Here is a 144,179-nt window from a genome sequence, read left to right on the forward strand (position 1 = left end):
AGAAAATATTGTGAATAGTGAAAAAGAAACACTTCAAATGTCATGGAGCTATATTCAGAATAACAAAAAATTTAGCAGCTTCTATATTAAAGGAATAGAGGGCCTGGAATATAACATTCTAGATGGCAAAAAAGCTAGGACTTCAGCCAAAAATTACCCAGAAAATTAAGCATAATCTTTTGGGTGTGGGGAAATGGGTATTCAATGAAATAGAAGACTTTCAGCTATTCTTAATGAAAAGAACAGAGCTGAATGGAAAATGTGATTCTCAACAAGAATCAAGAGAAGTAAAAATAGGTAAACAAGAAAGAAAAAGAAAAATATATTCAATAAGGTTAAATTGTTTACAAATATACATGGGAAAATTATTCTTGTAACTCCTAAGAACATCATTGTTAGGGAAATTAAGAGTATACATAGACAGAGGGCAAGGGGTGAGTTGACTATGATTGAATAAAAATAAAAATAAATTAAGGCATGAGAAGGAGGAATGTATTGGGAGAAGGGGGAAGGGCAAAATAGAATGGTGTAAATTTTCACATATGAAAGAGGTATGAAAGAGCTTTTACAATGGAGGGGAAATTGGAGGATCTAGGAAAGAGAGTCTATAAACCTTACTCTTACTGTTATCAGATCAGTGACAGAGGAACATGCACAATCAATTGGGTATGGAAACTTATCTTACCTTGCAAGAAAGTAAGAGGGGAAGAGAATCAGAAAAGGGGGTGGAGTTAATAGAAAAGAGCAAATTTTAGGAGGTTGTGGTCAAGGAAAATAGGGAAATAAGATAGAGAGTAATACAGGGTTATCATTATGGAGCAAAATTTTTTTACAAATCTCTAATAAAGACTTCATTTCTTAAAATCACAAAGAATGAGTTGGATTTTAAAGAATGTCACTTTCCAATTGATAAATGGTCAAAGAATATGAACAGGCAGTTCTCAAAGTGATTAAAGCTCTCTGTAGTCCTACAAAAATGTTCTAAATCACTATTAATTAGAGAAATGAAATTAAAACAACTCCATAAAACAGCTCTCAGGTACTAGTCTATACCTATCAGATTGGTTAATATGACAGAAAAGAAAAATGATAGAACTTGGAGGGAATTTGGGAAAGTTAAGACACTAAAGCACTGTTGGGGGAGTTGTGAACTGATTCAACCATTTGGAGAGCAATTTAGACATATGCCCAAAGGGTTATAAAACAGTATTTACCCTTTGAGTCAGAAATAACAGAGAGATTGTTTTTAAAAAGAGGATCTGTTTCTACAAAAATATTTAAAATGACTCTTTTTGTGGGGGGACAAAGAATTGGAAAGAGAAGGAATATACCCATCAATTGGGAAATGGGTGAGTAAATTATAGTATATGATTGTAATTAAACACCATTGTGCTATAAGAAATAAAAATCAAGAGGAGCTCAGAAAAAACCCGGAAAGACTTACATGAACTGAAGTAGAATGAAATAAGCAGAACCAGGACAACATTGTACACAGTGATGGGAATACTGTACAATGAATGACTGAGAATGTTATTCTCAGCAATACAATGATCCAAAATAATCCTAAAGGACTCATGATTTTTTTTTTAATTGTCTGGCTTCTTTCTTTCTTTATTTAATACATTATTTTATTTGGTTATTTTTCAACATTATTCCTTGGAAAGAAAGATCATTTTCTTTTCCTCCACACCTCCACCAGCCCTCTCATAGCAAACGCGTGATTCCACTGGGTATCACATGTGTCCTTGATTTGAAACCATTTCCATGTTGTTGGTATTTGACTTAGGGTATTCATTTAGAGTCTCTCCTCATTCATGTCCCTTCCACCCCTGTAGTAAAGTGGTTGCTTTTCTTCGGTGTTTTTACTCCCTCAGTTTGTCCTCTGCTTGTGGATAGTGTTTTTTTTCTCCTAGATCCCTGCAGATTGTTCAGGGACATTGCATTGCCACTAATGGAGAAGTCCATTATGTTCAATTGTACTATAGTGTTTCAGTCTCTGTGTACAATGTTCTTCTGGTTCTGCTCCCCTTGCTCTGCATCACTTCCTGGAGGTTGTTCCAGTCTCCATGGAATTCCTCCACTTTATTATTCTTTTTTTGCACAATAGTATTCCATCACCAACATATACCACAATTTGTTCAGCCATTCTCTAATTGAAGTGCATCCCCTCATTTTCCAATTTTTTGCCACCACAAAGAGCACAGCTTTGAATATTCTTCTCCAAGTCTTTTTTTCTTATTATCTCTTTGGGGTACAAACTCAGCAGTGCTATGGCTGGATCAAAGGGCAGACACTCTTTTGTTGCTCTTTGGGCATAGTTCCAAATTGCCCTCCAGAATGATTGGATCAATTCACAACTCCACCAGCAATGAATTAATGTCCCTACTTTGCCACATCCCCTCCAGCATTCATTATTTCCTTTGCTATCATGTTGGCCAATTAGCTAGGTGTGAGGTGATACCTCAGAGTTGTTTTGATTTGCATCTCTCTGATTAAAAGAGATTTAGAGCACTTTTTCATCTGCTTATTAATAGTTTTGATTTCTTTGGCTGAAAACTGCCTATTCATGTCTCTTGCCCATTTAACAATTGGAGAATGGCTTGATTTTTGGTACAATTGATTTAGCTCTTTATAAATTTGAGTAATTAGACCTTTGTCAGAGGTTTTTGTTATGAAAATTGTTTCCCAGTTTGTTGCTTCCCTTCTCATTTTGATTTCTTTGGTTTTGTTTGTACAAAACCTTTTTAATTTGATATAATCAAAATTGTTTATTTTACATTTTGTGACTCTTTCTATGTCTTGCTTGGTTTTAAAGTCTTTCCCTTCCCAAAGGTCTGACGTGTATACTATTCTGTGTTCGCCTAATTTACTTATCGTTTCCTTCTTAATGTTCTTAATTTTCTTTCTCTATTTTTGACCTGCCTGGCTTTGGAATCAGTACCATGTTCGTGTCATAAAAGGAATTTGGCAGAACTCCCTCTTTAATTATTCTGTCAAATAGTTTGTATAGTATTGGGATGAGCTGTTCCTTGAATGTTTGATAGAATTCATTTGTGAATCCCTCAGCCCTAGGGATTTTTTCTTAGGGAGTTCTTTGATGGCCTGTTGGATTTATTTTTCTGATATGGGATTATTTAAGAATTCTATTTCTTCTTCTGTTAGTCTAGGTAATTTATATTTTTGCAAATATTCATCCGTATCACCTAGATTCGTATATTTATTGCCGTATAATTGGGCAAAGTAGTTTTTAATGATTACCTTAATTTCCTCTTCATTGGAGGTGAGTTCACCCTTTTAATCTTTGATGCTGTTAATTTGCTTTTCTTCTTTCCTTTTTTTAATTAGATTGACCAGTACTTTGTCTATTTTGTTTGTTTTCTCAAAGTACCAGCTTCTAGTCTTATTTATTAGTTCAATAGTTCTATCACTTTCGATCTTATTAATTTCTCCCTTAGATTTTAGGATCTCTAGTTTGGTTTTCTTCTGGGGGGTTTTAATTTGTTCGCTTACAAGTTTTTTTATTTGCTTTTCCAATTCATTGATCTCTGCCTTCCCTAATTATGCACTCAGGGATATGAATTTTCCTCTGAGTACTGCTTTGACTACATCCCATAAGGTTTGAAAGAATGTCTCACCATTGTCATTTTCCTTGATGAAATTATTAATTGTTTCTATGATTTGTTCTCTAACTAACTGTTTTTGGAGTATCATATTATTTAATTTCCAATTAATTTTTGATTTGGCTCTCCATGTACCCTTACTGATCATTATTTTTATTTCCTCTTATCTGAAAAGGCTGTATTTATTATTTTTGCTTTTCTGCATTTGTATGCCATGTTTCTGTGACCTAGTATATGGTCAATCTTTGTGAATGTGCCATGTGGTGCTGAGAAGAAGGTGTATTCCTTTTTGTCCCCATTTATTTTTCTCCATATGTCTATTAACTCTAATTTTTCTAAGATTTCATTCACTTCTTTTACCTCTTTCTTATTTATTTTTGATTTGATTTATCTAAATTTGATAGTGGTTGGTTCAGACCTCCCATTAATATGGTTTTTCTGTGTATTTTGTCCTTCAATTCTCCTAGTTTCTCCATTAGAAATTTGGGTGCTATACCATTTGGTGCATACATGCTGATTAGTGATATTTCGTCATTGTCTATAGTTCCTTTTAACAAAATATATTTACCTTCCCTATCTGTTTTAATCATGTCTATTTTTGCTTTGGCTTTGTCAGATATCATGATTGCAAATCCTGCCTTCTTTCTATCTGTTGAGGCCCAAATGGTCTTACTCCATCCTTTAATTCTGACCTTGTGAGTGTCTCCCCACCTCATGTGTGTTTCTTGAAGACAGCATATGGTATGGTTTTGGATTCTTATCTTTTCTGCTATTAGTCTCTGTTTTATGGGTAAGTTCATCCCATTCACGTTCAAAGTTATGATTGTCACTTATGGATTCCCTGGCATTTTAATATCCTCCCCTAATTCTGACCTTTCTTCTTTAGCTATAACCTTTTAAGCCAGTGATTTACTTTAAATCAGTCCCCCTAGTCCCCTCCCTTGATATGTTTCCCTTTCTATCCCGTCCCTTTTTGTTCCTTTCCCTGCCCTCTCTCCTTCCCTCCCTTTTTGTGTTCCCTCTCCCCTACACCCCCTTGGTTTTCCCTTCTCCCTTACCTTGTTGGATAAGTTAGAATTCAAGATCCCAATTGATCTAAATGCTCTTCCCTCTCAGAGGTGATTTCACTGAGAGTAAGGTTGAAATAAAAACTCTCTTCCTCTCCTTCTTATAGAAGAATTATTCCCCTCCCCTTCCCATGTGTATCTTTCTGTGAGAAAGATTATTCTATTTAGTTTTTTTTTTCTATTTCTTGGAGTATATCTTAGTACCTTCAATCATCCCCCCTCTTTTTTTTTCTTTCTATCCCCCCTTTCTCCATATCATTTTGATGCCCCAAACTTTCCCTGTCTGTGATTCTTCTTACAATTCTAATGATGGATGATACAATATTTGAGAGTTACACATTACATTTTCCTCACATATTAATATATATAATTTGATATAAATGTAGTCCTTATGGAAGAGAGTTTGAATGAAAGAACAAGATAACATTTTTCTCCTTTTCCCTTTCCTTCATATTTACCTTTTCAAGTTTCTCTTGCTCTTTGTGTTTGGATGTCAAACTTTCCACAGAGCTCTGGTATTTTCTTTACAAATATTTGGAAATCTTGTATTTTGTTGAATGCCCATACTTTCCCCTAGAATTATATAATCAGTTTTGATGGATAGCTGATTCTTGGTTGAAGATCCAGCTCTCTTGCTTTTCTGAATATCATATTCCATGCCTTACGGTCATTCAGAGTGGAAATTGCTAGGTCCTGTGTGACACTGTTTGGTGTTCCTTTATATCTAAATTGTCTTTTTCTGGCTTCTTGTAAGATTTTTTCTTTTGCTTGGAAGCTTTGGAATTTGGCAATTACATTTCTGGGAGTTGTCTTTTGGGGATTTAGTGTAGAGGGTGTTCTGAGAATTCTTTCAATGCATATTTTGTCCCCTTGTTCTAGAATCTCTGGGCAGTTTTCTTTGATGATATCATGTATTATGATATCAAGATTACTGTTTATTTCTGGATTTTTCTGGTAGACCAATGATTCTCAGGTTGTCTCTCCTTCCTCTGTTTTCCAGGTCTGTCACCTTGTCAGTAAGATATTTTATGTTATATTCTAATTCTTTAGTCTTTTGACTTTGCTTTATTAATTCTTGCTCTTTTGCAAGATCATTATCTTCCAGTTGCCTGATTCTGACCTTTAAAGACTGGTTTTCCTTTTCAGTTTGGTCTGACCTGTTTTTTTGAGGCTTTGTGCTGTTTATGCATTTGCATATTTTGGTCCCTCAGATTCCTGATTTCCTTTTGCATTGTTTCCCATTTTTCCTGCCAGAAGGCTTCCATCTTTTTGATAATTTCCAATTTAAATCCTTCAAGAGCTTGTGAAGAATTTCTATATCTTTTGGAAGGTTTTGGAGCATTTGTTTGTGTTTCCTCTTCTATCTCCTCTGTATTTTGTATTTTTGCTCCATAAAATGTGTCCAAAGTCACCCCCTTCTTCTTGCTTTTCTTGGTGTTTGGAGGCTGTTGCACCTCTGCACTGTTTTCCATCTCTATGGTTTTTCCTCCCCTTTCCAGTCAGAAATCTGAGTGAGGATGGCTGGCTCTCAGTGTATGTGTTTGATGATCTGAGGCTTTAGTCCCAGGCAAATTGTCCGTTCTTAGCAGCTGCGTTGTCTTCCTGGGGAAGTCCAGGGTCTGCCCTCCCCTGCCTGCCAGTGTTTTGGGTGTTACTGCTCTCAGTTCTCTCTAGCTGCTTCTCTGCTGCCTTACTTCCATACTCTGAACCTGACACAGCACTGTCCGCAAGGTACCCCAGTGCCTTTGCCCACCCCGAGGTTCCTGTCCTTTCAGGAGGCCCTACACTCTAGGAGGAGAGAGGTAGTGGCCTCCCTGAGCTCTGAGGACTACTGATGGGATTAGGTTAAACTGGGTTGGTCTGGATGTGCCCCAAGGTAAAAGCCTCCAGTGAGACTCAGATGTAAGGACCCAGCCATGCAGTCCCCTGTCTCTCTCTGGCTGCTTCCCTGCTATCTGTGTTGGATACCCCGAGCCTGGCCCAGGTTGCTTTCAAGGTGCACCCTTCAGAACAGCCCCTTTGCTGGCCCAGATGTTCCAGCTGCTGCTGGGGGTTCAGCGCTCTGGGTTGGGGGAGAGGGTTCGTGGGACCTTCCTTCTGCCTTCCCTTTAGACCCGAGTTTTCTCAGATTCCAGCTTTTGGGGGGCGTACCTTTTGATTTGAGTTCAGAAGGAGGGTTCCCCACCTCTGTCCTGTTGTTAAGTTTGAATTTCAGTACCCTAGGAGCATTCAGTTTGTGATCGGTAAGGAAGGGTTTTCAGAGGTCTGAACTTTTGCTGCTTCTAAGCCATCATCTTGACCAGAAGTCAGGACTCATGATTTTAAAATGCTATCTGTTCCATGAGAGGGAACTGATAGAGTTTCTATAACATTTGTTTTCCATACCACTCATTTGACATATATTATCATCTCTCTTGAACTGTTATTTATCTTCTGTTAACACATTTGTTGTTAGATGGTTGTGAGTCATGGAACTCTGCAGTCTCTGGAGAATTTAAAAAGAGCTTCACTCAGAGGCCACATAGTGGATGTAAGCATGCTACAACAGACAATAAGGAACTATAAAGAACTAGAGTAAAGGATGTCAGCAAAGAAATGTAGGATCAAAAATAGAATATTGACTAGTCTAATGGGGAGAATGAAAATACCCTGGCATAGCTATGATCTCAAGAAAAACTGAGGAAGACCAGCATATTTGGTGATAGTTTTAGGCTAAACTCATGAGAAGTGGCCAAGAGTCTGGCACACAAAATAGATAGGCAGAGGTGATTTGGTTTGTAGTTTGCATCAGTAGAGGGAACATGAGATTAAAGATGCATTTGAATATTTCAGTCTTCATGTGACCAGTATAGTGTAAGGTATAGAATACTGATTTTGAATTTGATTGGGTTCGAGTTCAAATCCTACTGTGACCCTGGCTAAATTATTAAACTTTATGTCTAAAGCAATAAAGTTAAATTTTATTGTGGAGCCATTCCTCAGATGATGAAAATTATAGATCCAGGTGGGGCTTCCCTTAATTTCAGAAATCAACATGTGGAGAAGAGAAGGATAAATTAGGAAATGTAAGCTAAAAAAGAGAAATATTTCTTTCCTTTAAGAAGTCTTACATTCTAAATGAGAATACAATGCATAAAAGGAAGCTGAAAAGTAGGATTTTAGGGAGAGAGAAGGTATTGACATTTCATTGTATTGTCTATTCATTTCAGTTGCATCAAATTCTAAAAGATTTATCCTTTTTGAGGGTTTCCTTGGTTTTCCAGATTCTTTCTCAGCTCATTTTTACACATGAGGAAACTGAAACAGGGTTAAGTGACTTACCCATATTCACACATCTGGTAAGAGTCTGAGGTTGGATTTGAACTCAGATATTCCTGACTTCATACCTGGCACTCTATTCATGGAGCCACCTAGCTACCCCATGTATCTATTTAGCATAGAGACATGATGAAGAAATTCAGAAGAATTCAGAAAAAAAAAGAGATTCTGGGAGGAACCTTACAACCTCTAATCCAAAGGACATAGAATAAGAGATACGGGACAATTCCATGGCATTAATTCCAAGCTTAAAGTTGTCTTGTAATATTAAGAGCCCTGAATTTGAAGTTCTAAGACATGACTTCAAATCTATCTCTGCAACTTACTACTTGTTTGAGCTTCATTACTGGTTACTGTACTTGGCTGGATCTGTTTCCTCATCTATAAGAAGAACAAGTTGGGCTATATTATCTCAAATATCCATTTCAACTCTGAAATTCTATGATCCTATGTCTTTTTCCCCCAATTGGATTATAAACACCTTGAGGACAAGTGCAGAATCATCATATCCTTTATCTTTAATTCCCATAATCCTAGCACACTCTTGTGTTCTTATTATCTATCTTTGTTGTTGGGAGGATGACTTGTATGAGGATTAGTCTGTGGAGCTGGAATTGGTAGGGACACAACACTGGTATGAGATAAAACATTTGGTATTCCAAGGTTGCTTGTAACAAGTCATCCTACTCTTTTGCTGAAACTAGTATTTGAGTTTTTAATTGCAGTGCTCCTTTTCCTTGGCAGCAGTATCTACTGCCGTTGCTGCAGCTGGACTGGAACAAAGGCAATCTCTATTCCTTCATTATTGGCACAAAATGTGAATTCTGGAATTCCTTCCTATGAGTTTTGCCAGAATGATTCTGTAGCATTGGGTAAACAAATGAGCCATATTAAACTAGTATCATATTTTCCAGGCACCTTATTTGCCTGCTTTCTTCCAAGTCATACCTGCTTTGTGGCTCACTCTGTTCCTTTCTGGTTGAGCCCTCTTTTTGACAGCAGATGTAGATACATAGATTTTTAAGATCCGCTGAAATCCTAACTTTATGAAATTTTTCTAAACTAGTTTAGCTCCCAATGACTTCTCCCTTTTTTGAATGCATAGCAACTCATACAATGAAACGTTATCTGTTGCTTTGTTACATCTCCTTATTGTTCCTTAACTTATATTTCCTTTGAGCTTTGTCTTCCAATCGATACTAGAATTCCTTTGAAGGCATTGTCTGAGTCTTGAACTTTGTATTCTGTATGGTACTTAAGAGATCATAGGAATTGGAACTGGAAGGGTTGCTAAAAGTAATATAATCTAACAACCTCTTTTTACTGATGAATAAGTAGTCCAAGAAAAATAAAATGACTTGCCTGAGGTCACATAGGTAGTAAATAGCACTTGGTACCAATGTCTTGCAGTTAGCAAGCAATCAATAAATATTTGATGGATTGGTTGATTAAAACTGAGCCTAAGGCACTCCCTCTATCTTTACTAGGTCTGGTTTTGAAAGTTTCAGTGGCTGTGATATTATTTTTTAGGTGCTCTTATTTTTGGAAAATGCTACCAGCTATGTCACCCAACTTATATACCAAGACTGTATATTATAAATGTCAGTGAAGCTTTTATTTTGGAGATTATTTGGATAAGAGGAATAATGTTTAGCCATCTTCTTGGTTTAGCCAAAAAAAAAAAAGTTAGCATGGGCTAGCCTTACCTGGGATCACTTCATAGCTCATAGCTCACATTGGCTAATTTCCAAATCAGGAAGAAGATAATAATTATGTGTTTCCTCATAGGTAAAATGAGAAGGTAGTATTATCTGATTTCTAAGGAGACTTTCATATCTAAAATTCAAATATAATATGACATTTGGATGGGTCAGAATAATTCCTACATGAATAGATGGAAGAGTTTTGGCATTCTTATGGAAAACCGCAGGATTTGTTGTTCTAGAATACCGCAGAGCTACCTCAGAGTGTAAGTCGAAAATGAACATTTCTGCCACAGTGGGTACTTTGGAGAAGTATGTTGTAGAGAGCAGAGAAGAAAGGTGAACACAGATGCACAGATGGTAGATGACAGAATCAGAAAAGAATGGTCTTGAGTACACCTGGACTTTTTTTTCTATATTAATTTTTTTTTATTGATTAAGAAAATTTTTCCATGATTACACAATTCATGTTAGTTGCCTCCTCTCCTCCCATCCCTCTCCCATAGCCAAAGTGCAATTCCACTGGGTTTTAATGTGTCATTGATCAAGACCCATTTCCATATTTTTGATATTTGCACTAGGGTGCTCATTTTACAGCTGGGCTTTTTGAGGGTAGGCAGGATCTTCATCAGTCAATAGGTCAGATATTTATTAAACACTATACGCCAAACACTGTGCTAACTGCTGGAGATACAAAGAAATGCAAAAACCGTTCATGCCTTCAAGAAGAAAATTTTTAATAGGGGAGCGAATATGTAAGCAACTATGTGCATGGAAGATATATGTCAGGTAAATGGAAAGTCATTTGGGAAGAGAAGGAATTGCAATGTAGAGGTATCAAAAAAGATGTCCCATAGAAGGCGGAATATGAACTGTCTTGAGGTAACTCAAGGAAGCTAAAAGTTGAATGTAAAGAGGAAGAGCACTCCAGTCATGACAGTCATCCAAGAAAAAGGTAGGAACTGGAATTTACATAGTATGAAGATGAAATTTAACACTCCCCTGATTATAACAATGAAAATACTTAACTCTCCCTTGATTGCGAAGATTAAATTGTAACCCCTGCCTTTTTTTAGAATGTGGTACTTAAAGTTGAGTAGGAGATCTGCCCATTTTTAGATTTAATTTCCAAAGGTGCAAACACTCCACTTCACACATTGAGTGGGGAAGGTCTGTAACCCATATGTATGATAGTGGATGATGAATTAGAATCGATTGACTGCCTTCTGGGCAGTTCTAAAACAAAGTGTCAGCTGTGACTGGTAGATGTAAAATTAGGGGAAGACACAGGAAGTGATGAAACGAAGCATTTTGAAAAGGAGATGTTACTTCCTGTGAGATTCAGTTCTTCATTTTTGGAAGTGGAGACTGGAGGAATTGTTCATGCTTTCAAGTTGAGGCTGGTAAAGAGGGGCAGAAGAATCTGCTGACTGGACTGACATATGTTGAGTGAAAGGCTGACTCTTAACTGCTGGATTTTCCTAAAAAACTATCCTCTGGAGAGACCTACTCTTGAGAGACACTTTCTTGGACCTTGGCTTTACTGAGACCAGTTGAAACTAATTGTCTGTCCCTGGAGGTTGCAGGAGTAAATTACTTAGTGCTCAGGCTAGATATCTTACCTCATCCTCTCTCTGATTTCTTCCTTCATTCTTTCTACATTTTGTAAATAAATTGTAAATAAAATCTCTTTGGAATTAATTAAATTCCTGGTGACCACACTCTTAATAATCAAGTCCAGCCCTTTAAAAATTAACCCCTTTCCCCCCTTACAATAGGCAAGTGTAGGTAGGTATATGTAAGGGAATGTGTCAAAAGACTAGAAAATAAGAAATGGAATATCTTATGAAGAACTTAAAATTCCAAATAGGGGAATTTATTTAAATCCTGAAAGTAACAGGGAGTCAACTAAAAGTCATTGAATAGGATGTGACCCTAGTCAGACCTACACTTTAGAAAAAACTTTTTGGCATTTAAATAGAAGATGGATTAGAGATGAGAGAGACTTGAGGCAAGGAGACCAGCTAGAGGGCTATCATAATAGTCTAAGTGAGAGATAGTGTAGAGAAAGAACCATATTTAAGAGATATTAATGAAAATTGGACAACAAATCTGTCTGATTGAATATATAGGATGAGTGAGAGTGAGTAATCAATGAAGATATCAAGTTTGTGAGCCTGAGTAACTGAAAAAAATGATGGTGACCTTAAAAGTAAAAGGATGGGGTAGGTAGGTGTCCAAGTGGATAGAGTCAGACCCAGAGACAGGAGGTACTGGATTCAAATCTGGTTTCAGATACTTCCTAGCTATGACCCTGAGCAAATCACTTAACTCCTGTTTCCCAGACTTTGCCACTGCTTTGCCTTGGAACCAATATTTAGTGTTGATTCTAAAATGGAAGGTAAAATTAAAAAAAAAAAAAGTAATAGGGAAGTTAGGAAGAGGGCAGTGTTTTGAGGAAGACAGTACATTTTTATAATGATATGTTGAAATTGAGATGAGTACAATGTACAAAGACTAGTTCATTTGGACCAAAGCTCCAGGGTGAATGTAGGGCTTGTGATTTAGATATGGAAATGTTTCACATAAAGATGGTAACTAAGCCAAATGGGGTTGATAAGATTACTAAATGAGATACCCTGGAGAGAAAAAAGAAGAGGGACCAGAATGAAGCCTTGACCAACACTTTCAATTTAGGGGCATGATCTAGAGGAAGATCAAGCAAAAGAGGCTGAGGAGAGGTCAGATACATAGGAGGAGAAAGATACATGTATGGTCTTGTAGTATATTTTAAAATCCAGAGAACAAAGAGTTAATAAGAGAAGATGATGATTATCAAAGTCTAGGGAGAAGTCAAGAAGGAGAGAGCAGTTTCAGTTGAATGATCAAGTAGGGAGCCAGATAGTAGAGGGTTTAGGAGCAAGTGAGAAGCAAGAAAGTGAGGGCACCAAGCACTGACAGTTTTCTCCAGGAGTTTAGCCAAGAAGCACAAGAGATCTATAGGATGATAGCTAGTGTCTATGGTAGACAGAGTCTGGGTTTTATTTTTAAGGACACATGGGCATATTTGTAGGCAGTAGAAATGGATCCATTAGATAAGAAGAGAACGAATATAAGAAAAAGAGTGTAAGTAATAGCCACAGCAGGAAAGGTATGTGGCACAGTGGATAGAGTGCTGGGCCTGGAGTCAGGAAGACCTGAATTCAAATCCAGCCTTAGACACTTACTGGTTTTGTGACCTTGGGCAAGTCACTTAACCTGGTTTGCCTCAATTTCCTTATCTATAAAATTTGCAGCTGGAGAAGGAAATAATAAGCCACTATAGTATCTTTAACAAGAAAACCCCAGATGGGGTCACAAAGGATTGGACATGACTGAAATGACAGAATGATAATATTAACACAAATAGGGCAATATACTAAAGAATTTAGGAGAATTGGGGATCAAGAATGTATAAAGCAGGGTTAACTTGACAAGAGGGGCCATTTCTTCATATGAGATTAGAGTGAGGGGAAGATAGTGGGAAGATACATCTGAATGATGTGAGATGAGAAAGAAAGAAGAGCAAGCTCCAAGGTAATAATTACTGGGGGCAGTCTGGATGGTGATCATATAAAAAATAGTGAGGAACATGCCTGATCATTAGTATACTTTCCCTTAGTTAAGAAACTAAGCAGCTGGACTAATTCCCTATTTTCTATTTCTCCCCTTCTTTTCTGTCTAAAAGGATAAATGTTTAAGTCTTTAAGTTCTCTATATTTTAAGTTGCTTATTTACTGCTCTCAGTAGTACTTTAAAATTTACTATCTTTAAAAGTAACATATAAATAATAATTGCTTTTGAATCATTTAAGTATTTATGCACAGAGAGAATAAATAGAAGGATGCTATTAGCTAGCTTGAATAAACATAATTCAAACATGGTAGACATCTTTATCACTGACCAAATATTAGGGATTTTCCTAATTGGGGATTTGATGACCCATGAATAATTTAAAGAATCTTATGGTGAAGACATTTATTTATGATACAGATTGTACAAGTCAGATAGTTCCATGATGTATCTTCTGGGTTTTTTAAGTAACACAAATGAAAGTAGTATATCAGGTTACCTAATTAACCTGACCATTTTTTTCCTTTGTATCTCTTTCCCTCAGGAATATCGAGAAGCAAAATATCTCCATTTGGAGAGAGGAGCTTCTTAGAGGTCTTCTGGCCTGCCATCTACATGAACAGGAATGTTCTTTGCAGTAACTCCCAAAAAGACATGTTGGAATGGAAAGGCATTTGAAAAACAGTGCATAGTTGGTGCTGTTTAATTTTAAAGTAAGAACAAAGATAAGACATAGCAAAATACCAGTATAACCTACACAAATGAGGAAATTGACACCACTCAGTATTGGAGATATGAATGGGAGAAAGTAGAAAAGCAGTCTTAGGAAAACCAGGTACTCTCTGGGAAGGGAATCCAGTCTGAAGATTACAATAAAGAAATTGCTACTGAGAAGAAAGGCAAGGAATCTCAGCAGAGCATACTAATGTGCTAAGCTGCTTATCAGGGATGTTAGGAAGCAACCAGGGACAGGGAGGGAAACTCCTTTGAGTTGATGCTGAGTGATAACTGGCTTCTTTGGTACCTAGTAGTTGAAGGAACAGAAGTAGAAATCTAAATTTGATATTTGCTATTGAATAAATTATATGATAGTGAGTAAATATACATAACCTAAAATCCTTCCTTTAATTGGTAAAATTTCATGAGTACATTTCCTTTTAGTTAGTAAATTTAGTTAGTAAATTCAGATTATTTGTTTTAAGTTGTAGACTTTGGAGTCATTTGCTAATGGTATATTGGAAAGATTAGCTAAAAAATCCTAAAGAGGCAGATACTAAGTCTGATCAGACTATAGTATATTAAGAATTAGGAATTATGGAAAAAGTATGACATGAAAGATATTATCAGGGAAATCTATGATCAGAAACAAAAACCTAAAAAAGATAAACTGATCATGTAATGTGATCAAGGGTACCTAATGGACTGACCATGTGCTCTTGAAACCTGCAATGTCATGAAAACATGGAGAGATATCCCACCCAACACAATGGGTAGACAATCTATGCTGAATTTTTGGGAAGATATGGATGGAAATAGCATGGGATGGGCAGAAATGGAAATGTGTTATTTGCCTCAGTGGAGGAAATAGCTATAAAACCAAAAATACATTGGAAAAAAAATGCATTCAATTAGTGTCAGAAGGTAGGACACCTAAGTTCAAACCTAGGCTCTTGATTTATTACCTATGTGACTTTGGACAATTCTTTTTCCATCTTTGGGCTTCAGCTTCTTCTTCTAAAATTGAAGAGATCTAACAAGATGGTCTCTATGGGTCCTTCTACATCTGATTCTGATAATACAATCTTGGCAGAAGAAGTTATAATTTCCTTGAAGTCACAGATAGATGACATGAGGTTGAATACTGTAGTTTTTGATCACTAGAAAATAAACTTCAATTACCACAGCGCCCTTGCCATTGGCCCTTGACATTGACACTGGGCTTCCCTTTAAAAATATACTCACAGGGCTGTTGCTTTGTTGGCAACAGCTTTTTTGTTTTCCTCAATGAGGAGTGTTGCTCATTTGTGAGCCTTCATTAACTCGAAGCGAAATGGTTAAAAATATTTATCTTGTTAGAATTGGCTGCTTCTTTTTAACAATTCATTCAAAAACTCTGGCTTTTGAGATGACTTACACTAATTTACATTGTTTACCATGCTGTAGTGCTTGAAGAACACCACTTAAAAGCAAAATAAACTTGGTTTACATTAAAAAAAAATATACACACATATGAACACATATTACTAGATAGTAATCCTTTCTTAATACTTTCTTCTTTACTAAAATGAATGTTACTTGTCCCACATTTAATAAAATTTGCTTTTTAATAGCAAACATTAAGGCCTTGTTAGTGAACCCATGGCACCTGTGCCGGAGTGTGCTGGAGCATGCTGGAGGGAGCTACTCCTTTCTCCCTCTCCACAGGCACATGAAGACATTTCTCACATGACTTGCCCCTCTGCCCAGCAGCCCAATGGGAGCATTTCCTCCCTCCTCTGTCTCAGATAAGGCAGGGGGCTCACATGTAGCATGAGGGTTACAGTTTGAGTGCTTGGTCTCTAAGGTCTCTAAAAGGTTTGCCATTACTGCTAAGGAATACTCTGTATTTCTTCTCATAACTATGTCTACAAATAAGGTAGCTGCAAGCTATTGAATACTGTTTATTGTTTGCATGAATAAGAGCCTATGGAATAAACTTTCTTTAAGCATACATAATCCAGAAACAGAAATAATATACAATTTACTTTATTTTGCTTTCTCTAGGAAAAAATTAACCAACAATATAAACATTTTTAACTCTCTAATTTTATTAATAACACATTCAGCAAGAGATCGTATAGAGTAATATTGAAATAAATAAAAACATCTAAGTATATAGTTCATAACTTTTATTATCCAACTTGCTCATTAATAGTTATTACTAATTTAACCTTGGTTTTGTGTCTCAGTCCTAAATAGAACCATTACTACTCTCTCTCAGATTCAGTGTCAAAGCTTATAGTGTTATAGCCTAGTAGTTATAATTTATTAATTAGTGTTATAACTTGCAAAGTGGTAAAATACATCTTTAATCTCAGGTGGTCTTCTACTCTCTTTCATTCTAGTTTTGAAACATGAAATATTATTTTTCTTTCTCTCTTCCTATCATCCGAAAAAGATTCTAGGTAACTTCCAGTTTGCGTACCAATTAATAGAGGGAAACATGATTAGACTACAGGTCATCTGAAAAACACATTGGGATTATAGTGGACTATATAATATCAGTATGAGTCATCATTGAAAAATTTATATAATCTTAGACTGCTTTAATGGAGGCATAGGGTCTATTGGACAGCTATGTCATTTACTTGGAATTAAGAACTTATCTTCATGAATTCAAATCCAGCTTCAGACACTTACTAACTTGTGTCCTTGTGCAAAACACTGTAAGAGAGAGGAATATGCAAAAGAGAGAAAATGCAAAAGAAGGAAATCTGATCCAGTAAAGCAAGACGCAGCCTTCGTGGGGGAGGGGCATAAGGGAGAGACCCAGGATTTCAGGGTGAGAACAGAGGCTAGGTAGAACTCAAAATGGCCACTTCAACCCCCATTCCTCCAGCTGAGAGCCTGACAAGAGGATCTCAAAGGCTGGAGATCTCTCCCTGGACACAACTGCTTCCTACTGATCCCTGGAAGTCTTTTGCTCACCATAACACAGTAGACTGGACTTTGGAAGAAGCCATCTACTGAGGAAATCCTTTCCAGGGATTTTCTCCACCTCTCTCTCTCCCCAGTCTGTTCTGAACTCCATCAGTTAACCAGATTAGCTCAGAAGTAGGGACAAATCAGTAGCTGACCACAAAAAGGGTCCAGGCTGACCTTGAGAGTTAGGGAGGGCAGTGGGACAGTCATTAGGGACTCCTGCCACCTACTTTCCTTACTCAAACCTCCAATTTTCCCTTTCCTGGGTGATTCTCTAGTAAAGAGTTACTATCTAGATCAGGCCTGCCTATTTTCTGACACCAAAGAAGGGGACTGAAGATTTGGGGAGAACCATACCTCTCCCCAAAGAAGGAGAATTAGCTCAAGACTAGGGCTGTGGAGTGAACTCAGTTCTCCAAGGAGAAAGTGGCAGTTGGGGTACTGGGAGGATCCAGAGAGAGGAAAATGCATCCTGCCTCATAACAACAGCTAAGATCAAGAAGGGAGGTAGTGGGTCATTTCTCTTAAATGCTCCTCTCCAGTCCTTAACCTCCACCTCCCAAACCCAGTCTTGGAGGAGACATACTATGCCCCTCAGGGAGACAAACTCAGGTTCTCTTCACTAAGGGGAAGAGAGGGAAAGATCAACCTCTTCTCCCCTCTCTCATTCTCTCAACCCATCTCCCTCTCCCCAATTCATCAGTGTAGGTGGGGGGTAACCTCCCTCATTGGCCTATATTACAATACTTAACCATTTTGCCTCAGTTTCCTCATCTGTAAAATGAGCTAGAGCAAGAAATGACAAAGCACTACAGTATTTATTTTTGTTCAGAAAATCCCAAATGGGTCACAAAGAGTTAGATACAACTGAATAACAAAAGGTTATACAATAGGACCTTAATCATTCTTCTTGAAATAAATTGATGATCCTATTGTACTCTCTAATCTCATTTGACTATATAGGGCGTATTGTATTCACCAGTAAGTGCCAAATATTAAGGATGGTCATCTGCTAGAAATTGTCAAAAGGAGAACAACCAGGATGGTGAATAAATTAGAGATGCTTACTTTGGAGAAATAAAGATCTGCAGAGAGAGGACAGCCACTTCAAATGTTTGAATGACTGTCATATGAAAGATGTAGACCAGTTTTGCTGAGCCAAAAGAGGTTGAATTAGAAGGTATAGAAGGAAGGTACAGAGGTAGCTTTGGGCTCAATATGAGGAAATTCTTCTTAAACATGGTACTATTGCATAGGATAATATGGGCTTCCTCTTCTGAGAAGCTTTTGAGCAGAGACTTGACTTCTGGGGACACTGCAGACATTGTGACATTGAAGACATTTAGCACTACTTAGTAGTTAGCAATATTTGGTATTCATATTAGTGGGAAGCTAAAGTAGATGGGCTCTGTGGTTCATTGACTTCCACCTCAGTCAACCATTAATATATATCTATTAGGTACTTACTGTGTGTCAGGCACTATGTAAGTGCTGGGGATATATAAAAAGAGGCAACAGACAGTTCTTGCCCTGAAGGAGCTCACAATCTAATGTGTAATTTTTTGAATTATTCTAATTCATAGAAATAAAGAAATGTAGGAAGGGACCAATTACAGGAAAAGTTCATTCCTACAATTAAGTTGTTTGGTTGAAAGTGGTGGTTAAATGGCAAGATGACTGAACTTGGGAGTCAGAAGATCTGAATCTTGATTCTGACACATAAAAGTCGTATGACCTTGGGGAGATCATTTCTACAAATGCCCAAGTTATAGTATTGTTTAAAACTTTTCAGGATAGTTTTCTTTTTTATTGTCTTAGACCTTATAATATAATCTCTCTATACTTTTTTGTATTGTTTTGAGAAAACTATAACCCTGAAGTCACTATAGAAAATCTAAGTTATTAGGGAGAACTAAACTTTAGTAAGAAGTGAGAGATATTATAAAGATAGCAAGTAGTGCTAAAGGAAAGGATAACCTTTGCACGAAAGGAATAATAGTGCTTATGATTAATAGAAGTATAAGAGGGAAGACCATGAGCAGGCTGGTTATAGTAGAATGGACTCTAATGTAGTAACAGCTATTTTCTTTTCTCGGTTATATAACACTTTCCTTCAAATACATTAATACTCACATGTAAACATTATTGGAGACTAAAGTCATATAATTCAAGAAATGGAGCAACCAGGTGATACAGTGCATAGAGTACTGGACCTTGAGTCAGGGAGATATAAGTTCAAATCTGACCATAGACACTTACCAGCTATGTGGATCCTGGGCAAGTCACATATCCCCAGTTTCCTCGTCTGTAAAATGTGCTGGAGAAGGAAATGGCAAACTACTCCAATATTTTTGCCAAGAAAACCCCAAATTCGTTCGTGAAGACTAAAATAAGACTGAAAAATGACTGAAAAATCTAAGAAATAGTGATTCAAAAAGGAAGGGAGCAAATGCTGAGAAACCAAGACCATTGGATATGCAATAATAACAAGATGAAAAGACTAGTCATGATGATTTCTTCTGAGAATGAAGTTTACTTCTTTGAATCCTTTGTGGGGAGCAGTAAAACCTGATTAATAGCCTATAATCTTCCCCCAGGGAAGGGAAAGTTTGAGGAGACAGGGATGTGAACCTTCAGGAAGGTTTTTTTTTTTTAATTGAGGAGAAGAGAAAAGAATAAATATCAGTTTTAAAGAGAGCTAGAAAGCTAGGCATTTTAATGTGCATTTGACTCCAGGGACAATAATTAAAGAATGCCTTAGGAAAGTATTGAAGAACTATAGTAAATGGCTTATTTCAGAAAAGTAATATCTCATAGATGTCTGAAGACATTTAATACAATCTTCACCTGATTAAGAATCCCCTCTAGAGCTACATGATATAGTGTAAAAAGCACAGAAATTGGGACCAGAGGACTTGGGTTTAAATCCTGCTCCTGGCATTTACCACCTGGGTGTTCTAGAAAGCAATGCAAGTAACCTCCTTAGACCTCAGTTAGAACATTTATAAAAGAAATGGTTGGACTAAATGACATTCAAAGTTCCTTCATTTCCATACTTCAGAAAGAAGATTGAAAGGGAACATTTATAGACCCTGGGCATCCCTGGGCAAGTCATTTAAATATTCAGTGCCCTAAGCATATTTCTCAGTTTATGAGTTACAGAGAACTTGCCAATCTCTATTGGCAAAAGGAATTTCCCCATTCAGAGTTCTCCAAATCAAGGGATTTTCCCTCATCCCCCCAAAAGTAATGGAGAACCTACTGCACAATTTTCTAAGTACTTAGAGAAAGCTATTATATCTTTTCCAAGTCTTCTATTTTCTAGATTAAGTATTCACAATTGCTTTAGCTGATGGTATATAATGGTCTCCAGTCCTCTTAGCATCCCGCTCTCCCTCTCCTGCCTAAATATATTTATCTTTCAATTGTTGTTGTTTGTCTTTCATTTTCTTTTCTGTGTGTGTGTCTTTCAATTTCAAAGGGGACCAATGATATCATGGGATGAGTTCTTGACTTGTGTTTGAATTGGATATAAGTGAGGCAGAGTTGCACAAAGTCATCAGCCTCACTGTCTCTTCCAGTCATCAAAATCCAGTGGTGAGACAAAAGTCAAGGTGACTGGCAATGGTCTGGGATGCAGTGGATGACCTTAGTGTCTTTGATGTCTGACCAAACTCCAAGTGCTCCACAGCACCTGCTTCAGCTGCCTTAATGAACATAGGAACAACTTATTCTCATCTGCCTATTCTTCTGGGGGAAGTCTTCACATGCTTGGGTAGAAATCTAATCTTCCTCTACCATGAACTCCCTGATAGGTTTGTGGTCCATCAGTTATTCTCAACCTAGTTTAGTCCATCTGCCAAGATGGTTTATCAAAATGTGGCCCCTGCTTAAGCTAAAGTTTCTTGGAGCCAACTGAGAGTTGAGTGTCAAGTGGACACCAAAGGTGGAAAGCCCTCACATCAGAGGTGCTAGTTAGTCTCACTTGAACATTCATTATACCCTTTTCACTAAAGATGAAGTATATACACATATATATGCAGACATATACATATACAATTAGAATATAGTTCATCTGGAAAAAAGATCTTGAGGTTTTAGTGAACTATGAGATCAGCTCAATTTGGGTCAGCAATGTGATATAGCAGTCAAAAAGATGTGATCTTAGAATTCTTTGAGAAGCAAAATGTGCTTTTTTCTCCCATAAATCCTTTTCTGGCTCCTGCTTTCCCCATTTCTGTAGAAAGCAATACTATCCTCTCAATCCCTGAAGCTCAAAACCTACAAGTCATCCCCTATTCCTCACGATCTCTCTCCCACTATCCAAACTGTTGTCAAGGCCTAAAGATTTCACTTTTAGAACATCACTCAAATACATGCCCCTCTCTCTTCTGACATTTCCACCACTCTAATGCAGTTCATCATCATCTCAGTCCTGAATTATTGCAATACTCTGCTAGTATATCTGCCTTCTTTCGTCTCTCCCTTACTTAAATCCATACTTTATTTATTGCTAAAGTGACTTTCCTTTCAGGTTTAAGTATGTCACACCCCTACTTGATAAACTCTAGTGGCTCCCTATTGCCTGGAGGATCAAATACAAAATGGTCTTTTTGCCATTCAAAGCCTTTCATAACATAGTCTCCTTCTACCTTTCCAGTCTCTCAACTTCACTTCCCCAACACATACTCTTTCATCCAATGATTCTTGTCTCCTGGCTGTTCCAGGAAAAAAGGCACTATATCTCTCTACTCTGAGAATTCTCTCTGGTAGTCCTCAATTCCTGGAATGCTCTCTCTCTCTTTCCTGTTTTAACTGTTGATCTCTGGGGCTTCAAGTCCAAAATAAAATTCCACCTTCTATAGTAGGTAGCCTTCCCTAACCTCTTTTAATTCCAATGTTTTTCTTCCATAAATCATTTCCTATTTATCCTGTATATATCATGCTATAAGTGTTAGGCACTTAATAAATATTGTTTTATTGACTGATCATTAGAGCCATTTGTTTCTGAGTCATTCAAATTTCATTCTTAAGTATCCCAGGTATAATCCCTCTTACTATAGGAAGCCTTTCCTGATTTCCCTTAATTCTAGTTCCTTATTAATTACTTCTAATACATCCTGTATTTAGCTTGTTTCTAGATGGTCATTTACACATCATTTCCCCATTAGACTGTGAACTTTTGGGAAACAGGGACTAATTGTTGCTTTTCTTTGTATGGTTAGCACTTAGTATAGTGCCTAGCACAGAGTGAAATATAAATGTTTATTGAATAAAAGATGGAGTGCTTCTTATACTTCTGGGATTTATTCTCACCTTCAGTATAATTTTATGTCTCAGAATCTTAACATACCACTTTCTCACATTAAAAAAAAATCTGTTATCCCAAAATATGGAGTTCATGTTGGATGACATTCTATTTTCCTCACCTTCTCTATAATTAATTCTAAGATGAAGCAAGCACTCCTCCCAAAGTTCCTATCATTCTTACTTCAGCAAACCAGTTCCTGTTTGATTTTCAGAATTACTTCCAGAATAGCAATTCCCTTCATTACTTTAAAGGATAAAATTGTCATTAAGACAACTCATGAATTTCTTAGCTGCTGACTTTTGATAGAGAGTTGAAAAGGCAAGCTCCAACAAATATCCAGTTGGTTGAAGACTCCTGTCACTACTAAATAACTATTATATATTGTGATCTGTTTCTCTACTTCCTGGTCTATGTCCTTTTGTCATTTAGGTAGCTTATTCTCAGGAGAAACATCTCTTATCTCCTATCACAAAGTCCTACATGGCGCTGTCTCTGGATAATCAAAGAGTAGCTAATGAAGTACAAGGCCTAGCAGGTGCTACCATACTAAAAGGCATCAAATATCATCCCAGGAACAAACCATGTAGATCAGAGATCCTTAAACTATGACCTTTGGGCCACATGCAGCCCTCTGAGGCCATGTATCTGGCCCCCACTGCACTTCTGGAAGGGGCACCTCTTTCATTGTTGGTCAGTGAGAGGAGCACTGTATGTGGCAGTGCCACAAAGTGTGGCATTACTCACATGCAGTACTAATTCAGGTGACATATCCTTTGTGTGGCGCCTCATTCTAAGGTGCCACACAAAGGATTATGTGGCAGCACAATGGAAGATGTCATCATAGTGAGTGTCAATCTGGAGGAGGGGATTCCGCACTGTGTATACTGCTGCCTGATTAGGGCTAGGTTTAGGTTTTCATAGTCAGGCCCTCCAACGGTCTGAGGGACAGTGAATTGACCCCCTGTGTAAAAAGTTTTGGGACCTCTTTCTTTCCCATAAATACCTTATTAAGGCATGGAGATGCTTATCATCAATATGCTGGCTATTCAGCATTGACATTTTTGGTCAGGCAACTGTGAAAGGGAATTTTTTTATCTTTTTTTTTTAATATATTTTATTTGATCATTTCCAAGCATTATTCGTTAAAGACATAGATCATTTAACGCGTAAGTCCACTGGGCATTAGATGTTTTCTTGATTTGAACCCATTGCTTTGTTGATAGTATTTGCATTAGAGTGTTCATTTAGAGTCTATCCTCTGTCATGTCCCCTCAACCTCTGTATTCAGGCAGTTGCTTTTTCTCGGTGTTTCCACTCCCATAGTTTATCCTTTGCTTATGAATGGTGTTTTTTTTCTCCTGGATCCCTGCAAGTTGTTCAGGGACATTACACCGCCCCTAATGGAGAAGTCCATTACGTTCGATTATACCACAGTGTATTAGTCTCTGTGTACAATGTTCTCCTGGCTCTGCTCCTCTCGCTCTGCATCACTTCCTGGAGGTTGTTCCAGTCTCCATGGAACTCCTCCACTTTATTATTCCTTTTAGCACAATAGTATTCCATCACCAACATATGCCACAGTTTGTTCAGCCATTCCCCAATTGATGGGCATCCCCTCGTTTTCCAGTTTTGGGCCACCACAAAGAGCGCAGCTATGAATATTCTTGTACAAGTCTTTTTGTCCATTATCTCTTTGGGGTACAGACCCAGCAGTGCTATGGCTGGGTCAAAGGGTAGACATTCTTTTGTTGCCCTTTGGGCATAGTTCCAAATTGCCCTCCAGAATGGCTGGATCAGTTCACAGCTCCACCAGCAATGAATTAATGTCCCTACTTTGCCACATCCCCTCCAGCATTCATTACTTTCCTTTGCTGTTATGTTAGCCAATCTGCTAGGTGTGAGGTGATACCTCAGAGTTGTTTTGATTTGCATCTCTCTGATTATAAGAGATTTAGAACACTTCTTCATGTGCTTGTTAATAGTTTTGATTTCTTTATCTGAGAACTGCCTATCCATTTCCCTTGCCCATTTATCAATTGGAGAATGGCTTGATTTTTTGTACAATTGATTTAGCTCATTATAAATATGAGTAATTAAACCTTTGTCAGAGGTTTCTATGAAGATTTTTTCCCAATTTGTTGTTTCCCTTCTGATTTTAGTTATATTGGTTTTGTTTGTACAAAAGCTTTTTAGTTTGATGTAGTCGAAATTATTTATTTTACATTTTGTGATTCTTTCTATATCTTGCTTGGTTTTAAAGCCTTTCCCCTCCCAAAGGTCTGACATGTATACTATTCTGTGTTTACCCAATTTACTTATGGTTTCCTTCTTTATGTTTGTCACTCACCCATTTTGAATTTATCTTGGTGTAGGGTGTGAGGTGTTGATCTATTCCTAGTCTCTCCCACACTGTGGAATTTTTTTATCTTAATGTAATCAAGAACTTGGAGTGCTCCACCCATTTAACTTAATCAGTCAGGAACTTGTGAATCCTTTCCATAAGAGTTTACACCCTCAGAGGATGGGAGGTGGACCCCACAGACACTGACCCCTGGGCAGTGCTAGGCAAATTGAAAGACTTTGATTGGTTCCTGAGACTAGTCTATAGTGAAAGGAAAGAGGAACCAGAGAGACGGGAAGTAATGTGGAGAAAACTGCTTATAAAAGCCAGCCAAGAGCAGTCTGAGGACTTCTGCATTGGTGGGTCTTCTGTGTTGGAGGGATTCTTCTGCCTTGTACTTCTGCCTTGGAGATTGATTCTGTGTTGGTAAGATTCTTGCTGAAGAGACTACTGTGGCTCTTGATTGGAGATTGGAACCTGAGGGAGCTTTTGTCGGAATTGAGTTGGATTTTTCCAGATTGGCAATTATAGGATATTTAGCTAGGCAATATTTTCTGCCTCCTTCTTTCATTTGCCTCTTTACTATCTCTACCCCGCTATATAAAGCTACTAAAGCTCCTAATCAGCCTTGTGGCTTAATAGTTAATTTTTAAAACTGCAACCACAATAATTCTTTAGTCAAGCCAATTTTAGTTATTACATTTTGGCCACCCAATTTTAATTATTATACAACATATGGAAAAAAGTGTAAAATTTATTTGTTGGACTCTGAATATTTATATAGGTGGTCACCAGGGATTTAATTTCTAAAACTGAAATGAATTACTAAAGTAAAATGACTATGATAATTTATTTACAATAGAGGGAAGATATTAAGGAATGAGAGAAAAGGGGGAGGGAGGGAGAGAGAGAGAGAGAGAGAGAGAGAGAGAGAGAGAGCGCTCTAGTTTCCTCTGATACCAGTTAGAAATTCTCCCCTAAATTTTCACATCTACCAATCACAGCAGATGCTTTTCTCCAGGATTGCCCACTCTTTAGTTCTCATCTTCTTTGGTTAGATTATATCTTTTTGGTTATATCTTTTTTGGTAAGTTCACCTTTTGTAGTTATTTAACACCTTTTGGTAGTTAAAATGGGTAGATATACTTAAAATACTGAGTTATCACTTTTTTTGTAGATTAAAATCTAAAAATAGATTTTGGATTACAGCTCTAGCTTCACTATAAAGGAAGAGCTAAGTACCTTCATTGTTAGAATCAGGAATTTACAATTTAATCTTCACAAAAGTAAAATACAAAATGGCTCTCAGTTCTGCATTACCATTTTCTACTTTTTCAGAGTAGTGACAGTTAACAAAATGATGGAAAAGGAGGTAGAGAGTGATAAGAATCATATACTTTTTAGGTCTTCTATATATATTCACTTAAGCTATAAGTACTCTAAATGCAAGATCCTTTTCTAATGACCAATGGAGTGGACATATTGCTGTAGAAATTGAGTCATAATAACCATGACATTCTTATTATAAGTGAATCCAGAAGATAAAAGGAAGTTATGGCTAAGTATGGCTAAGTAGGATGCTCCATTGGTTCTCTCTGGAGAGCCAAATAAAATACTTGGCAGAATTGGATTTATGGTATACTTAATGGCAATAAGAGGCATCAGGATTGCTATATTTTGACACCTCCTATTGCAGTATTTAATATTAGTATCTACAAAAAAAGATCAAACACCTAGAAAATTATCTTTCAAACATGTCAGAAGGAGAACTTAAATCTAGGTCTTTCTGATTCTAAGACTCTTTCCTACCAATGACATAATGCCTCTTGCCATGGACATAAAAGATACAATGTTTCTGGTAGTGATCTAGGTCTTAGGGTGCTGATCTCTAATTAAAAACAAACAAACTAACTAATAGGAATACTTGTCATTTAGCTTGCTGTCTGGGGAAGAGTGATCTATGTCCCATGATAAATGCAGAACTTGACAGAAAGTAGAGCTTAGACTGTTAAAAATCATGTTCTTAATTTGTGGAATTTAGAATATAAGTACTATGCCTTGGGCAAGCCACTTAAACTCTCTGGGTCTCAGTTTTCTTATCTGTAAAATGAGGGATTGGATTTGGTGACCTCTACAGCCCTTTGAATTTATGATTATGTTTATTGTGAGCTGTAAAATTTTCCCCATATCTATCTACTCGCAAGTCCATATTAAAATACTTGTATTTCCATCTTAAGTAAGCAAGAGTCTGTTTATTCAATGAGATCAGTCAACCAAGTGTTTTATAGTTCACTGCTTAAAGATCCTGAGTTATTGGTAGGTAACTGAGTCTCAAGTTTTCCCCTAAAATCCCTCTCCCTCCAGTGTGAAGATCTTAATAAAAGGATGGCACTAATAGTACTGAGGGAAGCAAAGGGTTAGCACAACAATGGAAGAAAATGAACCACTGGTACTTGAAAAATAAGATTTCTAAGGGATGATGTTGAAGGTGATGATAGTGATGATGATGAGGGTTATTTCCATTTTTATATGCTTTTCACTTACCCTACACCAAACTATGAAGTCAACAGGGCAAATGTTGTCATGTCTATTTTGCACTGAAAGTGAGGCTCCAAGAGATCCTGATTTTCTCTAGGTCATATACTTCTGGGGGAATGAGGGAAGGAGAACAATTTGTTCTAGTGGTCATGAAGGCAGCTGAAGCAGGTACTGTGTAGTGCTTAGATCTTGACCAGGCATTGAAGATGCCAAGTTCATCTCCCATTGTCAGTCATTCTGACTTTTGCTTTGCAATTGGACTTTGATGACTCTGGAAGAGTGAGGCCAACAATTTTGCACAACTCTGCCTCACTAATTCATGAACAAATCATCCTATGATGTCATTGGTTCTTTTCAGAATGAAGGACAAGCAATAACCAGGATATGTTAGAGCTTATATTTGAATCCTGGTCTCTTCACTCCAAATCTAGAACTCTTTTTATTATTTCTCCCTTTTTTATTGGTCACAGTACTGATGCGATGAATTGTAGACTAGACCCATTCTCATATTATCACTAACATAATAATAGTTATTATTATTATTTCATATACATTTCATTTCTTGGACAGAACAGAAGGGGAGGTGGTCAAGCCTCTTATTAGCTTCATTTTAACAGGAAGGAGAAAATAGAGCATAATCAGCCTGTGCATGTGGCATTATAATGATGATAATCTAAACCCTACCATGCAATCACAGAGACATTTTGCTCTCTGTAACTAAATGGAATGATGTGAGCTCTGAATAATCAGTGATTTACAATGGTAGAAATGATGGCTTTCCCACATTGAAACACTGGTAGAGCATTGTATTGTTCACATTTAACCCAAATTTGTTCACCTTTCATGGTGTTTATTTGGAACAAAGCTGTCAAGGGGAAGAAAAGAGACCCAAAAGATTGTTAATGTTAAAACTTGATCATTCTGCAAAGAATTCTTCATAAAATACTTGTTTAATTAGAAAAATCCTCTTAATGTAATGCATGACTTGGGAGTAGTGGGGGCAGTGCAAGATGGGAATTATACCTATGATTTCATAGGTATAGGGAACTCTGGGAAGAGAAACTTTTTCTAGTGACACAGATCAACAGCCTATCTACAACTTATAGCCTTGGGAAGTAGCCCTCAAGCATTGTCCCTAGTAATGCATAGTCAACATATGATAGAAGTAAGACTTTAACCCAGTATTCTATTTATGATTATGTCATTTTAGCTCATCAGGATGTGTTATTGTAGGTCAAAAAGGCATTTAAAACTAGACTATCATAGCTCCAATACTTAGTTGGGGAAACTAGCTTGTCACCCATTGCTAAAAGTGGACCATAGCTATACTTATGAATTTGTTCAAGAATCTACACCTCTCTGTTCCCTGGCCTCATTGCCATCACCTTCTTACTGTCTTCTATATCACCACTCCCACTTCTATATTCCTTTCCCCAACTTCTCCTTTTTCATAATGTCCCCCACCCCAGGTGAAAAAAAAATCCTCATTACATTTATACTCAGCAATACTATTATTAGATTATTTCCTAAGGCGATCAGGGAAAAAGGAAAGAAACTATATGGCTCTGAAATATTTATAGCAGCTTTCTTTGTTGTAGCAGAATGGTTGGATCAATTCACAACTCCACCGGCAATGCATTAGTGTCCTAATTTTGCCACAACCCCTCTAAAATTTATCACTTACAAAGGAAACTTTAGCAGCCACTATAGACATCTAACTATAAAGGAACTTAACATAGGGAGAAATCTCATATATAAGAAACTGTTCAATAAAGCAGATGAAAAATTGTTGTCTCAGTGAAAATGACCAAAATATACTGACATTATTTTTTGTGGTTTAAACTTCCAAGTAAAAGTCTAAAAAAGCAGCAAATATAAGCCTCACAGTTCAAATATAGTCATTTAGGATAGAATAGTATATTATGGGAAACTAGGTGGTAGAACAGACAAGAGTGACAAACCTGGAGTCAGGAAGATTCATTGTCTTGAATTCAAATATGTCCCCACACACTTACTAGCTGTGTAACTTTGGACAAGTCACATAAACCTTTTTGCCTCAGTTTTCTCATCTGTAAAACGAGCGTGAGAAGGAAATAGCAAATGACTTGAGTATCTTTGCCAAGAAAACCTCAAATGACTTCCTGAAGAGACAGGCATGATTGAACAACAACTTCAACAAGTATTTTACAGTTGTCTTAACAGGAAACAGCCACCCAGGGATGGTGATATTGGGAGAACTAAGTAACAGGTGAGAAAGACAAGACTTGGCTGTTGGAAATGTAAACTAAGGGATTTGTAAGAATTATTCACAAATGGTTCTTGAAATAACATTTAAGTTTCAATATACTTGCATGAATCAACCAGGAATTAATTTGTCATTCTCTTAGGTGAATCACTTAATCTCTTTAGTCCTCAATTTCCTCATCTTAAACATAATGTGGTTGGACAAAATGATTTCTGTGGTTCCTTGAAACTCTGCAATTCAGGTGTCTCTTCCTTCTCTGATTTCCTTTTGTTCCCTTGTTCCTCCCACCACTAGCTGTCAGTTATTTTTATCTTCTAAAATCCTTCATACTCTTCTGTTTGTACCTGTTCTTTGTACTTATCTAGTACTTGTAATTGTTTTGTACTACTAATCCGTATATTCATCTTATGCCTTCTTGAGGGCATAAACTCCTTGAGGGCAGAGCTGTCTGGTTCTGTGTCCCCAGCACTTAGCATAGTAGGCTGCAGAGTGGACATTTAATAAATAATTGTTGGATTGAATTGAATTTTTTCCCCCAAACAAAGTAAATGCCTGCCATTGGTTAAGCAGACAGGGGAAAAAAGGAAGACAGATCTATACAATATGCTGCTAGCTTATGCTATTGATGTTTCTAGCACCTACTCTGATGGCTCTCATTATTTAAACTTGAATCGAGATGCGGATGAAGATAATGCTCAAAGAAATCTCTCTAGTCATTGTGCCTTTAACTAAAGGGCAGTGGATTTTCTGCTTCTTCTCAGTATGGCCTCAGTATTCAATGATCAATTACTATAGTACTGATGGTAACTCTTCGGCACCAGGCACCTAAAAATCAAGGCTTCCACTACTGAGCAGATTTGAAGGACAGAAACAAAGGCTTGACCAGTTCTTCTTCAACTGTTTTTTAAGCCTTACCTTCTGTGTTAGAATTACTACTAAATATTGGTTCCAAGGTAGAAGAATGGTAAGGGCTAGGCAATCGGTGTTAAGTGACTTGCCCAGGATAATACAGCTTGTGAGTGTCAGAGGTCACATTCAAACCCAGGTCTTCCCATCTGTAGGCCTGGCTTTTTATCCAATGAACCACTTACCTGCCCCAATCAGCTCTTCTATTAGGAGCAATTCCTTGCAATTTTATCATATGTTGTTTCAATCTATTTCCTGCTTTCACTGGGAAAAAAAAAAGTAGTAGAGAAGCTAATTGAATCTTTTGCTTAGGGAGCTTATAGTTTCTCTATCTTTCCTTTTTTCTCCTTTAAAATTTCCCTCGTGGAGGAATTCCATGAAGACTGGAACAACCTCCAGGAAGTGATGCAGAGTGAGAGGAGCAGAACCAGAAAAACATTGTACACAGAGACTGATACACTGTGGTACAATCAAATGTAATGGACTTCTCCAGTAATGGCTTTACAATGTCCCTGACCAACCTGCAGCAAATCTACGAGAAAAAAACAAAAAACAAAAACTATCCTCAAGCAGAGGACAAATTGTGGGAGTAAAAACACCGAAGAAAAGCAACTGCTTGACTACAGAGGCTGAGGGGACCTGATGGAGGAGAGATGCTAAATGAGCACCCTAATGCAAATACCAACAACAAGGAAATGGGTTCAGAGCAAGGACACATGTGATACCCAGACGAATCATTTGTCGGCTAGGGAAGGGGCGGGGGGGGGGGGGGGGAAGGGAGGGAGGGGAAGAAAAGAAAATGATCTGTTTCCAATGAACAATGTATGAAAATGACCAAATAAAATAATGTTTAAAAAAATTTCTCTCTTTCTCCTTATAGGGGCAGCTAAGTAGCACAGTGGGACAATGTAGACAATGGGAACAAATCTGACCTCAGATACTTACAAGCTGTGTGATCTTGGGCAAATCACTTAACTCCCTTTGGCTTGGTTTCCTCATCAGTAAAAGGAGCTGGAATAGGAATGACAAACTCCTCTAGTATCTTTGCTAAGGAAACTCCAAATGGGGTCATGAAGAGTCAGACATGACTGAGCAACAACTCTGAAATAACTAAAAATGATGGAACAATAACTTTCTCCTTATGTATAGAAAGGCACTTCCTCTCTAACTCCTTTCTTGTCACCTGGCTGGCAAATTTGTTTTTGTAATTATAGCAAGTGACAGCAAGACTAGTCTAAAAAAATGGTGCCATGAAGACTCAGATGAGCTGTATTAAAAAAACAAAACAAAAATAAACTAACATCTTCCTAGCATTGGCTGACTTTCTTCTACCTAATTTGTAGCTCAGTGCTTGTTTGAACTGTACAGCCAGGACCACTCTGTATATTCAACTGTGTTCTAAGAATGTCTAGGACAGGAAATCATGGTGTTTAGAGTAAACAGACAATATAGTTCAGCTCCTTCTTTTTGTGAATCCCTATGCCTATAGTGCATGGAGACTTAGAAAGCACTTTCCTGAAAATGCCCCTGTGACGTAGGAACTATAGATATTATTGTCCCCTTTTTACAGATGGGGAGCCTGAGCCACAGAGTTTTATTTCTGTCCCTGAACCTCAGAATGTCATTCCTTTCCAAGAGGACATAGAACAGCTATCTAGATCTGAGCAATACAGACTACAGGGATCAGAAGGGCTCTGGAGCCTATTTAATTCCTAAGCCATCATTTCCCATGGAGGATGTTCCCAATGAATTACAGGGGGGTGAACATGAACATTGGGGAGCCTTGGAAAGGGTCAGATGAGAATCTCTTTTTGCTGCTATTAAGGAAAATAAAAATTTGGTTAACCACAGAGGCCATCTGGAGAAGAAATCAGGGAAACTTAGATATGCAGGGCTGAGAGTTTCTGTGGCCAGGAAACAGCAAAAATGATACTCCTGCCAGCCTGTTAAAAGTCTTCTTGACTCGGGCTGAACTGTGTCCTGTGGCTAGAAGCCAAAATCCTCAGAGTGAGATAGTGTTTGGGAAAGAAACCCATGTTCACTATGCATACTACTTTCACCACATAAGGAAAAAAAGTAGTTCAGCCTTGAAAAACCAAGCTGAGGTTTGGGCTGTCCCAAAGTTTTGTCCTTCATTTAATGTCTTGACAAACATTTATTAAAATGACTAGAATGTACAAGGTTTCCATTTAGCTAAAACTTCTTTTGTGGTGTCAACAATATGATTTAGAGTATGTCTGGCAAAGGAAGTAAGCTGATCACATGGTGAGGCCACAGCCATAGGCAGCATTTTTGTACCTGGGTTAAGAATTGGGTCTTGCCTGGTCTGTGGCACTGGAGGGGAGAGAGCATGGTCTAAAAGGTTAAGGGATTTCTAGGCTGCTGAGAGATTGGGAGCTGTTGAGGGAGAGAGGTGGAGAGAAGAAGGCAAATCTGAAGTCACTGGTGAGAAGAAGAAACTCCTTTTGGTATCACCATGAAGTTCCCTGGTTGTGGACAGAGAGGGATGAGGATGCCATTGTAGTCATAGTCAGGTAGAGAAAGGAAGCATACTTTGTGACACAGCAAAGCCGCCATCTTGAAAAAAACAGACGAACGGCCTGAGTCCAATACTTGTATCTACAAATTATTAAGTGAATTACAAGATGGTCTCTGGTATGTTGCAAGGATTCTCTACAAAGAATCAAATAGTGGGTATCTTTTTGTTTTAATTATTTTAAAAAAATAATTTCATTTATATATTTTGTTTTTATATCATCTACATTACCCAATGCATTCTCATCCTTTCCTCCTCCCAGAAAGCCATCTCATAATAAGGAATGAAAAAGAGGAAAAAAAGAGTTCAGCAAAAATAAACAAGATAAATTCAAAATATGACTTCATTTGTAGTGTTCTATAGCCTTTGTTCTCCATTTTGCAAAGAACATAGACAAATGTTTTTTCATGTCTACTTTGTAGCCAAGGCATGGCGATTATAACATCACAACACTCAGTTGCAATTTCTTGTTTCAACAAGCATGCACTATGTGTCTAATATATGCTCGGCATTATGCTAAGCTCTGGGTGGGGTATAAATGAAAAGGATAGCCTTGTAGCTTACATTTTTTTTTTAAACCCTTACCTTCCGTCTTGGAGTCAATACTGTGTATAAGGCAGAAGAGTGGTAAGGGCTAGGCAATGGGGGTTAAGTGACTTGCCCAGGGTCACACAGCTGGGAAGTGTCTGAGGCCAGATTTGAACCTAGGACCTCCCGTCTCTAGGGCTGGCTCTCAATCCACTGAGTTACCCAGCTGCCCCTGTAGCTTACATTTTTAACAAGGAATCAAGCTTGCATGAGATGATCTCTATCTTGAGATCCAGCCAAGGATCCAGGTATGTACAAAACACTATATTTAAGCATTAGGGAAGATACCAAGGTAAAACTTACAACCTAGTAAGGGGGAAAGATATCTACCTGGGAAACTGGCATTCCATCGCTTCCATCTGGGCATCAATAACGTATGAATATCTAATCACTTCTACCATAAAGCTTTGGCAGCTCTGGCCCCTGGGTTTTCTTCCTAGCTCCACCAAATTAGTAGTGAGTCAAAGAGGAAATCCCAGGAGTACAAGGAAGCAAAAAACCTCAACTGTAACCCAATGTAGAGGAAAGAACATAGGCTTTGAAATGAGAATTCTTGCTTTGTGACTTTGTCCAAGGTACCTACTGCCCTGAATCTCAGTTGCCTCATTCATAAAATGGGGATAATTATGCTAGACCTGACTACTTTCAAAGGAACAAATTAAATAATATAAGTGTAATGCCTCACCCTAAGTCCATTTGTAGGAGACTCTTTATTGGTGGAGATGAAGTCTCTGCTTTGTGTGAGGAGTAGGGCACTCAATACAAGTTCTTGCTATTAGACATAGAATGAACTCCAAAGCTAACTTAACAAGGCAAAGTGGAAGATACTTCTCCCTTTCTCTTAGGCTACATAGTATTGCTCTATTATTGTTTTTCTTTAAGATGATTATTTTCCTATTCACAGAATTACAAGATTTGGACCATCAAAGGATTTTAGAGATCATTCACTCCTGGGTTCACCACCTGGGTTCTAAAGATCCTCAAAAGGTGGCACAGATGGGTTTTTAGGAGGTCTATGAATTTGAATGGGAAGAAATCACATCTTAATTATTGTTGTTGTTGTTGTTGTTGAGGCATTTTTTTTTCAGCTCTGTCTAACACTGCTACTCTTTTGGGGTTTTCTATGCAAAGATGCTGAAGTGGTTTGTCATTTCCTTCTCCAGGTAATTTTATAGATAGGGAAATGGAAGCAAATGGGGTTAAATGACTTGCACAAGGGCATAAAATTAGTAAGTATCTGAAGTCAGATTTGAACTTAGAAAGATGACATTTTCTGATTCCAGGCTCAACACTCTATCCACTGTACCACCTAGCTACCCATTTTTTTTTTACTTTTTTTTAATGGAATTAGCATTTCTTTTAATATTAATGATGCAACAAATATTTTTAGAAGAGGATCCATAGTTTTCACCAAATTGTGAAAGATATCCATGACACTCTCAAAAAAAGTTAATGACCCTTGATATAGTTGAACAGCCATTTTACAGAAGAGGGAATTGAGGTTTAAGATGTCAAGTGACTACCATAAGTTTTCAAGTCAGAATTCCAACTCAGACCCTCTGAATTAGGCAGTATAGTCAGAGGTAAGAGCATTATGCAGTAAAAAACAAACAAACAATGGATTAATCCTCTTTGGACTTGGGTTTGAATGTTAGTTCTCTTACTCTCTGTGTGAGCGTGGGCAAGTCAGGTAACCACCCTGGACCTCAGTTTCTTCTAGCTATAAATAGAGGGAATAGATGGTCCCTAAGGTTCCTTTTGGTTTAAAATCTACGAATCTTCCAACCCCACATTCAGTGCCTCTTCTGACATGCTGGGCTGTCTGTTCATTTTAAATTATTTTACTCATGTAGCTGCGAATAGACATGGAGAATTTCTTATAATTTACACTCTCAGGTATGGTCTTTTATGTGTTAGAGATGGAAAAGTTATCTGATCCTTTGAGTTCTTATGAATTCATTAAATACCATTCATATCAATAAGAGAGTGTTAAGACTAGAGAATCAGGGCTCAGACATTTGTCTAAAGAAAATCTCTCTTTCTCTTGATCTCTTTTTTTTTCCTCTTCAAGGAAAAATAGCTTATAATCTTTAGGTGAATTGCTGAGAGCGTGTCAAAGGCTTTTCGATGAGGGGAGTCAAGAAGGAGCAATCTATAATATAAACTTCCCACTGCAATGTTGTAGCCCATGGCAAAGTCCCTGGGTTGCTCAGCGATGTGTTTTTGATAGTTTGTATTTTGGTTAACTGTTATTGCTTGGATATATGATGCAAATTCAGAGAAGTTCATCTGTCTGAACTTCTATGCTTTGAGGAAATGTTTAATCCTCTTTAGGGATAAGTAATTTTTATTCTTTCAGAGTGTGGCTTTTATGGTGTAATAGCCCCCATTCATGTGTGTGGCATTAGCTGTGGGTGAGCAGTAAGGGCTTGAGGCCACTCTGGAGGAGGACCCTAACTGCCTCAGTGATCCCTTCCTTAGGATAAGAAGATTTCCAGGCCTTATGATTCTATCTCTGTTTAGAGCAATTGTACCAAGCACATGGGCCATTAAAATGGGCCCCAGGATCAAATGTGCTTATCAAAATGCTGAATATTTTTGCACTGAGGTTTGGATGAGCCCTAGCCTTAAAAAGGACCATATAGTTTCTTAAGATATATGGAGATTTTTATGGTTGCAAAGTCGACTGAAAATTTCTAGATGTGGATTTTGCCTTCCACCATCAAAAGAATTTACTTCATCATTTTAATTTCCCGTTGTAGGGGAATTCTCATGGAATACCGTGGCCTTCTTTCAGAAAATGGCTTCAAAAATGTTCCTTCTTTAAAAAAAAATAATCTAGTTTATTGGTTCAAATGGGTAATGCAAAGTCCTTGCACCTTGATCTGTTCCTGGAAAGCTATATTAATGGAAAGGCAGCATGTTTAAGTGCATGGGAAGGTAGCTAGCACTGGATGCAGGGGCAAATCTTAGATAGCTATTTTTGGGATTATAGATCTAGAGATAGAAGGGACCTCAGAAGGGGAAGACAGCTGGTCCAAACCTTTCATTTTGCACAATGAGAAAACTGAGGTGTAATGAGGTTAAATTGCTTGTTTAAGGCCACACAGGAAGTAAACATCAGAGGTAGAATTGGAACTCAGCTCCTCTGCCTCAATAATAAATGGTCTTTCCATGGTACTCTGCTATTTTTAGGCATGCAATATTGAGAAAATTATTTCACTTCTTTGAAATTAATTCCTCATGTATCCCTTGTTTTGGTTGCTAACCTACTAAGTGATATCTAAGGGCTCTTCCAAATATGAGATTCTGTGAAGATGAAGATTTAAATGCTAGTACTTCTTATCTCATGGAGTTCTTATGAGAAACTAGTGAGAAAGTGGTAAGGTATCAGTGGTACAGTGAAAAACAGGCTGAATTTGAAGTCAAGAAATCTGTTTTCAAACCCTAGTTCTAACCTGAGTGGCACAGTAGGAAGGAATACTGGAATTTGAGTGAGTAATATTTGAGTTCAAATCCTGTCTCTGACGTATTAACTATGAGATCCTGGATAAGTCACTTAACATCTATCAGTTTCCCTGTCTGTAAAGTGGGGATAATAATAGCATCTACTTCAAAGAATTGTTTTGAAGATCAATTGAAATATGATTCAGACACTGTTTTACAAACTGCAAAGTGTTAAATAAGTGTCAAATTCCTTTCTTTCTCTTTCTTCTCCTTTTACCTCTTCCTTTTCTTTTTCTTCTGTTTCTTTTTCTACTTATTATTTTTGAGCCTCAGTTCCTCATGCATAAAATGAAGGAGTTAGAATAGGTAGTTCCTAAAGTCCCTTCAGGCACCAAATCAATAATCTTTGTAAGCCTTATAGTATATTCAAATACTTTCATTAAATGACAAACTCCTGAATTAAAATATATATGTGTGTGTATATATATTTCTGCTTTTCTGATCAGTACATTCACAGTTGTTGCATGACCAAATGTATTGCTTATATGAAAATTAGTAAGACATATCTTAAAAATAATTTTTTTCATTTAGTATCCTTGTTTTTGGAACAGTTTTTCTCTTCAGACTGATTACTCATAACTCTTTTTGAAATATTAACTGGATGGAAAGAATTGACATCCATAAAAATGGTCTTATCAGATTCTTAATTTTAAAAGTCCTCATTCTTTATTGTGTGTGTTTAACCTAGGAGCAAAGATTTGGAGGTGGAAGTGATAGCAAAAGCTATCTTACCAAATCTATTTGTTTAATAAATTAAAAACTTCAGCCAAGAGGGCTGAGGTGACTTGCTCAACATCTCAGAGGGAGGAAGCATCAGAGCTGAGACTCAAATCTAGTCATCTGCCTCTAAATTGAGAGGTCTTGAGATACCATCTCACCGTCTCCAGAAGTATTCTTTCCTCTGTGGGTCTCTCTAGTCCCCACTCCTTCCAAAAGGGTTGCTATGAAGGTCAGACTCTGTACCATGACAAAAAACTTGTGGAGTAAGTTGCCAAGTATTATGGGAAGGAGAAAAGTTTCAGTTGTCAACCTGTGGATATTTAGATAGTGAGAGGATACTCATCAATTGGGGAATGACTAAGTTATAGTATATTATTGTAATGGAATGCTATTGTTCTGTATGAAATGACAAGAAGAAAAAAGCTCCAGAAGTAGAGAGAAATAAGCGAAACCAGAAGAACATAACCCAGTGATAGTATTACTTTACATTCCATCACTGTGAATAACAGTTATTCTCGGTAATACAATGATATAAAAGTATCCTAAAGGACTCTTGATGAAAGAAATACCATCTACTTCTAGAGAAAAAAGAACTGAGTCTGAATCCAGACCAAAGTAAATTTTCACTTCCTTAATTTTTTTTCTCTTTGAATTTCCTTCCACAAAAGGATTGCTATGGAAAAAATGTTTTATTTGATTGTACATGTAAAATGTATATGAGAGTGCTTACCATCTCAAGTGAGGTGGGAGGCTGGTAGGGGAATAGAATTCAAGACTCAAGATTCTTTGAAAAATATTGGAAATTGTTTTTGAATAATTAGATTTTTTAGTTTTCAATGAATTTTAAATTTGTCTCTCCATGATTCTTTATTATAATTTTTATTGCATTATGATCTGAAAAAGTTGCATTTATTATTTCTGCTTTTCTATATTTTGTTTTGAAGTTTTTATGACCTAATAAATGATCAGTCTTTGAAGATGTACCATGTGCTGCTGAAAAGAAGGCATATTCCTTTTTACTCCTATTCAGATTTCTCCAGGTATATATATATATAATCTAACTTTTCTAAAATTTCATTCACTTACCTTCTTTCTTGTTTCTTTTTTTGTTTTTGCTAGATTTATCTAGTTCTGATAGGAGAAGGTTGAGGTCCCTCAATAGTATAGTTTTACTGTCTATTTTTTCCTTAAGATCCTTTAAAAATCTGGATGTTATAGCATTTGGTGCACATATATTAATTACTGATATTTCTTCATTGTCTGTACTGCCTTATATCAAGATGTAATTAACTTCCGTATCTCTTTTAATCATATTGATTTTTGCTCTACCTTTGTCTGAGATCATGGTTGCTACGTGTTCTTTTTTTGTCTCTATAGATTCTGCTACAGCTTCTTACCTTTGCTCTCTGTATGTCTACCTACCTCAAATGTTTTTCTTGTAAACAACATATGGTAGCTCTCTCGTTTTTAATTCACTCTGATATCTGCTTCCATATAATGACTGAGTAAATCCCATTTGCATTCACATTTATGATTGCTATCTGGGTATTCCCCTCCATCTTGATCTGCTCTTTTAATCCTGCCCTTTCTCCTTTCACTCTTTCCCTGCACACCAGTGTTTTGCTTTTAGTCACTCCCCCTTCTCCTTCCTTATATTGCTCCCCTTCCCACTACCTCCCTTCCTCTCCCCCTCCTCCTTTTCTTTTTCCTCCTGCATATTACTCCCCTCCCCACCAACCCCTTTCTTATTCTCCTTCTACTACTCTATGTGATAAGATAGACTTCTATACCACATGAATCTGGCTGTTCTTCCTTCCCTGAGCCAAATCCAATGAGAGTAAGGTTTAAGTATTACACTTCACCACCTTCATCCTCCCCTCCACTATAATAGTCCCTCCCTTTATGTGATATAATTTACCCCATTTTACTTCTCTCTTCCCCTTTCTCTTAGTACAATCCTCTTTTTCAGCCCTAGTTTTTTATACATATCATCCTAAACTACTTACTACCACACCCTCTATCTATATATACTTCTCCTAACTACTATGATAATAACAATTTTTATGAATTACAGATACCATTTTTCCATATAGGAATATAAACAATTTGATCTTATCTGTATATGCTTCACATGTATTTTGTATTTGGACATCAGATTTTCTGTTTAAGTCTGGTCTTCTCTTCAGGAATGCTTAGAAATCTTTTATTTTATTAAATGACTACACCTTCCTTTGAAAAAATATAGTCAGTTTTTATGGGTAGGTGATTTTTGGTTTAAACCTAGTTCCCTTGCCTTCTGGAATGTCATATTCCAAGTCTTCCAGTCCTTCAATGTGGAAGCTGCCAGATCATATAAAATCTGGACTGGGGCTCAATGCTTGGCTGCTTGTAGTATTTTCTCCTTGGCCTAGAAACTCTTGAACTTGGCTTTAACATTTGTGACAGTTGTTATCTGGTAATTTATTGCAGGAGGTGATCTGTGGATTCCTTCAATTTCTACTTTATCCTATTGTTTAAAAATATCAGAGCAGTTTTCTTAGATAATTTTTGTAATATAATGTCTACACTTTTTTGGTGTGTGTGTGTGTGTGGGGTCATGACTTTTAGGTAGTCCAATAATTCTTAAATTGTCTGTCCTAGATCTTTTTTCCAGGTCAATTGTTTTTTCAATGAAATATTTAATATGTTCTTCTATTTTTTTTTCATTCTTTTGATTTTGTTTTATTTTTTCTTGATGTCTCATGAAGTCATTAGCTCCTTTTTGCTTAATTCTATTGTTTAAAGAGATTATTTCTTCCATGACCTTTTGATCCTCCCTTTCTATTTGGTCCTCTCTACTTTTCATAACACTCTTTTCTTCATTGGATTTTTATGCCTCTTTTTCCAGTTGACCAATTTTCCTTTTTAGGCAGTTATTTTCTTTTTGTATTTTTTTCACTTCCTTTCCCAATTTTTATTCAACCTATCTTATTTGATTTTTGAGTTCTTCCAGACCTTGAGATCAATTCATAATTTTCTTTGAAGTTTTTGCATGTGGTTGCTTGGATTTCACCATCCCCTTCAGGTTCTGTGTTTCCATTGAAATTTTCAATTCTTAAATATTTCTTTTATAGTTTGCTCATTTCCCTAGCTTTTTTGGCCTTTTGAATCATAATTTTGAAAGCTTCTTGCTGATTCTGTCTCCCCTGCTGCTGACTTGCAGGGACAGACATTGTGAGCTATTTTGCCCTGGGGCTAGGTCTTCATCCAAGCAGCACAGGCTTGAAAGGGCCCATTGCTATGGACTTCTGGGCCTCACTGTGGGCTGGTGCCATGTCCTGAGACTCCAATGAAGTGGATCTGAGGTGCTATTTTCTTGGTGTAGCTTGTGTCCTGGGATTCCAAATTTAGCCAATGCCCAGTCTCAGAACTTGGCACAAGGGGGTGGGGGTCTAGTGGTTGACCAGCACTCCTCAGTGTGCAGTGTTTTACTTCTGGTTCCCCTTTATCCTGTGAAAATCAATTCTCTCTGCCTATCTTTCATGTTGTTTCAATGATTCCCCTTACTGTTAGTTTTTGACTCCTGTCATTTTGGGGCACTTTTTAAAGATTGGTTTGGAAGGATTATCAAAGCAGTTTCAGCTTTCACTGCTACTTTTCTGCCATCTTGACTCCACCACCTGGAAACTTTTTATACATGTAATTGGGGGAAAAATAAATTTAAAAAGGAAGAAAAAGTCTTAGACATGTAGTTAGAAGACCTGGGATCTATAAAAGAAAAATCCTGAAAACAGTTTTCTGAACAAATCTGACACAATAAAAAATTAAATAAGCCAGAGGACTTTGGACATACCCAGAATAGTGTGAGATTCCAAGCCTTTCAACTAACTGGTATTTCTGCTTTGAATAAAATAGCCAGATTGCATAAATTCACCCCATGAAGAGAACTTGGTCAAGTTGGATCTTCTTTTCCCCAGAGGTAGGACATCCTGGAATTAGAATAGCCTGCCCTTTCTATAAGGCAGATAATGTAGCCAAGTTGTTCCATATTCTGATGATATAAAGACAGCCAAGGTCATTCTGTTAGCTAAATGAGATATCATATACCCACAGCCACAGGAACATCTGAATACATTCCAGGCATGTTCAAACTCTCCTTAGCAAAGATATCTTGCAAGATACTACTAGAAGTTTTTATTATTTTATTCACACTATGATTATTGATTATTGATTCTGATATATAGTTATTTAATTAGCTAATAACTGAGTCTATCATTTACTATTAAATTTATAGTTACAACTTATCGCTAAAATTCTGGCTATCTAATGAGATTATATGCCCAGGATAAAAAGCTATAAAAAGGAGTAAAACAATGTATATAAACTGATTGAAGTTGTTTAACTGTGTTATTCTTTTCAGTTCAGGTACTGGAACTAGCACTTGCTACTGATATGACTGTGGGATTATATGCTTGTTCTCTTTGCCCTCTTTCCCTTTACTTGTCTGAGCCACAACTTCTTTATCTGAAAAAAATGGGGGTAATACCACTACCTGTCTCACAGGATTCTTATAAGTACACATCAATGGCTGTGGATTTTGCTGTAGAGGTTATCATTGCCCAGTTGGTATGCATCCCCACCTTTTCATCCCTATCCTCATTATCTCTGGAGATTTAATCAGTCACATTTTTTACAGTTAGCTCAATCTTTTTTAGTCTAGAGACAATAGAATCCTTCATATATACATGATCCCCTTCTCTGCTTCTTTATGGGATTAATATCAACTGGAAGCAAAAGTATAATCACAATTAACTCAACATTCCCAGTTAGAAAAGTTATTAACATTAAGGCTGAGATTTACCTTCTTCCCTAGTTTAAATTTTTGTTTATCCTTAGTTAACATTCTTGTCTATTTAAGTTTATTGAAAAATTCAGAATGTAGTATATATTTAATTAAAAGAAATTAAAATGGTATATGACAATGGCCACTATTAAAGCATGGGGAAGGAGAGTTGAGGACAAAACAGACATTCATATACAACCACACACACACACACACATAAATACAAACCTGTATGTTGTCAACGTGGAAATCTAGAAGTCCCCAGTTTATTTATGTGGTTCTGACCTTGTCACAGGAGAGTGGCGCTACAGGCAGTGCCAGTCTTGTAAGCTGAAGGTCCCGAGTCTGATCCTTGGAAGGAGGGTGTGATATACTGGGAAAGGCTTCTGGAGATGAAGAGTCACTCGACTTCAATGGGGATTATCTCGCACCTGAAGTGGATGTCTATTTGTCTGGTGAAGTGGGACCTTCCCTTAGGCGGAAACCTCTCCTGTGACAAGGTCAGAACCTGGGGTTTATACCCTCAAACTAAATAAACTGGGGATTTCTAGATTTCCACATTGACAATGTATATACCCACAAGAACACCTATATACACTTATGTAATTAATAAGTAGCTTCAGCTCAGTCTTTTGTTCTGAGATATCTATAGGGAACTAAAGACAGTCTTCAGTCTTTCCTTTCTTTATTATAGTTTTCTTTTTCTCTTTTCCTTCTTTTGGTTTCTCTTTTTCTTCTATTGCACAATGCTGCCCATTATTTCTGGCTCAACTCATTAAGTCTTGTTAAGAGCTGGAGAGGGTGATTCTCTCTCCCCCTCCCACACACATACCCTCCTTCTGAAGGTCACCTCTGGAGGTGTCCACACCCATCTCAGCCTCGGTCACCTAAATTGTGCATGTCTTGCTAAGAATTTCTGGGCTTTACTCAATATCTGCCTTTTGGTTCAGCCATTTTGTTAGTCACAAATTACTCTCAGGTCTAAAAGGGAATGCTTATCCTTCTAAAGTACAAATACCAGGATGACATGAGAAAAGACCTTTTAAATTTTAAAGTGCTATAAAAGGTGAAATTCATTGTTTTAATTGTTACCTTAGTATAAATATGCCAAAATGTATAAATCATAACATGTTAAAGCACCTTAAAAATAGACTAAAGTATCCTTCATGCAATGCAAGGAATTATTTTCCTATCTAAAAAGATCCAATGTAATAACATGGATGATAGGTTTAGAGCTATAAGGGATATTAGAGATTATTTAGTCTGCCCCTTCTACCCTATGCCCACTTATAAATGAGACAGCTGAGGCCCCAGAGAGGTAAAGTAAAAGAGCTGAATTTATAGTCATTAAGACCTGGGTTCAAATCCCCACTCAGTGTCTAACTATCTGGGTTACCAGGGACATTTGACTGATTTATTTAGTATGTGGTTAACCAGAGTTTTATTTTCCTTAATAGCAGCAAAAAGGATATCGTCATGACCCTTCTTCAGATTAACCACATTCCTGTTTCCAACCTATAATTCATAAGGAACATCCGCTATGGGAATGGATGGCTCAGGCAATTGGAAACAGGATACAGAGCCTTCACCTCCTGCCAGCCTCTGTTGCTCAAAGCCAGATAAGTACTCCAGAGACTCTGGACAGGATCACTTTTCACCTCATCAAATGGACAGGCAGGGCTGGGCCTCGATAAAATTAGAAAAAAGGCAAAGTTTACCTTCAGTGGACCAAGTCTTTTCTTGCACTTTTTACCCCCATCATCAGAACTTTCCTCCCTTTGTCCTGGTAAGCCCTGTTTTTATATGCCCAGTGCCTTCCTGTGCTCCTCAAGCCTTTCCCCTTGCAGACCTGTTTTTGAGCTACTATTGACCATTCAGCACAGAGATGGTGATGCTATGTGCATTATCCAGTGGCTCCATTTGGATTAAAGAGATTGTAGCTTTAATTAATAGGGATGAAAAAAGCTATAAAACTATGAGATAGGCAGCTTTTTCAAGAAGTTAACTCCCAATTACTGGAAATGTTCATGCAGAGTTGTAAGACAGTATTTCATGAATGATTCAAAGGAGATTCTTGTATTGGGTGTGACACTGGACTAAATAACATTGATTGCCTTTCCCGATTCCCTGCTATTTTCTTTCCCTTTTATTTTTCTTCATTCATTCATTCGTTCATTCATTTGTTCCTTCTCTCCTCTCTTTCCTTCTTCCTTCCTCTCTTTCTTTCCCTCTTTCTTTCTCCTCTTCATCTCTCTCTCTCTCTCTCTCTCTCTCTCTCTCTCTCTCTCTCTCTCTCTCTCTCTCTCATCATTATAGAGAAATCCTCAGTAAAAAGATTCCCTCTTTTAGTGCAGAGTAATAACTGTTCTAAAATCTATAGTATACTAGCCCAAGGTACAAAGAGGAATAGAGATCAGCCAAGCATTGTTTAGTCAGTATATATTAAAGGTGGGACTTGCACCAAGGGCATCATGGTTTGAAGACCAGCTATCGCTCCACTATGCTATATTGTGTAGCTCTGAAATTCACAACCTTTGTAATCTTGGGAAAATCCCTTCATCTCTCTGTCTTTCAATAGACCAGATTGCTTCTAAATTCCCTTCCAATTTTAAATCTATGATTCCAATTTAAAAAATAAATTTAGCAAATTAAGAATGGATGAGAATAAAGTATGGAAAGATTACTTTTGTGGCTGTTGATTCTCTATGGTTTGCTTAAATCTTTGTTTTTCCAAAATAAGAAATTAAGGGCCTAGAGTAAATATGGTTTTCCCAAGGACACATTACTAATTAATTGCTAGCAGAATGGAACTGAAAAACCAGATCTCCCAATTTTCATTCTACCAACTTAAACCCATTTACTTAATTAAGAGGTCATGGAAATGGCTTCAATCTCAAATATGAATGAAGGTCACTAAACTTTATGTAAGTCTATCTACAAGCTACATATTAATATGTAAATTAATGTGTGTGATATATAAATCAGTATAATTAGTGCATATGTTTTATTGAATTTCTATTCATTTTTAAAAATATTGACCAATGGCAGTTTTATCTGGTTTGATTCACATTCAAGAGTTCTTTGAGTTTCATATGACCTTTGGATTATGTGTCTGATACCTCTGTATAATGGAAGATAGCTGGTCCTTGGAGCTAAAAGACTGGATTTAAGCTCTAGATTTTCCACTTATTGGTTGATTGACCTTGGTTAAGATTATATCCCCAAAGAGCAGAGTAGATCAAATATTAGATGTGGAATCTGGCAAGCCCTGGGTTAAAAATCTGCCTGTGGCACATATTAGTTATTTCACTATTAACAAACCACTTAACCTCTTGGAAATCTTAGTTTTTCAATCCTTAAAATGGGGAGAGAGTAATAATATGTATAATTTAGCTTATTGTGTTATTGTGGAATCAAGTAGATGATATATTTTTAAAAAGCCTCTCAAAATCTCAATAAAAAAGTAAAAAGCAATGATGATGGTGACAGTGATGATGCTTGACTTCTTAGTTTCTCCAAGTACAAAATGAGGTCAAACTAGATAATTTTTCTACATTACTAATTTTTTTGTGTTTTTTATAATTTATACAAAAAGTAATTGACATAAGAAACAATGAGCAAACTGATTTTTTAAAAACCTGGGAAAAAACTATATGAAACAACAAATGGTGAAATGAGTAGAACCAGGAGAATATTATAAATGGCCACAGAACTAATACTAGAAGAATAAAATGAGAATGTTATCTGTAGGAAATCAACAGAAAGAAAAAATATGAAAGATTTAATTTAAATGAACATATGCTGGCCTCCATGATGATAGCCTATTTGATGAGAGGAGGATGAGGAAAGTTTGAGACACTAGTGGATAGGATTTATTATGGAGATTTGAAAAGTAAGTTAAATAGTTAGGAGATCTGTGATTTCATTTGTGTAATATCTACTTTTTCTCTATAAATGGAAATTCTTATTTTGTTTGGGTTTTTAGACATTTGGAATAAAATAAAAATTAAAAAATACAAATAAGGGAAAGAAATTCTGAAAAAAAACAAACAAGTAACTGATATTCAGAATGGTTAAGTGGATTGCCTAAAATCATACAGCTATAGTAATAAAAGTCAAACTTGAGTTTAAATCCTTACTTGGGTCTAGTGCTATAATCCTGCAGGGCACTGCTTTTCTATGAGAGAGCAGTCTTTCTTTGTAGTTAAGCATAGTATGCCACTGAAACATAGAACTTGTTCAAATTATGGTTGCTGACCAAATTATGGTCTATATATTGAGTTTGTAGGGGAGTAGTTTGCTTAATTTACACCCTTCCACCAAATGGACTAAATTGGTTATTTTCACTAATACAAGATCTTCCATTGAAATGAGTTGTATCTTTAGTTCACAATGAAATAGAACTGGGATTAAAAGAAATTTTGGAACTCCTGATCCAGTGCTCTCTCTTCTGAGCCACCTAACTGCCTCCAGGTAAATAAATTACAGTGGTTCAATAGAGTGAAAAATATCGTACTTTTCCAACATTACTCCCATCCACAAAGAGTGTAGTTCAATTACACTGGAATCTTCTTGCTTTTCCTTTTACAAAGTATTTCATCTTCTACCCCCTGCCTGGAAATTACTTTCTCTTTACCTCTCCATCTCTAGAATCCCAAATTTCCTTTAAAGTTCAACTCAAATGTCTTCTTATATATGAGACCTTTTTTGATGCTCTAAGCTGCTACTTTCTTCCCCTCAGAGTTGCCTCATATCCATTTTGTTACTGTACATGTCATCTAGAATTAGACAACTATAAGTCCTTTAAAGGCAGAAACTGTTTTTGCTTTATATTTGTATCCTCAGCCCTTAGCATAGTACATGGCTGCTATAAGAGTTTAATACATGCTCATTCATTCATTTCCAGTATCTTTTGATAAGAAAGGAAAGATCCAAAGTATGTATTCTCTAGAGAGAGTATTATTTTGTTCTAAGGACCTTCCTATCAGTCAGATCCAGAACTCAGAAGACTGAAAACCTCAGGTGTCACTGCTTTGGGAAAAGAGTCCAGTTTCTTCTCATTTAGTTTAATCTAAACTCAATTTTAGGTGCTTGTACAGAAAAACCATTTCAAAATGCCCCAGTAACATTTTGTCCTAAAGGGCAAGTCATTATCAGGTAAATAACATTCCTAAAAAGATGCATCAGGGAAATTAAACTGACTGAGTCTCTACATCTGGCCTTCTTTTCCTAACAGAGTTTTTATTCTTTGGTGAGACAGAGGAACCAGGATAGGGAATGAGAGACTCAGTTTATACTCTCCAGAGAGCCTCTAGATTTTGCTGAATATATTGAGAGAACACTAATACTTCTGCACTTAAAGAACAGACTTGAAGAATTCCCAGTGGGCATGCAAACATCCAATTCTGGTGACAAGGAAAGGAGCTCAGTACATTTCCCACCTTGGAAAAGCAGGCATCCTGAACTGTGCCAGGGAATATCCAGATGATACTTTGAGGTTTATGGAACTGAATCTAGGTCCCATATCCAGGCATCTTGGAATGGAATAAGGATTTTTCTAAAATTACCCAGAGGCTTTATTTGGAGCCAGATTATTCCTAGCTCTCCATTGGAACCTATAAATCCCAAATGTGATCATAAATCAAGGTACAGTAATGGGGGATGGGTTGAGAGGGATGGACAAATTTTATGACAATAAATTCCCCTTGACAGTGAATTGACACCCTAAACTGTCAGCAATCCTTGATCAGCTTAAGTGGTTTGCATAGACCTGTTTGTTAATCTGAAATGCAAATACATTTTGCAGGTAGTCTGTTTTTTTCCTGGGCATCCATTTCAATTGGGAAGTACTGCTAGACACTGTTAGGACTCCTGATTCTGTATAATTTATGCAAATACTTTCAACCTTCATTCTCAGTTCTGAAATTAGCAAACAGAAATTTCTCTTTTGATTCCTCTCTTTAATGCTACCATCCAAGGAAATGAGGGTTCTTTCCTTCCCCTCTACCTTACCACAGTCTCTCCTCTTTGATATTTAATCTCCCAACTTCCAGTATTCCTTGAGAGAGGGGCTCTCCCAGTAAAAATAAAGGAGCCCCCAGTGTGGCTATCATTTGGTAGGCCCAAAGTCAAGAATTATGCGCATGCTGCCAGATAATTAATGAAAGGAACAGCAGCCACAATTGAGAGAAAATGTGATAAATAAATGAAACTGCCTAGACTATTGCTTCATAGAAAAAGCACAATCAAACCTTCAAAAGGGAAGCCTTAGCAGAATTGACAGGCCAATATTGGTCAAAATTGAGCTCTCAGTTGTGCTCAAGGGCTGTTCTGTTTCCATTATTTGCAGGGTAATTGCTAGCAATACCTCCTTATGTTGTATAACATGCAGTGATAATAATAGCTTACAGCTTGTTATAAGGTTCCATAATTACACAGGCCTTTCCACATACATTATCTCATCTGAGCATTTCAAAAGCCAAAATTGATGGAGCAGGTATGACTAACCCCATTTTGTAGACAAGAAAACTGAGTCTCAGAGAGGTAAAACAACTTGCCCAAATTCACACAGTTGGTAAATAGCAAAAACAGAACTAAAACCCAAGTTTCCTGATTCACAATGCCTCAGAAGTCAGCTAAAACAAATTAACCAGGCAGGAGGACATTCTCCCTGTTCCCACTCCATCTCCACAAAGCATCAGTGAGAATGATCATCTGATCTGTCTTTGAAGATCTCAAGTGATGGGGAATTTTGGAGATAATTTGCATTGCTGTTTAATCAGCTCTTTGGCAGTACCAACACAACTGAGTATGTGCTTTAAATATTTCTGAATTAAATAAAAGTTGAAATTCCATCTTATTCCTTATTCATAAAAAGAGGGTCTGAGGTCATTCCCCTTAACTACTTGAAATAGAGAATGTAAACTGAGGAGATTGTTTCTGGTTGAACTAACTGGATGGACTCTGGCTTACTAAAGAACTGCTAGAGGGGAATGCTCTGGGTTTGCCTACTGATCCCTACTGATGGCTGATGGATTTGTTTATCTTTCTAACCTCATCCCCCCTTCACTCCCTCCCTTCTCCAACCCTCTCCTCCTGCCTCCCTTACCTCCCAGTTCTTCTTGAAGCCTTTGGCTTCTTCACTCCCACCTTGAGTAAACTATAAAGACACTCTTTTCTTTTCCTTTTTCAAGTCAAGGGGTTTATTGGGATAACAGGATAGGAAACTGAGGTAAGAGGGATGAGGATTTCCCTAATCTATAATGAGGGAGAATTTGAGGGTTTGAGAAAATAGTCCAGTCACAAATTGTGACTCTAAGACAGTTAGAGAGATGGAGGACAATAGCTGTTTAAAATCTTCTTTCTTCTTCTTCACAAAGTCAGCAAGGTCTCTCAGCTTAACCCCAGAGAGAAACAAAGTCCAAAGTCTCTCAGTTTCTCCTGGCCAGCTCCACTGCCAGAGCCAGAGCCAAAGTCAAAGCCAAGTTTCTGCTTCTCCTCTGTGACCAGAAACCCTCAACTGCCACTCCTGGGAATATTCTGCTTGGAACCTTCTCCTTGATTGACAGCCAGGTCCCCAGCCTTGGTTCTGGCATCTTGGTTTATAAGTCCTCTCTCTCTCCATGCCTCTACCACATACTATAAGAGCATTGATTCATTCAGGCTCTTTGGGACATCAAGATGAAAACCTTGAGGCAGAGTCAGAACAAGGCACTGATCCATAATTAGACAAGCTATGAAAATAGGGGAAGAAGAGTATGAAGGTAGAAATATGATGCTACTTGCTAAAAATAATCCTTGGGTTTTCATAGCACACAAAACTAGAAACTTAGCAGGTATCCATCCATTGACTGTACAAATTGTGGCATATGAATATAGTCATAAAATATATCATAAGAAATGACAAAAATAAATTTCGAGAAGTTATAGAAAGATTTCTTTGAAGTGATGAAAGGGGAAGAAATAAGCATTTTTATGGTACCTATTAAATGTCAACATGGTATTAAATGATTTACAAATATCATGTGATTTGATCCTCATAACAGCCTTGAGAGGTTGGTGCTTTTATTATCCCCATTTTAGAGTTGAGGAAACTGAGGCAAATAGCAATCAAGTGACTTGCTCAGGATAACATAGCTACTAAGTATCTGAGGCTTGATTTGAACTCAGGTCTTCTCAACTCCCAGACTAGAATTCTATGCTCACTTTTACTTAATGGAACTGTTTAGTGAAGTAGAAGCAGAAGAATAATAAACAGAAAGACGTTAATGTAAATGAAAACAAAATTACAAGACAGGTTTGAATTAATTATAATAGTCAATGTTAGGCTTGGAGAGCAGGGGTTTCTCCCTTCAATTGAAGTGAGGGACCCTAGGACCAGAATATGCATTTTGGTTACGTTCATTGGTTTTTGTTTAACTGTTTTACTGGATGCAATGGTAAATTAAGGAGAGGTGGCTATGTAAATTGAGTGATTATGATATATAAACAAAAGACATAAATAAAAATTCAAAAGAGTAAGAATCAGTGTATTACTTAGCCCTTTGGAGACTTTGATAGGACATATATCAAATAAATATGGAGATACAACAGGCAGGGGAATTTTTGGCATTAAAATATTTTACAAGTGTGACTTACTAAAAGACACATTTATTAATGGTCTTTCATTGTCCTCAGGACAAAGTAATGTTCCTTGCCTTTTCTACTCTTAATAATAAATACTGCCTCTGATTAAAGGCTTCCTCTTCCCCCTTTCTTTGAGTTTTTTGAAGACTATTCCTCCCTTCCTTTTATATTTTCTAAAAGAATTTGTCCCTGCTGTATATAATTCATTAGTCACTTCTCAATAAATAAGACCTCTTCAATAATACGCACCCATAAAAATGTAATATTCATACAGAGCAATTGACAGTGCATGTAACTTTATATTGTTATCATTCCCCACATTTTTAAATGACAGAAAAACACATAGATTCAATTGAGTCTTTTGAAACCAGTATCATACATTGGAATTGACCTTTGTTGCTGTCTGGTTCTGTGCTGATTTATATCGTTGTCATCATTGTGTATTTTTCTTTGGGTTCTATATCCTTTACTCTGCACCTGTTCATACAAGTCTTCTCATATTTCTTTAAGTTATTCATATATATTGGCTATTAGTTTAAATCTTACAAACTGAATATGATTCAGTTTGTAAGATTTAAACTAATATCCAATAACTCCAAGTGTTATATTTTACAAAGTTTATTAATAATTACTTGAAGTAGAAAAAATTAAAAAAACTAAAGTAAAACCTCAGTAAAATTCTCCTGCCTCTCACCTCACCCCACCTCCACAGTCACATTCAGGTGAAGAGAGAGAGAGAGAGAGAGCGAGAGGCAGGGCTACACAAAACTTATATGCTCCCAACATTAGCACGCAACATGAGAAGGAACATGGGAAGCTGAGATTTAGAGTTCTGGGGTTCAAAATTCTAATTTCACAAGTTCCATATGGCACAGTAATTTTCCATTATGTTCAAAATCCACATTGGATCCAACCATTTCCATGATTTGATCATTTCTAATTTTCTTTTTATTATTTTATTTTATTGAAGTTTTTTGTTTGTTTACTATCACATTTCTTTTTGAATACATCTGCGTCTTAGTGATCCTTCCAAACATTTAAAAAAGAAAAAAGAAAAAAAGTGGCCCTGGGAGCAAACTGATACATGGACCAAATCTGGCAGCCTATACAGTATTCTAGATTCATAATCCATCACTTTTGCAAAAAATGGAAGAAGAGGCATTTCCTCAATTTTCTCTGGATCCTGGCTTGGTTATTACAAGTATACAGCATTCAATTTAATTTTATTGTTCTTGCCATTTACATGGTGCATCTAAGGTAGACTTTCATACCCATTATCACCAATTCTAATGATTAAGATGATACTTATGCCTTGTGGTGGACTCCTGAAGTGCAATACCAAATGCCAGAAAAACTGCAGGTAGAGATGGGTTTCGTCCTTCTTTCCCCCCATACACATTCACTCTCCTTAGAGTCTTTCCCTCTCTGGTGACAAGAGGCAGTGATTAACAAGGCCTGGCAAGCTCAGGAAATGAAGAAAGCTTGATCAAATTGAAACTACAGGAGGAATATAAGGAGGTTGAGGAGGTTACGGCTTCTCCTAACAGGCAGAGCTCAATTAATATAAAAGGTGCTTTGAATGGAAAGCATTGTAATCCTAGTCAGGTTTTTAAGATAGAAGCAAGGGAGACCTTATTGCAGTAAGAGGTAGGCTCTTTAGGGGACAAAACAATTGGGACAGCTGTTTCATTAATAAGATTTGCTCAAGGTCAGTTTGAACAGTGTTCTATTCATTAGTATTGATTTGCTTGACCTCTCTTCACCAACAGACTCTCTTCCACAATTCGACTCTTCTGACCAGTATTAATTCTTGAATAGATCTGTGATCTCAGTCTGGAGGATGCTGTTTATAAATGGGAAAATGATGGCTGTACCCCCTTCTCCTTTGATGTGATTCACAGGATCTCAGAGTTGGAAAGGACTTCAGAAGTCATCTAGAACAATTCACATGAACAGGAATCCCCTATAAAACTTCTAAGTAACCATTTACTTTGCTTGAAAACCTCAAGGTAAATGGATCTCATTAACTCAGCATGCAGCTTACTCCACTTTGGGATAGCTCTAATTGTTAGGAACTGTTTTTTTCTTGCACTAGTCTTTTTTTCCCCTCCCTTCTTTCTCTGTTTCTCTCACTATATATATTCATATTCTATATACCTATAGAATATATGTGTGTATATACTATCTACTATTCATCTCTATTTGTCTCCTTCCAAGAGAAATAGAGATATAGTTTTTTTCAAATTTCAATCCATATACTTAGTTTTGCCCTCTAAGGGCAAGTCAAATCTAGTCTAGCCTCTCTTCTTCATAACAGCTTTCCACATATAATAATTAAAGAAAACTATTATGACATTTTCCAATTGGCAAATGGTTAATGGTTATGAATAGACAATTCTCAGATGAAGAAATTAAAACTACTATCTTTAGTCACATGAAAAATTCCAAATCACTATTGATTAGAGAAATGAAAATTAAAGCAACTCTGAGGTAATATCTGATACCCATTGGACTGGCTGACATGTCAAAAAAGGAAAATGATAATGTTGGAGAAGATGTGTAAAAATCAGGACACTATACACTGCGGGTGCAGCTGGGGATTGATAAAATCATTCTGAAGAGCAACTTGGAACCATGGCCAAAGGGCCATGAAACTGTGTAAACCCTTTGACCAAGCCACCCCACTACTAGTTCTATATCCCAAAGAGATTAAAGTTAGGGGTAAAGAACTTACCTGTATGAAAAATATTTATAGCAGCTCTTTTTGTGGTGGTAAAGAACTAGAAATTGAAGGGATTGTCCATCAGTTAGAGAATGGCTAAGCAAGTTGAGGTCTATGCTTATAATGGAATACTCGTGTTGTAGGAAATGACAAACAAGATGGTCACCAAAATACCCAGAGAGACTTATATGAAGCGATGCCAAATTAAGTGAGTAGAATCAGGAGAATGTTGTACACAGAAACAACAATAATGTATGATGATCAGCTATGAATGACTTCACTGTTATCAACTCAGGACAACTTCAAGAGACTCAAGACAAAAAAAAGAATATTTACCATCATACAAGGAATAGATGAAGTATGAATGCAATTTGAAACATACTAATCTTTACTTTATTTCCTCCATGAATTTTCCTCTAGTGTAAGCAATATGTCTTCTTTCACAAAATGATGGAAATATGTATTATATGATAATATATAGAACCTTAATTTTATATCATATTACCTGCCTTCATGGAGAGAGAGAACACGGATTGCAAAATATCAGAAAATTAATATTGAGAAATTATATTGATGTAATATGGAAAAAAACATTTTAAAAAGGAAAGAAAATGAAAACTGTCATTATCTCCCTAAGTCTTCCTTCTTCAGGTTAAACAATGTGAGCTCTTTCTAATGATTCACATATGAAAAGACCAAGGTCCTTAATGATCCTAGTTGTTCTCCTTTGGATGCTCTTAAACTTATGAATGTCCTTAAAATGCGACACTCAGAACTTTATATAATATTACAATTACATCTTGGTCAGGAAATACTATAGAAGGAATATCAATTCCATAATCATGTATAGCACATTTTTCTTGAGGTCTTTCTTAATTCAGTCTATTATTTCATTAAGGTATGTTTGGAATTTTGTTTTTGTTTGGAGTGCTTGTTTATTCATTTGTTTGTTTTTAAAAAAATTAATTAAAACATTTTAAAACTCATCTTCCATTTTAGAATCAATACTGTGTATCAGCTAAGCAATGGGGATTAACTGACTTGCCCAGGATCACATAGCTAGAAAGTGTCTGAGGCCAGATTTGAACCCAGGACCTCCAATCTCTGGGTCTGACTCTCAATCCACTGAGCCACCTAGCTGTCCCCTGTTCATTTGTTTTTGGTGCTATATCATATTATTGATTCATATCAGTCCTATAATGCATTAAATACCATCTTCCCTTTGTTTTTTAGATAAACAGCTAACTAGTCATGTTACTCTCATTTTTGTACTTGTAATTTAAAAAAAAATGATTTATACAAGACTACATTAATCTTCATTCTCTGAGTGCCATAGTAGACAGAAGTCTGGCTTTGGAGTTAGAAAGACATTGGCTAACTTAGTACATACAGTGCATGGTAAAGAGTAGGCACTTAATAAATGTTTATTGATTGGTATAAGTTCAACCTCTTTTGCTAGCTAGCTATTGGCCCTGAACAAGTCACAATGTCTCAGTGACCAGAGAAGCTTATAGAAAAATGGCCAACTGGCATATTGTTGTTTTTGTTTATTTGTTACATTAAAGTACTATTCTTCACTTACCCCATCCAATTCCCTTACCCCATGCCAATAGAAGGCATAATTTGACAAAGATATATAGTGTTTGTAATGGAATATTACTGCTCCATAAGAAATGATGAACAAGATGAGTTTAGAAAAACATGGAAAGGCTCATACAAACTGATGCAAACTGAAGTAAGCAGAGCCTAGAGAATATAGTAACAAATATTATATGATGATCTGCTGTGAAGGACTAAACCAATATCAGCAAAGCAAGTTTCCAAGATAACCACAAGAGGCTCATGATGAAAAGTGCTATCCTCAGCCAAAGATGGAACTTTTGGAGTGTCACTGTAGAGCAAAGCATGACAACTTCCACTTTATTTCTTTTGGAAGGTTTATTTTTTTTTCTTTCATGACATGTGTTTTCTATCATGATATGAGTGATATAGAAATATATATTGCATGAAAGCACTGGCATAACCTATATCAGATTATTTGCCAACTCAGAGAGTGGAGGGCAGGGAGAAAGGGAGAAAATCTGAATCCTCAAATGTTGAAAAACAATTGTCAAAAATTGTCTCTACATGTAACTGGGGTAAAAAATAATTTAAGTAAATAAATAAATAAAAATAAATAAACTATTTTTTACTTCTCTTTATCAGTTCTTTCCCTGGAGATGGACATATATAAATTTTCAAGCAATATTTCTTTTTTCCTACTTTTGTTCATTTCACTCTTCATAATTTCATTTAGGTCTTTCCATGATTTTCCCCAAATTAACTTGCTCATCATTTCTTATGGTACAGTAGTATTTCAATAGACTCATGCCATGACTTGCTTAGAAATTCCTTATTTAATGGATTTCCCTTCAATTTTTATCCTTTGTTACCATAAAGAGAACTTCCATAAATATTTTCATATATATAGATTCCTTTCCTTTTCCCCTGATTACCTTAGGAAATAAACCTAATAGTAGTATTGCTAGGTCAAAAATATGCAGTGGGCAGCTGGGTAGCTCAGTGGATTGAGAGCCAGGCCTAGAGATGGGAGGTCCTGGGTTCAAATATGACCTCAGACACTTCCCAGCTGTGTGACCCTGGGCAAGTCACTTAACTCCCATTGCCTAGTCCTTACCACTCTTCTGCCTTGGGACCAATACCCAGTATTGATTCCAAGATGGAAGGTAAGGGTTTTAAAAAAAAAAAGGTATATGCAATTTTATAAGTCCTTGAGCATAATTACATATAGCTTTCCAAAATGGTTGGATCAGTTCACAGTTCCACCAACAGTGTATTAGTATCTCCATTTTTCCATATCACATCCAACATTCTCTATTTTGCCCTTTTATCATTTTAACCAATATGATAGGTATGAGATAATATCTCAGAGTTGTTTTGAGGTACATTTCTTTAATCAACAATGATTTAGTACATTTTTCATATAGTTATAGATAGGTTTGATTTCTTTACCCAAAAACTGTTTGCTCATATCTTGGATCATTTATCAATTGGGGAATGGCTCATATTCTTATACATTAGACAAGATTCTCTGTAGATTTCAGACATGCTACCCCTCTCTGAGAAATTGTCTACAAAAAAATTTCACCAACTTGTTGCTTTCCTCATAATCATGGCAACATCAGTTTTATTTGTATAATACCTTTTCAATTCTATGTATTCAAAATTATCTAGTTTATATTTAACAATGCTTTCTATCACTTGTTTATTCATAAATTCTTCTCTGACCACAAATCTGAGAGGTAATGTGTTCCTTGTTCTTCTAAACTTGTTTATGATATCTCCCTTTTTACCTAAGTTGTGTATCCATTTTGATATTACCTTGATAAATGGTGTAAGATTTGTTCTATATCTAATCAATGCCAAATTGGTTTCCAGTTTTCTCAAAAAATTTTGCCAAGTAATGAATTATTAGTCCAAAGACTTGGATCTTTATCTTTGTCAAACTTAAGATTACTATAAACTTTTACAATGGCTTGTTGTATATCTATTTTGTTCCACTGATCTATGTTTCTATTTCTTAGCCAGTACCAGATACTTTTGATAACTGCCTACAGTATAGTTTAAAATCTGGTATTGCTGGAATTCCTTTTTAAATATTTTTTTACATTAATTCCTTTGGTATTTTTGACCATTTGTTTTTCTAAAAGGTTTCTTTTTTTCTAATTCAACAAAATAATTTTGGTAATTTAATTTGGATGGCATTGAATAAGTAGAGTAGTTTAGGTAGTATTGTCATTTTAATTGATTGTCTCTGTCCATTCATAAATAATTAATATTTCTCAAATCATTTAAATATAACTTTGCATAAAAAGTGTTTTAGAATTATGTTCATATAGTTTCTTGGTATTCCTGGCCACTCTGCAATATAGAAATTAGAAGAAGCAACAGGTCTTAGACCCAAAGAGAGTTTAGGAAATAACAACAAAAAACTAAACTTTGAGATATTATCCCTCCCATAAAGAGAGAAGAACCTGACAGTATAAAATTTATAATTAGAAAATAGGCTGCTAAAAATAATATTTATAAAAAGTTAAAAAATGAGTAGGCAAAAGAGAAAAAAACTCAAACATAGATAACTTCTAAGTAAAAAAATTAGATGTGTTAAAATTCAGTAACCAGTAAAATTAAAGCATTCACTTCCAAAACTTCAAATATAATAGAAATATGAGATGGATTTAAACCCAGTAAGAGTTATTGGAAAACTTTTTTAAAAAGACTAGAAACAAAATGAGAGAGGTTGAAGAAAAAAATATAAATAGCAATTTAAGAAAAATATGAAAGCTCAACCAACTGGAAAAATAAAACCTAAAACTCACCAAAGAAAATAATTGAATAAAAATTAGAATTGGGCAAAGGGAAGCTGATAACTTCTCAAGACAACAATAAAAATTAAACTAAATTCACAAAATAGAAGTGAATAAGAAACAGATTATTTCAAAAGTGATTGACCTACAAAACAGACTGAGAAAGGTCAATATAAGAATTCTTGGACTAACTGAAAGTTATAATTTTAAAAAAAGTTTTAAGCACTATACTTCAAGAAATTATTAAAGAAAATTCCCCTGCAGTTTTGGAATGAAAAGATAAATCAGAACTTGAAAGAATTCATCAATCACCATCCGTAAGAAATCCTAACAAAAACTCACAGGAACATTATAGTTAACATTTGTAATTCCCAACGAGGAAAAAAAATGTTATTGTTGGTTTTATAATTTCTTTAAAAAATTTCTGTACAATAAGAGAAATGCCTTATTTTTTTTCATTTACACGTAAATACAATTCTTAGGATTTGTTTTCTGACATCATGCATTCTCATTTTTCCTCCCCTTTTTCCTCCCCTGCCCTCTCCCTGAAACAGTAAGCAATTAGCTATTGGTTATGCATGTCTATCATATAAAGCGCATTTTTATATTCATCATGTGGTGGAAGAAGACACATAAAAAATGTAGAAAACAAAGTAAAGAAAAGTATGCTTTGATCTGCATTCAGATTCTATCAGATCTTTCTCTGGATGTTGATAGCATTTTTCATCATGGGTCCTATGAAATTTTGTTTCTAAGAATAGCTAAGTTGTTAATGACACTTCATTGCTGTTACTGTGTATAATGTTCTCCTGGTTCTGCTCAATTACCTCTGCATCAGTTCAGGCAGGTCTTTCCAGGTTTTTTTGAACCCCCCTTGATTATCCTTTCCTATAGCACAATAGTATTCCATTATAATCATGTACCACAACTTGTTCAGCCATTCCCCAAATGATCAGTATCCCTTCAATTTCCAATATTTTTTGCATAAAACTTTAATTAAAAAAAAATCTCTATCAGAGCTAGACCTAGTAGTGATTTTTCTGGGTCAAAAAGGTATGCATAGTTTTATAGACCTTTGGACATAGTTCTATTATAATTAAAATTAATCTTGAAAGCTTTATATTACATTATAATTATTTATTAGTAAAAGAGAGAGAAAGGGAGTAAGAAAAAGATTACTGGGTGCTCCTTTAAGTACCATAGTCTGCCAGCCATGCTACTTCTTCAGGCAATGTGGGAAAGATGTGATCAAAGACTTCTGGGCAGAGCAAGGGGAGTTCACGCTCATGATGATCCCACTCCAAGAAAGATCTTGAGCTTCCACTTGGCCTCTTAAATGGCCAATGATGTTACACCTATGTGGCTTTCTGATTAGGCAGTTTGGGTCACAAGTTCTGATGTCCAGGCAGGTAATCATGCCAGGCCATTTGTCACATCACCCACCACACAGAGGATTCTGCTAGCCCATTCAGGAAGTCAGGGCTTCAGTTGGCCATGCAGCTCATAGGTATTTCTTTCTTGTATGTAACTTACCATTGGTAATAATTGAGAACTTACTAATTACCACCATGTAGCTTTCCATCATCTTTTTTTAGGTCATGTGATATTTTGTTTTTCTTGAGATTAGTGCCTCACAATTCACAACCAATCATGGATAAAGAAAAACTGTAAAAAAAAATAGTCATACACACTTCTACACAGCCTCATATTTTCCTTTTTTTTTTTTAAATCACAGGTTCTAAATGATAAAAATACAGCAAGGAGGTAAATGAAGTTTAGTCTTTACAGCACAAAAACAAGCCATGAAAAATCATGAAGAATAGTTATGAACCCTTTCATCTACAAAGCCCTCAAAAGTCCTCCTTTATATTTTATTTCCATTGAAGTCCTTGCCTCCCAAGAAGTCTTACTCTGGATATTTATCCCAATAAAAGTAAACAAACAAATATCACTGACCAAGACCAGCAGGATGTAGACTTTCTTTGGTTGCTGACTATTGTGTTTGAAACTTCAGGTAGAAAGAGACATGAAAGAAGATGGGACTGTATCTATGGCTTCATTGTTTTCTGTGTCATGATCATTCGATCTCAAAATAGAAGGCTAGAAATAATACTTCTGTTTCTTTTCAGGAACAAAATCCTTAGAAATGCTTTTGAATTTGATTGCCATAAGTAACTGCTCATTAGGGTTTTGTTTGCACTAAAGCAAAGTTATTCTTTTAATCCCCAAAATTCAGAATTGAAACAGACATCATAGGCCCTCTGGTCTGATGCACATCTGAATAAAAATTCTCTTTTTCAACAGATCTGAGTTTATTTTTAGTTTGCCTTGAGGATAAATTAGTTAAATGAGAACCATTTTTGAAAGAGAACCCCTAATGTCTCAAGCAGCAGTTTTTACCTTTGGACAGCTAGAACTCTGAGGAAAACTTTTCATAAACCCTATTTATGCCACTCATTTTTTATTCATTTCTGCCAACTGTAGTCAAATACAACTTGAATAATTCTTCCTTCCCCTGACAGTTATTCAGATAAATGAAGATATTTATTTTGTAACCCATTAATTCTCTTTTCAAATATCTCTGGTTAGTTCTGAATCTCAAATGACATGATCAAAATCCTGGCCATCCTCTTATGAATCCTGTCCTCTTCATCAATGTCCTATTTAAAATGTGGCTGCTCAACTTGAAGAGTTTAGACGTGGTCTTGGCACCAAAGAACAAAGTAAAGTCCTTCCTGTTTCTGGGCATAAGGTTTTCCCTAATGAAACCAAAGATCTTGTGTGAACCCATCACCTCTTTTGCAATACTCCCTTTAGCCACTTTTTCTACTTCCTTTATCCACTTATTACTTCCCACCAGAATTTTCTTCTTTTTTTTTCATAATTTAATTCATGAGAGCTTCCCATCCCTCCTGTAGTAACTTCCCCTTTAGAATTTCACTCTCCAGATCGGAAGGAAAAAGACTTGTACAAAAATATTTAGAGCCACTCTCTTTGTGGTGGCAAAAATTTGGAAAATGAGAGGATGCCCTATGATTGGGGAATGGCTGAATAAATTGTGGTATCTGTTAATGATAGAATACTATTGTGCTAAAAGGAATAATGAACTGGAGGAATACCATGTGAACTGGAACAACCTCCAGGAACTGATGCGGAGTGAAAGGAGTAGAACCAGGAGAACATTGTACACAGAGACTGATACACTGTGGTACAATTGAATGTAATGGACTTCTCCATTAGTGTCAATACAGTGATCCTGAACAACTTTGAGAGATTTATGAGAAAGAACGCTATCCACATTCAGAGTAAAAACTGTGGGAGTAGAAACACAGAAGAAAAACAATTGCTTGATCACATGGATTGATGGGGATATGATTGAGGATATAGACTAAATGATCACCCTAGTGCAAATATCAATACTTTGGAAATAGGTCTCAATCAATGACACACGTAAAACCTAGTGGAACTGTATTTCAGCTATGGGAGGTGATACAGAGAGGGAGGGAAAGAACATGGATTATGTAACCATGGAAAATATTCTAAATTAAATAAAATTTCCAGATTTAAAAAAAAATTCACTCCATGGAATCTTGTGTATTCTTCCTATGAATTCACTGAAATCTGCTCCATTTAAGTCCAAGGAGAATATAAGAGTAGATCCAATTTTCTTACCCTCTTTCTAACATGATGTTGATATGTAAGCAGTCTCCAAGTCCCACATCTATTTCCTTTCTTCTAAAACTTTTGTTCTAGAATTTTATTTTTTTACCTTGATCTTAACAAACACCAAATAATTGAGCACATACATAAAAGAACAGAAAAAAGGATGGTACAACATACTCTAAATTATGTATGATTTGCTTTTCTTTTCAAACATATGATAAATTTCATATGAGACTTTGAAAGCTTTCCTGCTTGTCAGTGATTCTTTGTGCCATTCCTTCTATTCTCATATCTGGATTTTTAGAAAATGCTTCAACAATCCTTTTCTTTTGACTATCCTATCACACCCCTACAGTCAAGTAAAACAAATCCCCATTTTTACCAGATTCAAAAATATATGTCTTATTTTGCATCCTGAGTGAATCACTTTTTTGATAGGAGGCAAGTGTCATTCTTTATCATTTGGAATAATAGTTGGTCATTGATAAGATTTCTTAAATTTTTCAAATTTGTCTATATAATGTTACATATTCATCTGGTTATACTCATTTCACTCTGCATAAGTTTGTGTAAACTTTCTCAACTTTCTCTTAGATGGTATTCATAATTTCTTATTGCAGAATTATATTGTATTATATCCACATAGCATAATTTGTCTAGCCATTACAAAAATTATGAGCTCCACCACTACCAAAACAATTCATATAAATAAATATATTTTGTGCATATGAGTCTTTCCCTACTTCTTGGATCTTTTTGAAGTATATGTTTAGTAACAGTATCATTGGGACAAAGACTATATACATAGTTTGATGACTTTTGAGACATAGCTCTATGGGGCAAATGATTATACGGTTTGGGAAAAAATATTATATTCTTTAAATCCAACCTTATGGATTAGCTACACCCAGACATTTCTTAGAACCCAGGAATTCTCTAGGAATGCCAGAAATGCTTACAAGGTATTTCCATTCCCACTCTCCCCAATCTACTCAAAGCATTCATGTTTTCCTGGTTACTAATCCCAGGTACTTGTGAGGGGCCACCCAAAGTTTCTATTTTGGGTTTCAGATACTCATATCTATTTTCAATCTACATTGCTTTCAAGTTGACCTCTGGATAACTTTAATTGTATACTTGTAGTTCTTATATAGGTTCACTTGTCTAAATCCTATATGATGTAAATTTTTCAGAATCTTAATTAGAGAGAGCCACATCACATTTCTAAACTTGTTCTTCTCTATCTGTTAGTCTAATAAATTTCCTTCTGAAATGATTTCAGATTTTTGGGTCTCTTCTTAAGAATAACAGTTTTAAACTGCTTTCTACAATGACTGAGTCAATTCACAGCTCCATGAACAATGTATTTCTTATAGCTCTTTCAATTAGTGTCATTTTCCATTTTTTTTATCCTTGAAAAACTTCTAGGTGGAAGGTTGAAAATACCTCTTGTCTTAATTTGCATTTCTCTTTATTAGTGATTTCATGTATCTTTATTTTGTTTACAGCATCTTGGTTTTTCTATACCCACTGATCACTTGTCTATTTTAACTATGCATGATTTCAGATAAATAAAACTTGGTTACCAACCATTCTTAGATACTTTATTCTCTTCTGGTCTGTCATTCCTACATTTTAAGCCATGGTACAGAAATCCAAATCTCATTCTCAAACAACATGTGCTTAAATATTTTGACCCCCAAACTAACCTTTCTTTTCTAAAGACCTCACTTTAAATAGTGTATTGATCATAAAACAAAACAGAACACCACCTACTTAGGTTTTTGGACAAGTTTTCATAATCCTTAGCCATCATTTCTATATTCCTTTAAGTAGCTCTGTTTATATGCACAGAAGCTGTCAGAAGCTGGTAGTAGTCATTGATTTGACAAGTCTTTGGAAGTTCTCTGTCAAGACCAGGACTTAGCAGCCCTTTCTTACTGTTATTGTCAGATTGACAAATAGTTGTAACTATACCTTTCAACAGGAAGGTATTAGCCAGAAAACTCATCTTCTCTCCTTCCCCACCCCCTCTCTTTCTCTCTAACATACACACACACACACACACACACACACACACAATCTCTCTCAATTTTATTATTTAATCTCTCTCCTGAGGACACCTGCATAGCCTCTGTTTGGCAGTTAAAATCTTTCTCAGGGTAGCTCCAGTTTATTTATCTTGGATTATTGAATATTCCTATCCTTCACAAATTAAATTCTATTTAAACCTGCCTATATGCTGTTTTCATCTCCCATTTATGTTCTTTAACAAAACTGTTCCATGAGTCTGAAATACTCTTCCTCCTCACTTCAACTAAGAGAATTCTTAGTTTTCTTTATGAGACAGTCTAAATACTCCCTACTTTCTTTTATCTAAATAGCTGTTATTGCTTCCTCCCCCTCAAATTACTTTGTATTTTTTTATTTGATTATTGTTTAGCATGTTATTTTACCCCAATGGAATGTAAGGTCTTTGAGGGCAAGGTCTTTTAAAATTTGGGTCTTTGTATCCCAAGGGACTAGCACAGCAACTTGGGATATACTGATTTAGCTGATACTTAGATGCAATGAGGTGCTATAGGGGATATAATACTTGACTAGAAATCAGGATAGAAGAGTTCAAATACAGCTTCAGACACTTACTAGGTCAGTGAAAAGTCACTTATCTCTATTAGCCTCAGTTTCTTCACCTATAAGTTAGAGGTCATAGTAACATCTACCTTACAAGGTTATTGTGAGGACCAAATGAGATAATATTTTAAAGCACTTAATACAAGTATCTGGCATATAGTAAGTGCTTAATAAATGGTTATTTCCTTTCCTTTCTATTACCTTCTCCCTCCATTTCTACTCTTCTCTATTTGTTTTCCTTTCCCTTTTCTTCTCTATCTTCTTATCTTTATTCTTCTGAGTTTTCCTTCAACTTGAGTCCTCACAAAATTCCCCCTTCCCAAATTTCAACTTTTTTGCCACTTCAAATCCCTATAAATTTCCTTCACAATTCTTACGATTTAATCCTTTTCTGTGAATAATATTATTTCAAACACAATTGGGATGAGACTTAGTTGTGGACAAATGAATTTAAGGGGTTGACGAAGCAAAATACTTGGGTCATCTAGTTTGGTTTGCATCTGGAGAAAACTTGAAATCTTTGGATGTGGTAGAAATGATAATTGCTCATTCCAGAAATCCTGAACAAATCTTTCATAAATATCAGTTCATAATTTGCTTATCCTAATGCAACTAAAGAACATCATTTCATATTTTAAATATAAAAATGTAGAGATGTAAAATGAGAAGTAGGAGGGATGGTCATGGAGAAAATACTAGATAGAGTTACTAATGCATTTTATCAACTTCAATGCTTTTCAATAATCATTAAAGATGATATAAAATGTCATTCAATCTTCTTACCTTAGTTGAGAAAATAGCTAGTAGAAAATTAATAATAATTTAGAGTTAGAAGGATCTAACTGAAGGATAATCTATGTGCTCCACTGGCGGTGATTCAATCTCAAGAGATCTAGAGAAAGGCTGTTAGGACATTGAATTAATGCAATATGGGAGATTTATTTAAATGAGAGTGTTGGCAAGAGCTAACCCTGGATGAAAAGTGGGTTGCACTCTAAACCCTTTGAAGAGGATACACACATTTATGAAATGCACATAAGTCCTGATATATCAAAACAAATCCCTCCCACCCCCATGTCACTTTGCAGATGAGAAAGCTGAAGCCCAGAGAGATTATCATCAAACTCACAGTCATGAGATTACAAAGGGAACAAGTAGCCAAACCCAAGTTGATATAGTTAGGAAGAAGCAGAGCTAAGATAAGAATGTAGGTTTTCTAATATAACATATCTAGTGTTCTTTCCATTTCACCAGATGACTTTCCCCTATCTATGCCCACCCACCCTAAAACATATATAAACTCTATATCAGAGTTTCTTAACCTTTTTCCTTTTTGTGTGTCATAGATTCATTTGGAAATTTAAAGAGGTCTGTGAATCCCTTCTGAGAATATTTTTTAAAAGCATAAGACAAGATCCATGAGTTATGTGAAGGAAATCAATTTTATTGAAACTTTTTTGAATGATATTATTTTTAAAATTTAACAGACCCTGACTAAGGATCCCATTACTAAATGAAAGAAGGTCACAGGATAGCTAGTATTGTTGTAATATAGGAGGAGTTGAGATCTTTCTTTTTCTTTTTTTTTTTGCTCCAATGGTTGTTGTCTCAAAGATTAGTTTTTCAGCCAAAGCTTTCATCAAGCTACAAATTAAGTCATCTTTTTTTGTATCTTCTTTGTATCACTAAAACACTAGGGTCTTGCCCCAATTGGCATCTAATACAATAGCAAGTTCCAAATGGCTCTGTACACATTTACTTTCAAGTCCATTGGTAGTCAAACGTGACATTGTTCATTATATTTCTTATGCCATCACAGTTGGAGTGAATCCAATGATATGTACTTAAACTACAAAGGAGGGAAAACATTGACACTAGTCATTATTCATTACTATGCATTGGATATAGGCATATCTCAGGGAGAAATCAGCTATAATCAGCTATAATCATTAGATATCATGTCATGTTCCCATAGCTGATATAACACATCAATTAAAAAATGACAATTGTTGGACACTAGCCATTTTGTGGATTACATTTGTCAGTGCTATTGGGCTCAAATCCTCTTAGTCATTGCTTTTCCTTTTATGAGGTTATTTAAGTGGGGGAAAATGTCCTTACTAAAGAAATTAGGTATATGTTTTGGATGATTATCATAAATGTTCCTACATGTCTGTTTTCACTATCTTGGATGGTTCAGGTACTTAAATTCCCTTGTTATAAAGAAAATCCAAAGAGAAAGAGATGAAAATGTTTTGACTTGCCTTGATGGTAATTTCTTATTTTTAAAAGTAGAGGATGTAATGAGGGAAATAGTTCTCCTGGTCCTGAATCCTACCAGCAGGGAAGAATTGATTGCTGAAACAGAAACAAAAGGAAGTCTTCTGAGGCTAAGTGAGTATTCTGCCTTAATTCAATTTCACATTCAGTTGATTCTATTTTACTAGAGATTTTAAAGTAAAAGATGGATGAACATTTGTGTATATTAACATAAAGGGACATTGTTAAGTAAGGTACATGTTTGATTAGATGGCTCCCAAGGTCCATTTCAATTCTGAAATTCTGTGATTTGATCCTAGTGACAAAGTTTAATGATGGTAAGACATAGGCCCTTTCTGGCTCTAGGGATATTGAAAATGTGAGTATCTGAGGCAATTCTGTTTTCATGTTAGAACTGCCTCTGTCCACCTAACTCTATCTCTAGAATGTATTCTATATTTTCTTTTCACTCTCTTACTAGTTTTCTTTCTAGGAAGAGGCAGCTAGGTGGTACAGTAAATGGAGCACTGAGACTTGAGTTCAAATAGAGCCTCAGATACTTACTAGATGTATTACTCTAAAAAACTTAAAATCCATTGGCCCTAACTCCCTTACTCATAAAATGGATTTTATACTAGCACATACTTTCCAGAGTTATGAGAATCAAATGAGATAATACCTATTATATATCAATTAGCATAATGCCTGACACATAGTAGGTATTTAATAAATACTTCCTTTCTTCCTTCCTCTATTTATTAAGGTGGTCAATGAAAAAGGAATGGTCTCTCTGTCTCTCTGCTTCTATCTCTCTCCACCTCCATCCCCATACCGAGAGGATAGATCTTCATTTCCCTGCAATGATTCAAAGTGTGTAGCTACCAGATTCTGGAAGTTATACTAGTCAATTTGACTTCCATTTCCCAGAAATAACTAAGAACCAGTGTGGTATAATGGGAAGAGTGCTGGCCAGAGATTCACTAGATATTGGGGTTTGATTCTCTGACATATATTAATTTTGTTGGAAGTAACTCAACATAGTTTTATTACCTACAAAATGAGAAGAATAATAGCAATAGGAACTACCTTCCAGGTTTGTTGTAAGAATACATGAGATAAAATATGTAAAACGTTTTGCAAAATATAAAGTATTCTATGCATATAATCTATTATTAAGTTAATAGGTTGCATATTTTAGTGATCTGTGAATGTTTAGGGAAAAAAAGACTAATCTCTTTGAGCCAGAATGGGTTCATGGAAAATAAATCACACCTCACTCATTTGGATATCATTACTAAATTATTAGATCAGGGAAACACCACAAATATTGTATATCTTGGTGTTATTTGGGTACTTGAAAATGTCACAATTTTGGAGGGTAACCTGAGGTTATATAGCTTTTTAAACAATTATATCCAAAGTATCTTAATTCATGGATTGATGTCAACCTTGAATGCTATATTTAATATGATACAAGACTCTTGCAATGACCCTCTTTATGTTAACATTTTTAACAAGAGACTTGCATTAAGACATGATACATTTGTCAAATTTAGAGATGACACAAAAGGAGAGAACGAAAAATAGCTAAAGTATAAGGTACCATAATCAGTATTTTTAAAAAATCTTAATAGACTAAAATAATGAACTCAGAAGGTAATAAAATGAACTTTAATGGAGATGAATATAAAGGTCTACATGTAAAGTTTAAAATGTCACTTGCACAAGTAAAGTACAGAGCTACACTGATTTGATAACAGTTTATATGAAAAATAATTAGGAGTCTTAGTTAATCACAAGTACACTATGAATTAGCAAAGTAATCTAACTATTAAAAATTTATTACCATCTATTACCAATATTAAAGGAAAAGAATATTCCTATAAATGGGTAATACGCCTATTATCCTCCTAAATGATATAATTTCAGGATTATTATGTGTGATTCTGGGTACAATATTTTAAAATATATTTGTATTGATATCTCTTGCTTCTATATTACATTATACATATATGTATTGTCTGTATATATGTTTACTTACATATTCAGAGTTCACACACACAAATATCCTCCCACCCACCATTAACCTATTAAGCCATCTTTTGTAACAACAAAAAAAAAGAAAGCAGCTCAGACAAATGAGATGACAGAGTAGTAGAGTCTGACACTATTATGCACTTTTTGTCAACTGTAACATTTAAATTAGTTTCTCTACTAAAAGTATTATATTTTATGAAGTTTATTAAGATTATTAGAAATCAAGGAAATAAGAAAATACAAAATAAAAAAGACACATGTCTAGGGCTGATTAGCCCATTCATAATTAACTTATGTTAATTGTGTTATGTTAACAACATCTTGTTGCAATCTCTGAGTAGAGGAAGAGACTTCTTGGGAGGCAGAGCCCATTAAATACTCTGTTTCTCACCCAGGTGGAGACTCAGGTGAGATTATAGGGAATTCTGGGAAGTACCAAGGACTTCTGGGGATTGAATGGGGTTCAAATCTCCATTTTTACACAGCCACATCTCCAAAGAAGATTTAAAATGGCAGTTTCTCATCTCCTCCTTGGGTACAAGCTTGATTGTTAAAGTGCAACAGAATTGTGTCAGGTTTTTTCTCTGCTATTATTTCTATTTATATTGTTGTAGTCATCATATATGTTGTTTTTCTGGTTTTATAAGCACAATATTTGAAAAAAGATATTGATTATCTAATGAATCAGATTAGGGAAACCAGGATGTCAAAGAGTCTAGAAAATATATTGTATGAAGAACAGTTGAAGCAACAGTCAATGTTTAGCCTGGAGTAAATACCACTAAGTTTAGTCCTTCATGTCATGTGAGAGAGGGAACAGAATTATGATAGATTTAGACCTGGAAGGGACCTTAGAAGTTCTACAGTTCAACTCTCTCATTTTATAAATATGAAAACAGGAATCAAACCTTCTGACTCCAAAACTATTGTTTTCTATTTTACTGCATTCCCATCCCAAATATTTTGATGTTGTTTTGTAAGGTAGACCTTGAGCAGGGAATATTAAAATCACCAGAACCAAAAATTGTCTGAAAATAAAAAAGAGAGTTTTAGCAATTAAAGATATATAACAACATTTGTTTTGTAAAACAGTAAATTTTTCATCAGTTAAAGTATTAAAAAAAATCTGACATTTTGTATAAAAGATTTCTGTGAGGGGCAAAAGACTAGGTCAGGTGATCTTTTGAGGACATTTTTAACTCCAGGAACCTATGATTCCAGAAAGCCAAAGGTATGGCAGAACATCCAAATCTTTCTACTAGATCTTATTTTATTGTGTGCCTATTACTACAAATTCTCCTCCTTCTCTCTCTCCCTTTTTTCTTCTTCCCTTTTTCCTTTATCCATGAATATCTTTTTAAAAAAATTTAAACATTATTTTATTTAGCCATTTTCAAAGGTTATTCATTAGAAACAAAGATCACCTTCTTTTTTCTCCCCCCTCCCCACAACCCCTCACATTGGCAATGCGTGATTCCTCTGGTTGTCACATGTCCTCACCCTAAGGCCATTTCCTTGCTATTGGTTCCCGTGTAGTAGGGTGTTCATTCATTCTCTCTCGATCATATCCCCTTCACCCCTGTAGTCAAGCTATTGTCCTTCCTCGGTGTTTTTACTCCCACAGTTTGTCCTCTGCTTGTGGGTAGTGATTTTTTCCCTCTTAGTCCCTGCAGGTTGTTCAGGGACATTGCATTGAGACTAATGGAGAAGTCCATTACGTTCGATTGTACCACAGTGTATCAGTCTCTGTGTACGATGTTTTCTTGGTTTTGCTCCTCTCACTCTGCATCACTTCCTGGATGTCGTTCCAGTCTCCATGGAATTCCTCCACTTTATTATTCCTTTGAGCACAATAGTATTCCATCACCAACATATACCATAATTTGTTCAGGCATTCCCCAATTGAAGGGCATCTCTTCATTTTCCAATTTTTGGCCACCACAAAGAGCGCAGCTATGAATATTCTTGTACAAGTCTTTTTACTTATTGTCTCTTTGGGGTACAAACCTAGCAGTGCTATGTCTGGATTAAAGGGCAGACAATCTTTTATCAGCCTTTGGGCACAGTTCCAAATTGCCCTCCAGAATGGTTGGATCAATTCACAACTCCATCAGCAATGAATTAATTTCCCTGGATATCCTTGATCCTTTGTCCTTCCAAATGAACTTCATTATGGTTTTATCTAATTCAGTAAAAATTTTTTTTGCAAAAAATATGGCAATCTAAGTGATATGGATGAATACTTACAAAAATATAAATTGCCTAGACTAAAAGAAGAAGAAATAACTTACCTAAACAACCCCATATCAGAAAAAGAAATTGAACAAGCCATCAAAGAACTCTGTAAGAAAAAATCCCCAGGGCCAGATGGATTCACAAATGAATTCTATCAAACATTCAAAGAATAGCTAACCCCAATACTATACAAACTATTTGACAGAATAAGCCAAGAAGGGGTTCTACGAAATTCTTTATCCAAAGCCAGGCAGGTTAAAAACAGAGAAAGAAAACTATAGGCCAGTCTCCCTAATGAATATAGATGCAAAAATCTTAATAGGATACTAGCAAAAAGACTCCAGCAAGTCATCACAAGGGTTATCCACTACGATCAGGTAGGATTCATTCCAGTAATGCAAGGATGGTTCAATATTAGGAAAACCATCCACATAATTGACCATATAAACAAGCAAACTAGCAAAAATCACATGATTATTTCAATAGATGCAGAAAAAGCCTTTGACAAAATACAACACCCATACCTATTGAAAACACTAGAAAGTATAGGAATAGAAGGGCCTTTCCTAAAAATAATAAACAGTATATACCTAAAACCATTTGCAAACATCATCTGCAATGGGGAAAAACTCAAAGCCTTCCCAATAAGAACAGGAGTCAAACAAGGATGCCCATTATCACTTTTATTATTTAATATTGTACTAGAAACACTAGCAGTAGCAATTAGAGAAGAAAAAGAAATTGAAGGTATTAAAATTGGCAATGAGGAGACCAAGCTATCACTCTTTGCGGATGAAATGACGATTTACTTAAAGAATCCCAGGGAATCAACCAAAAAGCTAATTGAAATAATCAACAACTTTAGCAAAGTTGCAAGATACAAAATAAACCCACACAAGTCATCAGCATTTCTATATATCTCCAACCCAGTTCAGCAGCAAGAATTAGAAAGAGAAATTCCATTTAAAGTCACCCGAGACAATATAAAATACTTAGGAATCTATCTGCCGAGACAAACACAGGAACTATATGAACACAACTACAAAACACTCTAAACAATTGGAAAAACATTGATTGCTCATGGGTGGGACGACCTAACATAATAAAAATGACCATCCTACCCAAACTTATCTATCTTTTTAGTGCCATACCCATTGAACTACCAAAAAACTATTTTACTGAATTAGAGAAAACCATAACAAAGTTCATTTGGAAGAATAAAGGATCAAGGATATCCAGGAAAATAATGAAAAAAATACAAAGGAAGGTGGCCTTGCAGTCCCAGATCTCAAACTATATTACAAAGCAGCGGTCATCAAAACAATTTGGTACTAGCTAAGAGACAGAAAGGAGGATCAGTGGAATAGACTTGGGGTAAATGACCTCAGTAAGACAGTCTTTGACAAACCCAAAAACCTCAGCTTTTGGGACAAAAATCCAGTATTTGATAAAAACTGCTAGGAAAATTAGAAGACAGTGTGGGAGAGATAAGGTTTGGATCAACACCTCATACCCTACACCAAGATAAACTCAGAATGGGCGAATGACTTGAATATAAAGAAGGAAACTATAAGTAAATTAGGTGAACACAGAATAGTATACATGTCAGAACTTTGGGAAGGGAAAGATTTTAAAACCAAGCAAGACTTAGAAAGAGTCACAAAATGCAAAATAAATAATTTTGACTACATAAAATTAAACAGTTTTTGTACAAACAAAACCAATGTAACTAAAATTAGAAGGAAAGCAACAAATTGGGAAACAATCTTCAGAACAAAAACCTCTGACAAAGGTCTAATTACTCAAATCTATAAAGAGCCAAACCAGTTGTACAAAAAAATCAAGCCATTCTCCAATTGAAAAATGAGCAAGGGACATGAATAGGCAATTTTCAGTTAAAGAAATCAAGACTATTAATAAGCACATGAAAAAGTATCCTACATCTCTTATAATCAGAGAGATGCAAATCAAAACAATTTTGAGGTATCACCTCACACCTAGCAGATTGTTCAACATGACAGCAAAGGAAAGTAATGAATGCTGGAGGGGATGTGGCAAAGTAAGGACATTAATGCATTGCTGGTGGAGTTGTGAATTGATCTGGAGGGCAATTTGGAACTATGCCCAAAGGGCGATAAAAGACTGCCCTTTGATCCAGACATAGCACTGCTGGGTTTGTACCCCAAAGAGATAATAAGGAAAAAGACTTGTACAAGAATATTCATAGCTGCGCTCTTTGTGGTGGCCAAAAATTAGAAAATGAGGGGATGCCCTTCACTTGGAGAATGGCTGAACAAATTGTGGTATATGTTGGTGATGGAATACTATTGTGCTCAAAGGAATAATAAAGTGGAGGAATTCCATGGAGACTGGAACAACCTCCAGGAAGTGATGCAGAGTGAGAGGAGCAGAACCAGGAGAACATTGTACACAGAGACTGACACATTGTGGTACAAGAGAACGTAATGGACTTCTCCAGTAATGGCTTTACAATGTCCCTGAACCACCTGCAGCAATCTATGAGAAAAAAACAACAACAAACTATCCTCAAGCAGAGGACAAACTGAGGGAGTAAAAACACCGAGGAAAGGCAACTGCTTGACTACAGAGGTTGAGGGGACATGATCGAGGAGAGATGCTAAATGAGCGCCCTAATGCAAATACCAACAACAAGGAAATGGGTTCAGAGCAAGGACACATGTGATACCCAGACAAAATGTGTGTCGGCTAGGGAAGGGGTGGGGGATATTGGGGGAAAGGAAAAGAAAATGATCTATTTCTAATGAACAATGTATGAAAATGACCAAATAAAATAATGTAAAAATTTTTTTTTTTCTTGGAAGTTCAATGGGTTTGGCACTAAATAGATAGATCAGTTTGGGTAGGATGTTCATTTTTATTATATTGGCTCATCCTACCCATTAGCAGTTAATGTTTTTCCAATTGCTCAGGTCTAGTTTTAATTTTGCGGAGTGTATTTTGTAGTTGTGTTCATATAGTTCCTGTGTTTGTCTCAGCAGACAGATTCCTAGGTATTTTATTTTGTCTAAGGTGATTTTGAATGGGATTTCTCTTTCTAATTCTTGCTGCTGAGCAGTGTTGGAGATATATAGAAATGCTGATGACTTATGTGGGTTTATTTTGTATCCTGCAACTTTGCTAAAGTTGTTGATTATTTAGATTGGCTTTTTTGCTGATTCTCTAGGATTCCTTAAGGAGACCATCATATCATCCACAAAGAGTGATAAATTGGTCTCCTCGTTGCCTATTTTAATGCCTTCAATTTCTTTTTCTTCTCTAATTGCTATTGCTAGTGTTTCTAGTACAATGTTAAATAATAGAGGTAATAATGGGCATCCTTGTTTCACTCCTGATCTTATTGGGAATGCATCTAGTTTATCCCCATTGCAGATGATGTTTGTTGATGGTTTTAGGTATATACTGTTTATTATTTTCAGAAAAGACCCTTCTATTCCTATACTTTCTAGTGTTTTCAATAGGTATGGGTGTTGTATTTTGTCAAAGGCTTTTTCTGCATCTATTGAAATAATCATGTGATTTTTGTTGGTTTGCTTGTTGATATGGTCAATTATGTGGATGGTTTTCCTAATATTGAACCAGCCCTGCATTCCTGGTATGAATCCTACTTGGTCATAGTGAATGACCTTCCTGATCACTTGCTGAAGTCTTTTTGCTAGTATCCTATTTAAGATTTTTGCATCTATGTTCATTAGGGAGATTGGTCTGTAGTTTTCTTTCTCTGTTTTTGATCTACCTGGCTTTGGAATCAGTGCCATATTTGTGTCACAAAAGGACTTTGGTAGCACTCCCTTTTTGCTTATTATATCAAATAGTTTGTATAGTATTGGGATTAGCTGTTCTTTGAATGTTTGATAGAATTCACTAGTGAATCCATCAAGCCCTGGGGATTTTTTCCTAGGGAGTTCTTTGATGGCTTGTTGGATTTCTTTTTCTGATATGGGATTATTTAAGAAATCTATTTCTTCTTCTGTTAGTCTAGGCAGTTTATATTTTTGTAAATATTCATCCATGTCACCTAGATTGGCATATTTATTGCCATATAATTGGGCAAAGTAGTTTTTAATGATTGCCTTAATTTCCTTTTCATTGGAGTTAAGGTCTCCCTTTTCATCTTTGATATTGTTAATTTGCTTTTCTTCCCTCCTTTTTAAAATTAGGTTGACTAGTACCTTGTCTATTTTGTTTGTTTTTTCAAAGTACCAGTTTCTTGTCTTATTTATTAATTCAATAGTTCTATCAATTGCAATTTTATTAATTTCTCCCTTAATTTTTAGGATTTTTAGTTTGGTTTTCTTCTGGGGGTTTTTAATTTGTTTGCTTTCAAGTTTTTTGATTTGCATGTCAAATTCATTGATCTTTGCCCTCCCTAATTTGTAAGTATATGCACTGAGGGATATGAATTTTCCTCTGAGTACTGCTTTGGCTGCATCCTAAAAGGTTTGAAAGAATGTCTCACCATTGTCATTTTCTTTAATGAAATTATTAATTGTTTCTATGATTCGTTCTCTAACCAATTTTGGAGTATCATATTATTTAATTCCCAATTGATTTTTGATTTTGCTCTCCACGTACTCTTACTGATCATTATTTTTATTGTCTTATGATCTGAAAAGGTTGCAGTTATTATTTCTGCTTTTCTACATTTGTATGCCATGTTTTTATGATATAAAGTATGGTCAATCTTTGTTAATGTGCCATGTGCTGCTGAAAAGGTGTATTCCTTTTTATCCCTATTTGTTTTTCTCCATATATCTATCAACTTTAATTTTTTCTAAGATTTTATTCACCTCTTTTACTTCTTTTTTAATTTATTTTTTGATTTGATTTATCTAAATTTGATAGTGGTTGGTTCAGATTTCCCACTAGTATAGTTTTATTATCTATTTCCTCCTTCAATTCTCTTAGTTTCTCCAATAGAAATTTGGGTGCTATACCATTTGGTGCATACATGTTGATTAGTGCTATTTCCTCATTGTCTATATTCCCTTTCATCAGGATGTATTTACCTTCCCTATCCTTTTTAATTAAATCTATTTTTGCTTAGGCTTTGTCAGATATCATGATTGCTACTCCTGCCTTCTTTCTGTCAGTTGAGGCCCAATAGGTCTTACTCCAACCTTTATTTCTGACCTTGTTAGTTTCTACCCCCCTCATGTATCTTTCCTGAAGACAACATATGGTAGGATTTTGGATTCTAATCCACTCTGCTATTCGTCTACATTTTATGGGTGAGTTCATCCCATTCACGTTCAATGTTATAATTGTCATTTGTGAGATCCCCAGCATTTTTATATCCTCCCCTAAGTTTGACCTTTCTTCTTTTTATATTAGCTTTTGAACCTGTGGTTTATTTTAAATCAGTCCCCCTAGTCCCCTCCCTTGTTATGCTTCCCTTTCTAGCCCCTCTCTTTTTGTTCCTTTCCCCTCCCCCTCTCCTTCCCTCCCATTTTGTGTTCTCTCCCCTCCCACCCCCCTTGATTTTCCCCCCTGTTGGATATGATAAAATTCAAGATCCCAATGGATCTAGATGCTCTTCCCTCTCAGAGTTGGTTTCACTGAGAGTAAGGTTTTAGTATTACCACTTAGCACTCCTACCCTCTCCTTCTTATAAGAGGATTCTTCCCCTCTGCTTCCTATGTATATCTTTGTGTGACAAAGATTGTTTTATTTCATTTATTTCTATTTCTTCAAGTATATCTTAGTACCTTCATTGATTCCCCCTTTCCTTTTTCTTTCTTTTTCCCCTTCCCCTCCAAATCATATTAATGCCCCAATCCTTCCGTATGAGTGATTCTTCTGATTGATCTATTAATGAATACAATTTTTGAAAGTTGCACATAGAAATTCCCCCATATGTTAGTATATATAATTTGATCTAATCGTGACCCTTATTGAAGAGGGTTTGAATAAAAGAAAAAATAAAGCATTTTTCTCCTTTTCATGTTTCTCTTGCTCTTTGTGTTTGGATGTCAAACTTTCCAGAGTTCTGGTCTTTTCTATATGAATATTTGGAAATCTTCTATTTTGTCAAATGCCCATACTTCCCCCTGGAAATATACAGTCAGTTTTGATGGGTAGCTGATTCTTGGTAGAAGACCCAGTTCTCTTGCTTTTCTGTATATCATGTTCCAACCTTTATGATCTCTTAGCGTGTTCACTGCTAGGTCATGTGTGATCCTTATTGACACACCTCTGTATCTGAAGTTTCTCTTCTTGGCTTCTTGTAATATTTTCTCCCTAGTTTGGAAGCTCTTGAATTTGGTGATTACATTTCTGGGGGTTGTCTTTTGGGGATTTAGTATAGAGGGTGTTTTATGAATTCTTTAAATTTCTATTCTGTCCTCTTGTTTGAGAACATTGGGGCAATTTTTTTGATGATTTCTTGTAGTATGGCATTGAGGTTTTTGTTAGTCTCTGTTGTTTTTTTTCAGGTAGACCAATGATTCTCAAGTTGTCTCTCCTTCCTCTGTTTTCCTGGTCTGTCACCTTGTCAGTGAGATATTTTATGTTGTCTTCTAATTCATTAATTTTTTGACTTTGCTTTATTAATTCTTGCTGTTTTGCAAGATCACTGTCTTCCAGTTGTTTAATTCTTGTCTTTAAGGACTGGTTTTGCTTTTCAGTTTGGTCTGCCCTTCTGTTAGAGGCTTCCAGCTCTTTCTCCAATTGTGAGATTTTGTCTGTCAGGCTGAAGACCTCTTTCTAAATTTGTTCCCATTTTTCTATCCAGAAGGTTTCCATCTTTTGGATAAGCTGCATTTTGTGTTTTTCCAGAGCTTGTGGATAGTTTCCATTTTGGGGGGCATGTTTTGATTTTGTTTGCATTTCATCCTCTTTTTTGTCTGTTTTCCCTCCATAAAAGTTTTCAATAGTCACTTTTTTTCCCTTTCTTCTTGGAGGGTTGTTCTTGGGCACTCTGAGCCTTCCCTTTGGTGGCTTTCCCTTTCCTTTTCAGTTAGGAATCTGAGTGAAATGGGTGGATTTTGATGTTTTTTGCCTCTGGCTGATTCTTCCCAGTCTCTGAAGTTTGTTAGCATGCCCACCCATGCAGTCTGTGGTCTCTTCTCCCCTGTGTGTGCAGGCTTCCCCTGTCAAACAGCTCTGCAGGGTAGTTCCCTGGTAGTCCTTGTCAGTTCCCAGGGACCCTGGTGTGCCCCCCCCCAACTACAGTGAGGAGTGGAGGAGATTTTGCCTCAGGCCATTTCTAGAGCCTCCACAGAGTTTGCAGCTTGCAGGAGCTCCCACCATCTACACGCTCTCCAGTGAAACGGCTCTGAGGGGTAGTTCTTTGGGAGTCCTCTTTAGATCCCAAGGACCCTGGAGTGCTCCCCACTCACTGCAGAGACATTCCTCACTCACTCACTGTCTCTGTTGAGTTCGCTGGTCCCTACTCCAGCATGGGGGAGGGTAGCTCAGTTCAGCTCACGCTTGGCAGCAAGCTTTTTCTCCCTCTTATAGTGTGGAAGTGTTCAAACCCCATGTACCTTCATTGCTGTGGGCTGGTGGAGAGTCCCTCCGATCTTCTAAAGATGATTTTTATGCTCTTTTGAGGTAATCTACTTCATTCGGTTGGGGGAGAGGAAGCAATTCGGGCCTAGATTGCCAACATGTTTACCTGGAAGTCCATGAATATCTTTTAATGTCCCAAAAGAGTATTGTAGCCCTTACTCAGTCCTTTTGATCATGCATAGAACTTAAGGAACTGATGACATTGATGTAATTTGCCAATGTTCGATTCTTTGAATTGGTTCATTTTCAGGGAGTTTCATGCACTTTTTTTTAACCCTTTACGTTCTATCTTAGAATCAGTACTTTGAATTGGTTCTAAGGCAGTAAGGACTTGGCAATGAGGGTTAAGTGACTTGCTCAGGGTCACATTGCTAGGAAATTTTGGGGGTCATAATCAAATGCAGGACTAGCTGCCCCTATCCATGCACTTTCAAATTTTATTTTGAACCAAACCTGTGATGTTTGGTGTTTAGAGAAGTCATGGAGAAGAAATTTCTTTCTCTTCTCATGCAGAACAATAGTTCCTCTGCAATTTATAATACTAGAAACCTATGGATAATTGAGAAATGTGGTGACTTGCCTGAGGAATTACAAAGCCATAATGTGGCAGAGCTGGGACTTGAATCTCTGCCTTCTTAACACTAACCTATGCACTACATCCTGTTGCATATTTAGGTTTCATGCATTTTACTTTAATCATATTTTTTTAAAAAAGATCTATGTGTGGTAGATACAGAGCAGGCAAGATTAGCTCCAATTGACAGTTGCTGCTACAGGTGCACTTTGCTGTGCAGGTGATGGGTAAGGTCGGGGAGGGGGGAGAAATAAAAAAAATAAAAGAGAATTACCTTAGTCTCCCAATCGACATCCCTTCTCTCGATAAAACAGATTTTAATTTCAGGGCTGGGTGTAAGCTGGATCTGAATGCATAATGGCTAACATGATTGCCTGCAGAGCCACCACAAACCCAGATTTGAAACTCATTACTGTAAATTGCTTTGGGATACCTTGAGCATGAAAAATGCAATAAAAAACAAAATCCATTTTGCGGAGAAGGTGGTAAAACTGGAAGGATGAGTTTTAGAGCTCTCCTTCTACAAGGGAAGGGCCAAAAAGAATATTGGAGACTACAGTGCAACCAGTGGGGAAGCCAGGCATTTGTTGGAAAAAGAGAGAGAGAGAGAGAGAGAGAGAGAGAGAGAGAGAGAGAGAGAGAGAGAGAGAGAGAGAGAGAGAGAGATTTGACTTTATTCCTTGGGTAGATATGAGCATGAGATTAACCCAGCTCTTTTCAATGCACTGATTTGGGCTGTTTGGGACACATGAAAATGTCTCCACAAGAAGCTCAGTGGTGGCATGTGTTAATTGTGTTATATCAGGGCTGAGGACAGGCTCCTAGATAATAAGCATTTGTTTACACAGAATTGCTACATGTCAGCACAGTAACTGAAGAATCCCTCTCAGGTACATGTCCATATCTCATACTCACACTGCCCATAAGAGTGAGGCATCATTTGGGCTATATTTTTTAGTGCCAAAAATTGCATTGCAAATATACTCCCCCCTCCCTACCTCAATGCTCACTCCACAGCCACCCCCTCCGGTAAATCTTGTCCTTGGCCATTTTCCCCTGCTACAACAAATATCTTGGTCTAGCTGATAGGCACTGACCATTTTGAATATAAGGAGAATGTCTGCTACTGAAAAAGGATAGAATAAAAATCTTTAAAGCCTGTGTTTTATAGTTGTGTATAGTTCTTTTAGAAGACTGAATTACCCAGGAGCTATGAATGACCAACCAATATAATAACATTTTATATAACAATATCTGGAGAGATGAGATAAGAGACAGAGAGAGACCGAGCTGATATTTTTATATCAACTTAAAGTTGTTGTTTTTTAAATACTTACCTTCCATCTTGGAGTCAATACTGTGTATTGGCTCCAAGGCAGAAGAGTGGTAAGGGCTAGGCAATGGTGGTCAAGTGACTTGCCCAGGGTCACACAGCTAGGAAGTGGCTGAGGCCAGATTTCAACCTAGGACCTCCCTTCTCTAGGCCTGGCTCTCAATCCACTGAGCTACCCAGCTGCCCCCTCAACTTAAAGTTTTTAAAGCACATTGTATATATTAACTAATTTGGTCTTCATAATAGCCTTGTGAGGTAGATATTATTATAAACCCAATTTTACAGATGAGGAAACTAACCCTTGGAAATATTAAGTGACTTGTCCCAGGGTAGCACAGCTAGTAAATGTCAGAGGTGGCATTTGAACTGGTGTCTTGATTCCAAGTCCAACACTCTATTACTTCCTATATAAGTCTATAGCTGAACCAACTGCATCTCATCTAAGGAAAAGTATTAGAGGGGAGTGTAGAGATAGAGGTACTTATAAGGTATTCCCAAGAGATTTTGGTGCTAGTTCTTGCCTTGCTATCTTGGGTTGGACATGTCTTTGGGCTTTAGTTTCTTCATTTATAAAATAATAATAATACCTTCCTTGCCTACCACACAGAGTTGATTTGATTGTCTAATGAGATGATATTTATAATATTGCCTTGAAATTAATAGAGGTGTTAATGTAAGTGACTAGAGCAATATAGTGAGGTAGAAAAGATTCAGAGTTAAAATCCTGGGTCAGGAAGTTACTATCTATATTACCTTGAGCAAACATTTTCTCTTCTCTGGGCTTCCATTTTCTTATCTGTAAAATGACATGTTTGAACTTAATGGCTTATAGAGTTTATTCCAGCTTTGGATCAATAATCTTATGATTGCTGTTATGTCTCAAGTCCTAAAGACTCATTGCCCAGAAGATGGACAATTGGTAATAAATTTATTTTTCAGCTACAATAGCTAATAAAGATGGTGAACTAAGGCAGAGAAGGGCTCTAATTTGTAACAATGAAAGACATACACAGACTTAACAGAAAAATAGACCTTTGACCTATTGAAGTAAGAATCTAGGCATGATTTAAACATCACTTAGCAATACTTGAGACATTAAATTCTTGCCTTTCCTTTAAAATTCAATTCAATAGTTACATAACAAGCCCTTTCTACATGCATCCTTGATCCTATACTCTCTCATCTTTTCCAGCAGATTACCACCGACTGCTCTCCTCACTATTTAATCTTTAATCTCTCCCTGTCAACTAGTTTCTACTCTGCTATTTACATATAGATCCATATTTCCCTCAGATTTAACAGAAACCTTTATTTGGTAAGATCAATCCCCTCTTGGTATTATCTTGAGCTCTCAACATCTTGGCTAAACCTGTAGAGAAAGCCATCTACACTGTCTTCACTTACTTGCTTTTAATCCCTGCAGTCTGTATTCCAACCTCATCATTTAAGAAAAACTGTGTTTCCCACAGTTATTAATAATCCCCTACATGCTAAATCTAATGGCCTTTGCTCCTTGACTTCTCAGTAGTACTTGACATAGTTATTATCTTTTCTTGGAAACTCTTCTCTAGATTTTCATGACATATCTTTCTCTTGGTTTTCTTCCTAATTTTCTAATTGATCTTTCTGAATCTACTTTACCGAATCAATACTCAAGTCATGATGCCTAATTTTGAGTGTCCCTCAAGGTTCTTTGTTGGACCCTCATCTTTTTTTTCCACCCTCTATACTATCTCACTTTGTGATTTCATCTTTCCCATGGGTTTGGGTGATTCTCAGATCTATATAGCTAGTCTTAATCTCTCTTCTGAGCTCTAATCTTACATCAACAACTGCCTTCCTGAATATCTATTAAGCACCTAATATGTACCAGGCACTGTGCTAAGCACTGGGAATTAAAAAAAAATACAGCCTCTTCCCTCAAGGAGTTTACAGTCTAATGGGGGAAAGCAAACTAAAAAGTAAAGAAGAGTAAAAGTATCGAGCATAGGAGGCATGGTGGAATTTGGTCCAAGGACCACTGTTAGTAGGAAATGAAGAGCTGGCTAGACTAGGAGCCCTCTTTAAATGTAGGCTTTGGGAAGAGTTGTTTGCTCTGGCCTCCTATCAGAAGGGTAGAAGGTACTGAGGGTACTGATGATGTGTGAGTACCATAGTTGAAGCAATTTGGAAGGAGGATGAGTTTCCTGTTGATGTGATTTCCTGGAGGCATAATCATGGTGAAGTCTATTCCAAGGAGAGCAGCTAGTGCAAAATAGTGTAGAAATAAGAAATCAAATTCAACACATTTAAAATAGAACTCATAATATTTTTCCCCATAACTGTCCCTTCTTCCTTTATTTCTTATTACTATCAGAAGTACCACCATCCTTCCAGTAGTCCTCTCTCTCAATCACAGTGTCAACTTCAACTCCTTACTTTCACTCATCCAATACATCTAATCTGTTGTCAACTTTTATTGATTCTTCTATTTTATCTCTCGTAAACATCTCTTTATTCTTATACACACCAGTCCACTATATGGTCTCATCACATCTCATCTATATAATTACAATGACTTTCTGGGTGGGTCTTTCTGCCTTCAAATCTTTCCCCATTCCAATTCATCCTCCACTCAGGTCTCAATGATTTTCCTAAAGCATAGGTCTGATGAGGGCACCCAATAAGCTCTAGTGACTCCTTATTATCTTTAGTATTTAAAACACAATTCCTCTTTAACACTTAAAGTCCTTTATCATCTAAACTTTTCATCCCTTCTTTTTAAATTTAAATTTATTTATTTGCTATATTAAAATACCTAGATAACTTACACCCTTCCTCTTTTCCTCCCATTAAAGATATCATTTGACAAAAAAGATATATGGATATTTGAAACTATATATTGCTTATTTCCATTTGTCAGTCTTTCTCTGGAGGTCAACATACACAAGAAATTCTTCAAACAATATTCCAGTTGTAATATATAAGATTCTCTTGGTTTTACTCATTTAATTCTCCATAACTTCATATAAGTCTGTTCATATTTTTAAAATTAGCCTGAAATTTTTTATGACAGTAGTATTTCATCACAATTATATGCCACAACTTGTTTAGTCATTTCCCAGTTGATGGGCATCCTTTTAATTTCCATTTCTTTGCCATCACAAAGGGAACTGCTATAAGGATTTTAGAACATATAAAATCTTTTCCTTTTTTCTTCATCACCTTAGGAATAATCCTAATAGAGGTATTGCTGGGTCAAACAGGTATAAACAGTTTTATAACTCTTTGGACATAATTTCAGATTGTTTTCCAAAATGTTTGGAACTGTTTATAGTTCCACTAATAGTGTACAAGTGTCCTGTTTTTCCATATCCCCTCCAACATTTGTCATTTTGCCCTTTTATCATTTTAGTCAATTTGATAGGTGTGAAATAATATTTCAGAGTTGTTTTGATTTGCATTTCTCTGATAAATTAGAGTATTTTTTCACATGGTTATGTATAATTTTGATTTCTTCTAAAAACTGATTGTTCATATCTTTTGACAATTTATCAATTACAAGTAGCTCATATTCTTATACATTTGACAAAATTCTATTTTAGATATGAAATTTCTATCTAAAAATTGTTTATCATTTTTTCCCCTCACTACTTGCATTTTACATCCATTGTCTACTTGATTTTCCTTACACTGAGCCCATCATGCCTGGAATGCTCTTCCTCCTTGCTGCTACTTTATCATTTCCCATTCTTCATTCAAGACTTTGCTAAAATCTCACTTTCAATAGGAAGACTTTCCCAGTGCCCCTCCACTACTAGTGCCTTCCCTCTGAGATTACTTCCAGGCCACACTTTCATACCGTTCTGTGGACCTAGGTATCTGTACATTTTCTTCCCTATTAGAATTACTCTAATAGAATATTAGAATATGAACTCTCCAAGGGCAAGGACCCGTGTGTATTTTTTCCTTTCTTTGTATCCCCAGCATTTATCACTGTGCCTTTCACATATTAACTGCTTAATTGATGCTTGTTGACTGACTGAAATCTCTCAGGCAACTCACACTACTTTTTCAAACCAGTAACATTCAACACATAGCACTTTGTTTTGTGTTGCTCGGTAATATTGCTTTTTGGTCTGTTTGGTCTAAGATATGTTTTGTTGTCTTATCTTCCAACTATATTATAAAATCTAAGAAGGGCAAAGATGGTGTCTGATATAAACTCCATATTGTAAAAATAATATGCAGAAACTGTAAAAATAATAGGTGATGAATTGATTATTGATTATAAACTGATTAGATACTCTAATGTTTACTGTGCTTACAAAGTATCTTCAGTTTATTTCAGTGAAGGGAAGCTCATAAGTGAACTTCTCTTCAGGGCTAGGTGCAAGGATGCTAAAGAGAGTCTTGTTATATAAAAATAAAATATTTATTGAGAATATAAGGATATAAAAGGATTTCTAACTAAGGGATTCTAACTCCACCCAAATAAAACTCCTTGGTTATATAAGGAACTGCTTCTTCTGTTTCCACAGGATATACTGATCCTTTCCGATCTGACTAACTCAAATTTTGACTATTCTACAATAAACTAAACACTATTATTCTTATATGAAGTATATAATTCTTAACTTTATCTCCAAGTTATAAAATAACAAAGGCTAGCTGGCTGAACCTCAGCAAGAATCAAGTTAGGACTCTGAGCCTTAGCAGATTCAGAGTCCAAACCAAAGACCAGGTCTTTTTTTGGTCTTCTCAAATATAAAAACAATCGATGAAACAGCAATAGACAGTCACTAGTGTTTCCCAAGTTAGGAAAGGAAAAACACTTAGCTCCTTCAGGTTTTTCCCTCCTTTTCCTTCCACCTCAGACAGTGAGGAGAGAGAGAAAAAAAAAAGATGTCACCTGCTCCCAGCACTTTGAGAGAGACCCTAACTGCTAACTACTTCTCAGAGAGTAACTGCCAACTCCCTCAGAGTAACTGCCACACCCAGAGAGCTTAACTGCCACAGAAAAACCATTAGACCTCACACACACACTGTCAACATTTGAAACTGACACTCTCAGCTCTGTTTCAAACTCCAATTCTTTCTCAAACCAGGTTCTCTACTTCTTATCATCAAACTAATATAACAAGACTTAATTCCTAATATCATCATTATAGTATCTTCTTTATCTCCTAGAAAACTTTATGTATTATCATTAATAAATGCTTATGTGGCATTTTATTATGATTTTTTGCCTTGCATTAAGGTATTATTAACCCAATTAAACTAAGATTGTGCTCCCTAGGAGCAATAAGTGTTTAAAAAAATGTCAAATTGAATTGAATAAATTATAGACACTTTCATGACAGAAATAAGCTCAAGATAGATAGTAGACCAGTGAGCATTTGGTTTTGATATGATGTTGTATAGTTTTGAAGCTTGGGCAAGTTGCCCATTTAGCTTTTGGTTCCACAAATGTAGTTATTTCTTGGGCTTATCCATAGCAGCAAGAACCATGGGGTCTTGGAACATAGCCACTCCTGGAGTGCAAAGCCAATGTTGTTGGAAATATAGAACCACAGAGCATGGGCATTGAGGGAAAGGGAGGCTAGATGTCCAAACAGTTTCCATGTGGCAAACCAAGGGTGGTCCTTCATAGTATCAAGCAGTAAGCTTAAGGGGCACATTGAACATAGGCTTAAAGTGAATGCTGGTAATATAAGCCTTGCCTATGGACAGATGAGAAACAACTGAAATTGGTCAGACTTTCTAAGGATGCTAAGAGCACAAGAAACTCACCCTCAGCAAGGCTTAAAGTCTCCTTCCAGTAGCAAAATGAAATAACAGAAGGATAAAGTTCAGCTTTACAGGCAGAGGGTAAAGATTAGAGGTTTCTTCCACTAGAGTCATCTCTTAGAAGAGCACCATCTTTTTGATGATTGAAAGGAAGCTAATGTATGGTGAACACAATTCATTAGTAAGCCAAATAGTCTGTTCCAAGAAGACCAGATGGTGCATGCTGGTAAATGTATAGGAAAATCTTTAATCCTAGACCAAAATCATGTAATAATTGGAGCTGTCTGTACATGCTGGGTGGCAGAAGTTACTGAACTGTTCTGATCATAACTTTGAGGAGTACCAATCAGTGACAGCCTGTCCTCATGGAAGCCAAACGGTTTATACATGCCAATTGCACTGCTGGGTAAAGGGATCTTGGATGATTTATTTTACCCAGTATTACATCTGGAAACATTTTGCAACCATCTACTATGAGGCATTTGACTAGAATAATGAGGCAATTAGGGGTGGCATATAGACAGTGTCTTATTTACATGTTTAAATCTCTCTTATGAGTTAGGATTTTCTAATAGATGCCTGGTTTTAGGTTAAAAATCAGAGCTACAAATTCTGAGAATTGGAAAAGAAATTGGAGGCCATCTGGTCCAACTTAAATGTAGGGCATAGATCCCTCTATTATGCCTCTGACACGTGGTCATTCAACCTACCCTTGAAGAAATCCAGTGACAGAAAACTCAGTCTCCCAAGGTAGCTCATTTCAGTTTGGGATAGCTATCATCTTCAGGAATTTGTCCTTAGAGTGAGCATAAATCTACCGTCCCACACTGCCTGCTAGAGACAAACAAAGCAAATCCATTGATTCTTCTGCATGTGACACTCCTGCAGATAGATGAAGACAGTACTTATATCTCCCCTAAATCTTCTCTTCTCTAGGCTAAACATTCCTTGCTCTCCCAGCTGCTGAAGTTTTCTTTCCCCTCCCTTCCATCCACTCAATATGTCCCTTCCTTGAAGTTGTTTTTTTATCCTATGTAAAGCTTTCATGGACATAATCATTTGCATTCTGTTTCTCTATTAGACTTTGAGCATTTTGAAAGCAGAGACTGTCATTTGCCTTTCTTTGTATTCCCAACACTTAGCGGAGTTCCTGGTACATAGAAAATGCTTAATGTTTACTACTGACTGATTATTGCAGGAGATGGATTTCATCATCAGTTCTCTGACTCATCATTGGCCACTGCATTGATGAGCACTACATTCCTTCATTGTTGCTCTCCTTTACATTGTTGTGGTCATCATATGAATGGTTCTCCTAGTTTTGTTTACTTCTTTCTCCATCAGTTTATACAGATCTTTCCAAGTTCTTCTGAATTCTTCATAGTCATCATTTTTGATAAGCATTAATCAAGTTCTTACTGTGTGCCAGACAATGTGCTAGGGGTTGGGAATATAAATAATAAAGTAAGAGTGCCTGCTCTCAAATATTTTACCTATTTTTATTTAATAGGATGACAATGCCTATTGGGGAGTAGTAGTTAAGGAAGGGAGTCTGGTCTCAGGAATCATAGGAAATATGTGTAGAGCCACAGGACAATTGATAGTAACACTCATCCCATCAGCAATAGAAATATTGATTTCATCAATATATCCAGAGCAAGAAAAATAGAAAGTAAAAGAGGGAGGGCCAAAGGGAGGAGAAGAAATGGTATATTTTTCTAGCCCTTTTACCTTCACTTTTCATGGGGATACCAGTTGTTACTTTATGCACAAAGCTAAATGGTTGGCTCTGAAAGAAATAGGCACATATCACAAGCTTGTGGGTTACTATAACATTTTTGTTGAAATAGGGATTTTAAATTCTCTGGGGTTCTTACTGGCAATTCTTGCTGTTAACTATGGCAGCAAACCAAGGACTTTGATGCTGAAGGCTCCCCCGTAGTTCCTTCTCTAGTGAGCTTTCCTACCTTTTCTTACATAAACAGACCTGCGTTGATCAGCAGTCTATCTGCCAAAAACTGAATGTTTAGCATTCCAGGACCTGTGCTCAGAAGGTTTAGGTGTCAGTGCTTAGCACAATGCCTAAAATATAGGAGAGCCCTAATAAATGTTTATTGGTTGATTGATTGATTGATACGTCTGTAGGTGAAGACACTGAAATATATAGACTAAAGGTAAATGTGATGGAATGCATACAAGTCAGATCAATTATTAGAAACAAAGTTGGTTTTTGATCCAGTTTTTTAATTTATGCCCCCAAATTAGCATCATAGCATAAACTCTTCAGTGTCTGAATTTGAGAATCAGGCATGTAAAATGGAAATGATGATCTGAATGGGGAAAGAGCTGACCTGGGCTGAAAACCAGATGCTTGCAACCCAGCTGAAATTAGAGGATAAATAAATTTGTAAGGAAAAAAAAATCCCGCACATTGTAGGAATTGTGGTGTCAGTGAGCTAATGGGCAGCTCCCGACAAAGACTAAGAGGGAAAAAACCATTGTTATTTGAGGACAGTAATAGAAGTAATTATCTTTTGTGTCAGAAAAAATAGCACTAAGAGGCCATGATGAGTCCATAGAATCAGTCAATAAAGGAAATTTTCTAGAATTACTTGACCTGATTACCAAAGCAGATTTGCTGGCTGTTTTAGTAAATGTCTTCAGGATGTAACACATGCCACAAAATGAGCTGGTATCATTAATAGGTCGAGCAATGTACAACACAGAACCCAAAAGAGCTTGGTGACTGTAGACAAATGGCTAATGAGGTGCTGGGAATAAAATGAGCAATTATCAGAAGTACAGCACTAAGACACATTAAAGAGAGTAGCACTAATGAGAGAAACTGAGAATTTGATGCAAAACTGAAATATATTGATGTAAAGGTAGGGATGATTTAGCAAGCGACTAATAGGAGAAAGGAGAATTCTAACTCTCAATCCAGTTCCAATGATTAATTCCATCATTCCACAATCATCAAAACTCTGGAATTATAACCAAAAAGTAGCAAACATCTAGTGGAAATTTGGTGGCTACTTTGAAGAAAAATTATTAAAAGATTTTGATTCAGACTCAAATGGGCCATTTCCAATCAATTAGTGAATTGAGTACCGATTACAGGTAAAATATCATAGTAGGCACTGGAAGAAATACAAATTTTAAAACTGGCCTCCTAGTTGTTTCTTAATCAAAATATTATTTTCACCTTTTGATTCTATCTTTAAGTGCATAGTCCCCTATGTGTAGGGAAAATTATTTCTTCAATCAGTCAATAAACACTTAGAATATACATGATGTGGGTAGGAACTGTGCTAATCACTAGGGATGCAGATATAAATAAAAACAAAGATATACCCTGCCCTCAAGGAGCTCAGTATTTAATTGGGGGAGCAATACACAAAAAGGAAACTGAAAGTGGGAGGGGGCATGATGGAGAGATCTAAAGAAGTCCCAAAGTTAAGGAACAGATAGGAAGTGGGAAGAAAAATTATTCTGAGCCCACTCTTTAAATAGAGGACTCAATGTCCATGGCTCTGACTTCTAGAAAAAGGGAATCATCTCTACATTATACGTTCCTAATTTTTTAAAGACAGCTTAGTCTCCATCTCCTACATGAGGAGGTCTTTACTTGATTTCCCGTAGTTATAGTACTCTTTCACTATTGCAATTAATATGTATTGCGTTTGTATGTATTGTGTGTTTACTTATCTCTCTGTTGCGTTGTCCCCATTAGAATATAAGCTACTTCAGAGACTGATCCATTTTTTTGTCTTTATATTATTGAAAATCACAGAACTAGTGCTGAAAGAAATCTTAGAGATTATGGTTTTTTTAAAAAAATAAAGAAACAGAGGCATCAAAAGATTGTGATATTTCTCAAGTTTGAGTATATTCCCCTTCTCTCTCTCTCTCTCTCTCTCTCTCTCTCTCTCTCTCTCTCTCTCTCTCTCTCTCTCTCTCTCTCTCTCTCTCTCTCTCTCTCTCTCTCTCTCTCTCTGTCTCTCTGTCTCTCTGTCTCTGTCTCTCTGTTTCTGTCTCTGTCTCTGTCTGTCTCTCTGTCTCTCCTCACTATATATGGTGCTTATTTGGACATTTCTTCATTAAATTCCTTCTCTGAAACCTTACTGTAGCTTTGGTCATTATTTCTTTAAATTCCTTCCCTGATACTTGTGATCAATTGTGTCATGGAGATAAACTGTAGTTCTTAGAAATTCCATTCAACCATTCACCAGGAAATCAGGTCCTCTCTAAATATTTTTATCATCTGTCCTTCAAATGTAGCCCTTCTCCTTACTAGGAACTGGGATCTTTCCATCTGAACCCGAGAGATTATTTCTTTTCCACAATCATAGTTGAACCACTCAGCTTTGAAATATTTCACTGGGTCTGAGCTGTCATGATTGATGGGGAAGTAAGTATAAACTCATCTAACTCACTATAGTTAAGCAATTAGTCCCTACCTTAATATCTTTTAATCAGGAATTCTGGGCTTCTTGAAGTCTTTGCCATTATCTGTACATTGACTCTCCTCTTCCTTACCCCCAAACTTCTCACTGGACCTATTGAGAACAATAATCAAATAAAATACTGCAACAATACTGGAAAGACCACAATACTCTCCTGCATTATGTCTCTACTAACAATCCCTATAACTTCTCAGATCAAAATTATTTTTCCTAAGGCCATTGCTTCCCTATACATGTTCTATCTCTTATTACAATATAAGTTTGCAAGGACTGTCTCACCTTTGAATTTATGTCCAGCAGCAATGCTTGACAAATGATTTTTTGACTCATTCATTCAAAGTTTATGCAGAAAGGAAGTTCTAAAATGCTTACCAATCAACAAAGGCTTGGGGTACTGGCTTCTTCATTACAATAGATTTGGTGCTATATTCCAAATAGAATGTAAGGTTCTTGATGGAAGGGGCTGTTTCATTTTTGTCCTTGGAAGATAGTAGTCATTTAATCATTTCTTGACAATTGGTTATCTTTTGGGCTAACCTAAAGGGCAGGCAAACTTCTGGATGACAACCAGGTGTTTTTGTTTTATCTTCTAATAAAACAAAACAACCATCTACTAAGATATGGAGGAATTAGTCTACTCTGTTTCAATGTAGGTAGTACTTATATGGATGATATCATGGATCTTTGAAGTATGCAAGTATTTCCTTTGACTCTCTCCTTTTGTCCCTTTTGGAGAAGAGGAGTTCCTTTGAAATTTACCAAGGAGCAAACCACTGAAGAAGGGCAGTTGCCTGAGGCCAATTGCCTTAAAAGAATTTAGAGAGAAAGATTCTTCTTAATAAGTCTCTTCCCCCTATACCACTGCTGAGGACATCCCTTGCCTAAGGGAATCCATGATACTTTGGACTCCTGTGGCTTAATCTTTTCCCTAGTTTTGAGAAGTGTAATAATCAGCTTATAGTAAAAAAAAAAATCTCTTTAGTTCATTCTGAATCTTAGCTGGTACATCCCAGCTGGTATTCCTTCTGTATGTGTTCTTACGCCAAACATAGCCTCTTTTTCAGATTCTTTTTTTTTTTAATTTTTCCCCACCTACAATTCACCCAAATGCTATGAACAGGTCTTAGAGAAATTAGGATCTTTGCTTTAGAACAAGTGGCTAATACAGAAGGCATATAGATTTTTAAAAAAAGAAGAAATATTCAATGGGAAGTAGGTTGATTGAAAAAAAACAGCATGAAGTAGAAGATGGTGAGGTAAGAGTTCCACCATCATCTTTGTAACCAGGGAGCAGTTACATTTACTGCCCTATTTGTCTTGGCATTCTTTCTCCTGCAAATTTATAGTCACAGCATTGGCAGCTATAACAGGAGATGGCTTCTCTCCTGTCCTTTATCTCTAATAGGCAGCTTGCCATCAGTTACCTCCTATTTGGCAGGAATTTAATTGATTGCCTTTCAATTTTGATGAGATTTCAGTTCTCTTCTTCATTTAGAATAAGAGGAGAAAGAAATTGTTTCTTCAGACATGGTCACAGACTCATGGTTCCCAGAGTTAGGTAGGTGAATGCTCTGTCCATCAGCATTCATTGTCTCCAGTTCCTTGTTACACCTGGTGGAGTCATCATTAGTTTCAGAGTTATATGTAAATCTCAAGTTAATTATCATTCCTGAGAACTGGGGCTGTGGTTCTCTGATTTTTTGATGAGGGAGAAGTATCTTTCACCATCTCTCTCTGTTTTCCTGTCTGTCTTTGTTTCTCAAAATTCTTGTCCATCTTCAATTCATATAGCAGATAGTTACTCTAGTCAAGGAGAACCTTTTAAAGACTGAATGCTCAAACTGCAATCCTCATGCTGCATGTGAGCCCTTGCATTACCCCAGACAGGAGAGGGAGAAACGCTTCCATTGGACTTCTGGGCAGAGGGATGGGTCATGAGAGAAATGTCTTCAGGCACATGTGGAGAGGGGGAAGGCAGCAACCCCCTCTGGTAAACTCCAGCATGAGTGCCATAGGTTTGCCAACACAGCTCTAGTCCCATTCTCTGAAGGCCTATTACACTTGAGCTCTCTAGTACCATGATGAGATTGGGGAGTCTCCAGTTATTTGTGTTCTTTTCATTTTAAGGGGCCTAGACCCATTTAGCTACTAAATATTAGATTAGCTTTTACAAAGCTTTGTTTCAAAGATACAAAAGGAAGAAATGTAGAAACATTTTTTTTTCAATGCTTCGGGGCATTATCTCTCAATTATATTTAAGCAACTAAGTGGTATAGTAGTTAGACCACTTTGCCTGGAGTCAGGAGACCTAGGTATAAATATGGTTTGAAATATTTTCTTTCTATATGATCCTGGGCAATTCACTTAACTTTTTACATCACTTTCCTCATATGTAAAATGGGGGTAGTAATTCTCCCTTCCAGAGTTCTTGTGGGAATGAAATGAGACAATATTTATAAAGCACTTTGCAAACTTCAAACTTTAAAGCTATGAAAATGCTATTATTATTACAATTATTATTATTATTCATATATCAAGTCCTACTGACCAGTATCCTCTTATCATTTCTCCTTATGGCCTTGAAGATGGCCTGTCTACAATACCTATCACCCAGTCTTCATTCCTCAACTCCCCATGGCTTGAATTCTTAGTTGGAAACTCCATTCCCTACACCTAGAACGGAAAAGGAATAAGGAAAAAGCCAAAACTCCAAACCAATTTCTTGGGGCTGTTTGCTTAAAGGGGAGGGAAGATGGAGGCAGCTCTCTGGTCTTCTCTTACCATCTGGTGTGAGTGAAGAAGTCCTTCACCTTCATATAGTAATAATGCAAAAAAGTTCCAATGGTGTTTACATAGGCTGGTTTAAACACAAGAATATAGATCTAGATAGGAAGGCAATGGGGGGAGAGGGGGAGACTGTGATGAACCATTCAGAAAGTCTAAGGGCTTAACAGTTTCCAGTTTTCCAGAAGTAGGTCCCTAGCATCTCCATGTGTATTACTTTATCTTAGGTGATCTGGGCATGTGCCAAAACCCATTATATATGACAATTCTCAGCAGATTTTCTGATGATCCAGTCAGTCTCTATATAGTCTTCCAGTTTTTGACAGGCATTTCTTTGGTGCAAGGACAAAAAAGCTGTTGCCTTTTTATCCTCTCCTAGTGGTCCTGTTTTCTCTCCAGTATAGCCTCTTCCTCTTCCTTTTTTATTCTGTCACTGATGGATATCAGCTCTGCCCATTACCATGTCTTTCTCTGAGGGCAGACATTTTGTTTTCCCAAGTTAGCAGAATGGGATAGGAAAGGAAAAGGGGTAAATATTCTAGCACTTACTACATTTCTGCTGTGCAGTCATTTCACTTTGTTTTGAGGTCATATAGATGCCAAAGTATTGAATACCCTAAAAGAAATTAATCCAGTTGTAAACTTTCCATTTTCAGGAATTAGAAAGTCTTCTCTTGCCCCAGACATGTTCTGGGTCAGGAGCCCATGGATGAGTACTTCTACTCTCTCCCTGCCTTGTAGGACCCCTTTTCTACCTGACCGATTCCTTCCAAATAAGATATTCTTTTGAGTCTACACAAAAATATTTGGCTACACACACAAAAAGAAATAGTATTACATAATTCTTATATTTTTAATAATTATCATTAACATTCTAGAAGTAAAACTTCAGATCAGGAATGCTTCTGTATGTGATCTTAGAAAATTATCTCTGTAATTGAAAAGTTAATGATATTCACAATCACAAATCCAGTAAGTATAAAAAGTAGCCCTTGATCTGGTTTTCCTGACTCCAAGGCCAGTAAGTCACACTGCCTTTAATTAAATTATGTACATATATCAATCAACAAGTACTGCACCACTAGAAATATAAAGAAAGGCAAAAAAAGGTACTCTGAAATAACATGTGTCCTCAGGGAGCTTATATTCTAATAGGAGAAAGAAAGAAAAAAATCCTGTCTAAATAAATGGGTGCATAAAGAATAGAGAAAGAGGAGAAGAATATGTTATATCCTGATAGACTATAAGACTTTTGATGGCAGGTGCTATTTCATTAGTTAATTTTTGTCATTGTATGCCTAGCACCCAGCACAGTGACTTGTGCAGAGCAGATAAGTAAAAATTGCTTACTGATTATTTTATTAAATATCTGGCTTTAAACTATAAGTCCCTAACTTATGAGACAGAACACTATCCACATCCAAAGGAAGAACTGTGGGAAAAGAAACACAGAAGAAAAACAACTGCTTGATCACATGGGTCAGTGGGGCTATGACTGGGAAAGTAGACTCTAAAAGATCACCCTGGTGCAAATACTAATAATAAAGAAATAGGTCTTGATCTATGGCACATGTTAAACCCAGTGCAATTGTGCCTCAGTTATGGGAGGGGGTTGGTGAGGAGGGGAAGGAAGGAACATGAGTCTTGTCACCATGAAAAATTATTCTAAATCATCTAATTAAATAAAATTAAAAAAAAATAAACTCTAAGTCCCTAGACTTTTGGAAAACCTTGGTTCATACTTGATGCTTCAGTGGATATGTGATTTTATCAATGTGGGTACTTTTGTTGGTAAGAACCACAACCAGCCCATGGCTTCTCATCCTTCATAATTCTTTTCAATGTCTTTTAATAAATCTTCCACAGAGGTTCTACCTAATGCACTGGAGGACTTCCTTTGGGTCATATAAAACCTTGTGGATACCATTTGAAGTACTTGAGGCTATCTATCTCTTATCCCTCAATCTCGCTTAATGATTCATCCATCTCTTCTTCTGGCTAAATATGTTCTTTATGATGTCTTTATTACCACTTCTAAGAAACTAGTCATTTTTGGTCATGTATAGCAGTGTACTTACCCTCCACATGTCGTTCAATCACCCTTAGGGCCATCTACAATTTTTATTGTTCGGAGATCATGGCTTTCAGTGAGCAGCAACCATATTGTTTTCCTGGGAGAATTCTTCAGCATTTCAATGGATCTGTGAGCTCAGCAAAGGATGCAATCCCTGTAATGATCCAGATCATAACCCACCCTCACTGTCTCACCCTATATGATTCTTGTCCAAGTTTTCTTATAAAATTAACATGCTGGGAACCTTCCTCCAGGCCCTTAATATTCTGTGGATGCTACAGCAGTGCATGAGCGGTCCATCTTTTGTTCCCTGCTCAGGCTACATGGCTAGCCCATCTCCTGAATGACATCTTTTACTCTACTTGTACACAAGTCACTGAGGGTAATATCCTGCCGCCTATTTACACCCACTATAAATCTCTCCATTGCCCTTTGGGTCACCTGCAATTTTGATGCCTTGGAGATTGTGGTGTCCCATGATTTACAGCCATAGAGCATCCCTTAGAGAAAAGATTGGTGTTAAAAAGATGAGTTTTGGTTTCAGGGAGCAGCTGGCGATGGACTTGATATTGTTTGCAATACAAGAGTAAACCTCAGTGAATGACTGTCAGATTCCACAAGAATCACCAGCAAATCTTTGTGTGTAGTATTAGTTCTTATGCAATGGATGATCCTTTTTATACATGAGTTTCCTTCTTAGAAAAGACATATGCCTGACAGAGTAATATTCAGAAAAGCTCCAAATGCCTAATGTTCTCTTTCCCTTGCTTCCTCCTCCCTTTCCTACATTACAGCTTTATTTTTCCACTTTCCCCCAAGATCTCCACTACAGCATCCTAGCTTAGCTCAGGGCATCATAAATCTATAATTCATTGGGTCAATAGGTAGTCTGTTAGCTCATTGGCATTGTCAAGGTATATAACAGAAACTCTCCCCCGCTCTAAACAGGGGCTGCCTTCAGAAACCCTAACTGGAGCTAAGATCCATAGCCCTCCCCCCAATCCCCAGTCAAATAGGAAAACATCCACTCCACTGTGAGGTTGTTTTTCAGGCCAGAGTGAACAGAAAATAAATTTCTATCTTTGCTGGCACATTTTGAATGCTATTTCAAAGCCTTTAAATAGAGATACTCTTATTTATTTATGTCAGGATTTCTACACAGTCCCACCAGGCACTGCCTATTTGAATTTTTTCTTGATGTTTTAATTCATTGCTAGCAGAGATGTGTTTCTTAGTAGCAACATTAGTTGAAAGTCCAACTGGATCTCCAGTGTGGTTGCTAATCAGACACCTTATTTGATGTAGTATTTTAATTTGTGATTTTTCTACAAAGAAGTTGACTCTGACTATGTCTGAACTGTTATCACAGAGAGGCAAGGCCTGGTGAGGCTCCAGGAAGGTAGCAGCTGCTGCCAATAGCCCTAATGAGGGCATTAGCCTATCTGCTTCTCTGATACCATGGCCAGGTTGCTTTTAAAAAGAAAAGGAGGGGATGGCTGGGTGGATCAGGGGTTAGAGAGCCAGACCCAGCATTTCTCCATTCAAATATGGCATCAGACACTTCCTAGCTATGAAACCAAGGGCAAATCACTTAATCCTCATTGCCTCAGAACCAATACAAAGTATTGAGTCTAAAATGGAATGTGAGAGTTAAAAAAAAAAAAACAGCCCAGGTTCTGAGATGATGGTCTTTAAAGTGATTCTCTTACTCTGATGGTGCAGTCATAGAATATATTGGCCAGGAGCAAAGGTAAGAGACCTACGTGAGATTACTTTGCCTGCATAACCTTTCTTGTATGCCTGTGTTCCCCTATTTTGTGCACATCAGTGGAGATGTCCTTTATAGCTTTCATAATAATATATATTAAATATATATACATATATATGTATATATATCCTATTGAGTTTTTTGGACCAGTATTCCACACGACTTACGGAGCTGGAAGGAACCATTACTGATCGTTTTGTTCAAGCCCACCATTTATAGATGCAAGATATGAAGTGACTTGATTGGGGTCGCACAGTTTGTATGTTTCATTATGTATGTATGTACATATTTATAGGAGAGAGCAGAGAATACACATTGGATCTATTATAAACTTTATCAACCGTTTTGGGAAGCTTTCCCCCCAAAAATAAAGGTCATCATTTCTCTATTTTGGGGGCTATGTGGGGACTGAGAAGGGAGTGCCAGCTGTTTTGAGCAATGACAGATACTAGTAACTCTCTGTTCAATGAGAGTTGGGCCCAATCAGTCGTGTGGTTGTCACTGTTCAAAAATCCCCCTACCTAGAGCGCTCCACCAGGATTTGTCCTGATGGTCACCTCTCTACTTTTCCTAATTTTTGCCTGAGATACCTGTTCTTGTTTGGACAGCCCCATTTTTGCCCCTTCAGGTATCTCAATCATTTTCAAGCTAGAAAGGACTCAAGAGATCATCTAAATCAATGTCTTCCTTTTGATCCTGAGGTAACATAAGCTCTAAGGCAACTGCTGGGGTGTTGTGGATCTGCTGCTGAGCCTGGAGTCAGGAAATCTCATCTTCCTAAGTTTAAATGTGGCCCCAGACACTAGCTGTGTGACCCGTTTGCCCCTGGGCAAGTCACTTAACCCTGTTTGCCTCATTTTTCTCATCTGGAAAATAAGCTGGAGAAGAAAATGAAAAATCACTCCAGTATCTTTGCCAAGAAAACCTCAAAGGGAATTACAGAGAGTCAGACATAACTGAAAAAGACTGACCAGAGGGTAAGCCCAGGGAAGGGGAGGGACTTGGCCATTTTCTCATAGGTAGCAAGGGGTCAAACTAATTCCCCTTTCCCTTTATCGTCTACCTGTCCTATTTTGTTTGTCTATTTGTTTGTTTTGCAGTGTCCACATTTATTCCCAAGCCCATTAAACATGAAGAATAGTTGTGGCTTTTTTTTGGGGGGGGGGGAGCAATCCTCTTCTTCTAGTTCTTCATAATTATAGGTAATAAACTCCTCTCTTTCTCTCAATCAGGTTATTGTGGGCTTCTGCTGATTCTAAGAGAATCTCTGCTCTCTGGACAACAGCAGAGCCACCTATCCAATATTATAAACCATTGTGTCGTGGTTTGTGCCCTTGAATCTTATCAAGTAAGACTAGTGGGGACAGATTCACTTTTTCTAGGGTTCAACAATAGTAAATTATTCAATAAACTCTATTAAGCACTTGCAATATACCGGGCACTGTGCTAGTTGCTGGGAATATATACAGAAAAATGAAATGGTCTCTTAGGAACTTGCATTCCTTTGGGGATAAAGCATATGCATATGGAAAATTAAATGCAAGATACATATAAGTGATTTATAGAGAGAGGAAGCTAGTAAGTGCAAGGATTAAAATAAATTTACTGCAGTAGGTATTGTATCAACCTTTAGAGAAACTGAGATTTCTGCTACCCAGAGGTGAAGGAGAATTTTCTAGGCTTAGGTAGTGGTGTACATTGTGCAAACTCGTGGAGATACAAGAGAAAATGTTTTGAATAGACAACAACAAGCAGACCTATATAGAGTGGTTTTGAGTTTAGAGCTATCTCATACCCTTTGGCATACCACTGATATTTATAGCTTCCTGAAAAAGATTTATTGGTTCAAAGGTGGAAGACATGCACGTGTTCAAACAAAAGCTTATAAGACTTCCCCAGACATCGAATAGTTCTAACGATGGTTTGATGAGTTAAGGGTAAGTGAAACAGAAATTTATTGATTTGATTTCCTGTGTAATACACATGGGTTTACAAAGTCGAGGAAGAGCACAATTTGAAGACAATGGATTTGAAAAATAGGTAGGGAAACTTTGCCAAAGCAGTCAAGTTCCCTCAACTCAAGTACAGAATATTTATGAATGTCAATAAATATCTATTGACCTTGTTGGCTTCCATAGTACTGCTCTTAGTATTAGAAGACAACTTCTGCCTTAAAAGAATAAAGGGTTTTTTTTAAAATTCATATTCAGCTTTAGCCAAAATAAAACATTCAAATGGTTTTCTGAGGCCCCCCAAATCCCTATGGCTGAGGGGGAATTACCCCATTCATTGGAGCTGACCATTTGTGAAGAATATTTGTTATAGAGGGAGTTATCACTCCAGTCCAGGTGAGACATCTTCCACTCATCCTTCTCCAATGAGAAGGTGAACATGTGTACCGGTCAGGAGTTAGAGCCAGTAAAGAGAAATTGAATTGGTAAGGATAACTTAGGTAAGGGATAGCTAGATGACTCCATGGATAGTGCTGGGCCTGGAGTCAGGAAGACATGAATTCAAATATAGCCTCAGACACTTACTAGCTGTTTGACCTTGGACAAGATACTTCTGTTTGCCTTAATCTGCTGAAGAAGAAAATGAAAAACACTCCAGAGTGTTTGCCAAGAAAACTCCATGCAGAGTATCATCCATGGGGTCATAAAGAGTCAGACAAAATTGAGTAAATAAATATATATATTACATATATATGGGGTGTACACGGAGGGGTAGTATCTCTGGAGGGCTTGTCGTGCCCTTCTAGGGCAGCTCTCCAGCCTCTGACCCTCACCTGACACCCAGCTCTCACTTGTGGCTCCCAGTAGCTGCTAGCATGCGGCAGTGGCCACACCCCGGGCAACGGCTTCGACAGGCCGGCTAAACCTTGTGAGGGTAGCCATTGGGTTGACGTTGACCCCTGGTGAACCAGGGCTTTGCTCACCCAGCATGTGAAGACTGCTTCGGCAGAACAGGCAGAAGAAACCAATAAGAAGGTTCAACGGCTGAGATGGCGACGCAGCAAAGCACTGTGGAGTGCTTAGGGCATGTTGGAGCACAAAAGACAACACGGCCATCCAATGCAGTTGAGGAAGTCTCCAGGTGTAACGACTTTTCGTGCCAATGGACCCAGGCTTCCAACACCGAGAGAGTGGGATTGTCTCTGTGCACCGACTTTTCCACTTAAATCTTCATGCACAGGTGTCTTTGTGCACAAAAACGTACAAAGACAATCATTATCCTTGGTTCGAGAGACAACCAACATTACATATATATATATACATACACATACATATATACATACATATATACATACATACAGAGAGAGAGAGACAAAGATAGAGACCTAACTTTATGTGTACATATAGAGTTGTAGATCTATATATAATATCTTGAGAGAGTTGTTTAATCCCTCTGGGCCTCAGTTTCCTCATTTGTACAATGATAGAGCTGGACTAGATGACTTCTGGGGTCCTTTCTAGCCCTCTGTCTGTAAGCCCATGTAAAAATCAGTGTCCCTTACCTGGAAGACTTAAGAACTAAGTGGTCTGGCTCTTCTCCAGAGGAAGGACTAGGTCTAGGACCAGTAGTTTTCCCCTGTATTGACTTCATAGGAATTTCCAAAACAAAACAATGAAAATAGTAAGAGCCAACAGCAGAACTTCAGAGACTGAAAAGTTTTCTGAATTTTCTCCAAAGAAATCTGCTTGAGAAAAAACAGAGTCCACTGAATTAGGAAGATTGAAGTAGGCAAAATTTGATATGCTGACCCAAAGGCTGGTAGCTAGGTATATCAGTAGACAAAGTACCTGGATTAATATCAGAAAGTAAAGACCTGAGTTTAATTCTGACCTCAGACACTTACTAGTTGTGTGACCTGAGGAAGACAGTTAACTCTGCTGGCCTCAGTTTCCTTATTTGTAAAATGAACTGGAAAAGAAAATGACAAGCCACTCCAGTATTTTTGCCAAGAAAACTCAAATGGGGTCAAGAAGTGTCAGACACGAAGAACAGCAACAATCTAAAGACTATGAAGTTAAGCACCGTTTTTGAGGCCACAGCATTGGCATAATGAGAGAGAATGAAAATATTAAGCCATGATCCATAACTCCAACCTGGGAAAAGCCAAATGCCAAAGTTCAAAGGCACTGGTCAGACCACAGCAGAGTACTACCAAGAAACAAGGCACACAGGTTCTTATTCCCATGTCAGGAAAGAGCCCCAATGGAAGCCCTAGACCTTTGTGAACATGCCAGTGTTATTCACCAATGCTAGAAAGGAAAGCTACTGCCTTAACCTCTGTACTGAGGGCTGCCTCAAAAACCTTAAGATGTTTGTTGAAATCCATTATTTCTTGCAGCACAAAAGAGCCCTGCCGTTTCATTTGAACTTTGTATTTGATCAGTTAATGAAGAAATCCAGTGTTTATTCTGAATCGCTGCTAAAGCCACATCTTGACTTATTGACTGCTCCGGCTTTGACTGAGCAAATTACTTACCATTGTGGAGCCGTCGGAATATGCCACTCTAGGAGCAGTTTTCCCCCAAGTTCTCCTTTATTGATTTTGTAAAAACCACAATATCTACGACGAAACAATGAAGCTGTTTCTCATTTACATGGGTGAAGTATTTTCAACTCTGCATTCCCCTTCTGAATAATATGCTTCCACATGAAAGCCATTAATCCTTGCTGAATTTTAACAAATCTAAAGAGGTTCTCCATCAATTTCATGTGTGTGCAGAGCCAGGAAGAGGTGCTTTGTGCAAACTTTTAATTTTATAATGGAGTTCTTTGCTTCAAATGGGCTTTTGACCTAGCTAATTTAATTGTCTTTTGGGGGTAACAAAACAAAACAAAACAAATCTGAAAATCAACTTAGTTTAAGAGAGCAATGCTAAACCTTGCTTGGTTAGGAGCATTGTCTTTCATATTTTACAAAATTTGTCCTTAAAAAAATGATTATATCTGGCATTTATAGGGATGGTCACAAATCTGTAATTTGCCTTGTGTAGGGAAGAACTCTATCTCTACTAATGGAGATTGGCATCTTCTCTGAAATGCATAGTTTTAGAGAACTGTCCAGAACATCAGAGTGCCCATGTCTCACAGCTGGATATGACCCTGATGAGGCTTAAAACCTGGCTCAAAGACCAGCTCTCTATTCACTGTGCCATGATCCTTTTCCTATAGTGCCATTTCATTTTTTTATGGCCTTAAAATTTTTCTTCAATTAATTAATTTAGAATATTTTCCATGGTTATATGATTAATGTTCTTCCTCTCCCCTCCCTCCACCCCCACTCCCATAGCCAACATACAATTCCACTGGGTTTTACATGTGTTACTGATCAAGATCCATTTCCTTATTATTGATATTTGCACTATAGTGATTGTTTAGAGTCTACATCCCCAATCATGTCCCCATCAACCCATGTGAAACCAGATCTAGCAGTACAAGGAGCAGCCCACACAGGAGGGGGGCGGGGGACAGAAGGAAAAAACTCAAGATTCCAGTGAGAGAACAGGAGCTGAGAGAACTCAGAAACTGCCAGATTACCTCACTCCTCCATCTTAGAGCCTGAAAAGAGGATCTCTGAGGCTGGGGCTCCCTCTGGACATCAACTGCTTCCCAGTGAACCCTGAAGTCTTTCACTCAGCATAAATATTGTAGATTGGGACTTTTTTTTAGGAAGCCATCTACAATGAAAACTCTTCTCCAAAGATTACTCTCCACCTCTCTCCCCAACTTGTCAAGCTTGAGAGCCTAGACCCCTGAGATTTGGGGATGGGCCAGTATGCTAATCTATCAGGATGCCTGCTGTCCACTTTCTTTACCCAAACCTTCATTTCTCCCTTCCCTGAGCGATCCCAAATAAAATGTTATTACTTAGATCAGGTCTGCCTAGTTTCTGACACTGAAGAAGGGGACTGAAGATTTGGGGAGAACTATAACTCTCCCCAAAGAGGAGGGTTAGCTCAGTATCCTAAGGACCCAACAACTAGATCTAAAGAGCAATCATCTCCTCTGGTCTGAGGAATAACATCAAGTCTTAAGAGGAAGAAGTGACAGTTGGAGTACTGAAAGGACTCAGAGGCAGGAAAGTTCATCCTGCATCTCAACAATAGCTGAGATCAAAAGGGGGACAGTGAGCCATTTCACTCATGCTCTTGCCTCTAAGTTAACCTCCACCTTTCAGAACCACTCTCTGAGGAGACTTACTCTGTCCCCTAAGGAGGTAAAGCCAGGTTATGTTCCTCAAGGGGAAGAGAAGGGGAGGTCAACCACTTCTACCCCCTCATTCCTTCAAACCTTTCTCTCCCTCTCTCTAGTTCCCCAGTGTATGTGTGAGTGACCTTCTTACTGGCCATTCATTACAGGTATTACTGTTTATTTAGTCCCAAGATCAGTTAACAGTATCATATATAAGGACATGGCTGTGCTAATCCACTTTTTCACTTAATAATTTGTTTTCTCTTTTATTACTATGAACTTGATAAGCATTAACAAACATGAACATTTCCACATTCAAAGAACGAAAAAAAAGACCACATGTGAAATTATGGATTTCTATTATGGTCAGTCTTTGAAACATATATATTTCAAATTTAACATGTTAGTTCCAATACTTCTTTGCTTGTTTGGGTCCCATTCTTAATTTTCTTTTGTCCTCATTTGTTATATTCACATCTGGACTCTGTGTGGATTATACAATCTATTTACAGGACAAATTATTTTTTTCCCAGTTAAATTTTATGATGACACTTCTTTATTCTTCCTTCCATTACATAGCTCTCTGAGACCAGAAAAATGTGGGAATAAGGATGGAAACACAGAGGAAAAGAGAGAATAAGTTGCTTAAGAACATTGACTCTGTCTTTCATTTTCTGGACAACTAGCAACAACTAGGTGATGTAGCAGATAGAACAATGGGTCTAGAGTAGGAAAACTTGAGTTCAAATAATCCTCAGACACTTACCTGAGCAAGTCATTTAACCCCTATTTGCCCCAGTTCCTCATCTATAAAATAGAGACACACTAGAGAAGAGAATGGAATGGCAAACCACTCCACTGTTTTTGCCAAGAAAGCTCCATGGACAATGTCTATGGAGTCCCTTAGAATAAGATATGGCTGAACAACAATAACAAAAAGCTTGGCATGAAGGTGATACTAAACAAACCTTTGTTCCCTAGAATGGAGATCTCTGTCTTTGCTGGGCTATATCAGAATTTGAAGGAGGACCATTGGATGAAAAGAAAAAGATCACAGGATTAGTGATTCAGAATGTCAGAGGCCATCTAAACCAATTCAACTCATGTTTCAAGTGAGAAAGATGAGGCTAACCAGTTTAAATGACTTAAACAAGACTATTTAGGTCTGATTTGAACCCAAGACATCTTACTTGAGAGTCAGTATTCTTTCTCCTGTGCCATAAATATCTCTGTTTCCTTCTCATATCTGATCCCAGATCAAAGAATTTTAAATATATTCATACAGTAGAAAGAGAACACTTTATTTTCAAATGAGGATTCCTATTTTCCTGATCTTGTAAACCTTACCACTATAACACTGAAGCCTTGATACAGGCTCAGGCTGAAACCTTTATATTAGACTCCAGGTAGAAATCATATATTAACACCAAAGATTTATAACCCTTTGAGAGAGCTTGGTGTTCTCTGAGGGAGCTCAGAGAGGTTTCCAAAAATCTCCCAAATCTACAGACCATCTTTTGGGAAAGGAGCTGGTACAGGTGGAAGATCACTGAGAAAGCAAGAACACTTCAGATCTGGCAGGAAAGTCTGTGTCCCCTTTTGATGTCAATCACTGAGAAGCACAGATTAGTTCTCAGCAAGGAGTAAAATCTCTAAACCTGTGAAGTCAACACAAGCAATATTGTTATTGGTTTTATAGATAGAAATAAGTTGCAAAAATAGTTCCAAAAGAAATCATGAAGAGCATCTGCATTTTTCCAGGTGATCTTTTTCCTGGGCTCCCCCATCCCCACAAATCCACACTCAGGAAAAGACTAGCTTGGCTAGATCTGAAATAAACAGGCCAATAGCATTTGTTTGGATTCGTAAAATCCTAGACTTGTAAAGGGTCATTTAGGTCTACCACAATCTCAAGCATGAATACTCTCTGTAACATTTCCCTCTCTCCACAAGGTGTGATCATCCAGTTTCTTTCAACTTTAATAGCCAAGAAATTCTGCTTTATGCTCAGATAAAATCTGCCTCTGTCCCTGCCCCATGTAACTTCTAACAAATGATTCTAACTTTTTAAAAGTAGAATAAATCTAATCTTTATTTAATGTCATAGACCTTCAACTATTTGCAAATAGCAATTACTCTCTCTCATGTAGTAGTTACCTCTTTTCCAGAAGTCTTCATTTCTCCAGGCTAGGCATCCCTAATTCTTTCAACCATTCCTTGTATGCTGTAGTTTCAAGTTTCCTTATTGGGTTAGGCAACCTTTTTTTTTTTTAACCCCTTACCTTCCATCTTGGAATCAACACTGTGTATTGGTTCAAAGGCAGAAGAACAGTAAGGGCTAGGAAATGGGGGTTAAGTGACTTGCCCAGGATCACCCATCTAAGAAGCATCTAAGACCAAATTTGAACCCAGGCCTGACTCTCAATCTACTGAACCATCTAGCTGCTCCTTGAGTAACCTTCTTTGGAAATTATCTAGCATGTCCGTATTTTAATTTCTGCTCTGCTATTTTCTACTTGTGTGATCCTGTGCACATGATTTCACCTCTGTACCTCAGTTTCCCTGCTTACAAAATATGAATATTATAAATATGTATTCAAAACTCATAGAGTTGTGAAAAAAACACTTTGCAAACCTTAAAATACTAACATAAATATGAGTTTGTGTGTATACGAGCTGCTAATTTCACCAACTGTAATATAGTATGGCATACTAGACCAAGAGCTAGTCTTGAAGCTGGGGGCGGGGGTCCTACCTTTGGCATATACTGGCTATGTGACCCAAGGTATCAACACTCTGGATAACTCTCTAAGATGCTAAGTTGAAGAGAAAGTGCCTATCTACAATGGAAGAGAAAGTTTCTCAACCTGAACTTTCTGTACTGATGAAATCATAGGTTTGGTGAAAAGAAAAAAAAAGAAAATGCAGTATTTTTTTTTTCAGGAAACAGTAAGAATTTGGTCAGCTCTTTTTATTGTAGGCCATTATTTTCTTACTAATAATGTCTGAGAGGGCAGAGAAAAAGAGTAACAGATATTTCTCTCCAATTTGACCCAGATGAAATTGATAAAGGAGGATGGATGTGTATTTCCCTTTTACAAAATTAAATCAAGCCAGGAACCTGGCATATTTCTCAAAAGTATTCATTCAGTTAAATGTGAAAGTCTTCCATTATAAGAAAATTGGGTGGGGGAAGGAAATGTCTTCTTATCATTTATAGGGAACAAAGCATATGAGCCACTGTACTACATTTTTTTTTAATAGGGACTAATTGTCATTTCTATCTTCAGACCCAAAGTGAGGATCTAACATGTTGGGGTTGTTTACATGCAGCTTTAAACAGGTGAGGTTGATAACTCAAAGGTTCAATTCAGCAGACATTTCACAGAATTCCTGATTTGGAGAATTACAAGCGACCTCTCCAGATGTCTAGCTCAACCCTGACCCAGTGGGAATCTTCATGGTAACATACCTAACCACGGATGTTCTGGCCTTGGTGTGAAGAGCCCCGAGTGAGAGGCATCTCTCCTCTTCCCCAGGTGGCCCAGACTACTTCTGGACAGCTCTCATTACTAGGAAGTTTGTCCTGATAGAAAGTCTGAAATGATTTCTTTGGGACTTTACCTAATGCTCCTGTTTTTTTCTCTAGGGACAAACAGAATAAGTCTAATCCATCTTCATGTGATAGCTCAACAAATGCATTTACATCAATCATTTCTTCCCCCATCACCAGTTTTCTTTTTTTTTTTTTTACTTTTTTAAAATATATTTTATTTGATCATTTCCAAGCATTATTCGTTAAAGACATATATTTGTCAGTTTGCTTTTGATGGCTTTCCTAATATTGATCCTAATATTGAATCATCCTTGCATTCCTGGTATAAAACATACCTGGTTATAGTGAATTATCCTCATGATCACTTGCTGGAGTATTTTTCCTAGTATCCTATTTAAGATTTTTGCATCTATATTTATTAAGGAGATTGGTGTGTAGTTTTCTTTCTCTGTTTTTGACCTGCCTGGCTTTGGAATCAATACAATATTTGTGTCATGAAAGGAATTTGGTAGAACTCCTTCTTTGCTTATTCTGTCAAATAGTTTGTATAATATTGGCATTAGTTGTTCTTTGTATGTTTGATAGAATTCACTTGTGAATCCGTCTGGTCCTGGGGATTTTTTTTTAGGGAGTTCTTTGATGGCTTGTTCAATTTCTTTTTATGATATGGGGTTGTTTAGGCAATTTATTTCTTCTTCTGTTAGTCTAGGCAATTTATATTTTTGTAAATATTCATCCATATCACCTAGATTGTCATATATATATTGCCATATAATTGGGCATAATAATTTTTAATGATTGCCTTAATTTCCTCTTCATTAGAGGTGAGGTCTTCCTTTTCATATTGGATACTGTCAGTTTGGTTTTCTTCTTTACTTTTTTAATTAGATTGACCAGTACATTGTCTATTTTATTTGTTTTTTCAAAGTATTAGCTTGTAGTCTTATTTACTAAATCAATAGTCCTTTGATTTTCAATTTTATTAATTTCTCCTTTGATTTTTAGGATCTCTAATTTAGTCTTCATCTGAGGATTTTTAATTTGTTCACTTTCTAGTTTTTTTAATTTGTATGCCCAATTCATTGCCCTCTGCCCTCTGTAATTTTTAATATATGAATATTGAATGTCCTTGAATATATTCAAGGACATAAATTTCCCCCTGAGCACTGCTTTGGCTGCATCCCATAGATTTTGAAAGGATGTCTCATCAAATTATTAATTGTTTCTATGTTTTATTCTTTAACTAACCAATTTTGGAGAATCGTATCATTTAATTTCCAATTAATTTTTGATTTGCCTCTCCATGTCCCCTTACTAATTATTATTTTCATTGCATTGTGGTCTGAGAAGGTTGCATTTATTATTTCTGTTCTTTTGCACTTGTTTCAATGTTTTCATCCCCTAATATATGGTCAATCTTTGTGAATGTACCGCCTGCTGCTGAAAAGAAGATATATTCTTTTTTGTCTCTATTTTTCTCCACATATCTACTAACTCTAATTTTTCTAAGATTTCATTCACTTCTCTTACCTCTTTCTTATTTATTTTTTGGTTTGATTTATTTAGTTCTGATAGGGGAAGGTTCAGGTCTCCCACTAGTATAGTGTTTCTATCTATTTCAACCTTGAGATCCACTAGTTTCTCCTTTAGAAATTTGGATGCTAGGCCATTTGGTACATACATGTTGAGTACGGATATTTCCTCATTGTCTATACCTGTTTTTATTTTGGCTTTGTCAAATATCATGATTGCCATTCCTGCCTCCTTTTTATCAGTTGATGCTCAATGAATTTGGTTCCATCCTCTTATTTTTACCCTATGCATGTCTAACTTCCTCGTGTGTGTTTCTTGTAGACAGAATATATTACGGTTCTGGTTTCTAATCCACTCTGCTATTCTTTTGAGTTTTATGGGTGAGTGAATTCCATTCACATTCAGAGTTATGATTACCAGCTGTGTATTTCCCAGCATTTTGATTTCCACTCCTAGTCCTACCTTTCTTCTTTCACTATTTCCTTCTACACCAATGTTTTGTTTTTAATCATTCCCCCTAATTCCCACCCTTATTTTACTTCCCTTTCTATGCCCCTCCCTTCTTTTTCCCCTCTTATTTTCTTTACAGTCTTTTTAAACTACCCCCCACCCTCTCCCTCCCTTGTATTGCTTCTCTCCCCACCTGTCCAGTTGTTACCCTTCTACTTCCCTTTAGGGTGCAATTCAATTCTCTGTCCCAATGTATTTGATTGTTTTTCCCTCTTTGAGTCAATTTCAGTGCACTTAAGAATTGAGTATTTACTATCTCCAACCTCTTTACCCTTCCAGTGTATTGATGGTCTCCCCCTCCCACCATGAGCTTCTTATTGACATATAAATTTACCCTGTTTCATTTCTTTTTCCATTTCTCTTAGTATTAACCTTTTTTTTTTAGCTCTAGTTGTGTGTGTTTGTATATATCTATATATACACAAACTTCTGACACCTTAACTTTGGGTTGTATGGGGTGCTCATGGAGGAGTAGTATCTCTGGTATGGAGGGCTTGTTGTGCCCTCCTAGGGCAGCTCTCCAGCCTCTGACCCTCACCTGACACCCAGCTCTCACTTGTGGCTCCTAGTAGCTGCTAGCATGCAGCAGCGACCACACCCCGGGAAATGGCTTCAACAGGCCAGCTAAACCTTGTGAGGGTAGCCATCGGGACCCCTGGTGAACCAGGGCTCTTGTCACCCAGCATGTGAAGACTGCTTTGGCTGAACAGACGGAAGAAACCAATAAGAAGGTTCAGCGGCTGAGATGGCAACGCAGCAAAGCTCTGTGGAGTGCTTAGGGCATATTGGAGCACAAAAGACAACATGGCCATCCAATGCAGCTGAGGAAGTCTCCAGGCGTAACGATTTTTCGTGCCAATGGACCCAGGCTTCCAATGCCAAGAGAGTGGGACTGTCTCTGTGCATCGACTTTTCCACTTAAATCTCCTTCATGCACAAGTGTCTTTGTGCACACTCATCTATCATAGATGAAAATGCACAAAGACAATCGTCATCCTCGGTTCTCGAGAGACTATTACTATATGTATATACATACATATATATACACATTTATGTCCTGGCATTTCATCCTATACAGTTTGTCACTGTTCCCTCTAAGTGTAATTCTTCTAGGTACCCCGGTGATAATAACAATTTTTAAGAGTTACCAATGTTCTCTTTTCTTATAGTGATACATATCATTTTAACTTATTGGGTCTCTTAAAAAAAGTTTTTTTTTCCTTTTGTTTTTCTTTTTTCTCCCTTTTTTAAATTATCTTTTGATAATTCTCTTGAGTTCTGTGCTTAGGCATCAAATTCTCTGTTCAGGTCTGGTCTTTTCTTTATAAATGCTTGGAATTCTTCTATTTTGTTAAATGACCATACTTTCCCTTGTAAGAATATAGTTGGTTTTTCTGGGTAGTTGATTCTTGGTTTTAGACCTACTTCCCTTGCTTCCCAGAATATCATAATCCATGCCTTTCAGTCCTTCATTGTAGATGCAGCCAGATCCTGTGTTATCCTCACTTTAGTTCCTTGGTATCTGAACGATTTCTTCTTAACAGCTTGTAATATTTTTTCCTTGGTCTGATTGTTCTTGAATTTGGCTATAACATTCTGGGTGTTGTCAGTTGGGGATTAAGTACAGAAGGTGATCTGTGAATTCTTTCAATCTCCACTTTTCCCTCTTGTTCTAGAATATTGGAGCAGTTTTCTTGGATAATTTCCTGTAGGATGATGTCCAGGCTTTTTCTTTTGTCATGGTCTTCTGGTAGATCAATGATTCTTAAGTTGTCTCTCCTAGAATGATTTTCTAAATCTTCTGTTTTATGAATGAGGTGCTTCATATTTTCCTCAATTTTTTTCATTCTTTTGATTTTGTTTTATAGTGTCCTTCTGCCTTGTGAAGTCCCTTGCTTCTAATTGTTGTATGCTGGTTTTTAAAGACTGGATTTCATCCCTGGCTTTTTGATCATCCTTCTCCTTCTTGTCTGATTTTCTTTGGACATCATCTTTCATCTCCTTTGCCTCATTTTCAAGCTGATTAATTTTGGCTTTCAAGACACTATTTTCTTATTTTAGTTCAAGTGCCTCTGTTTCCAGATGACTGATCATGCTTTTTAAGTTCTTTTTCCAGTTGTCTTCAGCCTCTCTTAATGGTGTTTTGAATTTTATTTTGAATTCTTCCAAAGCCTGTGTCCAATTCCCTGGAGTTTCTGTGTTTTTGCTTGATGTTTCTTCATTTTTCTTTGTTACATTTTCTCTTTTTTCATTGTCTAGATAGATGTCGATTGTAATTTCTTTTTTCTTTTTCTGTTGTTTGTTCATATTTGCCCCTCCTTTTCCCCCTGTTGTTGCCTGCACTCTTGCTCCTCTCATTGTATTTTGGATCTGTGGTTTTGGGCTTTTCTGTCAACCTTCCCCCTTGGAGCTTAGTCAGCAAATCTCTCAGTGTAGCCTGTGGGGGAGGGGTGTTGGAGCTTAAGCTTCCCTGCCCTCAGAAGGCATTGATGAGATTAAGTACAGCTGGTTTGAACTTGCAGAGATGGATGTGCCCTGAGGCCAAAACCTGGGTGGGGGCAATATGGAGTGTCTCTGCTGCTTCAACTAGGCTGCCCACTCTGTGCTTCTTCTCCAACTGGTTCCCCACTGCCTGTGTTCAATGCTCTGAGCCTAGGAAAGCTTTGCCTGCAAGGTACTCCCTCCAGAACAGCACCCTTGTCCTCCCAGAGGTTTCAGGCACTGCTGGAAGCTCAATGCTCTAGGTGGGAGAGTGGTCCTGGGACCTTCCTTCTTCCTTCCCCTTAAACCAGAGTGTTCTTGAATTCAGGCTCTTTGGGGGGCATACCTTTTAAGTTGAGTCCAGCAGGAGGATTCCTTGGCTCTGTCTTGTTGTTAGATTTGATATTAAGTCCCCTCAGAGCACTTAGTTTGTAATTGGTAAGGAAGGGTTTTCAGAGGTCTGAACTTTCACTGCCTCTAAGCTGCCATCTTGACTCCCACAAACCTTTTTCTTTCTTTCTTTCTTTCTTTTTAATTTATTTTTTTTAACCCTTATGTTCCATCTTGGAGTAATACTGTGTATTGGCTCCAAGCAGAAGAGTGGTAAGGGCTAGGCAATGGGGGTCAAGTGACTTGCCCAGGTTCACACAGCTGGGAAGTGTCTGAGGCCAGATTTGAACCTAGGACCTCCCATCTCTAGGCCTAGCTCTCAATCCACTGAGCTACCCAGCTGCCCCCCCCCAAACCTTTTTAAAAGAAATAGCCCAACTGAAAATTTGACCTTGTAAGATCTGTAAAAAAAACACACACAAATATTTCTTGGATTTGTTATCATTTTTCAATGTAAAAAGTTGGCATAACACAGAAACAATATGGATTTTAAAGAAAGTCTGTGATGGGGAATTAATGGCAGGCAACTCTCAAAGATTTTTGAATGGATGCCAATCAGCATTTGGAGCTTCCTTACAGGGAATTCCTCATGCAGATTAGAATTAATGATATACAGAAAAACATGTGCACATGTGTATACATGTATTTTTTGGAATTCCAGTGTGGTCCTATGCTATATCTGAACCTGCAATTGTACTTTGATTCAAGCCGTACACTTGCATAACAATACTTTTGTCCTTTGCCCTTTGCTTAGTATATGGTCTCCAAAAATTGTCACAGATGAAAAAAAAATTTCTTGACTCTGAAGTCAGTCTGGTAGATGAGCCATTCCAAATTCAACTTTGCTAGTCTCTGGATGATATTTCAACAAGTCACTGAGAAAGCGACTTTTAAGTTAAAACTTGAAAAAGCATGGGATTTTAAGAGGCCGAGGTGAGGAAGGAATGCTTTCAGGAATTAAGGAACGCTTTTGAAAAGGCATGGAGATGAGAGATGAAATATTATTTGTTTAGAATAGGTGGTAGATTGAGGTACTAGGGAGCCAAGTTTCAGTATTGTTTTGTCTTGTAACTACAATACAATCAATCCCCTTTCATCTATCTGAGCAAATCCTGTGCTTTTTTTTTTTTTTTGTATGTTGCTAAGGTTCCCACCACGTAGTGTCATGGCAGACTGACATAGGCATCCACAAGCCCCATCAGTGCACTTATCCCCGAGTGGTGCTCAGAGTAGTCATTTCCATGACACATTTGCTTTTTTTGTGTGGCAGCCCCACACTGGGCTTGTCAAGGCTGCAGAGACTGGGATGGCAGCTCGTGATTCAATCACTTTTCACCACTGATTTCTTGTCCAGGTGGAATATTTCCTAGGTTTCACCTGAAATATCTGAGAAGTTCATTTCAAAATCAAAATAAGGAAGATTGAGATTAATGTAGATGTCTTCCTGTAATTCATTTGAAACTACCATATCATTGCATCTGTAAAAAAAAAAAAATCACCCTATGCAGCCTAATATAACAAGGGAAATACTTTGTTCAAGCATGCTGGAGGTCAGACAAACAAAGGAAATTATGGGCTTTCAAAATCCAGTTGACTCTTCACTATCTGTGCTAATGGAGAGGAACATGGCACTAATATTCCTTAGCAATGGAAGCCTCCATTCTCTGTGTAGGGATATGAGAGTTTTGGGAAGCTTGTGATTATTTCTAGTACACTGAATTTCCTAATTATATTTTGCTTATGCTAACATTAACATTAGCTTACATTCCCTGAGCAGTCACTAGATAACTAAGGGAAAGTGACCCAGAAATGTAGGGAGTGAGGGAAGGACCATCCTTCAGCAATGGCAGAGTGGCTGGTCTACCAGTATCATATGATCAGAGCTGGAAGGAACCTTGGAAGTCACCTAGTCCAACCACTTCATTTTGTAGATTAATGAACTAGGACCTAGGGAAGGGACATCACATGTCCAAGGTCTCATGGGTAGTAGGCAGCAGAACCATGATATGGACCCAGGGCCAGTGTGTGAAGCTCTTCCTGTTATATTCTACTACACACTCTGGGATTGATTTCAGGGTTATTAGAACCCTTCTCCTTCCAAAAATATGCACAAAACTCTGTATTTTCTTTGTCATTAATGCTAAAATTATAGATTCAGAACTGGAAAGGACTTTGGGGCTTATTTGATATAACTCATATTTTATGGAGGAGTAAACTGAGTCCCAGGGATTTTAATTGAGTTGCCCAGAATTCTACAGATTTATTTATTTATCTTCTATCTTGGAACCAATACTATATATTAAGGGCTAGGCAATTGGGGTCAAGTGAATTGGTCAAAAGTGTCTGAGGCCAGATTTTAACCCAGAACTTCCTGTTTCTGGACCTTCCTATTTCTGGACCTGTTTCACAATCTACTAAGCCACCTAACTGCCCCCACTTCCACAGATTTTTAACCTGAGTGACAGAATCATAGGATCATAGAATTAGAGCTGTGAGGAAACTCAGAGGCCACATGGTCCAAATGGGCAGCTAGATGGTACAGAGGATAGAGTGTCTGGTCAGATTTCAAGAGGACTCTTTCTTGAGTACAAATCTAGCCCCAGACATTTACTCGCTGTATAACTCTGGACAAGTCACTTTGCTTCAATTTCGTCATGTGTAAAATGAGCTAGAGAAGGAAATGGCAAAGCAAGACAGTATCTTTACCAAGAAAACCCCAAATGGGTTTACTAAGAGTCAGATACAACTGAAAAATGACTTAACAACAAAAAATATAGTTCAAAGCCCTCATTTTACAGATGATGAAATAAAGGGTCTGGTGGGTTAATTTACTTCAAGAGAACAAAAGTTTTAAGAGTTACAGGCCAGATTCAAAAACCTTGGATAATGTTCTTTCTATTGAATATGTTATTCCACAGTTAACTTCATTCCTTCAATTTAAGATTTTTGTCATCTGTTAAAATTAAAATATTATGTCAATGTAAGCAATGATAGTCTCTTTTAGTGGGAATGGGTTTATCATATTCTTTCCTAATCTAATAGAATCTAATGGCCAAAAGGGAACTTTGATAATATTCTTGGATTATAAAGACATTATATTAGCTTATATTCTTGATCAATGGCTTCCTTGTCCTTTAGACCTCACTTAGGACTTTTGAAACTTTAACTTTCCTTTTCTGTAATATTATTGTGTTTTACAGGTATTTTAAAAATTATATTATTAGCCCATTATTAGATTAAACTTAATGAAGGAACCTTGTTTTACCTTAATAGTGTTTCTTCTTCAACACCCAGTAGAAAGTTCTGCATACAACGTGCATAACAAATATTTGTTAAATGAATCTTCTATTAAAAAAAAAGAAGGCTCAGGGTTAGTGAACTTGATTTTTCTTTTTGAGTCATCAAGACTGAAAGATTATTTAAGTAGAAAGACTAAAGCTGACATGTAGTGAGAGTTCATTAAATATTTGTTAATCTTGAGTATACTGTTAAAGCAATATGTCACTTGCATGCATTTTGTATTTCCTTTTTTTTTTAATAACAAGTTGTTGCTTTTAACAAGGTGTTTTTTCCCCTATCCTGTAGAATGTAAGACAGGAACTATTCCATTTTTGTCTTTGTATCTCCAGGATATAAGTCCGTGGCTAGCACATAGGTTAGCTTAAATGTTTGATGAATTGAATAATCAAAAACAAGTAAATAAAATAAATGAATCTCCTGTGAATCTCCCCAAAAGGTGAAGCATAAGAAAAATCTGAGGACAATGATATGCTAACAAGAGTCAGAGTGAGAGGGAGGAAGGGAGGTACAGGACACAAAGACAAATGACCATTAAAATCAACTTTTCCTACACCACAGATTTCCTTAGTCCTGGCTGACTAGTTGGGGATGGGAGTGCTACCAGGGCAGTAGTTCCTAGTCAAAGTTTATGGTAGGGAAATGGGCAAGTGGGCATGAGAAGGATTGGAGGTGTTAGGAGAAGAAGCTAAAGAGGCAGAAAATAAGACAGCCTGGGATTTTGGATATAGTTTGGTTTATATAGATTATCATAATTGCCGTAATGTTGATAATGACCCAGATGTGTTTATCACCTTAAGAATTTTCCAACTGATTTCTCATAATCTCACTTGACCCTCATCATAGCCATGATGAGTAAGGCAGAACAAACACTCCTCCTTCTACACAGATATGGTGGAAATCATAGAAAAAGGCAAAAGATCTATAGATACAAACATTTTTATTTTTTATCAGCTCTTTTCATTTTGGTCAAACTTGGAAACTAAGGTGCTCATGTACTATATGGATATGGCTAAACAAATTGCAATATATGAATGGAATGGAATATGATTGTGCCAGAAGAAAAAGTAAGTGGAGAGTTGTTGTAGAGCAAACTGAGGAGACCTCTAAGAACTAATTCAGAGTGAAGAATTAGACAAAAATGATGTTATTGTTAAAAAAAAAAAAACTTTGAAAGCCTTTAGAATTCTGATCAGTACAATGACAAATCACAAGCCCAGAAGACTGAAAATGAAATATGCAGAACCCACCTCCTCCTGCCTCAGAGGTGATGAACTTTGGATGGACGGAACCAGAAACAATTAAATTTCGGTTATGGCCAATGTTCAAATTTGCTTTGTTGGATTATGCATATTTATGGCAAAGGTTTTATTTTTTCTTGAGTTATAAGGGGAGTAGAACAAGAAAGGAAACTTTTTCAATTTCCCTGAGGACATGTAATCAAAAAATTTTTTAAGAAAGTTATAAGGAGAGCAGGGAAAGAGTTACATTAGAAATGAATGAAAAATAAATACATTTTTAAAAATGTGGTAACAAGTTCAGTGATTAGATTAAGGCCATAATACTAGTAAATAGAAGAGTTGGGACTAGAACTAAAACTGGAACCCAAGTCCCAGGGTAGTGCCAAATGGCTGAAAGTTGATTATTTACCAAGAAAAAGAAATAGGTGAAAACACACAGACAAACACACTAACTTAGCAAAACCGGATGTTAAAGGTTTTGATTCTGACACATTCTGATCATGGACAGTAAAGACCACAAAAGATACAAAGACTGGCTTCCAAATTCCCTCAGATGATTCAGTGTGCCCTTGCACAAACCTACTGAAAAGGGACTATCTTGGAGCATGCCAAGAAAAGCAGCTGCAGGTCATGCTTCATCCCCTTTCAATTGCTGAGCAAAGTCTTGTTCTTTCATCTTCCTCTGCACTTGTGAATGGTCCAGCATACTCACTGTGACTCAGGAAGGTGATACAGAGGAACTCATGCAGAGTCCAAAGAGCTTTGGTCCTTGGCCACCTCGATTCTTCCTTTACTTCAGGCATATGCAAAGTACCTTTACTCTGAGGATACAGTTTCATTGACAGTATTGCTAGTTTGGGGAAAATCTTATTTGCCATGATAATGGAGTACATTTTTCCTTTATCTTAGCTTTTCAAATGTGCCATTATTAGTACATTTCCAAGAACTTGCAGAGCCAAATAAATGCTTTTTCTACAACCTATGTAGCATCAAATAATTATATTAGTAACATTTATCACTTATATAGTGCTTTAAATATGTTATTGATTTGATCCTCAAAAGAACCCCAGTTGTGGGATAGTGGCTATATACCTGTATCTAATCTATATAACTATGTATCTTTTTCTATCTATCTACCCATCTATCTATCTATCTATCTATCTATCTATCTATCTATCTATCTATCTACCTATCATCTATCAGTTTATCTATCAGTCTATCAATCAATCTATCTATTTGTCTGTCTGTCTGTCTATCTATCTATCAATCTATATCTTAAGATGAAACCAAGAGGCTAAGAGATTTGCCTAGGGTCACAAAGCTAGTAGATATTTGAGTCAGATTTCATATTCAGATCTTCACTTTAAAACTGGCCCTCTATTCATCATGCCACTTAGATGTCAGCTGAATGAATTCAGCAAACATTATTTTCAAGGCAATGTGTTTTATGTAGGGTCCTACTCTCAAGGAACTTGTAGTGTAACAGAATACAGGGAACAATTATATAAATAACAATGATGGAGTTGAGCATGTATAAAAAAGGATAAAGACAAAGACTATGAAAAATTAGAGGAAGAATGATTTAAGTCTTAAAAGCTCTTAAAGATATAATTCAGCACTGTGAGGAAAATGAAGTCCACAGAAGTGGTGATTTGGCCAGTCACACTTTGAGTAAGTGTCTCAGGTAAGATTTGAACCCAGATCCTAAGATTAGTTTTAACTGAAAGAGGGAGAAAGTATAGGTGAGGTTTCATGGAGAGATGACATCTGCGTTAAGCCTTAAAAGGAGGGAGAGACTTTAACAAGTCAGGTAGAGGACAGCAAGATACGAAGTTCATGTGAGACATGGAGAGGGCTATGAACAAAAGCAATAAAGGTCAATATGGGAACAAGGACAGAGTTTGACTTGATTGAACAATGGATTGCATTGCACAAGAAAAAGGGAGCCAGGCAGGCTGGGGCCAGGTGGAGAGCCTTGAATGCAGGGTCAGGAGAATATTGAGCAAGGTAATAGAGACATCAAAGATATTTTGGATAAAGGTATGATATTTATAATAGCCTTTTAGAATGATTATAGATGTGACAAGCTAAGATCTTGGGCAGAAATGCTAATTAGATCAAGGATTTTTAGAATCAGAAAGCAATTTGGATCAAGTCTAGAATAATAGGAAATCTATCTGGTCAGGAATATGTGCTTTGCTGAGTGAAATCATGTCTACCCCAGTATAAACTGAAGGCTTAAGTAAAATCAGAAAGGCATAGAATCAGAGTACATCAATCTCTTCATCATGTTGTGTTTGTCTGATCTATGTTAAAAAAATAAATAGTTCATTCTGAAAATACAAAAGAAAAAAATCAATAGTGCTACTATGATTTATAATGCTATAGTCTCCATTCCATGAATATTTCATTAGGGAAATGTGAAAGCCATCAGATATTTTCCAAGCTCATTCTTCAATCATGTGTGATTAATTCATAAACGGACAGATACACATCATTAATGAAAATCACTAAGAGTGTGAGAACAGCATGAGGTCTCCAAAACAAATATACTATAATTTCAGAGTGCTTCAAAGAAATTCCAAAATGGGAGGATGGGGGGTTGGGAAGGAGAAGAAGCTTGGCCAATTATTCACTGGAAAGGTAACTAAAATCTGCTGGGATGCTGACTGCAGTCCACATAATATCCTGTTCCATCTAGCCAGTGATTGATAATTGACAATATGTTTGTATGTATGTTTTCTCATCTAATTCTTGCAATAATCCTTCAAGTTAGGCAAAGCAAGGATTATTAGTCCTATTTTACAAAAAGGAAACTGAGGCTCATTATGAAGAGGAAAGATCACTTATCTCACTGACTTTGAATCAAGGTTTGAATCCTGACTCTGCCACTTACTAAGTGTGTGACATTGGGAAAGTTATCTCACTTGACTAGCTTTTGTTTTGTCATCTCTAAAAAGAGATAGTTGTGCTAGCTCTCTTCTGAAGGTCCCTTCTCTGAATCCTATGATCCCCTGTCATCTCTAAATCAACATGGTCTATGCCATCTCTCTGTTATCACTTGATACTGTGGAAAGATTACTGGCTTTAGAGACACAGGACTTGGGTTTGAATATTGCATAAGTCATTTTACTCTTGTTGGCCTCTGTTTTCTTATCTGTAAAATGCAAGATTTGGATTAGATGCCATTTGTGTACCCTTCCAACTCAGTTCAACTGCTTGACCTAGGGAAAATTACTTTAAGGTCTTTTCTAGTTCTAAAACTATGACCCTAAAATCTACTTCCCATTGATGGATGGTGCCTCAACTCCTTCTTCAGGGGCATCCTCTATTTTATAAAGACTTTGTTCACTCCAGGCAGGTCCTGTTACCTTAGAAAAAAAGACCATTGTTCCATACACCCCTTCCCCTTGGTTCAGAAGCTGTGATGAGAATATGAAAAGTGTCTTTGGAAGTGAAAATCTTTCTGTAAGACTGTGCAAGCTCACTGAGCTCACCAGGCCCCTGGTCCAGCAATTAGTAGTACAAGCTGCAGTACAATCACCACTCATCGATCCAGAAAATACAAAGAACAAGCTAAATAAAAGCAGATCAAAAGAGAAGCATATTCAATAAGGAGAGGAGACAAGAGGCTAGCTCCCAGCTCAGCGGCTTGGCTGCTCATTGCACAGAGGGAAGGGCCCAATGGAGTAACTCGCCTCACCTTTGAGCCTTAAGAAAACTGCCATCAATGGAGTTTTCAAAGGTGGCCAGAGAGGCAGTCAGTGAGGACTCGATTTTGTTCCAAATGTATTGATTTCATCGAACAAGTTCAAAACTTTTCCCAGCAGTCATTGGAAAGGGTCAGATGTTAATTTCACAGTAGAGCTGCTCATTGGGTCTACTGTGTTTCCTTCCCAGGGAAATTAATCACAAGTTTGAACGTAGGCTTTTCACAGCTTTTTAGGAAAAAAAACAACAAAAAACAAAAAAACAAAAAACCGAAAAACCAAAGCCCATACAGGTGCTAATGCCTCCATTAATGAACTTGAAAGCAGCCTGGACAGCACTTATGTCACTGTCTAGCACAAAGGCTACAGGGAAGAGGAGGAGAATAATCCAATTAAGGTGAAAGGCACAGAGTATATAATGAGAAGCCCATATGTCATGGAGAAGAGCAGGTCTGGTGTCTAACAGTCTTCTTGCTATTAATTGGCTGTCATTCCTTGACTAGATTGGAGCAAGGTTGGTTTTCATAGGATTTCAAGCAGCAGTTAAGAGGTTGTGGTGAGTTGCCTAGATTTGGAGCCAGAAGACCCAAGTCCAAATGTTGACTCTGTTCAGGTCAGTCCTATCTCTGGGTTTCAATTTTTTTTTTGTTTCATTAATGAGAATTTTTGACTAGATAAGATCTAAGGCCTAAATACTTTTTTAGTTTTAAAAATTTTAATTAATTAATTTAGAATATTTTCCCATGGTTCCATGATTCATGTTCTTTCTCTCCCCTCCTTTCTCCCCCACTCCCAGAGCCAATGAGCAACTCCACTGGGTTTTACGTGTATTATATTATTTTTGTTCAAGACCTATTTCCATGTCATTAATATTTGCATTAGAGTGATCATTCAAAGTCAATATCCTCAATCATATCCCCATCGAACCACATGATTGATCATATGTTTTTCTTCTATGTTTTTATTCCCACAGTTCTTTCTCTGGATGTGGATAATGTTCTTTTTCATAAGTTCCTCATAACTGTCCTGGATCATTTCATTGATGCTAGTAGAGAAGTCCATTACATTCAATTGTGCCACAGTGTATCCTTTCCTATGTATAATGTTCTCCTGGTTCTGCCCTTTCACTCTGCATCAATTCCTGGAGTTCTTTCCCATTAAGACATATATTTTTTTGTTCCTGGGACAAACATTAGAGCACAGGAGATGCCATATTGGTCTGGCCAAAAAAATCTTAGGATTAAAGATCTGGATCAAGAAGGAACCTTCAGTGGACATTCTACATCTGCTGCTCTACCTGGTTTCAACTTAAGATGCCCCTTCCAGGTTAAACTCATTATCTCTGATTTCTCACCTATGCTGCTAACTCAAGCCTTGGCTTGACAACACCTCCCTCAGCCTCTCCCCCTCCCCCATTCTGATTGGAGGGCTGGAGGGAAGAGTACCAAACTCTTCCCGATGCCTACCTTTATAAAGGTCAAAAACTGGACTTTTGGATTCACTACATTCTGTCTCTGCTCTTCTACCTGGTTTTAACTCCACAGAACAAAATACCTTCTACCTCTGTGCTAGGCATACCTTGATCTTTAGCCACTCCATTTCATGCCTCCTTTTGTGTTTGGTTACTTCCATTATATCCTAAATTCCTTGGAAGAACTGGTCTTACTTTTTATTAAGTCTATCTCCAGCACTTAGCACCAGTGCCTGGCACATAGTAGGTGCTTAATAAATGTTAATTGGATTGGACTGGATTAGTTAATATTAATAGTACTGTAAGAGTGCTACTCTGTCTGGTTTCCACTACATGGAACAAGAAACCCCTCTTAGGGTCCCTCTTTCCTGCCTCCTTTTATGTGGTATCTCCCCTACCCCTATTAGATTGTAAGTTCCTTGAAGGCAAAGACTTTTTTTTTAATTAAATGTATCCCTGGTGCTTAGTACAGTGCTTGGCACATAGTAGGCACTTTTAAAAAATATTTATTGGATTGGATCTATGACATCCCATTCATTTTACTGGTGGGTAAAGTGAAGACCAGGGAGATTAACCAATGTTCAAAGCTATGGATCTAATAAATGTTAGATGTGGGATTTGAACCTGTATATTCTCAGACTCTGGAGTCAGGGTGCTTTTAGTAGTACCATTAACTTTCCCACAATTATAGATCATTATTGTAATTGATAATAACTATAGCATGTTATTTTATAAGAGTCAAGGATATATAGTAGAAAAAGGCAATGCCTTTGAGCCAGAAAGACCTAAATATAATTCCTGCCTCTACTACTTATTGGCTTTATGACCATGGGTAAATCATTTTACTTCCTAGTGCTATTGGCAACTCTCTTTAAGACTATAAGTTAGAGATGTGTTGCTTATCTGCTTTGGCACAGTGTAAACCTCAAATTTTCTTAGACTTATAATTGTTGAAAATTTCACCATTGGGATATTTCATACTTGGAAAATTTCTTACTGATAGTCTATTGGAATGGGAACTCCATTGGCATGGGAGGTTCCTTCTCTTCCCTTCTTAAGATTACTTTAGGACAGAAACCCTTTGCTGAACAATGGAAAGGACTTTGACCTATGCTTGAGCATAGAACAGGAATTTCTTTGAGTCTTGATTGATTTTAGAATTGATACAATGGAGATACTTGGAATAAATCTCCACCCTATTCAGTCCTAATAGGATTGAGTAAGGGCTGCAGCCTAGATCAAAATTTAATTATTCCAATCTCTACCATACTCAAGTTAACAGGATTTAGAAAGGGCTGTAGCAAAGGAGTATAGATTTAATCATTTGAAAAATATGACCTTCAACAGACATGTGCAAAAGCCAGAAACCTCTGGGCGGTCCTGGGTTAAGCGAGAGCCTCCATTGACAGGGAAATTGATGAAGAGTGATTGGTAGATGTGAGGACTGAGGGGAGGCAACTTGGATGGTGTCCTTAAAGATAGGAGGGTCTGGAGACAGGGGAGAGTGGAGTTTTGGAGCGGTGTGGGTCCTGGGCTCTGAGGAAGCTTGCTCTGAAGGAAGCTGAAGGTGGGGGCCTCTGAGACTGTTTCTCCATTTTGGACACGTGAGTGAAAGGGACTGATCTCTTTTCTTTGCCCCAGCTATCTAAGGGCTTGGGCCTTTTGGCCCAGCCTAAACAGAAGGGGTATTTAAGCCCTATTCCCTTCTCTCCCCTTTCTCTCTCTATATATATCTCTAATTCCTTTCTTGCTCCTATTGTAATTAAACTCCAAAAAAGGCTGACGGCTGACTTGAGTTTTTCATTTAGGAATTACATAGCTGATTCCTTGGCGACCTTAAATTAATATATATCAGTCTTTTAAAGTGATTCCCTTGTAACAACAGAGAATTTCTAAAATGAGAGATCCTGGACCAAAAAAAATACATATTGATATTTATATAAATATTAACAACTCCAATTTAATTTAACTTTACAAAATGATTTTCCTTTTCCCTACAGTGTTGTTAGATACTACATGTCTGATTAGTCATCACCTGAAGCAACAGAGGAGTCAAGGTCATGCAGTTAATGTCAAAATCAGGATATAAAATGAATTTTTCTAACTCCAAGTCCAGTTCTTTCAAATACAATGGCCCACTTTAATTTTTTTAAAAGGAAAGTTCTTAGTTTTCTTAATCATGATAGTTATCATCTTTTACTCCCCACCTATTAGGTAGCAAGGCATGGTGAATAGAAAGTTAGTTAGCCTATATAGAAAACTTTGGGCCATTGGATTATAAACTCCTTGAGGGCAGGGAGTTAGTAGGCACTTAAGAAAAGTTTATTGATTTCATTGATGGATATCTAGACAAGAATGGAATAGTTCCTGCCCTCAAATAATTTACCTTTTTATTGGAGGAAACAACATATTGAGAAGCAGCATCAAACAGTACAAAGTGTACTGTATTTGAAGTCTGGGGGCAACTTCTGTATTTGTCATTTAAGAGCTGTGTGAATATGGGCAAGTCACAACCTCTCTGGGCCATTTCCTTGTATGTAAAATGAAGTTAGTATAGTTGTCCTTTGATAGACCCACTCAGCTCCAAATCTCATTTTCCATATATATATAAAATAAGAATATATAGAATAAATCCAACATATTTTTGAGAGGGAGGGTACTAGTAGCTGGGAGCTTTTGCATTGTTACATGGTGAAGAAGATTAAGAGAAAATGACATAGTAGAAAGAAATCTGGAATGGGTGTAAGGGGATTTCAGTTCAATTTGAAACCATGCTAATAGCATTATGACTTTGCCAAAATTATTTCACTTATCTGGAACTCAGTTACTTCATCTGTGAAAATAAAGGGGTTGGACTAGATGGCTGCTGAGAGCCCTTCTAGTTAAAAAAATCCCACCATCCCATCAGTTTCTTTAGCAAGTCTACATTGTATGAGAATCATGGAATATGAGAACTAGAGAAAGTTGTCAATTCATGGAATTATAGAACATGGAATGGAAAACAATTCAGACAGTTATTTGAAATTAGAAGTGATCTTTAGGCAGGGCAAGGAAAAACATATCTAAGACTGATTACTGCTTAAACTTTTCATAAAGTACTAAGAGATTCAGTATTTATACATTTAGCAGAAATACCTAGAACTGTTTAACTGATTCATATAGGTTTGAAATCATGAGTAAACAAGACAAAACAAAATTAAATAAACCTAAAACCCATCAGTTTTATTATTTAATGTCATTTATTTCCTGAATATCTGTAATTCATTTGTTTCCTGCAACTCTAATTTGTTTATGATATTTCCCTTTGTGCCTAGGTCAAGTACATATTTTGATCTTATCTTGGCAAATGGTGAAAGATATTGGGTTATACATAGTTTCTGCCAGATTGTTTTCCAGTTTTCACAATAATTTTTACCAAATATCATATTCTTATTCCCAAAATATGGATCTTTATTTTTCTCAACCACAAGGTTACAATAATCTTTTACATTTTTTGCTATATATCTGTACAACCTCCCGGCCTGCGAGAGGTTTCAAGGAAAGAAGATAGAAACAGGATAGAAGTTTTGGATTCCACGAAGGGCGTGAACGAGCCGGTTTTAGAGATGTAAATAATCGAGTCGGTAATCAATTATTAATTTTCGGGAGCCACAGCCTGCTCCAACCACTGGAGGTTACTATTCAGGCTATTCCCATCCAATGATCTCAATTTAACATTGCACTGGTCAGAGGATAATGCTAGCTCAGAAGGAAAGGAGATCAGAAACTAAAGGCGGTAGATAATTCTAGGTATTAGCATTAGAAAAGAGAGAAACAGGGAGGCAGGGCTCAGGGAGAAAGATAGAGAGGAGAGAGAAAGGGGAGAAGTTGCTCCATTGCAAACCTGTCAGTGTCCTCCAAGTGGGCGAGCTGGCTGTGTCTCCTCCCCTTTATTCTCTTTGATATACAAATGAGCTCAATACATATTGATCAGTTACATGATGCCTCAATACATATGGATAAGTTACCTAGTGTATTGCCATTGGCTAATTGCAACTTATGACAAGGTGAAGGTGGGGTTATTATCCTCCCGTGAGTGAGACAAAGGGAAGCAAGGTTTCGCGCCTAAACTTCAGCCACGCTGGGAATAGAGCTCATTGCCATGTGCAGGGTGGCCATGTGCTCACTCACAATCCTTGTCTCTCCATAATACCTATGGGCTGGACTGCTACAATCTGTTTTTCCCATATACCTACTTTGCTATTTCTTAGCCAGTACAAGATAGTTTTGATTATTATTGTAAAATCTGATACTATTAGACCTCTTTCCTTTATATTTTTTCCTCATTAATTTTTTTGAAATTCTTGTTTTTTCAGTTGATTTTGGGATCATGTTTTCTAGTTAAAATAATTTTTTGGTAATTTAGTTGGGATGGCATGTTTGTGTGTGTGTGTCTTCACATCATCTGTAAAAATGTTGTTTTTCTTCTCTTATTAGGCTGTTAGCATCTCTAATACAATACTAAATAATATTGGTGATAATTGACTTCTTTGTTTCACTCCTATTCTTATAGGGAAGTCTTCTAACTTATCCTCATTACAGATAACATTTGTTGACAGTTATAAGTATATGTTTCTTATTATTCTAAGAAAAAATCCATCAATACCAATAATTGTAAGGGTTTTTCAAAGGAATGAATAATGATTTTTGTCAAAAGATTTTTCTACATCTGTTGATATAATGATATGATTTTTCTTTTTGTTGTAATCAATAATGTTAATAGTTTTACTTATATTTAAACATCCCTGTATACCTGGAGTGAATCCTGTTTGGTTATAATATATAATCTTTGTCATATATTGTTGTAGTCTCCTGGAAAATATTTTATTTAAGATTTTTATATCTACATCCATTAATGAAATTGGCCTACAATTTTCTTTCTCTTTTTTTAGCTCTTCTTGGTTTAGGTAGTGATATCATATTTGTTTCATAAAAGGAGTTTATCAGAATTCCTTCTTTAGCAAGTATTCTAAATAAGTCATTTAATATTGAAATTAGATGATCTTTAAGTGTTCAGTAAAATTCACTTGTAAATTCATCTAGTTCTGATGCTTTTTTTCTTAGGAAGTTCATTTTTGGCCTGTTCAATTACTTTTTCTAAAACATGTTTCTTTAGATATTCTATTTCTTCCTCTGTTAGTCCAGACAATTTATATTTTTTGGAAGTACCCTTCCATTTCACTTAAATATTTGGTTTTTTTTTTTTTTGGTATATAGTTTGGCAAAATAATTTCTAATAATTGCTTTGGTTTCTTCTTCATTAGTGCTTAATTTACCCTTTTCATTTTTGATGCTAGTAATTTGATTTCCTTACCTGTTAATAAGAAAGATAGGACATGCAAACATGATATCTACAAGAGGCAAAGAAGAGATCTAGGAAAAGCTCTATAAGAAAATGAAATTATAGAAATAATTTTCCATTGGGAATCAAGAAACACTTCATTGAGGTGTTTCTTTAGCTGAGCCTTGAAGGGAAAAAGACTTTAAACAGGCAACAGTGAAAAAGAAAAACAAAGAAGGTTGAAAGATAAGCAAAGGAGGAGGAAGATGGAAGCAGTTAGAAAGGAAAAGAAATAAAAGATGTGATCTTTTATCCACTGGTAATTTCTTGGAGAAAGAGAAAGGTGCTCCATGGAGAAGAGCAAACACTCACAGTTGTCAAAAAGGGAAAAGGATGTAGTCAGCAAATTAGAGACTGGTGAGATTGTCTTCAATTCTATAACATGTGGTTGAGGTCTGGTGAGTGAATACTTGGGGAAATAGTTAACATGTAAAGCGGGGGCAACAAGATTGATACAGACAAACCAAATTTCATTTTCTGATTAACTACATACATGAAAATCTTGTAGACCTTTATCAGAGTTGCAGGGCGGGGCTCAGTGAATTGTGTTCATTCTTGAAAAATTCTCAATGACAAAGAAGGAGTGGAGTCAAGATGGTGGAGTAGAAGCAGGGTAAACTCAAACTACTATATAGATATATCTATATATCTATCTATCTATCTATATATATATATATATAGTATATATAACTATATAACTTTAAAATAATACCTCAAAATAAATACCCAAATGAAAAAAGCAAAAAGAAGATGGAATGAAACAATTTTCATGCACAGAACAATTTAAAAAGTAGCAGAGTGGGTCTGGTTCACTGGGTTTACAAAAGAACATAGCCATCAGGAGTCTATACAATGGAATAGTGGAACAAGCTAACAGCAACGCCCCCCCCCCCCATTTCATAACTACTCTTCCAGGTTTTAAACCCAGGCCCAAGTCTTCATCCAAACCCTGAGACCCCAAGCCAACAGTGCAACCCCATGCATACCTTATAAAATTCCAAGCCTCAGCCCAAACATATAGTAAGGTCTATGATCCCAGGTAAGACAGTCCAAGCTGACCTGTGTAAACTCAAATTGAGCCTGGGAGCCCTAAACCATGCTGGTAGTGAAAACATGAACACCAGTGTAATGCAGTACACACTACTCCTACTCTATGTAAGCCCAGGGCAAGGCCCAGAACTAGTCTCTACCAAAGTTCAAAATACACAGGGTTTTTTTACCTTATCAGGACCAACAAAGCCTGATGCTAGATTCTGAGTCCAGTGCAGAGTATCTCACAGTGTTCTCAGCTCTTCAAGCCATCAATAGTATTAGGGGTTGATTGAATCAGCAGTGGGAGGTGGCTTTCAGAATTTCCAGACCATAAGCCATCCCACCACCATGGAAGAACTGAAACTTGTAGCAACCCAGAAATAAGTCAAAGGTATCATCAACAAAAAAACTAAAGTTTAAGAGCTCACCTTCTCTACCTTTTAAGATAAAAGGGAAAGTCAGGAAAAAGGCTGAGAAAATAATCAAGTATTAAAACAAACACACAAAAAAACAACTAACCATAGAAAATTTTAATAGTGAAAAAGAACAAGGCATGGATATAGAAAGGGAGAGTGAAAGTAAAACAAACATACCCAAAACATCAAAGAAAACTGAATGGTCTTGGGTTCTGGAAGATCTCAAAAAAGACTTCAAAAATCAGTTAAGAGAGGCAGAAGAAAAATGGGTAAGAGAAAAGAAAGCAATGCAAGAAGAAAATAATAGCTGACTAGCCAAATGAAAAAGAAGGCTCAAAAGTTCACAGAAAAAATCATTCCTTAACTAATAGAATTGAGCAATTTCTGATACTTCATTAAACATCAGAAAACAATAAAACAAAATCAAAAGAATGTTAAAGAAGAAATATGAAATATTTCATTGAAAAAACAACTGACCTGGAAAATAGATTCAGGAGACAATGTAAAAATTATTGGACTACCTAAAAGCTATTTTTAAAAAGGCCTGGACATTATAATATAAGAAATTATTACAGAAAATTATCCTGATATTCTGGAACAAGAGAGTAAAATAGAAATTGAAAGCATCCACATATCACATCCTACAAAAAATTCCCCAAATGGCAACTTACAGGAATATTATGGGTAAATTCAAGAGCCCCAAAGTTAAGGAGAAAATATTGCAACCAGCCAGAAAAATGTGACATTCTAGAAGGCAAAAGATCTAGGTTTATAAGACAGAATAACCTATCCATCAAAATGGCATATTCTTTTTTTTTGGGGGGGGGGAATGGTCATTCAATAAAATAGAAAATTTCAAAGCATTGTTGATGAAAAGACCAGACATAAGTGGAAAAACTGATGTCCAAACACAAGACCCAAGAGAAGCCTAAAAAATAAGTGAGAAAGAAAAAATTTAAGGGATTAAATAAGGGCAAATTATATGTATTCCTAAGTGGAAAGATAATATTTGTAATTCTTATTTTTTTTTATCAATATTAGAGTAGTTAAAAGTATACAGAGACAGAGGATGTAGGAGTAAGCTGATTAGGATGATATGATATGCAAAAAATATTAAGAGGAGAAAAAGAAGAATGCACTGAGAGGTAAGGAAAGGGAGAGGTGAAATGAGGTAAATTATTTCAACTAAAGAATTGTAAAAAACTATTTCAGTAGAGGGGAGGATGAGGGTGGTGATGGGCAATGCTTAAACCTTACTCTCATCATAACTGGATCAGGAGGCAATAACAACCATACTCATTTTGGTATTGAATCCTATCTTATCCTACAGAGAAGTAGGATGGAGGAGTGGGGTGGGATAGAAAGGAGGGGGAAATATGGGGTGGTGACTAAAAGCAAAACACCTATGAGGAGTGGCAAAGTGAAAAGACAAGGACAAGAATCAAAAGGGGAAAATTAGATACAGGGGAATACAGGGTTGGCAATCATAACTATGAATGTGAATGGGATGAACTAACTCACCCATAAAATAGAAGTGGAGAGCAAAGTTGATTAAAAGATATAATCCTGGGACTTTTTGTTTACAAGAAACACATTTGAGGCAGGAAGACACACATACATAGTAAAGGTAAGGACCTGGAGCAGAATTTATTGTGCATCATCTGAAGTAAAAAAAAAAATCATGGGGAGCAGTCATGATCTCAAAGCTAAAGCAAAAATAGATCTGAGAAAAGGAAAAAGGGAAATTATATCTTGCTGAAAGGTACTATAGACAATGAAGAGATATTAATGTCAGACATATATACACCAAATAGTATAGCCTCCATAATTTTAAAGGAGAAATTAGAGGAGGTTCAGAAAGAAAGAGACATTAAAACTATACTAGTAGGGGATCTCAACTTCTAGACAAATAAAGACAAAAAAATAAGTAATGAAGAAGTAAAGTAAAATAATGAAACTTTAGGAAAATTAAAACTGATAGATCCTGGAAAAATGAATTGGAATTGAAAGGAATATACCTTCTTTTCATCAGTTTATGGCACGTATACAAAAAATGACTGTGTATTAGGGCATGAAAACTTCACAACCAAATACAGTAAAGCAGAAATAATATGTGCATCCTTTTAAAATCATAACACAATAAAAATTAGAATCAGTAAGGGCCCATGGAAAGACAAAAATTAATTGGAAACTAAATAATGTAATGCTAAAGAGTGTGTTAAAGAACAAATTATAGAAACAATCACTAATTGCATTAATGAGAATGACAATGAAGAGAAAACATATCAAAATTTATGGGATACAGGCAAAGCAGTATTTGGAGAAAATTCATATCTCTAAACTCTTAGGTCACTAAAATAGAAAAAAACATCAGATCAATGAATTGGGCATTCAACTAAAAAAATAGAAATAGAACAAATTAAAAATTCTAGTTAAGGACTAAACTGGAAATCCTAAAATTTAAAGGATAAATTTATAACATTGAAAGTAAAAGAACCACTGAAATAATAGTTGGTTTTATGAAAAACAAATAAAACAGACAGAGCATTGATTGATTTGATTTATAAAAGGAAAGAAGAAAATGAAATAATCTTTATCAAAAATGAAAAGTGTGAACTCACTACCAATGAAGGAGAAATTAAAGCAATCATCAGGAGCTATCTTGCTCAATTGTATGCTAATTAATCTGACAATATAAGTGAAATGCATAAATACTTAAAAATATGTTCCCCAGATTAATAAGAGAGGAAATAGAATACTTAAATAATCCCATCTCAGAAAAACAAATTGAACAAACCATCAATGAACTCCCTAAGAAAAAACCCTCAGGGCCAGATGGATCCAGAAGTGAATTCTATCAAACATTTAAAGAACATTTAACCACAATACCATATGAAGTACTTGGGAAAATAAGCAGAGGAATCCTACCAAATTATTTCTATGACACAAATATGGTAATGTTACCTAAGCCAGGAAAAGCAAAAAACAGAGAAAGAAAATTATAAGCCAATTTCATTAATGAATATAGATGGAAAAATTTTAAATAAGATACTGGCAAGGAGACTACAGTAATATATCACAGGGATAATTCACTCTAACCAGGTAGGATTTATACCAGAAATGTAGGGCTAATTTAATATTAGGAAAACTATTAGCATAATTGACCATATTAATAACCAAACTAATAATAATCACATGATTATCTCAATAGGTACAGAAAAAAACCTCTGAAAAAATATAACACCCATTCCTATTAAAAACACTAAAAACATTGGAATTAATGAGTCATTCCTTAAAATAAGTAGTATCTTCTTCAAACTATCATCAAGTATCATCTGCAATGGAGATAAGTTAGAAGCCTTCCAAATAAGATCAGGAATGAAACAAGGATGCTCACTATTACCACTATTATTTAATATTGTATTAGAAAATGCTAGTTTTAGCAATAAGGAAAGAAAAAAATTAAGGAATTAAAGTAGATAATGAGAATCACTCTTTGCAGATGATATGATAGTATACTTAGAGAATCAACTAAAAATCTAGCTCAAATAATTAACTTTAGTAAAGGATCAGGATACAAAATAAATCCAATAAATCATCAGCCTTTCTATATATTACCTATAAAGTTCAGCTGCAAGAGATAGAAAGAGAAATTTTATTTAAAATAACTTTAGACATCATAAAATACCTAGGAATCTCCTTGCCAAGACAAACTCAGGAATTATATGATTACAATTACAAAATACTTTTCACATAAATAAAATCAAATCTAAGCAATTGGAAAAATATTAATTGCTTATGGGTAGACTGGGCTAAAATAATGAATTTATTCAGTGCAATAGCAATTAAACTACCAAATAATTATTATATAGAATTAGAAAAAATAACGACAAAATTGATCTGGAAGAACAAAAGATGAAGAATATAAAGAGAATTAATGGGAAAAAAATTGAAGGAAAGTGGTCTAGCAGTACCAGATCTCAAACTGTACTATAAAGCAATAATCATCAAAAAGAGTCTGGTACTGGCTAAGAAATAGAGTGGTAGATCAATGAAGCAAATCAGATACACAATATACTGGGGTAAATAACCTTAGCAATCTAGTTTTGATAAACCCCTAAACCTTACCTTTTCGTATAAGAACTCACTATTTAACTATTTAACTGCTGGGAAAATTAAAAAAAAAAAAAAAGGTATAGCAGAAACTAGGTATAAACCACATCCTATACCAAGATAAGATCAAAATGAATAAACGATTTAGATATAAAGAATGATACTATAGCTAAATTAGGTTAAAATAGAATCATCTACCTGTCAGATCCATGATGGATAATACTATCCACTTCCAGAGTAAGAATTATTGGAGTAAGATGGATGCATATCAAAGTATGCACATCTTTCATATCAGTATATTTACAGTTTTATTTTGGGTTTTTGTTTTAGTATGAGTGTGCTCTTATAACAATGACTGATATGGAAATATGTTTTGCATGATAATACATGTATGACCCAGACAAAATTGCTTACCATCTCCAAGTGGGGGGGAGGGGAAAAGATGGTTTTGATCTTATAATTTTGGAAAACGTTGAAAATTATTATTACATGTACCTGGGAAAAGAAAATGTCTTTAAAGAAAAATCATAAGTTGCAACTCAATAGCTCATTTTAGTCCGTCAAGCAGTTAGGCTCTGGATACACTTTCATTAATGTTTCTAGATCTCTACTCTGGATTTCAGTTCAATTCTGTTCCTTTTAACACATATTTATAAAGTTCGTACTTGTACAAGGCATTGCTTTAGAGGATTGAGATCTGAAGAAAACCTTTTAAATTGTTCCTGCTCTTATGAAACACATATCTCCTCCCCAGTAAGCGCAAGACAACTAGTAAGCAATTAAGTAAAAGACAATTTCATTTGAAAGTCATGTAAAGAAGAGAAGGGGGAATTTTTCTGTTCTTAGCAAAGGAATCATTATAACCTACCTTTACAAAACTTATATGCTATTGTTGTAAATTACTCCAAAAAGGCCAAGGAAGTCTCTCTTAAGATCTTTAGTATCTTTCCTTCCTCCACCCCAAGCATTCAATCATAGTCCCCATAAAGCTTATGGGAAAAATTAATCACCTCCTTGCCTCTTGAATTATTATAGACTTCAGAAACTTTCCAAGTATCAACTGTTCTATACCTTCTCTCCACGTGCATTCCAAAGCACTTGTATGCAATATTGTCTCCCTTTAGGTGCTACGGTTTTTGAGCATGGTTCTATAACTATCACACATTCTTATAGTTCCAGGCTTTGTCCAGGAATGCATCGCTGCTTGCCTGGCATCCTCAGTCTGCCATTCTTGTTCCTTATGGCCAGTCAGAAAGCCCCTACATTATTTTACAAGTATTTCAGACCAATGACATCATGGTAAAATTCATGTAGTTCCCCAATGTAGTAACATGAACCACTTTGGCTTTTGGACTTACAGTATCCTGGGGAATGGCTACTTGGGTATTTTAGAGCTGCTTTATGAACATTTAGAAAGGGAAGGAGTGACCACCAAAAGTCATAGTAGCTTTATTGTGAAACCATGCCAAATCAAACTCATTTCTATTTGTTTTTAGAACAGTCAAACTGAGAGATTAGGGGAAGGTGATAAATGTAATCTCTTTAGCTTCAAGTCAAAGTCTTTTAGGTTATACTAATGGATAAAATGAAGGGATGTGAGCTCACTGACAGGACAATTAGATGGATTTGGAACTGGCTGATCAAATACAAAGAGCAGTCATTCATGGAGTTGATGTCCACTTAGTGGGATGTCTCTAGTTAGATCCTTCTGTGAGCTAAAGCTGGCTCTCTGTTGATATCAGATATTTTTATCAGTGGTTTGGATGAATACACAGTTGGCATGTGGCAAAATTGAGGATAACAAAAAACTTGGAGGAACATTTGTCTCTCCAACAAAGAGTAAGAATCCCCAAACATCTTACAAGCTAGAATAGCTAGTCAAATGGAATAAAATTAAATGTAAAAGGAATAAGTGTAACATTCTACTCTGAATTTTAAACACTAGTTTTACAAATCTAAGATGTCAGAAAGGCATGTCTAGATGATGGCTGCTATGAAAAAAATCTCAGGTATTTTAATGATCTGGAAACTCAATGTGAATCAACAGTGGGATGCTCTTATCCAAAAAAGTCATGCTACCTTGGGCTGCATAAAATGGGGGCCAGTGGTTCAGAACAATACTCTGTCTTATCTTATGGTCAGGCCACATTTAGGACCCTATAGCAGACAAAATGGTTTGAAACCTGAAGAAAACATATGGATTGATAAAGTGTCTGGATTACCCTGGGCAAGTCACTTAACTCTTTTTGCTTCAGTTTCCTTATCTGTTAAATGAACTGGAGAAGGACATGACAAACCTTTCTAGTATCTTTGCCAAGAAAACCCCAAATGGGGGTCACACAGTGTCAGATATGATTGTAACAACTGAACAAAAATTATTTTCTTATTCATCTGTTTCTGAGCCCTGTTTAAACCCTCTATATTGTGCTGTATTGCCTGGGTATTAGAAGACTTGAGTAATCCTAATCTTTCCATTTATTGCCTTTGTGACCATAAGCAGGTTTTTCTCTGTTGATCTCCATTTCCTGATCTGTAAAATTAGAGGGTTGGATAAAGTTGGCTTTTGTGGTCTTTTCTAAGTCGACGTCTCTGATCCCATGATCCTACAATCTGTGATTTTATGTTCAAGCAAGTAGAGGTCCCCAAGAAATCCCACCCAAAACAAGACACATTTCCCTGCAATCTTACCTCTACTGTTTAGTGTACCTTGAAGATGCTCACATTGTAAGCTTGGAAGAAAAAATGTGCAAAATTTCCTCTAAAGAGAGACATCAACAATTTAGCATGTTTCATCTTAGCCGTATGGTCTGTAATTCCATTTGATTTGCCTATCAGAGAGGAAAGATTCATGTTCCATTTTTTTCATTAGTAAAATCCATTTTAAGGTCTCCGGGAGGTAAATTATTTTTAAAATGAGTTTTTATTTTATTAGTCAGGTTGCACAGTGTCAAAATTGCACTGGAGTTGGGGGCACTTCAGTGAGCTTATTAATATTGATACAATCACTCCCTGCTTCTCTACAGCATAACATGGTAACCTTCTGGGAAGGAGAGATTTATTTTTAAAGAGGCCACACGAATTTTTCTTTAAAAGATAATTTTAAAGCTTTTATTCTTTTCTGATGGTATTTGTATTCAAGGGAAATGGGATATTTAATACAGCTTTTTTGTCTACTAGCAAAGGAAGAAGATACACAGAGATTTTAATAATATAATTATATGGAAACCTAATTAGTTTCCCCATTTTGACTGCCTCTTTGTTTCCTTCCAATCTATGTGTCATATGGCTGTCAGAATAAACTTCCTTAAGCATAAAGCTATTCATATTTGAATAGTGTCAAAATGGAACTGAGCATGGTGATACTTGAGGGAGGATGTTGACTTGTGTACCATTCCTTTGCTCAAAAACCTTCCTTTTGTCACCATTGCCCATGAAACAAAATGGAAATTCCTTTCACTGATATTTGTGGTTCTCTAAAATGTGACACCTTTCTAAATTACAATTCACTTCAGTAAGCATTTTTAAGCACTTCTTGTATGTAAGACATCGTAGTTAGGAATGCCAAGATGAACAATCAGGAAGGGATACAAAAATGTTAGCTTTATTATCTATCATTACTTTTCTTGAAATCTATGTGGAAGCCAACTGAATTTTTCTCAGGAATGTGCTTTGTACTTTTTAGTCTCTTTGCCTTTACTCATACCATTCAGTATGCTACCTTCTCCTTCTTCGCCTGCTGGATTCCTACCCATATTTTAGAGACAAATTCATTTCTATCTTCACAGTGTAAGAATAATAACTTCTATCCCATTGAATACCTTCTCTCTCATTGTATTTGATTTTGCAATCCATATCTCTAATAGCTAACATTTATTCAATGATCTATGGGTTTGTAAAGCAATACATGTTTGCTGAATGAATCAAATAAATGAATATTATTCGATGCAATTGTGGATAATTCTTTAATAGTGAGAGACTATCCTCAGAATGGCATTGGCTACTGTAAGTGGCCTACTTCTCACAGTATATCTCGTTCCCATTGTAGTATTTTGGTATAGAACTAACAAAGCAAGTTATTGGTTATATTCTGTTACAGAATGACAAGGTCTACACTATTAGGCAACATGATATAGAGAAAAGAACACTGTGTTTAAAGTGAGATGATCTGCATTGGAATCCTGCCTTTTCCATTTACTTTCTGGGTGATTGAGCAAATAACTGATGTTTAAAATGAGGAGGTTGGACTATATATCTTTTATTGTCCCTTTCAGTTTAATGCCTATGATCCAACGTTTTCTATTCTAGTGATTTCAAGAAACATGTTTTATTTCCTCCTGATGAATGTAAACTTCCCATAAACTAATGTAAATATTTAGAGATCAGGAACTATTTTAATTTTGGCTCCATATCTATAGAATTTTCCTGAAACAAGTAGACTTACTGATTAGCAAATCAGATACTAATGAGTAAAATATAATTTCTTCTGATATTTTGTAGCTATTGACAGGATGTTGTCAACACCAGTACTTAAGAAAAATGGTTAACATTGTTTAAATTTTCACATACTATTGAAACATCAGAGAAGGGACCGATAGAGATAATTTTACTCCACTTTTTCCTTTCAAAGAAACATTGACCTATAGATAGAAAGAACATTAGAGATCATCTAGTTCAACCACTTCATAGTGTAGGTGAGGAAACTGAGGCCAACCCTCCTAGTAACTGGAAGAGATTGGTTTTGAACCCTGGTACTATCATTCTTATTCTTTCTACTGAACCAAATTTCCTCCATTTTATAGATAAAGAAATCAAGGCTTAGAGAAAGGAAATAACTTGACCAAGTTCATATAAGTAGTAAGTGGTAGATCCAAGATCTGAACCTAGGTGTCTGACACCCAATCCAATGTTATTTCCATTAATTTGATGAGAAACTTGGAAGTTAATTACATGTGGACTTGTAGGTAGTAACATCTGGTGGGTAGAAATTTAAATTGGAGTTGAATGGTCTGGTCTTTAGTACTGACTTGCCCTATTAGTAATTGGGTTAACTAATAAAAGCACATAAGCAATTATGATTTTTCTTTTTCATCAAAACTTCATTGATGAGTGAAGCATTTAGAGAAAATTGTGAACATGCACTATAGAAATGAACGATTTTGAACCATGCAGAACAAACTGAAATTGGAAATAGACTGCCCTTTGCTTTAAAAGGCACCATGCAGCTAATGGATGAGGTGATGATGACAGACTAATCAATTCTCATTCCACTTTTAAATACTGGCTAATAAATAAATTAGCTAAGCCATCAATATCATTATGGCTAAAATGACTGTCCCTGTCTGGATCCTTGCCCCATTGTTTAATGCTCCTGGAATGTGTTCCTCTATTTGCACCTCACCCACTAAAGAATGCAATCAGTACTCAGAATAGAGGTCCATATAGGAAGTCCTTCCACTTTTTAATTTAATCCTTTAGGACAATTAATCAGATCAATACTGACATTCTCATATAGGATGTGTCAATCAATAGCCCCCTGTCCATCCCTTGTTGATAAAGGAGAGGTTGAGATAGTTTTCTTTGGTGGGCAACTAATGGAGTAGGTAACTAGTAACTGTTCCTTGAAGATGAGTACAGCAAACATGGGAAACAGAATGTGAGTAGGACTTAATGATGGATTTGAGTGATCAGTGGTGTATCAGAAAAAAAAAAGCAATTAGGAAAGATGACCCTGTGTAGTGATTGAGAAAGTATGAGTTGGTATGTGTTATGGTTGTGTTTGGTTACAGGTTCCTGGGATATCAGCTCTTCAGGGCCAAGGAGAATGAAGGGGAGACTTGGTAGCAGGTACCTCCATTTTGGTGAGATTAGATGTATATTCATCCTTCTAGAGAAGAGAGCCCTTCTTTAATGAAGGGGATGCTTTTCATAGAGTAATTCTTGCATTTGGCTCATTGATGAAAGAACCCTAAGAATTCTCTAATTGAATGGCTTAGTTCTGAATCTAAATAGTCTCAGTATTGGACAAGTGCCCCATGAGGGTAGCTTATAGGTAACTCAAGTCAGCTCAGAGTCAAAACATCAAAGTGTGAGTTGGTTGATAATCATAACCAATTGAACCACCCAGTTTTTGTTGGGTTATTCAAATACTTGTTGACACTAATGCAATAATCAGGATCTCCACTCAGAATACCTCATTCTTAAAAATAAAACCCTTTCCTTCCAAATTAAAATTAATACTGTGCATTGGTTACAAAGCAGAAAAATGGTGAGGCCTAGGCAATGGGGAGTTAAGTGATTTTCCCAGGGATTAACATCTAGTAAGTGTCAGAGGCCAGTTTTGAACCCAGGACCTCCCATTTTGGCACCTGGCTCTCTCCACTCAACCACCAGGTGCCCCTATGCCTCATTCTTTTAATATGACTGCCCTTTTCTGATTATAGATTTATTGGATAATATCTTTTATACCACTTCTCACAATGATGTAATTATCGCTAGTATGGTATATTCTAGTTATTCCTATACTTTTCCCAAATGGAAAAGGGAGTTTGACTAGGAGATCTTAGAGGTGTATTAATTAGACCATCACCATTTAGCATTTCCCTTCTAAAACCCATTCTTCCTTGTAATAAGAACTAAGCATAAAAGAAAAAACATTTTTTTTAATTTTATAGTATTTTATTTGATCATTTCCATGCATTTTTCATTAAAGACAAAGATCATTTTCTTTTCCTCCCTCCCACCCCCCGTGGCCGACGCGTGATTCCACTGGTATCATATGTGTTCTTGACTTGAACCCATTGCCATGTTGTTAGTATTTGCATCAGAGTGTTCGCTCAGAGTCTTTCCTCTGTCATGTCCCCTCAGCCATTGTAGTCAGGCAGTTGCTTTTCCTTGGTGTTTCTACTCCCTCAGTTTGTCCTCTGCTTTTGGATAGTGTTTTTTTTTCTCCTTGATCCCTGCAGATTGTGCAGGGACATTACACCGCCACTAATGGAGAAGTCCATTATATTCGATTATACCACAGTGTGTTTGTCTAAAAGAAAAAACATTTTAAACTTCTACTCTCAAAATTCCATTTGATATGTATGGAGATAGTTAAATTCAATGCAATTTGAAGCAGGAGAATACTCACTAGAGATAAGTCTCAGTGACTAAATATAATAACCCTGCACACCACACTTATGTAGGACTTTAAAGGGTTAGTTTACCTCCACTTAGTGGACTGGAGGAATAGGCATGGAAGAAACTAGAAAGAAAAGGGAGGAATTATTAGGTAAGACACATCAGGGAAGAAAATTGGAGATAGAACAACTACTGGTCTCTGTTGCAGAAGCAACTTTTTAAAGGTTTCGGTCTAAGAGATTAAGATAGTGATAAGTGGGAACATTGAGCTAAATCTAATAAGATGAAATTTATGCAGGATAAATGTCTTACAATTATGTTAAAAACCAACTTCACAAGTAAATTATGTGGGAGGCATGGCTAGACAACAGTCTGTCTGATGAAAACAATCTTAGAGTTTTAGTGGATGGCAAGCTTAATATCAATCAGCAGTGTGATATGGCAGCTTAAAATAGAAGAGTATAGTTTCCAGGAATAAAGAGGTGACAGTCCAACTGGTCTCAAGCATTATGTTTGGTTCTGAGTACTACATTTGAGGAAAGACATTGATAAGTTGAGGATTGCCTCAGGGAAGTGAAACAGGGTGATGAAGGTGCTTGATTTCTTTCTTATGAAAAAAATAGTTGAAGGAACTGGGACTGTTTAGTGAGTAGAAAAGAAGATCAAGGTGGGGTTTGGTGGAGGGAAATCCAGGCCTAATACTTTTGTGAAATGTTTGAAAGGCTGTCATGTAGAAGATGGATTGTATCTTTGATTAACCCCAGTATACGGATCTAAGAGTGGTGAGTAGAAGTTGCAAGAAAAAAAATAATAATAAATTTAAATTAACAATTTGAGTTGTCCAAAATTGGGACTGCTCAAGAGTAGTGTGATATGGAAATCACTTTAAAAGACTGATATATATTAATTTAAGGTCGCCAAGAAATTCAGCTATGTAATTCCTAAATGAAAACTCAAGTCAGCAGTCAACCTTTTATGGAGTTTTTAATTACCAACAGTAGGAAGAAAGGTATGAGAGAGAGAGAGAGAGAGAGAGGGAGGGGGGAGAAGGGGGAGAGGAGAGAGAGGGGAGAGAAGGGAATAGGGCTTAAATACCCACTCTGCTTAGGCTGGGCCAAAGGCCCAAGGCCTTGGATAGCCAAGGCAAAGAAAAGAGATCAGTCCCTATCACTCATGTGACCAAAATGGAGAAACAGTCTGAGGGCCTCCACTCCAAGCACCAGGCTCCAACAACCACCCTCTCCCTCCACACAGAAAGTCCCCAGACTCCTCAGCAGTCTTCTACCTCACTTCCTGTGTCTCCCCTGTGCCAATGGTGGCTCTAGCTTAACCCAGGACCGCCCAGAGGTCTGTCCCCTTTGCACATGTCTGTTGAAGGTCATATTCTCAAATAATTAAATCTTGAGCTTTGCTGCAGTCCTTCCTATCCTGTTACCCTGAATAGGGTGGAGATTGTAGTTTCCAAGACCTGATTCTGTCATTCCAAGTATCTCTATTGTTATTGATCAGGAAATAGCCAAATCCCATCCTCTAAAGAATGGTTTGAAACAGGGTTGAGTAGTTTTGAAATTCACAGTAGCCTTTAGGCAAAGCCTGATTGACCATGTGTTGGATTCATTGGAGAAGATTCATTCCAGAATATAAGTGGGACTAATTGGCTACAAAAGCCTTTCCACATTTGATAATATATGATTCTCTGATTACTGGTAGAAAATCTTCATCCTCAAATTCTTAGGAAACTTGAGAAAACAACCTCCAAAGCACAATCCCTTTGTCCATGTAATTCATGGAGTCATAAGATTAAGAGCTAAAAATTATTTCAGTGATCAACTGATCCATTTCCTTTATTTGACAGATAAGGGAACCTAGGCACATATGACCAAGTTCTGACTGGGTATTTTCACTTGCTGGCTCCTATGTCTGGAATTCTCTCCCTGCACATCTTTGATTCCTGGTTTCCTTCAAAGCCCAGCTAAAATTTTATCTGCTACAAGGAGTCTTCCCCACCCTCTCTCCACCCATATGAATACCTTCCCTCTACTAATTTTCTCCAATTTATTTTATAAAATATCTTACATATGCACAATTATTTTCATGTGCCTCCTTGCCACTCTAAGCTTCTTTAGAGCTGTCTTTTTCCTTTTTTTTGTATCCCTAGTAATTAGAATGGGAGCTGGCATATAGTAGGTATTTAATAATGCCTATTGACTAAAATATGGCAAAATAGAATTTGTTAAAGGGATTTTCTTAATCTCTCCCTCTGTCCCCTTAAGAGGCAAGAGAACAGGATTTCTAAGTAGAGCAGAACTGACAGGAGTCTGAGCCAGAGCTAAAGATTCCATTACCAGGTAGACCAGGACTAAGGAAGTAGCCTGTCCTTGGACAGGAAGTTAAGGGGGACAGTTGGTCTGTAAGGAGATAAAGGAAGCAGCCAATTGACAGTTAGGGGTCTTTTGCCTCTGGGATTTCAAGAGAGCATGAGGTCTGTTTCTGAGGCAAGGGGCTACTAGAAGTTGGCTACTGACAGTTGGGCTTCACTAGAAAACTGATTGAAGGAGTAACTGAGTGGTGGCTATCTATTATTTTAGAGAGTTAGGTAGTTAGTGAATAATTTATAGATAGAGTAGATTAGGCCTGGTGTGCCAGGCAGAAGAAACTGTCCTGAGAAGATAGTTAGAGATAGTTTTAGGAAATTTTAAGTAATAAATAGCCATTTTAGGTATATTCATAGAGCATAAGTTTAATAATCTCTCTTGCCTCCTTTATATCTTCTATCTGTACTTCTTTATTAAATTAAACAAAGTTACTGTTGAACTGCTATCCTCACTTTGTCGAACTCCTTAATTTAACCCTTACAACAGATTCAGATCTAGATCTTTGAACTAGAACTCTCTTGTTTTGGCATTCCTTGCTAATGTAATCTGAGAAACATTTTTCTGAACCTTATTTTTTGATACCAAGCTGTCCAACTCTCCACTAGGGTTTTTTAGGTTCAGAAATCTACTCTTCCCCAAAATTCTATAACCTGCCATTTCTAATTACTATCACCATCCACAGGGATATTGCTACCAGGACCTCTTTCCATGTTCTCCCTCTGTCAGCTCACTCTGGTATAAAGGATAATTTTAGTGTTGTTACTTAAAATCTAAAATTTAATTGGTTGCCAGGGAAAATCCCAAATAATAAAATACCCAAGTCATCTGGAAATTTATGGTGATTTAATGGATATAGTGGAGGATATTAAGAAGAAGGAAGAAGGAAAAAAAAAGTAGTATTTCTCCCGCCTGTCTAGTACCAGGTGGGAAGATTAGGAGATCTAGAAAGTAAGGCTTTTGAAGAGTAAGGAAGAAAAGAATCTGCCTGAACGCCAAGATGTCAGAACACCTAGCATGCTGCCAGTCAGAGTCGCCTCTCCAGGGAAAGAGGATGAAGAGAGCCAGTGACGTGCCTTATATAGATGGTTTTACATCACTTTCTTGCGTCTCATCTGTACCAATCATATCTTAGCTTGACTTAGGATCGCCTAGGGGTCTGTCCACTTTTTCTGCACATGTCTGTTGAGGCCATTTTTCTCAGATACTTAATCCTTGAGTTTGGTGCACTAAGGAGGGTGGAGAAAATGTAGAGTTCCTAAGACCTGATTCTATTAGTCCAAGTATCTCTATTGTTATTGATCAGGAAATAGCTAAATCAGATCTTCTAAAGTATGGTCTGATTAGGGTGGAATAGTTTTAGAATTCACACTGGAAACTTGGTGTTTCTATTTCTAAAGTTTATTCACAAGAGAGAATAATATGAAAACAGCCCTCATTTTCATAAATTTTGTGTTTACAAAACCATTCCCTCCCACAATTATTTTATGAGGAAGAAAATGACAATATCATGATTTCCATTTTCATAGGAGAGAAAAGGCTAAGCAAGGTTAAATGATATGTCAATGGCTACATATATCCAAAGTCTCTCATTGCCATCATTCAGTTGTGTACAACTCTTTGTGACCCCATTTGGGGTTTCATTGGCAAAGATACTGAATTGGTTTGCCATTTTCTCCTCCAGCTCATTTAGCAGATGAGGAAACTGAGGCAAACAAGGCTAAGTGGCTTGTCTAGAGTCACACAGCTATTAAGTATCTGAGGCCATATTTGAATCCAAGTACTCTATCTACTATACTACTCAGCTAGATTCTTATTCCTAGCATTCTTTTGACCCCCACCCCCACCCAACGCAGCCTCTTTCTAAATCTAAATATAGTATACGAAGACAAAAAAGTATATTATCCCTCTATTTTATTCTCCAGAGCACCTATCATGATACTGGACATGTTGAAAGAGGCTTAATAATTACTATGCT

Source organism: Monodelphis domestica, chromosome 7 (genome assembly GCF_027887165.1).
Source record: "Monodelphis domestica isolate mMonDom1 chromosome 7, mMonDom1.pri, whole genome shotgun sequence".
In the NCBI taxonomy this organism is placed as follows: Eukaryota; Metazoa; Chordata; class Mammalia; order Didelphimorphia; family Didelphidae; genus Monodelphis; species Monodelphis domestica.